At 42.4% G+C, this 144179-nt stretch overlaps 2 protein-coding genes, 1 long non-coding RNA gene and 1 other non-coding gene across 10 annotated transcripts; 1 reads left to right on the forward strand and 3 right to left on the reverse strand.

Annotated features, from left to right (window-relative positions):
- The first annotated feature begins 1484 nt into the window (after positions 1 to 1484).
- On the forward strand, positions 1485 to 72117 carry BBS4 (Bardet-Biedl syndrome 4). Of its 2 annotated transcripts, XM_060153527.1 has the most exons (16): positions 1485 to 1505; positions 13448 to 13499; positions 44369 to 44448; positions 46416 to 46479; positions 48314 to 48425; positions 49403 to 49475; positions 54642 to 54695; positions 56736 to 56863; positions 59627 to 59681; positions 60660 to 60728; positions 61701 to 61853; positions 61946 to 62117; positions 63792 to 63861; positions 64492 to 64633; positions 65189 to 65390; positions 65938 to 72117. In XM_060153527.1, the coding sequence occupies exons 1-16, from the start codon at positions 1503 to 1505 to the stop codon at positions 66045 to 66047; spliced, it is 1539 nt and encodes a 512-aa protein (XP_060009510.1). In that variant the 5' UTR covers positions 1485 to 1502; the 3' UTR covers positions 66048 to 72117. The 2 variants fall into 2 exon arrangements, with proteins under 2 accessions (XP_060009510.1, XP_060009517.1); XM_060153534.1 differs by lacking the exon at positions 65189 to 65390.
- TRNAV-UAC (transfer RNA valine (anticodon UAC)) lies at positions 7300 to 7372 on the reverse strand. The gene has a single exon. It is a non-coding gene; the product is annotated as a tRNA-Val (tRNA).
- Positions 50042 to 68646, reverse strand: LOC132522967 (uncharacterized). 3 transcript variants are annotated; one of them, XR_009541396.1, is made up of 4 exons: positions 67941 to 68646; positions 61403 to 66523; positions 59938 to 60053; positions 50042 to 50147 (listed from the first exon to the last, which is right to left on the reverse strand). It is a non-coding gene; the product is annotated as an uncharacterized LOC132522967 (long non-coding RNA). The 3 variants fall into 3 exon arrangements; XR_009541394.1 differs by lacking the exon at positions 50042 to 50147 and having other exon boundaries at positions 59791 to 60053; positions 63628 to 66523; XR_009541395.1 differs by lacking the exon at positions 50042 to 50147 and having other exon boundaries at positions 59791 to 60053.
- A 1436-nt stretch (positions 72118 to 73553) lies between the features above and the next one.
- Positions 73554 to 100889, reverse strand: ADPGK (ADP dependent glucokinase). Of its 4 annotated transcripts, none has more exons than XM_060153506.1 (7): positions 100602 to 100889; positions 93584 to 93809; positions 89673 to 89735; positions 83102 to 83222; positions 78509 to 78705; positions 77788 to 77886; positions 73554 to 75152 (listed from the first exon to the last, which is right to left on the reverse strand). In XM_060153506.1, the coding sequence occupies exons 1-7, from the start codon at positions 100832 to 100834 to the stop codon at positions 74604 to 74606; spliced, it is 1488 nt and encodes a 495-aa protein (XP_060009489.1). In that variant the 5' UTR covers positions 100835 to 100889; the 3' UTR covers positions 73554 to 74603. The 4 variants fall into 4 exon arrangements, with proteins under 4 accessions (XP_060009489.1, XP_060009481.1, XP_060009494.1 ...); XM_060153498.1 differs by having other exon boundaries at positions 73554 to 75155; XM_060153511.1 differs by lacking the exon at positions 100602 to 100889 and adding an exon at positions 100316 to 100468 and having other exon boundaries at positions 73554 to 75155.
- Positions 100890 to 144179: the final 43290 nt, after the last annotated feature.

Raw genomic sequence — 144179 nt, forward strand, 5'->3', positions numbered from 1 at the left:
ATGTACCATACAGTATGGGCTTATCATTATTTCTTTAACCTTAATTATTGGGCATTTAGGTTGTTTTCAGGCTTTGGTTATTACGAACAATGCTGCATTGAATAACTTTGTATTTAAAGTCATTTTCCACATTTATACCTATAGAATATATTCCTAGAATTAAAATAAAGAAGTTAAAGGTTATGTGCATTTTAAATTTGGGTAGTAATTTCCAAACTGCTGTCAATGGAGGTTGTACCAGTTCACATTCCCTCTAGCCACAGATGAAGAATGCATGTTTACTCACAACTCAATGAAAATTTTTGTTCTCTGACAATGTAAGAGGTGGAAAATATCTCTTGGAAACTTTAATTTGCATGTTTTCTCTTCCTTGCAAAGTTATATTTTCGTATGTTCAAGAGGCATTTGTATTTCTTCTTTAGTGAACTGTTTCTTCATAAACTTTGCTTACGTTATTTAATGTGTGACTTCCTCGCTACACTCGAAGGTCAGGGATCCCGCGTATTTCGCTCGTCGCATAGCTCCTGGTACTGGAATGAATGAAGCTCAAAGAAATGACTGGCTCACGTCACGCAGTAGTCACATACGGAACTCATGTTTGACTCGAAAGCCCACGTATTTCCACGATCACCCAGTGGAAAGACTGAGCATTTAATTCACCACAGCAGGGGCTAGAAAGGTAATGTAAAAACGGCTGAAGTGTGCTGGGAAGAGAGGACTGTGGCAAAAAGGCCAACAAATGCCTAACTACAGTAGCAGCTGTTTTCAGATCTATTTTACCGCCAAGCAGGAATGCAGGCCCATTGTCGGATCTTTATTTATTCCGAGGCCGGATTTCTGGCTTTCTTGCGAGATCTCCTGGTTTTTAAGTATTTCCAGTCAAAACAAGACTGCCTTCAAATGCAGCCCACCAGCAGCGGATTTGCAAACTCTAGCGTAAACAGAAGTGGGAGGCTGATGAGGCGGGTAATACCTTAGTTGGACAAACAGCCGAGAAACAGGGAATTTTTATGTAAGGCGAGAATGAGGTTCTCCGCCTTAGGGTTTGGGTTTGGGGGCCGGGACCCCCGGAAAGACGCTGGAAATAAATGCTGGGTGGCATCAAAGCAGAGCAGGGCCAGGCGACGGGAGGGCGCGCCGCCGTCCCAGTTGTGGCTGGCCACTCCACCCAGCGCTGTTGGGGGTTTCTCAAGCAGCGTCCACACAATGGTGTAGGGCGGTAGGGGCTGGCCGGGATAAAGGGGACGACTGGCTGCGCATTCCCTCACCGGCTCCTTTAGAGCCAAGTGGACCGCAGGAAAGCGCCCAACCCTTTCCCCGCTTCCAGAAGACCCTCGCCTCCCAGGCAAAGCTTTCCGCTCGGCGATCTACTTCTTTCCCTACTCAGGCCCCTCCCCACTTCCCCAATCCTACGACTTCCGTTTGCCTGGTTTTTTGGGAAACCGCCGACTTCCGGCCTCGCAGCGGCGGGCGGAGCAAAGATGGCTGAGCAGAGACTCGAGATGGTGAGCGTTGAGGTTCTGCTTGGTGTCCCGGCTGCCAGGCGGGGCTGGGCAGGGCCGGGCGGAGCGGAGAGGGGGGCTGGCGGTAGGCCTGTGTCCCACGCAGCTGCCGCTGGGGAAATGCGTGGCCGGGGCTGGAGCGCCTCGGGGTGGCCGGGGCAACACGGTTCGACTCCCGGGAACTGCTCCGTCTGCGGCCCTGCTGAGTTCTTTGCAGCTCTGGGCCTGTGCTAGGACTGGGGTATTTCTTGGGGTGCTCTAGGATATTTTCATCGGAAATGGCTCTTTCCCTAGCTCCATGTTTTCTGTCTCATGAAGTTTGGAAAGAAAGCACTACCGCCCGTGCAGAGTCAGTTTCTGTTAATCCCCTGGATTAGGCATTGAATGAGACAAATCCTGGAAGCTTTCAGCGTCAGTGCCTTCTGCGGATGGGGCGAGAGCATGTTTTCGCAAGTTTAGGAATTCACCTGGCCTGAGTTAGTTGTTGATTTAAACTCCACAGAACTGCTAATACAGAGTAACTCAGGTGAATTCGGGATGACCCAGTAGTAGTTAATTTTGAGGCGTAAATTCATAATTGGATCTAATTTCTATAAATTTCCAAGTGTGAAACCGTGTCTACCTTGTTTTAATATTGAATTTCAGAGCATGTTCTGCGCGTTTATTAGAATGACTTTAGTTATTTATTCGGGATTTATTGCCCTTTGAAAACCCCCCTGGAAAACTTAGGAGACAAAATAGCAGCCTTTAACAGACTGTTTTATAACTTAGTTTTGGCTGCTAGGGAGCAAGGCCAGTATTACCTTGTCAGGGGGCCTGTTTGTTTTTTCTAGTCTCTCTTCATTTGCAGCGAAATCAAATTATTATAGTGTAATTAGAAAACTCTGAATACAGACCAGGAGGAGGCCCAAAGCAAAGTTTTTGTTAAGCTACGAATTAAAAAAAAATTAAAAGCATGATTAATGTTTCTAGAGTTTAGACATTGAAAACATACTAAAGAAAATACTTCAGCTACATAGTCTTAAATGTAAGGTATAAGGGTAACATGACATTGTTGCAAATATAGCTTATCCTCTAGTCCTCACTGCAGGTATAGGTAGGTGTTCATGAACGGAATAGGAACGTGATGGCAGAATTGTTCTATACTTTTGAATCCCTGGTAGTGTATTAAAGAGGATGACGTTTTTGTTCTTTTTTTAAATTTATTTTTGGCTGCGTTGGGTCTTCGTTGCTGCATGCAGGCTTTCTCTAGTTGCGGTGAGCAGGGTCTACACATCTTGCGGTGTGCGGGCTTCTCATTGCGGTGGCTTCTCTTGTTGCGGAGCTCGTGCTCTGAGCCTGTGGGCTTCAGTAGTTGTGGCTCATGGGCTCTAGAGCACAGGCTCAGTAGTTGTGGCGCATGCTCCGCGGCATGTGGGATCTTCCTGGACCAGGGATCGAACCCGTGTCCCCTGCATTGGCAGGTGGATTCTTTTTTTTTTTTTGAATAAATTTATTTATTTATTTTTGGCTGTGTTGGGTCTTTGTTGCCGCACGCAGGCTTTCTCTAGTTGCGGTGAGCGGGGGCTACTCTTCGTTTTGTTGCACGGGCTTGTCATTGCAGTGGCTTCTCGTTGCGGAGCATGGGCTCTAGGCGTGCGGGCTTCAGTAGTTGTGGCACACAGGCTCAATAGTTGTGGCTCGCGAGCTCTAGAGTGCAGGCTCAGTAGTTGTGGCGCAAGGGCTTAGTTGCTCTGCGGCATGTCGAATCTTCCCGGACCAGGGCTCGAACCCGTATACCCTGCATTGGCAGGCGGATTCTTAACCACTGTGCCACCAGGGAAGCCTAACAGGCGGGTTCTTAATAACCGTGCCACCAGCGAAGTCCGGCTTTTTTTTTGATATGACTTTAGCACTTCAGCTGCAAGTTAACAAATCATTTCCATTATTATCAAGTTTAATGCTAGCAGTGTTATATTTATAGTAACTCATCTTTCAGGTTACCACTGCATGGAAATTTGAATTTTATTCTTTTTGGAAGTGATATATTCTTGTAATAGAATTAAAAGGACTTCGCAGTGCCACTCCTAGACCTGTATCCCATGGAAATAAAAGCAAAACATAAGGACCCAGTCCAAGGTACTCATTGCAGTACTGTTTATAATGGCAAAAAGCTGGAAACAAAGTGAATGCCGATTAGTAGGGTAATGGATGACTTCTGATATGCCCACACTGAGGAATAGTATGCAGCCATTAAAAAGAATGTTAGAACTATATACGTTGATGTGGAGAGATTTCCATGGTTTACATTTAAATAAAAGCTAGTTGTGGAGTGGGGTGTTAAAAAAAGAAAGTTCAACTTGGCTTTATTCAGTGATTCACGAATCAGTCAGCATCCAGTCTAGCAGATAGAAAGGAGCTCTGAGGAGCTATACAAAATAGAATACTTTTATAGGCAACAAGGAGCAGGAACAAGGAAGTTACAGACAAAAAGTGCCTTGGTTATTGCAAGGTCACTTTCCTTTAGGAGTTAGCAGAGGTTTATCAGTCATTTTATATAACTAGGGCTGATCAGATGACTCCTGATTGGTTTAAAATTCCATTTCTGGGAGAGCTGAAACTGTAATTAAGTCTCCGTTTGGTGACGTGAGGCTTAGCAAATACGATTCCATGTTGGGCCTGTTGTCTTGTTTTTAACAAGGGTATATTTTGTTATCTGTTTGTGACACAAAGGAAAAACATGTAGATCTATATATATGGATATACATAGATGTGGATGAGAGAAGACTAAAAGACTTAAAACTCAGAGAATTTTGAACAAATTCATAAGTAAAAATCTAAGAATTCTGCAGCAAAGGCCTTGAGACTAGGAGACATCCCAACAAAATGGAGTAAAACTAGTTCAAGGTGGGACACACAGAAATTCTGATATGCTACCAAACTACTGAGGATTATTATCTATTCCTTAGGAAAACTAGGGACTGATATTTATGTTTTATTTAAGAATATATAATAAATAGTTTAGAGATCTTAAAAAAAACAAGCAAATAACTCTGGTTTCTATGCTTTATACTTATAAACATTTTTATAACTCCCTAATTACTATTTTTTGGTGTATTTGTATAAATACCCATCAATCTTCCTGTAAATTAAAAGATTAAACCTTTCAGAACAGAAAGCAAAAATTACTACTGCACTAGTTGATTTGGCTCAGATATAGTGCCTAGCACATATCAAGTGCTACATGGATATTTGTTAGATGAATAAATCATCACAGAATACTTAAAAATGAAAGAACCAAAAAAAGTAAAGAACTTATTCTATATATATCCCAGTTATGAATGAGATTGAGTGGGCTAATAGAATCCTTTGTATCTCAGAATGTCCTGGAAGATCTTTTGAGAAAGAGACTCATCAAAAAATTATAATTTATTTTAATTCTACTTTGTGCAGAAGAAAGCATTGCTGACTCATGAAAATGCTTTTTGACCCTTTAAGATTCTTACTTTTCTCCAAAGTAAAAAAAAAAAAAAATCCCAGTTAGATTTAAAAAAAAAAAAGGGTTCTTTTGCATTATAAAAATAGCTGAGGGACTTCCTCGGTGATCCAGTGGCTAAGACTCTGCGCTTGCAATGCAGGGGGCCCAGGTTGGATCCCTGATAAGGGAACTAGATCCCGCATGCCATAGCTAAAAGATTCTACTTGCTGCAACTGAAGATCCCGCATGCAGCAACGAAAATCCCACATGCCACAACTAAGACCTGGTGCAGCCAAATAAATAAATAAATATTAGAAAAAAACAGCTTTGTTGAGGTATAATACACATACCATAAAATTTACCTATTTTAAGTATGCAGTTTGGTCAGCTTTAGTAAATTTATATAGTTGAACAATTGTCACCATGATCCAGTTACATCTGTCTGTCAGTCCAGAAAGTTCCCTTGTAACCACTTGCAGCCAATCTCTAATCCTAACCCCAGCCCATGGCTGATCTGCTTTCTGTCTGCATAGTTTTGCCTTTTCTACAGTTTCATGTAATGGAATCACTTAGTATGTGTTTTAAGGTTCATTCATATTGTTGTATTTAGCAGTGGTTTGTAACTTTTTATTTCTAAGCAGAATTCCACTATATGGAATTCCACTATATGAACATACACATTTTGTTTATCCACAAATTGATGGACATTTGAATTGTTTCCTGATTTTGGTTATTTGAATAATGTCACTATTGTTACTGGCATGCAAATCTTTGCATGCATATGTTTTCATTTCTCTAGGAGAGTGATTGCTGGGTTGTATGGTAAATTTATGTTTTAAAAAAAAACCTGCTAAACTGTTTTCTAAAGTGGCTATACTCTACCGTTTTACATTCCTATGAGCAGTGTATGAGGGATTCAGTTTTTCCACACCCTTGTCATCACTTGGTATTGTCAGTCTTTTTGATTTTAGCCATTCTAGTGGATGTGTAGTAGTGGTTATTGTGATTTTAATTTGTATCTCCCTAATGAATAATGATATTCAATATTTTTTAATGTGCTTATGCATCTATATCTCTTTGAAGTGTCTCTACAGATCTTTTGCCCATTTAAAAATGGGTTATTTCTTTTATTATTAAGATTTCTGTATATGTTAAATCAAGGTAATAAAATAGCTAAAAGAACAAATTATGTATTCTCTTTTATTTTGAGGATTTTTTGGTTGTTATGAAATATATCATACTTCTAAAAGAATGAATAAAAGGTTATTTGTAAGTTTTAAAGAACAATGCTGTTGACCTAGGAACAACATGGGGATTAAGGGCACTGATCCTCTGCACAGTTGAAAATCTAAGTAAAACTTACAGTGGCCCTCCCTATCCTCAGTTCCCTTGCATCTGTGGATTCAACCAACCTTGGAATATGTAGCACTGTAGTATTTACTATTGAATAAAATCCGTATATAAGTGGACCTTCAAGGTTCAAACCCCTGTTGTTCAAGCATCAACTCTATAATGAAAACTTGTGTTCCTACCTCACATGTTAAGAAATGAGTCATTAAAAATAACTTTGGGGCTTACCTGGTGGCACAGTGGTTAAGAATCCACCTGCCAATGCAGGGGACACGGGTTTGAGCCCTGGTCCAGGAAGATCCCACATGCCGCAGAGCAGCTAAGCCCGTGCGCCACAACTACTGAGCCGGCACTCTAGAGCCCGCAAGCCACAACTACTGAAGCCCGCGTGCCTAGAGCACGTGCTTCGCAACCAGAGAAGCCACTGCAGTGAGAAGCCCGGGCGCCGCAACAAAGAGTAGTCCCCACTCACCGCAGCTAGAGAAAGCCCGCACACAGCAATGAAGACCCAGTGCAGCCAAAAATAAATAAATAAATACATAAAAAACAAAAAAACCTTTGAAACCTAAATGTCTCCCTACCTCATTTTCTTCCTCCGTCAAAAATGATCTCTTTCCTCAATTTTATGTTAATTATTCTTTTGGTTTTCTTTTTAAAAAATTTTTTATTCAGGGCTTCCCTGGTGGTGCAGTGGTTGAGAGTCCGCCTGCCGATGCAGGGGACGCGGGTTCTTGCCCCGGTCTGGGAGGATCCCACATGCCGCGGAGCGGCTGGGCCCGTGAGCCATGGCTGCTGAGCCTGCGCATCCGGAGCCTGTGCTCCACAACGGGAGAGGCCACAGCAGTGAGAGGCCCGCATACCGCAAAAAAAAATTTTATTCATTTATTTATTTATTATTATTTTTTGGCTGCACTGGGTCTTAGTTGTGGCATGCGGGATCTTCATAGTGGCATGCGTACTTCTTAGTTGCAGCATGTGTGTGGGATCTAGTTCCCCAACCAGGGATCGAACCTGGGCACCCTGCATTGTAAGTGCAGAGTCTTACCCACTGGGCCACCAAGGAAGTCCCTCTTTTGGTTTTCTTTATTGCTTTTATCATACTTAATACCCTTAAACAATATATTGATTTAAAAAAAATTAATGTTTAGTTTTTTCATTTTTTAATGCTGTGAAGTATCTCATTATAGGGAAATGCTACAATATGTCCATTCTATTAGATAGAGATTTGGGTTATTTCTGATTTTTTTCCAGCTTTAGTGAGGTATAATTGACAAATAAAGTTAGTGTACAACATGAGGATTTTATAAACACACACACAGTGAAAGGATTCCCACCACTGAGTTAATTAAATACACTCATCACCTCACATGTATAACTATTTTGTGTGTGAGAACAGTTAAATTCTATATTCTTAAATTTCATTTATACAGTACAATGTTATCAACTGTAGTCACCATGTTATACATTAGATCCTTAGACCACATTCATCCTTAACCCTGGCAAGCACTTTTCTACTCTCTGTTTCTGTAAGTTCAACTTTTTTTTTCCTTCTAGTTTTTAATTTAAAAAAAAGAATGCTGCTATGAACAGGGCCAGGACTAGGGTAAGGCAACTGAAGCGCTTAGGGTGCAAAATTTAAGGAGTAAGAGTATCTCAGACCTGGCTATGAACACTCATATATGTCTCCTGATCTAAGAATTTCCCCAGGGTATTCCTCGAAGTGGATTGCTGGTTTCTGGGCTACGTACATCTTCAACTTTATAACTTATGGGAGGTTCTGCAGTGATTGTAACAATTTATGCTTCTACCACCAGCTCCTGTTGCTCCTTGATATAGCTTTAAATTTTGTCAACATGGTGGATATGAAATGAGGTCTTAATGTGATAGTAATTTACCTTTCCCTGATTAGTAATTAGGCAGAGCATCACTGGTTGTTTCCATTTCCTTTTCTGTGCAATGCCTGGTTAGTATGTTTTGCTTATTTTTCTACCTCATTATTTGTTTTTCTTATTGATTTATAGTTATTTATAGTTGTGGGCTGTTAATTCTTTGTCATTTTTTGGTTTTGTTTTGTATTGCAAATATCTTCTCTTAGTCTTCTGTCTTTATTTCTTCTTTGGAACAGAAGTTGTTATTATTATTTTTTTTGGCTGAGCTGCGCAGCTTATGGGGTGTTAGTTCCCCAACCAGGGGTTGAACCCAGGGACACTGGCAGTGAAAGCACCAAGTCCTAACCACTGGACTGCCAGGGAAGTCCCCAGAAGTTATTAATTTTAATGTAGTTGAATGTTTAGATCTTTTCTTAATTGGTTTGTGCTTTTATATCTTGTTGGAAGTAATCATTCCCTACCTTATGTATTTTTTTAACATCTTTATTGAAGTACAATTGCTTTACAATGGTGTGTTAGTTTCTGCTTTACAACAAAGTGAATCAGCTATACATATACATATATCCCCATATCTCCTCCCTCTTGCGTCTCCCTCCCACCCTCCCTACCCCACCCCTCTAGGTGGTCACAAAGCACCAAGCTGATATCCCTGTGCTATGTGGCTGCTTCCCATTAGCTATTTTACATTTGGTAGTATATATATGTCCATGCCACTCTCTCACTTCGTCCCAGCTTACCCTTCCCCCTCCCCGTGTTCTCAGGTCCATTCTATACATCTGTGTCTTTATTCCTGTCCTGACCCTACGTTCTTCAGAAACATTTTTTTTTCTTTTTTAGATTCCATATATATGTGTTAGTATACGGTATTTGTTTTTCTCTTTCTGACTTACTTCACTCTGTATGACAGACTCTAGGTCCATCACTTCACTACAAATAACTGAATTTTGTTTCTTTTTATGGCTGAGTAATATTCCATTGTATATATGTGCCACATCTTCTTTATCCATTCATCTGTCGATGCACACTTAGGTTGCTTCCATGTCCTGGCGATTGTAAATAGAGCTGCAGTGAACATTGTGGTACGTGTCTCTTTTTGAATTATGGTTTTCTTAGGGTATATGCCCAGTAGTGGGATTGCTGGGTCGTATGGTAGTTCTGTTTTTAGTTTTTTAAGGAACCTTCATACTGTTCTCCATAGTGGCTGCATCAGTTTACATTCCCACCAACAGTGCAAGAGGGTTCCCTTTTCTCCACACCCTCTCCAGCATTTATTGTTTGTAGATTTTTTGATGATGGCCATTCTGACTGGTGTGAAGTGATTCCTCATTGTGGTTTTGATTTGCATTTCTATAATGATTAGTGATGTTGAGCATCCTTTCATGTGTTTGTTGGCAGTCTGTATATCTTCTTTGGAGAAATGTCTATTTAGGTCTTCTGCCCATTTTTGGATTGGGTTGTTTGTTTTTTTGATATTGATGTGCATGAGCTGCTTGTATATTTTAGAGATTAATCCTTTGTCAGTTGCTTCGTTTGCAAATATTTTCTCCCATTCTGAGGGTTGTCTTTTCGTCTTGCTTAAGGTTTCCTTTGCTGTGCAAAAGCTTTTAAGTTTCATTAGGTCCCATTTGTTTATTTTTGTTTTTATTTCCATTTCTCTAGGAGGTGAGTCAAAAAGGATCTTTGTGTGATTTATGTCATAGAGTGTTCTGCCTATGTTTTCCTTTAAGAGTTTTATAGTGTCTGGCCTTATATTTAGGTCTTTAATCCATTTTGAGTTTATTTTTGTGTATGGTGTTAGGGAGTGTTCTAATTTCATTCTTTTACATGTAGTTGTCCAGTTTCTCAGCACCACTTATTGAAGAGGCTGTCTTTTCTCCATTTTATATTCTTGCCTCCTTTATCAAAAATAAGGTGACCATATGTGCGTGGGTTTATCTCTGGGCTTTCTGTCTTGTTCCATTGATCTATATTTCTGTTTTTGTGCTAGTACCATACAGTCTTGATTACTGTAGCTTTGTAGTATAGTCTGAAGCCTGGGAGTCTGATTCCTCCAGCTCCGTTTTTCTTTCTCAAGATTGCTTTGGCTATTCGGGGTCTTTTGTGTTTCTATACAAATTGTGAAAATTTTTTTTATGCGGTACGTGGGCCTCTCACTGTTGTGGCCTCTCCCGGCTCCAGATGCGCAGGCTCAGCGGCCATGGCTCACGGGCCCAGGCGCTCCGCGGCATGTGGGATCTTCCCGGACTGGGGCACGAACCCATGTCCCCTGCATCGGCAGGCGGACTCTCAACCACTGCGCCACCAGGGAAGCCCCAAATTGTGAAATTTTTTGTTCTAGTTCTGTGAAAAATGCCATTGGTAGTTAGTTAAGGATTGCATTGAATCTGTAGATTGCTTTGGGTAGTTTAGTCATTTTCACAATGTTGATTCTTCCAATCCAAGAACATGGTATATCTCTCCATCTGTTGGTATTATCTTTAATTTCTTTCATCAGTGTCTTATAGTTATCTGCATACAGGTCTTTTGTCTCCTTAGGTAGATTTATTCCTAGGTATTTTATTCTTTTTGTTGCAGTGGTAAATGGGAGTGTTTCCTTAATTTCTCTTTCAGATTTTTCATCATTAGTGTGTGGGAGTGCAAGAGATTTCTGTGCATTAATTTTGTATCTTGCTACTTTACCAAATTCATTGATTAGCTCTAGTAGTTTTCTGGTAGCATCTTTAGGATTCTCTATGTAGAGTGTATTTTTTAAAGTTTTTAAAATTTGCTCTTTCCATTTTAATATTCAGTCTATTTTAATTTGTTTTCATTTTCCTGATGAGGGTTTTTTTCTTGAAGTCTATTTTGTCTCAGTGCTAATACTGCTACTTTTCTTTTTGCTTCTGTTTTCCTGCTGTATCTGTTCTCATCCTTTTACTTTGTTTTCCTTTGACCTTATGTTTTATATGTTTCTTTATACAGATAGCATATATCTAGATTTAAAAAAATTCCATTCTTATAATCTTTTAACCAGAGAATTTCGTTTTTTCTCCTTCTTTTCTTACTTTAATCTTCCTTAAGAGAGTACCCAGATTTTTTTTGTTAATACATTTATTCATTTATTTATTTATTTTTGGCTGCATTGGGTCTGTGTTGCTGCACACAGGCTTTTTCTAGCCATGGAGAGCGGGGGCTACTCTTCGTTGTGGTGTGTGGACTTCTTATTGCGGTGGCTTCTCTTGTTGCAGAGTACGGGCTCTAGGCATGCGGGCTTCAGTAGTTGTGACTCGAGGGTTCTAGAGCGCAGGCTCAGTAGTTGTGGCTCACAGGCTTAGTTCCTCCGTGGCATGTGGGCTCTTCCCGGACCAGGGATCGAACCTGTGTCCCCTGCATTGGCAGGTGGATTCTTAACCACTGTGCCACCAGGGAAGTTCCTTAGCTATTCTTAACATTAGAAGTCTTTTTTTCCCCACAGCCCTCTTTCTCACCCCAGATAGGTTCTAGAAAGCTTGTTAACACACCTGCTAATCAGCAGCATGAACCTGCCAGCCCAGCATCTTCAGAGGGTCAGAGCTTTCTCCGCATTCTGATATCTGCATACAGATAGCATATATCTAGATTTAAAAAAAATCCATTCTGATAATCTGCCTTTTAACTAGAGAATTTCATTTTTTTCTTCTTTTCTTACTTTAATCTTCCTTAAGTGAGTATCCAGATTCTTAAAAATAATAGATATTTAACTTAAAGTTCAAACGTAAACCTGAATAATACAGGGATCATCGAATGTTTTGTTACCCTTTGCTTTCTGCCAATTCATGCCATTCAGTTTTTTAGTTTTTGTGTTTCTCAGTTCAGCACCACAAATTATACTTTGTTTTATTCAGTAAGTAGATGCTTATAATATATGTCCATATTTTACCAATTCCTTTGCTTGTTCCACTCCTTCCTTCTGGGGTTGTTTTCCTTTCTCCTAATGTAAATATGTCCATTAAAAGTTTATTTAGGGATTCTAAAAAGTCAAATTTTATTTGTCTGAAAGCCTCTTAAAATTTGCTATTGTTCGTGAACGTTAGTTTTGATTTGTGTAAGAGTTCAGATTGGGGGTTGGCAAACTGTTTTTTAAGGGGCCAGTAGTAAATCGTTTGAGCTTCATGGGCCATATATTGTCTGTCACAAGTAAATCAACTCTGCAGTTGTAGAGTGGAAGCAACTATAGGCAACATGTAAACACGTGAGTGTGACTGTTGTGATAAAATTTTGGTTGTAGACACTGAAGTTTGAATTTTATATAATTTTCATGTGTTATAAAATATTGTTAAAATTTTTCTTAACCATGAAAAATACAAAAATTATTCTTAGCTTGTGGACCACATAAACATAGGCTGTATCTGACCTGTGAGCCATAGTTTGGTGATCTCATGTCTAGGTTAATATTCGTTTTACTTAGTACTTTACTCTTGGGGATAGTTATTCTGATAATGTCATATGATATTATCTTCCATTTTTAATTGTTGAGAAGTCAGCTGTCAATCTAACTGTCCTTTCGTTGCAGGTAATCTGGTGATATTATTTTTCTTTGGTTATTTTTAAGAACTTATTATTGTCCCTGTGCATGTCCCTATGATGTATCTAAAGTGTGGATTTATTTTCATTTAACTTGGTTAGAATTGGTTGAGCGTCCAGAATCTAAAGATTAGTGTGTCTCGTATACTTCTGGAAATGTTCAGCCATTATTTTTGCTTATATCATACCTTATATATAACATGGGAGGTAAATAAAAGACAAATTCATTTGAAGATTTTCTGTGAAGTTATAGTACAGTATAGTATCTATAATATTAAATAATGACCCTTTTAAAATACTCCCTCCTAGAACTGAGTGCTAGAGCATCTCTGTGTAGATGACCTCATAAGCTTCCTCTTATCAAAATTATCACTTTTTTGGTTGGCTGCTAAGAAGTATAGCATTAAGTATAATACTAATATGTTGACATTAATTTGTATACATTATATCATGCATTATAATTAAAATAAGTATATACTATAAGTAATTACATATTATAAATATGAATTATACATTATTAATAGTTTGGACAGCACAAGTATGACCTGACATTTGTTTTTTAAACTATATTCAAAATAATTCTTTGTACATGTATGCAGGTAATGGATTATTTGCATGATTGGAGAGCTATTGATGATTGTTATTTTAATGCTTCTTTAAGCTAGCAAGATTTATGGTGGTGTTTTAACAGACTTCTTTCATTTCAGAGAACTCAGTTTCCTGCATCTGCTGAATCTCTAAAACCCCGGCTGAAAAAAGGTCTGTATATAATTTCATTTTGTGTGTTTATTTGCACAATTTCTCTGTCTTATTGATTCTTCTATCCTGTATCCACTAGAGCTTTTACAAATATGATTGTTGGGAAAAGCAGTAGTCTGAATGTTCTCCCATATCTAGCTTTTATTTTGTGAAGTTGTTAGATATTACGGGATTGATTTTACCTATAAATATGTTTATTTATTTATTTCATTATGCTGAGTCTTAGTTGCGGCAGACGGGCTCCTTAGTTGTGGCATGCGAACTCTTAGTCGCGGCATGTATGTGGGATCTAGTTCCATGACCGGGGATGGAACCAGGGCCCCTGCATTGGGAGCGTGAAGTGTTATCCACTGTGCCACCAGGGAAGTCCCTACCTGTAAATATGTTTAAATGGGGTTTTATTATTATATAAATGTGTACTAATTTTCTACTTGTGGAAAAACCACTCTAAAGTTCCTATAGTACATATCGGGCCTCAAATAATCTCATATATACATATGTTAAATAAGTGTGAGGTTTTATAAAAATTGAGTCTGGGAAGCCTAACTAGGTGAGGACCTATACTGTAAAGAACTGCCTTTAAAAATATGATACAGCCATAATTCCCTGGCAGTCCAGTGGTTAGGACTCAGTGTTTTCACTGCTGGGGACCCGGGTTCGATTCCTGATTGGGGAACTGATGCTGTGCGGCGCAGCCAAAAAAAATTTTTTTAAATAAAATAAAATCCAATAGAGATATATATATTTTATGTCGAGGAATAGGATTTCTTCGTTTGTTAACCTATGAAGTCTTAGGAGGGTTTGCATCAAGTTGTCAGTGACTATACTGGATGTTCTTCCATGTCTAAAGGACTGGATGTCCTAGCTACTTGCCAGGCATTGGAAAATACCTGAACTTTTTGTTTAGCAGGAGAGACCATCTGTTTTATTATTTATTCATTTGTTTATTATTTGCTAGATGAGGAAACCATGGAAGGGGAGTGACTTGCCCAGGGTCCTGTGTGTTGCTTTTGTTTGCATACCTGAGCACCAGGCTATATGCCCTTTGGCAGCATGTGTTTTCCTGTTGTATGCTAAGAGTTTTAAAGTTGATTTTGTCAATAAAGTGTTTATTTGGGGCATTTCAGTTACACTTTGAATTTATAATACAAGTTGTTGGAAAATATTAACTTTCAGGAATATACTTTCAAAGATTTTTTTAGGAAAACACTGTAAAGAGCAGTACATGTACAATTTAGATTATTTGTGAAATTTGGATGAATTCTGCCTATGTCTGCCTATGTTAGACATAGGCAGAATAGGCAGTTTAATATATGATAAAGCCCCTAACCACAGGGCTGCTAGGGAATTCCCCTTTGATCATCGTTAATAATTTAAACACCATTTCTGAACATGAGAATCATCTTGCTGTGGTATCTGTCATTTCATTTCATCACCAGAGTGAATTGGCTAGTCCGGTGGTGGGGCTTGTGGGTATTGTAATCATCTCTCCAGTGTTCTTTCCATAATTCCTCCAGGGTCAAACCCTGTGGTTCAGTTGACTCCCAGTCCAGGAGAGTTGTAATTAGTATACACCAATCAAGAACTGGCCCATGCCCAATTCAGGCTAATGAGATAAAAACTTTACAGCTCTGGGGAGAAGGGGCACATTTGACAAGATGCTATAAAATGTAACAGTGCCGTAATGCCCTTTCCAATCATTTCTTTCTCCCTTCCCCACTGCAGAGCAACCACTGACTTCTAGTATTAAAGTTTAGTTTTTCCTGTTCTTGAACCCCTCATACATGTGAGTACTTAGTGGGTTCCAGGACCAGTGATAGGTATTTGCAATACACAGATAAATAGGGCATGGATTCTGCCCTCAGGGAATTGACAGTCTTCAGGGCATAGAAAATAAAGGCATATAATTATATTGTATACTCCATAGGTCCTTCCTTCTGAAAGTTAAACATTTCCAGTTTCTTCAACTCCTTTCATATAAAGTGTTTAGAACTCTTTTGCCATTATTACTTTGGTTCTGTAGTGAAATTCGTTAGCCCTCTTGGAAGTATTGGAGTTCAGGACTAGGTAGAATATTCCAGGTATTGTGTGAACAGGGCCAAGTGTAATGTCTGGAAAATAAAATCTGTTCATCTGGATCTTTCATTTCCGTTAGTCCAACTCAAGGTTGCATTGCCTTTTGGTAAACCATTTTACACATTTGCAATACCACTATATTGCACAGTGCCAGGGGTATGATTTGTGTAGAACACAAAGACTTCAATATAAATGATGCCTTTGGAATTGTGCAAGGTGGTGACACAGGCATGTAAAATGTCAAGGGTATAACCCGTTCTTATCCTGCCCTAGATTTCAGGCTTCCATGACCCAAGATTTTATCTATTGAATCACATTGATTGAGTTTTGGAATGTTGTGCCAGCCTTGCATTTCTGGGATAAGCTCCACATGGTCATGGTGTATTAAACTTTTTATATATTGCTGGATTCGGTTTGCTAATGTTTTGTTAAGGATTTTTGCATCTGTGTTTATGAGGGATGTTGGTCTATAGTTTTCTTTTTTTGTGATGCTTTTGTATGTTTTTGGTATCAGGGCTATGCTGGCCTTAAAACAAGTTGGGAACTATTCCCTCGTCTAGTTTCTGGAAAATTTTGTATAGAATTGGTGTTATTTCTTTTCTTAAATGTTTGCTAGAATGTGACAGTGAAGCTTGTCTGGGTCTGGATTTTTTTGCTGTTGTTGGAAGGTTTTTAAGTATAAACTAAATTTCTTTAATAGATGTGGGACTATTCAGGTTATATATTTCTTTAGAGACTGCTTTGATAATGTTTCTCTTTCAAAGACATTTGTCCATTTCATCTCAGTTATTAAATTTATTGGCATAAAATTCATAATACTCCTTTATTTTCCTTTTAATGTCTAGGATGTATAGTGATGTTCCCTCTGTTGTTCCTGAATTTAGTAATTCTCTTTTTTCTTGATCAGTCTGGTTAGAGGTTTATACATTTTATTGATCTTTTCCGAGAACCAACCTTTGATTTTATTGTTTTTTCTCTATTGCTTTTTTTTTTTTTTTTTTTTTTTTTTTTGTGGTACGCGGGCCTCTCACTGTTGTGGCCTCTCCTGTTGCAGAGCACAGGCTTCGGACGCGCAGGCTCAGCAGCCATGGCTCATGGGCCCAGCCGCTCCACGGCATGTGGGATCTTCCCGGACTGGGGCACGAACCTCGCGTCCCCTGCATCGGCAGGCGAACTCTCAACCACTGCGCCACCAGGGAAGCCCCCTCTATTGCTTTTTTTTGTTTCAATTTCATTGATTTTGGCTCTTATCTAATATTTCTTGCATTTAATTTGCTCTTCTTTTTTCAGTTTCTTGAGAAATTTCCTCTGTTCATACTTTGTTGAGAGCTTTTTACCATGAATGGTTGTGAAATTTTATCAAATGCTTTTTCTTCATAAACTGAGATGATCATATGGTTTTTCTTTATTTTTTGTAACACTACCTGATTAATTAATTTTTCACTTTTTAAACAGCTTAATTGAAAAATCACCCATTGCAAGTGTATCATCTCTACCTCACTTTTTAACAGTTGAATTCCATTGTATGATAACTTATATTTAACCCCTCCTCTATTTTTTCCAACTTTTCACTTTATATTTTTAGTTTATTTTTTATCAAGGTAACATTGGTTTATAACATTATATACGTTTCATGTGTGCAACATTATATTTCTACTTCTGTATACACTACAGCGTGCTTACCACCAAAAATTTATTTTTTATCCCTCATCATACAGTTGATCCTGTTTACCCATTTCTTCCTCTGATGCCCCCCTTCCTTCCTCTCTGGTAGCCACGACTTTGTTCTCTGTATCTATGTGTTTGTTTTTGTTTGGCTTAGTTTGTTCATTTATTTTGTTTTTGTTTTGTTTTTTATATTACACATATGAGTGTAATGCAGGATTTGTCTTTCTTCGTCTGACTGATTTCACTTAGCATATCCACCCATGTTGTCTTCTTTTATTTAAGATTAATTTATTATTTATTTTATTTATTTTTGGCTGCATTGGGTCTTAGTTGTGGCACATGGGATCTTCGTTGAGGCGTGTGGGATCTTTCGTTGAGGCATGTGGGCTCTTCCTTGTGGTGCGCGGGCTTCCCCCTAGTTGTGCCATGCAGGTTTTTCTCTTCTCTAGTTGTGGCATGCAGGCTCCAGGGTGCATGGGCTCTGTAGTTGTGGCATGCAGGTTCCAGAGCGCGTGGGCTCTGTATTTTGCAGCATGCAGGCTCTTGTTGAGGTGTGCGAGCTCAGTATTTGTGGCGCGTGGGCCCAGCTGCCTTGTGGCATGTGGCACCCCAGTTCCCTGACCAGGGATTGAACCCGAGTCCCCCGTGTTGTAAGGCGGAGTCTTTACCACTGGACCACCAGGGAAGTCCCCATGTTGTCTTAAATGGCAAGATTTTGTCTTTTCTATGGCTAAGTAGTATTCCATTGTATATATATACCACATCTTATTTATCCATTGATCATCATGCAGTTTCTCGTCATTGATATAGTGAACTGCTTTGATCAGTTTGTTTTGTTTTGTTTTATTTTGTTTTGTCCATGCTGCGCAGCATACAGCAGGGATCTTAGTTCTCCAACCGGGATCAAACTTGTTCCCCCTGCAGTGGAAGCATGGAGCCCTAACCACAGGGCTGCTAGGGAATTCCCCTTTGATCAGTTTTTTTTAATTTAAAAAAAAAATTTTATTTTTTATTTTATTTTTTGGCCACGCAGTGCAACATGTGGGACTTAATTCCCCAACCAGGGATCGAACCCGCACCCACTGCATTGGAAGAGTGGAGTCCTAACCACTGGACCGCCAGGGAAGTCCCTTGATCAGTTTTTTAATACTGAACCAGCCTTGCATTCTTGTGATAAAGCCAATTCAGATATGATATAGTTTTCTTATTATTTATTATTGGATTTGATTTTCTAAAATTTTGTTAGGAACTTTTACGTCAGTGTTCCTGAAGTATATTGGCATATAGTTTTCTTTTCATATAATATTTTTGCTTGATTTTGGTGTAGGGTAATGCTGACCACCTTATAAATGATTTGGGACATAGTCTCTGCTCTTTAATTTCCTGGAAAAGTCTGTGGAGAATTGACTAATTTTCTCCTTAAATATTTATTGCAATGCCCTCATGAAGCCAGCTGGTCCTGGAGTTTTCTTTGTATTAAGTCTCTTAATAGATATAGGGCTGAATAGGTTATCTATTTCTTCTTGATTATGCTTTGGTAGTTTATGTTCTTCAAGGAGTTTTTCTATTTTATCTAAGTTGTCAAATTTATTGGCATAAAGTTCACAGTTTTACCTAACTGATATTAAAGATACTGTAAAGCCTCTATAATTAAAACAGTATAGTACTGGTACATGAATAGAAGAGAAACCAGTGTGATAGAACAGGAAAAGTCCAGAAAGAGACTCAAATACATTTGGCAGTTTAATATATGATAAAGTATATGGCTTCTCAAATTACTGGAGTTAAAGATGTACTTTTTAATACATGGTGCTGGGACAACTCGATAGCCATTTTGATAAATAAAAAATTAGACATACACTAGAATAAACTCCAAATGGATCAGAGATCTAATCTAAAAGGAAAATTCATAACCATGCAAGTATTAAAAGAAATACTTTTACCAGAGTATTTTACCAGAGGTAAAATTACCAGAGGCAGTAAAAGTTGATAAATATGACTTCACAGTGAATTTTTTATGTATGGCAAAAGGCACAATAAGGAAAGACAAAAGAGAAGTAACATTCTAGGTGAACATATTTGCAACGTATATCACAGGTAAATGGCTAAAATCACTAACATATAAAGAACTCTTGTAACTTAGGAATAGGGTGGGTGGGAAGGAGACCACAACATGCAATAGGGGCTGCCCTGGTCGTGCAGTGGTTGAGAGTCCGCCTGCTGATGCAGGGGACAAGGGTTCATGCCCCGGTCTGGGAGGATCCCGCATGCCGCGGAGTGGCTGGGCCCGTGAGCCATGGCCGCTGAGCCTGCGCATCTGGAGCCTGTGCTCTGCAACGGGAGAGGCCACAACAGTGAGAGGCGCGCGTACCACAAAAAAGAAAAAAACATGCAATAGAAAAATGGATAAAGCATAATCAGAATTTACACACACACATTATATAAATCTATAGTAACATAAAATATTTACACATACACACACACAGGATATAAATCTATAGTAACATACCATTTATAGCCTATCAGGATGGCTAAAATTAAGAAATATGAGTACATATTCAATTTGTGAGGCTGCAGGAAACAAGCACTGTCTTATATTGTTGGTGGGAATATAAATTGTTACAGCTGTTGTGGAAGAGAATTTGGCAATATCCAATAAAACTCCATAATTACATTTCTAGGACTTCACCTTGAAGATACATCTCTGACAATAAACAAATATTTATTCACAGTATTATTCACTGCAGTATTATATGTGATTGTAAAATGTTGGAAACATCTTAAACGTCCATACATAAAAGAGTTCTTGAATAAACTGTAGTATATCCACATAATAGAATACTGTACAGCTTAAGGAAGATTTTTATGATTTGATACAAGATATTTCCAAGTGGTTTTCAAGATAAATTGTATGTTATAAAAAAGCAAAATACAAAAAAAAGCAAAGTACAAAAGAGTATTTGCCATATGCTACATTTTTATAAAAAAGAAAAATTAAAAATATGTATGAGCTTATTTTTATAAAAAGAAGCACCAGAAGGATATCTCAGAAACAAATGGGACTAGCTGTTTACAAAGCCTTGCATGGAAATGCAGTGGAAAGGTTGGAGGATGTAACAGTTATTCGAGTATGTCTTTCTGTGTAGTTCTGACTTTTGAAATCATATATTCATATCAACAAAGATTGGGCAAACAAAAACCTTAAAAATAAAATATAAGAAGCAGCACATATAGGGTAGTTTATTGGAGTCAAATTTTCTTATGTTGGAGAAGGGAATTTACATAATACAGAAAGGAGTGAGATGAGATCAAACCCTGATATACTGGATTGGAAATGGCAGTTATCAGTGTTGAATACATGGTTTTTAATATAGATATGTAGATATAAAATATATATTTTTCTTAATTCTGTCCATTGACAAGGGGTAGCAGCAATGACACCCTAGTAGTAGCAGTGAGTACAGTTAGTGCCCAGACCTTATTTTCTAGACATTATTCTGCAGTAAAAGGAACACGGATGGGTTCCTTGGAGAAATGCCTAATTCCATGGCTAAGGCTGGGAATGAACCTGGGACATCTTGTGCCAGAAAGTGAGGAATAGTTTACCTAGTGATGGGTATTTGTTGGAAAGATGCAGGAGTGGGTTTGAAGGGCTTTCACTGGCCAGTGGCCAGTTCTGAAGTGACTGAAGCCTCAAATAATCATAGCAATGGATTATAACACACTGAATAAAATAAGAATACACCAGTCCATACTGATATAAATATACTAGTAAATAATAAATGAAGCAAAAGGAAAAACTCTCCCTTATAAAATAGAGTGATAAGTAATAAATGTAGAAGGAATGATAGAGTTAGAAAATTACCATTTGGCAACCATCATCGTAATAACTGATTCATGCAAGACTCCTCAATGGATGCTAAAACTAGTGGGTTTGATGAAAGTTTGATGAAAAACAGGATATTTACGGGACTTCCCTGGTGGTCCAGTGGTTAAGATGCTGCGCTCCCAATGCAGGGGGCCTGGGTTTGATCCTTGGTCAGGGAACAAAGTTCTGCATGCCATAACTAAGAGGCCGTATACTGCAAGTAAAAGAGCCTGCATACTGCAACTGAAGGTCCCACATGCTGCAACTGAAGATCCCACACTGAAGATCCTAAGTGCTGCAACTAAGACCTGGTGCAGCCAAATAACTAAATAAATATTTTAAAGAAAACCCTCAAACATGCTATTTACATGAGTCTCTAAGTATCTTTCCATAAGGTACATTTTGATTATAGTCTAGTAACTTTATAATGGAAAAACCTACCAAATACCACCCTAACCAAGTGATAAAAAGTAAAAGGTCACAATAATAGGACAAATTGATATATTGTGCCTCCTAAATAACTTGTGTGGTATTCCTGCCAAAAATAATACCTTCAATCTAATCATTAGGAAATAATAGACAAACCCAAACTGAAGGACAGTCTACAAAATAATTAGCCTGCATCTTCAAAAAAGCTGTTGAGAGAGGTCAGACAGCAGAAGCAAGAAGAACTACAATCCTGCAGCCTGTGGAACAAAAACCACATTCACAGAAAGACAAGATGAAAAGGCAGAGGTCTGTGTACCAGATGAAGGAACAAGATAAAACCCCAGAAAAACAACTAAATGAAGTGGAGATAGGCAACCTTCCAGAAAAAGATTTCAGAATAATGATAGTGAAGATGATCCAGGACCTCAGAAAAAGAATTCAGACAAAGATCGAGAAGATGCAAGAAATGTTTAACAAAGACCTAGAAGAATTAAAGAACAGACAAACAGAGATGAACAATACAATAACTGAAATGAAAGCTACACTAGAAGGAATCAATAGGAGAATAACTGAGGCAGGAGAACGGATAAGTGACCTGGAAGACAGAATGGTGGAATTCACTGCTGCGGAACAGAATAAAGAAGAAAGAATGAAAAGAAATGAAAACAGCCTAAGAGACCTCTGGGACAACATTAAACGCAACAACATTCGCATTATAGGGGTCCCAGAAGGAGAAGAGATTGAGAAAGGACCCGAGAAAATATTTGAAGAGATTATAGTAGAAAACTTCCCTCACATGGGAAAGGAAATAGTAACCCAAGTCCAGGAAGCGCAGAGTCCCATACAGGATAAACCCAAGGAGAAACACGCCGAGACATGTAGTAATCAAATTGGCAAAAATTAAAGACAAAGAAAAATTATTGAAAGCAGCAAGGGAAAAATGACAAATAACATACAAGGGAACTCCCATAAGGTTAACAGCTGATTTCTCATCAGAAACTCTACAAGCCAGAAGGGAGTGGCATGATATACTTAAAGTGATGAAAGGGAAGAACCTATAACCAAGATTACTCTACCCTGCAAGGTTCTCATTCAGATTCGATGGAGAAATCAAAAGCTTTACAGACAAGCAAAAGCTAAGAGAATTCAGCACCACCAAACCAGCTCTACAACAAATGCTCTACAACAAATGCTAAAGGGACTTCTCTTAGTGGGAAGCACAAGAGAAGAAAAGGACCTACAAAAACAAACCCAAAACAATTAAGAAAATGGTCATAGAAACACACATATCGATAATTACCTTAAACGTGAATGGATTAAATGCTCCAACCAAAAGACACAGGCTGGCTGAATGGATACAAAAACAAGACCCACATATATGCTGTCTACAAGAGACCCACTTCAGACCTAGGGACACATACAGACTGAAAGTGAGGGGATGGAAAAAGATATTCCACGCAAATGGAAATCAAAAGAAAGCTGGAGTAGCAATACTCATATCAGATAAAATAGACTTTAAAATAAAGAATGTTGCAAGACACAAGGACACTACATAATGATCAAGGGATCAATCCAAGAAGAAGATATAACAATTATAAATATATGTGCAACCAACACAGGAGCACCTCAATACATAAGGCAACTGCTAACAGCTCTAAAAGAGGAAATCGACAGTAACACAATAATAGTGGAGGACTTTAACGCCTCACTTACACTAATGGACAGATCATCCAAAATGAAAATAAATAAGGAAGCAGAAGCTTTAAATGACACAATAGACCAGATAGATTTAATTGATATTTATAGGACATTCCATCCAAAAACAGCAGATTACTCTTTCTTCTCAAGTGTGCATGGAACATTCTCCACAGTAGATCACATCTTGGGTCACAAATCAAGCCTCAGTAAATTTAAGAAAATTGAAATCACATTAAGCATCTTTTCTGACCATAACGCTATGAAATTAGAAATGAATTACAGGGAAAAAAACGTTAAAAACAGAAACACATGGAGGCTAAACAATATGTTACTAAATAACCAAGAGATCACTGAAGAAATCAAAGAGGAAATCAGAAAATACCTAGAGACAAATTACAACGAAAACACGATAATCCAAAACCTATGGGATGCAGCAAAAGTAGTTCTAAGAGGGAAGTTTATTGCTATACACGCCTACCTCAAAAAACAAGAAAAATCTCAAATAAACAATCTAACCTTACACCTAAAGGAAGTAGAGAAAGGAGAACAAACAAAACTCAAACTTAGCAGAAGGAAAGAAAGCATAAAGATCAGAGTAGAAATAAATGAAATAGAAACAAAGAAAACAAGAGCAAGGATCAATAAAACTACAAGCTGGTTCTTTGAGAAGATAAACAAAATTGATAAACCATTAGCCAGACTCATCAAGAAAAAGAGGGAGAGGACTCAAATCAATAAAATTAGAAATTAAAAAGGAGAAGTTACAACAGACACCACAGAAATACAAAGCATCATAAGTGACTACTACAAGCAACTCTATGCCAATAAAATGGACAACCTGGAAGAAATGGACAAATTCTTAGAAAGGTGTAACCTTCCAAACTGAACCAGGAAGAAATAGAAAATACGAACAGACAAATCACAAGTACTGAAATTGAAACTGATTAAAAATCTTCCAACAAAGAAAAGTCCAGGACCAGATGGCTTCACAGGTGAATTCTATCAAACATTTAGAGAAGCGCTGACACCCATCCTTCTCAAACTCTTCCAAAAAATTGCAGAGGAAGGAACACTCCCAAACTCATTCTGTGAGGCTACCATCACCCTGATACCAAAACCAGACAAAGATACTACAAAAAAAGAAAATTACAGACCAATATCACTGATGAATATAGATGTAGAAATCCTCAACAAAATACTAGCAAACAGAATCCAACAACACATTAAAAGGATCATACACCATGATCAAGTGGGATTTATCCCAGGGATGCAAGGTTTCTTCAGTATAGGCAATTCAATCAATGTGATACACCATATTAACAGATTGAAGAATAAAAACCATATGATCATCTCAATAGATGCAGAGAAAGCTTTTGACAAAATTCAACACCCATTTATGATGAAAACTTTTCAGAAAGTGGGCAGAGAGGCAACCTACCTCAACATAATAAAGGCCATATACGACACACCCACAGCAAACATCATTCTCAATGGTGAAAAACTGAAAGCATTTCCTCTAAGATCAGGAACAAGACAAGGATGTCTGCTCTCACCACTGTCATTCCACATAGTTTTGGAAGTTTTAGCCACAGCAATGAAAGAAGAAAAAGAAAGAAAAGGAATCCAAATTGGAAAAGAAGAAGTAAAACTGTCACTGTTTGCAGATGACATGATACTATACATAGAGAATCCTAAAGATGCCACCAGAAAACTAGTAGAGCTCATCAATGAATCTGGTAAAGTTGCAGGATACAAAATTAATGCACAGAAATCTCTTGCATTCCTATATGCTAATGATGAAAAATCTGAAAGAGAAATTAAGGAAACACTGCAATTTACCATTGCAACAAAAAGAAGAAAATACCTAGGAATAAACCTACCTAGGGGGCTTCCCGGGTGGCGCAGTGGTTGAGAGTCTGCCTGCCAATGCAGGGGACACGGGTTCGTGCCTTGGTCCGGGAAAATCCCACATGCCACGGAGTGGCTGGGCCCGTGAGCCATGGCCGCTGAGCCTGCGCATCCAGAGTCTGTGCTCTGCAACGGGAGAGGCCACAACAGTGATAGGCCCGCGTACCGCAAAACAACAACAACAACAACAACAACAAAAAAACACCTACCTAGGGAGACAAAAGACCTGTATGCAGAAAACTGTAAGACACTGATGAAAGAAATTAAAGATGATACAAACAGATGGAGAGATATACCATGTTCTTGGATTGGGAGAATCAATATTGTGAAAATGACTATACTACCCAAAGCAATCTACAGATTCAATGCAATCCGTATCAAAGTACTAATGGCATTTTTTATGGAACTAGAACAAAAAACTTAAAATTTGTATGGAGGCACAAAAGACCCCGAATAGCCAAAGCAGTCTTGAGGGAAAAAAACGGAGCTGGAGTTATCAGAGTCCCTGACTTCAGACCGTACTACAAAGCTACAGTAATCAAGATGATATGGTACTGGCACAAAAACAGAAACATAGGATTATTGGAACAAGATAGAAAGCCCAAAGGTAAACCCACGCACCTATGGTCAACTAATCTATGACAAAGGAGGCAAGGATATACAATGGAGGAAAGAGAGTCTCTTCAATAAATGGTGCTGGGAAACCTGGACAGCTACGTGTAAAAGAATGAAATTAGAACACTCCCTAATAGCATACACAGAATAAACTCAAAATGGATTAGAGACCTAAATGAACGATGGACACTCTAAAACTCTTAGAAGAAAACATAGGAAGAACACTCTTTGACGTAATTCACAGCAAGATCGTTTTTGATCCACCTCCTAGAGTAATGAAAATAAAAATAAAAATAAACAAATGGGACCTAATGAAACTTAAAGGCTTTTGCAAAGCAAAGGAAACTACAAGCAAGATGAAAAGACAACCCTCAGAATGGAAGAAAATATTTGCAAACAAATCAATGGACAAAGGATTAATCTCCAAAATATATAAACAGCTCATGCAGCTCAATATTAAAAAAACAAACAACCCAATCTAAAAATGGGCCGAAGACCTAAATAGACATTTCTCCAAAGAAGACATACAGATGGCCAAGAATCACGTGAGAAGCTGCTTAACATTACTAATTATTAGAGAAATGCAAATCAAAACTATAATGAGGTATCACCTCACACGAGTTAGAATGGGCATCATCAGAAAATCTAGAAACAACAAATGCTGGAGAGGGTGTGATGAAAAGGGAACCCTCTTGCACTGTTGGTGAGAATGTAGATTGATACAGCCACTATGGAGAACAGTATGGAGGTTCCTTAAAAAACTAAAAATAAAATTACCATATGATCCAGCAATCCCACTACTGGGCATATACCCAGAGAAAACCATAATTCAAAAAGACACATGCACCCCAATGTTCATTGCAGCACTATTTACAATAGCCAGGTCATGGAAGCAAGCTAAATGCCCATGGACAGACAAATGGATAAAGAAGATGTGGTACGTATATGCAATGGAATATTTCTCAGCCATATAAAGGAACGAAATTGGGTCATTTGTTGAGACGTGGATGGATCTATTGACTGTCATACAGAGTGACGTAAGTCAGAAAGAGAAAAACAAATATCATATATTAATGCATATATGTGGAACTTAGAAAAATGGTACAGATGAACCAGTTTGCAGGGCAGAAATTGAGACACAGATGTAGAGAACAAATGTATGGACATCAAGCCGGAAAAGCGGCGGGGTGGTGGTGGTGGTGGTGTCATGAATTGGGAGGTTGGGATTGACATGTATACACTTATGTGTATAAAATGGGTGACTAATAAGAACCCTCTGTATAAAAAAATAAAATTCAAAAAAAAAAAGCTGTCGAGGTCATGAAAGAGAGCAAAGAAGACTAAAGAGACAAGATAGCTGAATGTGGCACCTGGTCCTAACTAGAGCAGAGAAACATCTTTTAAAATATTTAAAAATTAAAGAGTTTTGCTACAAAGGAAATTATTATGATGTTAAAATATGAATAAGGTTGGTATGGTAGATAATAGTATCGTATCAATGTTAATTTTGATAATTTTACTACGGTTATGTAAGAAGTATATTCTTTTTTTAAGAAAGAAAGTTTTTTGGGCTTCCCTGGTGGCGCAGTGGTTCAGAGTCCGCCTGCCGATGTATGGGACACGGGTTCGTGCCCCGGTCCGGGAGGACCCCGCATGTTGCAGAGCGGCTATGCCCATGAGCCATGGCTGCTGAGCCTGCGCGTTCGGAGCCTGTGCTCCGCAACGGGAGAGACCACAACAGTGAGAGGCCCGCGTACCACAAAAAAAAAAAAAAAAAAAAGAAAGTTTTTTGGGGTAAAGTGGTTATTTGTTTGTTTTCTTAGGCAGTTTTATTGAGGTTTAATTTATACAATATAGCATTCTCCAATTTTAAGTGAACAGTTCGATGAGTTTTTAGTAGAGTTATGTAGTTGTGTGGTGACCATCACAACCCACTTTTAGAACATTTTCATCACCCAAAATGATCCCTAATGACTGTTTGCAGGAATTCTTTGTACTATTTTTTCAGCTTTTTTCTGAACCTGAAATGATTTAAAATAAAAAAAATTTTTTTTAAAGGAGCTCCTATGGGAGATCCACTTTCCAATAAAATCTACAAGCATATAACAAATTGTTTATTTTCATTCACATAGATAGGCCTCTTTTTTTAAACCATACTTTTCACCCATTTAAAGTGTACACTTCAGTGAGTTTTTGTATGTTACATTATTGTTTTTCTTTTTTAATTTAATTAAATTTACTTTTTTCTTGCTGCGCCATGTGGGTTGTGGGATCTTAGTTCCCCGACCAGGGATTGAACCCGGGCCACCAGTGAACGCACTGAGTTCTACCCACTGGACCGTTAGGGAATTCCCTCATTGTTTTTTTAAAATGTAGGAAAATATACATAGTATGCAATTTGCTATTTTAACCATGTTTTAATTGAAATATTGTTGATTTACAATGTGTTAATTATTTTAACCGTTTTTAAGTGTACAATCTAGTGGCATTAAGTACATTTACAGTGTTTTGCAACCAGCACCACTATCCATTTCCAAAACTCTTTCATCACTCCAAACAGAAACTACCCATTAAGCAGTAGCTCCATTTTCCCTCTCCCCCCAACCCGTCCCTGTAACTTCTACTTTTATTTTTTAAATTGAACTATATAGTTGATGTATAATATTATGTAAGTCACAGGTGTACAGTATAGTGGTTCACAATTTTTAAAGGTTATACTCCATTTATAGTTATTGTAAAATATTGGCTGTATTCCCTGTGTTGTACAATATATCCTTGTAGCTTATTTTATACCTAATAGTTTGTACCTTTTAATCCCCTACACCTATTCTACTTTCTCTCTCTATGAATTGCCTATTCTAGATATTTCATATAAGCAAAATCATACAATATTTGTCATTTTGTGTTTGGCTTATTACACTTAGCATAATGTTTTAAAGGTTCATCCATGTTGTAGCATGTGTCAGAACTCCATTCCTTTTTAAGGCTGCATAGTATTCCATTGGATGTATATGCCACATTTTGTTTATCCATTCATCTGTTAGTGGACACTTGGGTTGTTTCCAACTTTTGGCTATTGTGAAAATGCTGCAGTGAATATTGGTGTACAGATTTCTTTTTGAATCCCATTTCTCTTGGGTATATACCTGAGAATGGAATTGCTGGGTTAAATACCAAACTGTTCTCCATAGCATCCAAACTATTTTACATTTCCACTAGCAGTGTTTGAGGGCTCTAATTTCTCCACATCTTTGCCAACACTGTTATTTTCTGCTGCTGCTGCTTTTTTTTTTTTTTTTTTTTTTTATAAAATAGCTAATCTAGTAGGTGTGAAGTGGTCTCTCCTTGTGCATGTGATTTCCATTTTCCTGACTAAGGATGTTGGCATTTCTTTTCATGTGCATATTGACCATATGTATATCTTCTTCGGAGAAATGTCTATTGAAATCCTTTACCCATTTTAAATGGGGTTGTTTGTCTTTATGTTGAGGCTAGGCCTGTTTTAATAGTGATTGAGTTATGTCTTTCTTTTTCTTTAAGAAATATATACTTCAATTATTTCAGTATTTCCTTTAAAAAATTGACTCAAAGAACCTTATTCAGTACCATTTGGTTAAAAAAAAGCCAACACTTTTTCAACATTTTTTTCTCTCTCAGTCTGAAAAAGAAGGCAGATATAAAGGAATTGAGAGTCTAGTCTTGATTTAATTTTATTTTTTGGCTGCTCCATGTGGCGTGCAAGATCTTAGTTCCTGACCAGGGATAGAACCCGTGCCCCCTGCATTGGAAGCACGGAGTCTTAACCACTGGACCGACAGGGAAGTCCTTGATTTAGTTTTGGAATGAAAGTTTTAACTAAGCATCATCCTCTTTTTCCCTCACTGTTGTAAGTAGCATGTGGAACTGGAGTGATAAGTTATTTATTATTTTTAAATTATCATGTTACGCACCCTTGTAGGCATAGAAGTATGTAGGTATGAATTGACATAATACTTCTAAGTAAGTGCTTGTCCATAAGTTTCAAGAACTTTAAAAGTTCATGTTGTTTAACCTAGTACTTCTTGTCCTAAGAATCTATTCTAATAAAAGTATCCTTCCCTGTGGCGCAGTGGTTAAGACTCTGAGCTCCAAATGCAGGGGGCCAAGGTTCAATCCCTGGCCAGGGAACTAGATCCCACATGCATGCTGCAACTAAGGAGCCCATCTGCTGCAACTAAGACCTGGGGCAACTAAATAAATAAATGAATATTAACAAAAAAAAGAAAGAAAGAAAGCTAAAATACTCCTTAAATCACCATCCAGTCTATAGGTAATCACTGTTACCATTCAGTGTGCGTCTTTCAGATTTTTATTATGTGTGTATGTATATAGCGATAGAAATATATAGCTTACTGTTGCATGAGTGTTTCATATAAATGGTAATGTTACCAAGTCCAAAGTCATTCTGCTGGCTGCATGTCAGGCTAGTAAATCAGGAGATAAGGTGTTGGGGCAAGGAAGATGGTGGACTAATGTCATAGAGAACTGTCTTACCCAAGTCAGAATTCAGGCTTCATTTATACTAAAAGGGAAGGGGCTGTGCTTGGTTGTTGCAGACTTCTTGGTGTAGGAATCCTTTGTTCTTGCAGCTGTCCTCGTAGGTCAGATGTTCCTGTAAACAAGACAAATGTTATGCTCTGTTCTGTAACTTTTTATCTTCTGTATGAATGGAAAAGTGTCATACCCTTAAAGGTCAGAGCCTTGAGAATGGGCTGTCCTCTATATTTCAGGCTATAGGGAACATTCTAAACTTGAAGCAAAAGCAATAGAATACAAAGGTTAAAGTGAAAGAAACAGATCCAATATGGAGTCAGATTTGTTTTTTCCTGTTACAGTAACATATATTTTGCTAGATTGGTGTATCTTGGAGGACTTTCCATGTCTAGGTAAAGATCACTTCATTATTTTTAAATATAATATTCCATAGTATGGATATATTGCAGTTTCTTCTCTTTTTGATAGCACGTAAGTTGTTTCTAATTTTTCACCACTATTTGCTGTAATGGACATTCTTGTACGTGAGTCATTGTGAATTGGGGGGGGAAATGCACATTTTAAACTTTAATAAGTCTACCAAGTTACTCTCCAAACTGGCTATTTATGTTCTTATCCTTAATATGTAGTACCCAAAGCATTTCTCTCTATATTATTTTTTATTATGTTTAGAATAAAAGTAAGAAATATGGAGTACAGTATTGTATGAAGGATGTGTTCATCTTTTTCAGACTTTGTTTTAGCTGAGTTGCTTTCAACACTAAATAACAGAAAGTCCAACTCAAAGTGCCTTAAACAATAAGGAAATGTATTGGTTTATGTAAGATGAAGTCCAGAATTAGAGTGGGCTCCAGGGCTGGTCAAGCAATTCAGTGATATATATGAGGGCCTGAGTTCTTTTTGCCTTTCCACTTTGTTGCCCGGTGTCTGCCTTTTCCTGAATTATAGCTGCCAGTGGCATTCAGGCTCCATTTTTCCAGTGCCAGCTGTATGGTCTGGCTTCTCATGGTTCTCTTTTAAAAATAAGAAAGACTTTTCCCAGAACCTCCTAAGAATACTTTTTTATTGGGCTAAATTGATAGGGGCTGCCAGTCATTGGACAAGGGATATAGGATTACCAGTAATCAGTTTGATTTAATCAACTGATAAGGAGTGGATTTTGAGGAGTCAAGGATAATCATTACTGTTTGCAGAGCACAGGCAGTCAGATAAGTAAGTGATGTAAATATTGTAAGGATACAGGTGCAAATGAGAATGCACAGGAAACTGTCAGACAGTCCCCCCTCCCCCACAGTGTTGTTTCAGGAATCAGCAGCCATTCTAGCTCGCTTGTTTCCATCATCATATGCTCCATCTCTGTTTTATTTCTTTGTGGTTATTCTGACTCTGCTTGTAGTACTGCTACTGATTACTTCTCTTTTACTTCCCTATGCCTCTTATATTGTACAGGTATGTGAATTGGTTGACTCTGAAGAATAGGGTAACAGAAAAGAGGTTGTTCTGTATAAAACTTTGTTTAATATTAGTAATTTCTCTTGAATTCTGATGTTAAATTGGGCTTCCAATTAAGATGGTGCAGTAAACTTACGGTGCAGTAAACTGGTCATTCCTGCTCCAGTTACAGAACAATAATGAGTAAAATGTGAACAGAAAAAACCCAAGATACAGCCAGCCTGAAGGAAAATTGTCTTTAGGGAAAAAGATGACAGAAAAGGAAAGGATAATGGTCTTTATTTTTAAATATAAGTTTATGATTTTCTGATGAGAAAATCAATATAAGCTTATAGAAATTTGGAAAATATAGGGAAGTGTAAAGTAAACAGGAAAAAAATCAGCCTTAAGGGTTAATGAACTTTGACAAAGTGAAAATCAAAGTAGTATTTTGAACAAAAAGCTTCCCCATTTCACTGTGAAATCCTTAGATGTCTCACAGATGGCCAATAGGTACATGCAAAGACATTCATCATTGCTAATTATTGGAGAAATGCAAATCAAAACTACAATGAGGTACCACCTTACACTGGTCAGAATTGCCATCATTAAAAAGTCTACAAATAGTAAATCCTGGAGAGGGTGTGGAGAAAAGGGAACCCTCTTATACTGTTGGTGGGAATGTAAATTGGTGCAGCCACTATGGAAAACAGTATGGAGGTTCCTCAAAAAACTAAAAATAGAGTTGCCATATAATCCAGCAATTCCACTTCTGGACATATACTCAGACAAAACTCTGATTCAAAAAGATACATGCACCCCTATGTTCATAGCAGCACTATTTACAATAGCCAAGACATTGAAAGAACCTAAATGTCCATCAACAGATGACTGGATAAAGAAGATGTCGTATATGTATAATACACAATGGAATATTACCCAGCCATTAAAAGAATGAAATAAAGCCATTTGTAGCAACATGGATGGACCTAGAGATTATCATACTAAGTGAAGTAAGTCAGAAAGAGAAAGACATACTATATGATGTCACTTATATGTGGAATCTAAAATGTGACAGAAATGAACCTATCTACAAAGCAGAAACGGACTCACAGACATAGAGAACAGACTTGTGGTTGCCAAGGGGGAGGAGGTGGGGGAGGGAAGTATTGGGAGTTTGGAACTAGCAGATGCAAACTATTGTATATAAGATGGATAAACAACAAGGTCTTACTGTATGACACAGGGAACTGTATTCAGTATCCTGTGATAAATCATAATGGAAAAGAATATAAAAATATATATATGTATAAATTACTGAGTCACTTTGCTGTACAGCAGAAATTAATACAACATTGTAAATCAACCATACTTCAATAAAATTAAAAAAAATCCTTAGATGTCTTTTTAATTTGTAGTTCAGATTTTCTCAACCTTGGCACTGTTGACATTTTGGGCAAGGTAACTGTTGTGGGAGCTGTCCTGTATATTGTAGGATGTTAACGGCATCCTTCACTTCTACCTAGTAGATGTTAGTAGCACACCCAGTTGTGACAACCAAAAATGTCTCCAGATATTGCCAGGTGTTCCCTGGGGGTACAAAATTGTTCCTGATTGAGAACCACTGCTGTGGTTAAGTAGTATGATACTTCAAAGTAGAAGGTAGGAAGTTGGTAAGTTTAATGTGAGGAATTCACACAGAAGTTGGATTAGCAGGCAGAGAGACTTTATTTGAACAAGCAGCAGTCGTGGCATTTTGACTGAGAAGTTCTGAGTCTAGATTTGGATGTTGTCGCCCATCCTGCCCCCTTCCCTCCTCAGCTTGAGAGGTCCATATCCTAGCTTGACTCTAGTCTTGAGGGTAGTGAGTGCCAGCTGTGGAAGGGATAAACAACTTTCTATTTGGGATTTTTGTCCAAATATATTAGGACTTTTTCAAGAACAAGCAATTTATTTGGAAATGTTTATCAGAATTACTTGATGCTTCTGAGAAAATAATACCTTACACGGGGCTACTTAAGTCCTCTTCATTTTTCCTCATCATATGACCTCAGATAACTTTCTTCTGGCTTTCAATTGAGGACCTTATCCATAATTGAGGTGAGTCAATTGATTTACTTCATGGGCATATTTCCTTCTTTAAAGGAGTCTTCATTGAAGACCTTATCCATTTTGGGGTGGCTATATAGCCCAGAATGAGTTGTATCTACAACCTGAGACAGTATTTACTATGTGATAAATTTAATCTCAGCTTGTGGTTTGTTTTCAGAGTATTTTTTTAAATGTATTTATTTTTGGCTCTGTTGGGTCTTCATTGCTGTGCATGGGCTTTCTCTAGTGGCAGAGAGCGGGGACTACTCTTTGTTGCAGTGCATGGGCTTCTCATTTTGGTGGCTTCTCTTGTTGCGGAGCACGGGCTCTAGGCGTGTGGGCTTCAGTAGTTGTGGCACGCGGGCTCAGTAGTTGTGGCTCACGGGCTCTAGAGCGCAGGCTCAGTAGTTGTGGTGCACAGGCTTTGTTTCTCCGCGGCATGTGGGATCTTCCTGGACCAGGGCTCGAACCTGTGTCCCCTGCATTGGCAGGCAGATTCTTTTTTTTTTTTTTTTTTTTTTTTTTTGTGGTACGCGGGCCTCTCACTGTTGTGGCCTCTCCCGTTGCGGAGCACAGGCTCCGGACGCGCAGGCTCAGCGGCCATGGCTCATGGGCCCAGCCGCTCCGCGGCATGTGGGATCTTCCCAGTCCGGGGCACGAACCCGTGTCCCTTGCATCGGCAGGCGGACTCTCAACCACTGCACCACCAGGGAAGCCCTAGCAGGCAGATTCTTAACCTGCGCCGCCAGGAAAGTCCCCAGAGTATTTTTTAATAGAAGATTCTTTTTTAAATTGTGGCAAAATATACATAAAATTTACTTCTTAAACCATTTAAAAGTACAATTCAGTGGCATTAATTACGTTCACCATGTTGTGCAACCATCACCACTATCTATCTACAAAACTTTTCCAGCACCCCAAACAAATTCTGTGCCCATTAAATAATAACTCCCCATTTCCCCTCCCCTCTAGCCTCTGGTAACCTCTATTCTGCTTTCTGTCTCTATGAATTTGCCTATTCTGGATATTTCATATATGCAGAATCATACAGTATTTATCCTTTTGTGTCTGACTTATTTCACTTAGCATAATATTTTCAAGGTTTATCCGTGTTATAGCATGTTAGACAGAATTTCATTCCTTTTTAAGGCTGAATAATATTCCGTTGTATGTATATGCAGTACATATTTTGTGTATCCATTCGTCTGTTGATGGACATATGGGTTGTTTCAGCCTTTTGGCTCTTGTCATCACTGCTGTGAACGTTGGTGTATAAATACCTGTTTGAGTACCTGCTTTCTTTTTTTTTTTAATAGGACTTCAGCTTTTTATTGAATAAGTTACAAAAGAGATTTAGTCAAAAAGCTCATGTTGTCATTGGACTCCTCATGTTCTTCTTTCTTTGCCTTCCACTTTCTTCTTAGCTGGAGAGCAGTGGTGGAGGTGGTGGGACCTCCTGCTGGGGCAGGTCCACCAGCCCCTACATTGCAGATGAGGCTTCCCAGGTTGGTGATGGCCAGAGCCTTTGCAAACAAGCCTTGCCAGAAGGTTTCAGCATTTACATTGGCTGCTTTAATGAGAACATTGATCTATCCTCTGTGACTGTCACCTATTGTAGTGCAGAATGAGGCCAAGTAGATGAAGGTGAAAGTGCCCAGCTGGCGGCTGCCGGGCTCGGTGCTATTCAGGGCCTCACCCCAGTGTGGCCTTAGCTTCTTTGGAAGCATCTTAGCAGCAACTGTAGAAAGAGGCTCTCTGCTTTCAGCTCTTTGGGTATACGCTCAGAAGTGGAATTGCTGGTTCATGTGGTAATTCTGTTTGATTTTTTTTTTTTTTTTGAGGAACAGTGTTAACTTTTAATTTAAATAAAAAATTAAATTTAACTTTTATTTTTTTCCCAATGCTAGTAAGATCTACAAACCTTAAGTGCCCAACTTTTGAATTTTGATAACTATATGTACTTATGTAATCATCACTCAGGTCGAGTTAACCATTTTTGTCACCCAGAAAGTTTCCTTCAGTTCTGTCCTAGAGGGAACCATTGTTCTGATTTCTGTCCCTGAAAGTTAATTTTGTCTGTGCTTGAACTTCCTGCCGTGCAGTCATAGAGTATGTACTATTTAGCTTTTGGCATCTTTTACTCAGCATAGTGTTTATGAGATTCATCCATGTTGAGATATATATATATATATATATATATATATCAGTAGTTCTTTTATTTTTTGAAAGTGCTGTCTAGTATTCTGTTGTAAGACTATACCACAATTTGTTTATCCATTTTCCTGTTGATGAACATTTGTGTTGTTTCCAGTTTTCGACAGTTATGTAAAAGCCTTTATGAACACTTATACATCTTTTTGTGGGTGTGGGGCATGTGTTTCCATTTTTGTGTAAGGCAAGTACCTAGGGAGTGGAATTGCTGGGTCATATGTAAAGTGTATGTTTTAACTTTATAAGAGATTGCAAACTGTTTTCCAAAGTGGTTGTACTATTTACTCTCCCACCAGCAATTATGAGAGTTCTGCTTGCTGTAAATTCAAACCAGCATTTGATACTGTCCATCTTTTTCGTATTAGACATGATGGTGGGTATGTTGTATCTTATTGTGACTTTAATTTGCATTATCCTGATGACTAGTGATGTTGGACACCTTTTCATGTACTTATTGGTCACTCATTTCTTTTGTGAAGGAAACGTTTAAGTCTTTTGCTTATTTAAAATTGGGTTGTTTGTTTTCTGATTATTGATTTGTAAGAATTCTTTAATATATTTGGGGTCCAAGCCCTTTGCCTATTATATGTATTGTGAATTTTGTCTCCACCCCTCAGCCTGTGTCTTACCTTTTCACTTCCTTAATGTATCTTTTGATGATAAGAAGTTTTAATTTTTTATTTATTTATTTTTGGCTGCGTTGAGTCTTTGTTGCTGCACGCGGACTTTCTCCAGTTGCCGGGAGCAGGGGCCACTCCTCGTTGTGGTGCGTGGGCCTCTCACTGTGATGGCCTCTCCTGTTGCAGAGCACGGGCTCCAGGAGCGTGGGCTTCAGTAGTCATGGCATATGGGCTCAGTAGTTGTGGCTCGCGGGCTGCAGAGCACAGGCTCAGCAATTGTGGCGCATGGGCTCAGTCGCTCCGTGGCACGTGGGATCCCCCTGGACCAGGGTTCGAACCTGCATCCCCCGCATTGTCAGGCGGACTCTCAACCACTGTGCCACCAGGGAAGTCCCCAGAAGTTTTAATTTTGATAGAAGCCTGATTTATTAATTTTTTTCCTTTATGGTTAATGCATTTTGTGTCTTGCCTAGGAAGTCTTGACCCTTACCCGCAGACTGAGTTGTATGTCCCCCCCATCTCTTCTGCATTGGTATTGCAGAAATTAAATTTTTTTAAAAAATAAATTTATTTATTTATTTTTGGCTGTGTTGGGTCTTCGTTGCGGCGAGCTTGGGCTACTCTTCATTGCGGTGCACAGGCTTCTCATTGCTGTGGCTTTTCTTGTTGTGGAGCATGGGCTCTAGGCACATGGGCTTCAGTAGTTGTGGCTCGTGGGCTCTAGAGCGCAGGCTCTGTAGTTGTGGCACACGGGCTTAGTTTCTCCGTGGCATGTGGGATCTTCCCGGACCAGGGCTCGAACCCGTCTCCCCTGCTTTGGCAGGCAGATTCTTAACCACTGTGCCACCGGGGAAGTCCTGCAGAAATTAATTTTTTTGGTTGAGGAGGTGTTTAGTTTGATTCTTGACACTTTTTTATTGCCATATGCCATACATACGGAAAAGTACATAAATTATAATTGTACAGCTCAGTAAAGTTTTACGAACTGAACATATTCAGGTACTAATGATCCTGATTAAGTTATAGAACGTCATCAGCATCCCAGAGGCCTCCATTATGCCACCTACCAGTCATTAACCACTCCTCTCAAAGGTGGTTACTTGTATCTAACGTCTACCATGTAGATCAGTTTTGCCTGCTTTTCAACTTAATATAAATGGATGGAATCATTCAGTATGTACTTTTCAATATCTGGCTTCTTTGCTCAAAATTATCTTTGTGGTATTCTTCTGTATTGTTGCATGTAGTAGTGGCTGTTTTTTTTTTCATTATAATCTAGTATTATCAATACATTGTGGAGTGATACTCCAGTTTGTTCATTTTACTCTGAATAAACATTTGGGATACTTTGTGAGATGGTATACATAATGCCACCATGAAGTATCAATATATGCCACCATGAAGTATCAATATATGTTTTTTGGGTACACATGCACCTAGGAGCAGGATTGCTGGGTCACTGGAAAGGATGTACTTAGGTTCAGTAGATATAAGCAAACAGTTTCCAAATATGTTTACTATAATCCCCTTTGTGTACATGTACACGTGTACATTTGCCCATATGCTTATATAGGCATGGAAATTCCTTAGAAAATACTAACTATTCACCTCTAGTGAGGAGGAGGAATGGAGAGAGTCTTTAATACTCTATGTGTCCTTTCAGTTTTGTCTTACCATAAGTATGTATTTAAAAAAAAAAAACCCAACCAATTTTTTCAAAAATTTGAAAATCTTGCTACCTTAATACGTTAAAAGTCCTGTTTTGCTTTTTTTTTCATAAATTTATTTTATTTATTTATTTATTTTTGGCTGCATTGGGTGTTGGTTGCTGCCCGTGGACTTTCTCTAGTTGCAGTGGGCAGGGACTACTCTTTGTTGCGGTGCACGGGCTTCTCATTGCGGTGGCTTCTCTTTTTGCGGAGCATGGGCTCTAGGCGCACGGGCTTCAGTAGTTGTGGCTTGTGGGCTCTAGAGTGCAGACTCAGTAGTTGTGCATGGGCTTAGTTTCTCTGTGGCATGTGGGATCTTCCCGGACCAGGGCTCGAACCTGTGTCCCCTGCATTGGCAGGCGGATTCTTAACCACTGAGCCACCAGGGAAGCCCTGCTTTTTTTTAATAATAGAAAAACTTTAAAATCATTATTAATTTTGTGTTGCTAAGTTATGTCTAGTTGATAGCCCAGACACTTATATTTTAAAATTAGAAAGTCATTTACAATTGGGGCAGAAACTTGGTATAGTTTAACGAGTAACTTTGGGGACCTGGGCTATAGTCCTGCCTCTTTCATTAATTAGTTGTTGAGTATGGGCAAATCACTTAACCTCTGGAGTCTTAGTTTCCTCATCTGTAATGTTGGAATAGTCCCTGAATTGCATGACTCACTAGCCTCATGGGAACATTCAGTGTTATAATAGGGGAGAATACACTTTGATATAGATATATATCAAATACATATATATATAAATTACATATCAATATTATATAATTATAGATATAAGTAAATCATATAAATATATAAAAATGTCATATATAAATACACATGGGGGATACACACACCCATGCACCCCTAAGAAGGATAAAATATAATTAAGTTTTGATTTGAGAAAGGAAAATAAAATGATCTAGGGTATGTAGTGAAACCATAATTGATCTTTTATATGACCTTTTCCTTCCTTCCTCATCCCATTTTAAGCTCATGAGAAGCAAACAAGTTGGATAGGTAGCAGTTTAATATTTTTTTAAAAAGTTATCTTCTAACGTGAATCCTTGGGTGACTACTGATTCAGTCCAGTTTCCTCCGCCTCCTCCATCACCATCTATGTTCCTGAGCAGAGTTGGTATTTCTGCTGATCCTGGGCCTGTTTGCCCTCAGATCCATTCCTCACCCTTCCCTTCTCTGCTGAGTATTGTGAGCAGCTGACCCTTGTGGGCTTCATTCCTTCCCAGGCTCTGGTGTCAGCAGTTTCTGGCTGGGTTAGCAAGTGAGAGGAACTGGCAAGAGATTGGAGGGCAGGAAGTAGGAGAAGCCAGGGCTTTCCCCTCTTTCTGTCTGCTTTGGAAAGTTGGAGGAGTGGGGTGGTTTCTGGAAGCGTCTCTTTTGTTGCTTCTGCCAGTCAGGCCGTTCTGTTTTCAGCTTCCTCCAGGTAACTTCAGCCTTGGAAACTGGTAGCAATACATTCCCTCCCTTTTTCCTTCAGCCTAGAGGTGGTAGTGACTTGTTCCCATGCTAACCTCTGATTTGCATCACTGTTCCCTTTTGGGCCTCTCATTTCTTCCCTCACCTGTTCACTGCATTGAAGTCCTTCTGTTCTACATCAAGTGGTTTCTGGGTTTCCTTGTTAGATAGACCCTGTCTGATACAGAGCTCAAATCAATACTAATAAAAATGTCTTCCATTTACACTCTTTTCAAGATTTGTTATATCTTTTGATGTCTCAAATAATATATTGAGGTAGAAAAGTGTTATAATTCCTATTATAACATGAGGAAATTAACATTTTATTGAATGATCACTTTCAGATTTTCCAGTGAAAATTATAGGCATGAAAATGAAGGCCCAGAGACTCAAATAACTTGCTCTAAGTCCCATAGAAGTCTGGTACTGAATCAAGATTGGACTTCTACATATAAAAATTTGATGTGCTGCCTGTCTTCTGGTCCTGGAAGAGATCCTTTACCAAAGAAGAGTTCATTTACAACGTACTTACAAAAAGCCTTAGTCATTTTAGAAAATTTTTCAACTAAAAATTCAAAGCACAATAATTTTCCGCTCAACATTAATATATCCAGGATGCTTTTCACTACCATTAATCAGTTTTATGTAAAGTTTTGAGTTTTGGTTATTTCTATGAGAATTTCACACCTAAGGCAAATTACAAGGAAGAAGAATTCTTGTGATGTCATGTTTGTTCAGTTATAGAATTGTTTAAGATAGGTCTTGTGCATCCTTATCGAGGAGGAAAGAAAGAGGTGTCAAAAAAGAGTGGAATGGGGGCAGGAGAAGAGAAGGGCAAGGGAATATTGTTGCCAGGTTGCCAGCCTTCTGCCCCCACTGCCTTGGTGATGACTGAAAGGCTTTACCTTGTCTTCATCTCATCAGCTGGCCACCTGACGTCCATGGTAATACGGACTCCTACTAAAGTTTAACATGGGAGATGACCACCTTGCTCTGCTGTAAAATAGAGAAGGCTCTACTTTGCACTTACATGCCTATCTTTTTTAGAGGACCTTTCAGATAGGTAATTCTCATAATACTTGTGAAAGCATATAAGAACCAGTATCCCTGTTTGTAGGGGGGAATTGGAGTGAGCAATGATTTGGAATACAAGAAATTCAACTCACACATTTACAGGTAAAATTCTAAGTGTAAATTCAGAGTTCATAGGGATTTATGTGGTATCCAGAATTCCCTCATTTTGGAAAATGACTAATAATAATGATGATAAAAATAACAGCAACAACAGTTAACACTTCTTTAGGGGTTAGCGTGCACCAGACAGTACTTGAACCTCTTTATATGTATTGTCATTCAATCTTCACATGTCTGTGGGGTATTTTATCCCCTGACTCTCCTATTTAAATGTGAGAAGAATATCACTAATAATGGAGATTTTATTATCATCTATCCCTTCTGCCAGCACTCTCGGAACCCGCACCCCCCACCCCTGCCCTGATTATAAGCTCCCTGAAAGCTTATAACCAGTTTTGTTTGTTGTATCCCCAGTGCCTGGCATGTGGTTGGTACTCAGTGAATATTTATTGAATGAATGAATGAGTCTCTCTTTTATAGATGAGGAAACTAAATTTCCCAAGACTACACAGTTAATAGGACAGTTATGGGGCACTGAAATGATTTATAAAGTCTTTGATGAGCCTAAAGTTCTTTTAGCTTTTAGACAAACTGTATCGTCAGGAGTGTGAAATGACTGTTGGGCACTTGAATTTGGTGGTGCTTTCCCTTCTTCTCATCCCTAGTACTCCATTTCATGAGCCTCTGGGCCCTTGAGATACCTTACAAATTGAACATTTTTTTCCTCCATTCTTCACCCATGGAACACAAAAAAATGCCTCATCTTTTATTATAAGATTGGAATAGACAAGACTCAAATTTGCATTTTATAAATTTTCTTTTAGGTTGTGGAAGCAATGATACTAAGTGATATTGTAAACTCAAAAGATTCAGTTGTCTCCTTCCCTTTACAGCAGGGGTCCCCAACCCTTGGGCCATGGACGGTAATGGTCCGTGGCCCATTAGGAACTGGGCCTCGCAGCAGGTGGTTAGCCATGGGCGAGCGGGCGAAAACTTCATCTGTATTTACAGCCACTCCCCATCACTTGCATTACCACCTGAGCTCCGCCTCCTGTCAGATCAGCGGCAGCATTAGATTCTCATAGAAGTGGGAACCGCACTGTGAACTGCGCATGTGAGGGATCTAGGCTGCGCGCTCCTTATGAGAATCTAATGCCTGGTGATGATCTGAGGTGGAGCTGAGACGGTGACGCTAGTGGCTGCAAATACAGATTATCATGAGCAGAGAGGTTTGATTGCACAGAGACCATAATAAATCAGTTGCTTGCAGACTCATATCAAAACCCTATCAGTGAGTGGCAAGTGAAAACAACAAGGTCAGGGCTCCCACTGATTTCTGCATTATGGCAAGTTGTATGATTATTTCATTATGTATTACAGTGTAGTAATAATAGAAATAAAGTGCACAGTAAATGTAATGCGCTTGAATCATCCCAAAACGATCCCCCACCCCATCCCCCCGATCTCTGGAAAAATTGTCTTCCATGAAACTGGTCCCTGATGCCAAAAAGGTTGGGGACTGCTGCTTTAGAGGGTAGGTAACATTGAGGTAGGCCATACAATTGAGACTTGATCCAAGATTACATGCACACCCACTCACATCCGTCTTGTTGTTGTTTTAAAAAATATTTAGTTATTTAATTTTGGCTGTGCCGGGTTTTAGTTGCGACACGTGGAATCTTTGCAGCATGCGGGATCTTTTAGTTGCAGTATGTGGGATCTTTAGTTGCGGCATGTGGACTCTTAGTTGAGGCATGCATGCAGGATCTAGTTCCCTGACCAGGGATCGAACCCGGGCCCCCTGCATTGGGAGCGTGGAGTCTTACCCACTGGACCACCGGGGGAAGTCCCTCACATCCATCTTTAAGCTTGGTGATTTGTGTGGTCTTTAGTAGGAAATTTAATTCTGGAAGTGGTTAGTTAGGCAAAACATGAACGGCTAATATCTGATGATTGTTGGGGCTTGGGAGAAGAGAAGGAAGGAGACAAAAGTCATTGAAGAATCTCACATAGGCCCTTGCTGACTAGAAGAAGGGTGGTCTCAGTCAGAGAATGTGGGTAATCAGAAGATGAAGAGGTAGTTGCTTAACATTTTATCTTTTTTTTCTTTCTTCCGGTATATAAAATCATATCCATACTTTCTGTCATAATTTCACTTCACAGATTCTGTTGCTGTTCCCTATTCTTGGGAAAGAGTAAGCAGCATTCTTAATTTTTGTGTTCCTGCAGTGTTAATTCTGGGTCACAGTAAGCTTTTTTTCCTTCCCGTCATACTATGGACATATAAGTCTTGGGTTTTCCATCGATATATCGCCTCAGGTTCTGGAACAGAGCGATTACAAATGATTACAAATCATTTCCCTTTCTTCCCCTGCTATACCCTTTCTTTTACATTTAAAAAAATCAGGGAAGTACCCTGGTGGTCCAGTGGTTAAGACTCCGCGCTGCCACTGCAGGGGGTGCGGGTTCCATCTCTGGTCTGGGACTAAGATCCAGCATGTTGCGTGGTGTGGCCAACAAAACAACAAAAAGAAAATGATCATTAAAACAGAACAAAACAAAACAGGGATTACCTCAAGCATGTATTAAAATGCATAAAAAATACAAACACCTGTGTACTTACAGGCCAGATTTAATAAGTAAATACACTTGGCCATGTATACTTTAGAGCTTTTAACTTTTTTGATAAATAAAGCATTTAACAGTTGAAATCTCCTTTTTATTGCTTCCTAATTCTACTCTTCCCTCTTCCTTCCTTGAGGTCACCACTGTTCTGAGGTTGGTGTGAATACTTGGCCTCCTTTTTACCATAGAAAAATAATTTCTTAATGAATTTTTACCTGTATTTTAATTGAATTCAAAGGGATAGTAACTCAGGGTTTCTGTATCATGAATCGTTTTCAGTGGCTCAAATATTTTTCTCCTTGTTGACTTCTCATTCCTGGGCAACAGTATAATGTTTCACATTTGAGCTATTGCTAAGACTGTGTTTAGCTATTTTTGGTCCTATGATCTATCAGATGTGATATTAACTATGGTATGTATATTTTGTTAGTAACATTCCTGAAATATCCTTTGGAAAGTCATATTATTCACGTTCTAAAACCAAGGAGAGAGAGAGGAAAAGAGGGAAAGAATGATTCTGTTTTTCTCTTCAGGCAAGTTATCAGTTGAGAAACTGACATTATAAATGACCAAAACTGAACAGAAGTATATATTCAATGTGTAATAGTAGGACAAGTATCTCTTAATTTAATAATCCACACATTTTCGATGCACTGTATTCTTATGATCAGCAGCATGAAGAATTTAACGTGATATTACAGTATGCCTGTGGTTAGTTGAGGACAGTGCTCAAGGAGAAAACCTAACAATGACTGTGTTGTTTGTTTTGTCAAAATATGCTACCCAGCTCCAGAGTTTCCTATTTTGGAGAAGCAGAACTGGTTGATACATCTCCACTATATCCGGAAGGATTATGAAGCATGCAAGGTGAGAGGCCAATGATAGAAAACGTGAGCGGCAGGCTTTGGTTAGGCAACTAACTGTGTCTGTCACTCAGAGTTTGTGTGACAGTTTAGCTCTCACTAAAAACGTATGAAATCTCATTTCTCTGCATTTTGTGTATTGGTTAGCTTTTGCTATGATAATGCTGCTTAAGAAACAACCTCAAAATGTCAGTGGCCTCTAACAACAGATACTTATTACTACTCATGGGCCTTCAGATTGGCTGTAGGTTGGCTGGGTTTGACCACAGGCTGTGGGTCAGGTTAAAGTGTGCTCCATGTGTCTTCTCATTTCAAGATCAGGCTGAAGGAGCAGCCACTCTCTGGGACTTGTTGGTCTCATGGTGGAGAGCAGATGTTCAATATGGCATAGTGTTTAACGGTTTGATCTCTGGATAGGTGAAAAATGGTATTTCATTGAGTTTTATAATTCTCTTACTATGGTGAGCTTGGTCCTTTATATATTTTAAAACCATTTGTATTTTCTCTAAACTGTATCTTTGGTAACTTACTATGTACATTACATACTTGCTGGCAGAGAATAGTATCATCATGCAAAATATATCCCTGGTATTCTCGGTTTTTGGCATTCGGAGCTTTGTAATGCTTTTAAGGTTGTAGTTTTTATACCTGTGACATTTGTACCTATGACAATGTAAAGAACTAGCAATGTTCCAGTATGGGTCTTGAAAGATTTTTTTTTCATCTGTGATATTATCCTTTTCTTATTTCCCTTTTCCTTTATTGACCACTTTCTCTGTTTCCTTTTTTTTGGCTTCTCTTCTTTTGCTTTTTTCTCAAGAGTTGGGGCTGTTTCTAGGTTCTGTCCTTGAGTCCTTTCTCTGCTCATTCCACACACTTCTTCCTGATCTTAGAGATGCGTACTGAATGCTTCCCAGGCATTTCAAATTCATCTTTTCTGTAGCTGAATTTATCTTCTTCTTTCCAAAACTATTCCTTCTCCTGTTCCCTGTCTCCGGAATAGGTACCATCATTCACCCAGCTGTCTGTGTCAGAATCCTCTGACCCACTTTCCCTAATATAGATAATCATCAAGTTCTGGAGATCCTTCTCTTACTATCTCAAGACACTGTCCACTTCCCCCCACCCCACGCCTTAGTTAATCCCTGTCATTTTTATTTAAATTAACCACAAGAGTTCTTATGCCAACATTGCCTCTAATCTTGCCTCCTTTCCATCTATTTCCACAATGTTCCTAAAATGGAGCAAATAGAATCTGGTTACTTCCCACTTAAAATTTATAACGATTTTCCCATTGCTCTCGACCTTTTTTAGCATGGCATTTAAAGCCCTTCTCTCTCTGACTCTCTGGGCCACCTCAGCTTTTCCTCCATCCCTTGCTAACACAGGATTTGAAACTGTTTACCCTGGAAAGCCTTCCCTGATTGCTCCAGGTTAGAATCAGGTGATTGCCCTCTGAGCTGTACAGCTCCCTGGTCTTAGCCCATCATAGGACAAAGGTAGAGCCTGTACTTTGCTCATCAGAGAGCTCCTAGCATCTATAATGGTGCATGGAAATCTTTTCATAGTTTTCTTAGCCTGCCTAGTTAGAGTGTAGATAGGAGTTGGTGGACTTTTTCTGTAAGGGGCCAGATGGTAAATATTTTAGGCTTTGCAGGCCACAGATAATCTCTGTCTCATATACTTCATCTTCTCTTATTTTTTAATAACCCTTTAAAAATTAAAAAAACACTCTTAGCTTGAGACCTGTACAGAAATAGGCTATGTGAGTCGGATTTGGCCTGTGGGCTGTACTTTGCTGGCGCCTGTTCTAGGGGTCAAATAAATTTAAAAAATCCGAATGAACTACTTATTAGTCATCATTAGTATTGTAGATTTCTTACATGTACTCCTTGTCCATGTTTACCTTTTCTTAAAAACACTTGAAGACACTTAACCACTACTCAGAAGTATTGTTTCTTTCTTTTTCAGGATGTTATCAGAGAACAGCTTCAGGAGACTCAGGGGTTATGTGAATATGCTATCTATGTCCAAGGTAAGACATATATTTCTTCTCTTCTTGCCAGAGAAATGCACACTCTGCCTAGGTTCTGGAGAAAGAGCAAACAACTTACAAAATACTTAAATTCAAGTAAATGTTCCACAAATCTCTTATTCAATATTACTGTTTTTTGAAATCAGAACATGATTATTGTGCTGGATTTGACCTCAGAAATGACTAGTTCTCTTAAAAAAACTTGCTACTGTCCTTCACCCCTATTCTAGTTTCCAGCTAGTGTTTTTCAGAACAGTTGTTAGGGTCCCTGCCTCATGCAGCAGTTTCAGGTCCAGAAGAGGCTTTTGGAAGGGTTCCTTGTAGTCAAGCTAAAAGAGATAAGGAAAAGCTTGAGGATTTTTTGTAAGGTGAGTCAGGATGAAGGGAAGAAGCCTAGAAGTATGCAGGATAAAACAGAGAATAAATGAAATTCATCAGAAATCGAGTATAGGAACCACTGACTGGAATTTTACTCTGTAGTGCCCAGAGTAGCATCCTTAGTTTTCCCAGGAACTATCTTTTTGACTCTTTGATGTAAATGAATAGTTTTGTTTACCACTCATTGTATTTGTAGTCTTCAGATTAATATATAATTTTCTGACATAATTGGTAAGATATTGACATATCTAGGACATCATGGCAAATAATGCTCTTTTTAAAAAAACAAATTATTTATTTGTTTTTATTTTTGACCATGTTGGGTCATTGTTGCTGTGTGTGGGCTTTCTCTAGTTGTGGCGAGCAGGGGCTACTCTTTGTTGTGGTGCGCGGGCTTCTCATTGCGGTGGCTTCTCTTGTTGCAGAGCACGGGCTCTAGGCGCGTGGGCTCAATAGTTGTGGCGCACGGGCATAATTGCTCTGCGGCGGCATGTGGGATCTTCCCGGGCCAAGGCTCGAACCCGTGTCCCCTGCATTGGCAGGTAGATTCTTAACTACTGCACCACCAGGGAAGCCCAAATAATGCTCTTTTATTCCCAATATCACAAGTTCCAGACTTATAGTGCCTGGTAGTAGTAGTTAAGCATGTAAATTCTTCTGAAAAATGATTATTCTGATTGGTTGCTATACTGAAAACCAAGTCTGAAATATTACTGCATTCTTTGCCAGCATCTCCTTGTTGGACTTGAGTTATTGATTGCATTTGCCCCATTTGGGTGTACTCTCTGAAAACTATCAGGTGGATGTCGGAATTATCATGATAAATAGAGCATCTGATAAGGAGGTATAAGAATGTTCTTACAGTGAAGAGTTTGTGGGATAATTTACAAGGCACCCGATTATCTGCGTGGTGGAAGCTGGGAGTGGAGGAATAGGTAGATTCCAGATACCTTAAAAAAAAGGTTTTAGGGCTTCCCTGGTGGTGCAGTGGTTGAGAATCTGCCTGCCAATGCAGGGGACATGGGTTCGAGTCCCGGTCTGGGAGGATCCCACATGCCGCGGAGCAACTAGGCCCGTGAGCCACAACTACTGAGCCTGCGCGTCTGGAGCCTGTGCTCCGCAACAAGAGAGGCCGCGATAGTGAGAGGCCTGCGCACTGCGATGAAGAGTGGCCCCCGCCTGCCACAACTAGAGAAAGCCCTCGCACAGAAACGAAGACCCAACACAGCCAAAAATAAATTAATTAATTAATTTTAAAAAAAAAGGTTTTAGCTCATCAACAACTTTGCTGCTTGTTTCAATCCATCTGAAGTCATATCTGATTGTATTAGACACAATTATCCAAAGGATTTCTTTGATATGATTTCCTACCTCCCTCTCCTCCAATTTTTCAGATGTCAGGCTCCATTCTTCCTAGAACATGATTTTATTTTCTGTGTTTTCTCTTTCTTGGCAGCATTGATATTTCGCCTGGAAGGAAATATCCAAGAATCCCTAGAACTCTTTCAGACGTGTGCTGTTCTCAGCCCTCAGTCTGCTGATAACCTCAAGCAGGTGGCCAGATCTTTGTGAGTATTGGCAGCCTGGAGGCCCTAGGGCACTGACAGAGAACAATGTAAAGTGCATTCTCAGGCTGGAGCTGCTTCTGGCAGCCGGATACATAGAGGGAGGGTTGCTTAATGGGTATAATAGATTCACTTTGAAGAGGGTGGAGTAATTTTGAAATTTGAGAAAATGAGATAACTAGTATAAAGGAACTGAGTATTTCAAACACTGTATATTCTAGTTTGATGGGGGAACACCGATAATGTTTCTCATATAAATAGGAACATTTTGTGCCTCAAGTACCCTAATGTATTGGCAGCCCATGGAATTTTTCTCACCTGCTGTTCCAACACTTAGCATAATACTAGATACACGGTAGGTTTTTAGTAAGTGTTTGTTGAGTGAATGCCCTGGAGGTTCCTGGATGCAGGCAACCTCCGTTGTCTTTACAAGCTGTTAAGTACTAATAGCTTTACTACTCCAGAGTAGTAAAGTGTTCTGTGGAGTTCCCACTCTCACTTTCTTACCTACGTTGTCATTCATAGCCTGCACTGTCTTTGCACAGAGGCTGATTTTCCCGCGTCTCCAGAATGATGATCCAGTATCAAGGAAAGAGACTTAGTTTGGGAGAGAAGGGCCTATCCCTAATAGATCATGATGAAAAATTGTGGTAGTTTTTGTTGAACATGGTCATTAGTTTGGCTTGTTTCTTTTTTGGTCTACATTTGCAGTACATTGTAGAAAATAAATTACAGAAGACTTTCACTAAAATTGGTGTAGAATGGGCCCAAGGCCTTGGAACCAACTCTGTTCCTACCAAGAGAGCTTCTGCTGTTGGTGTGCGGCAGCCTCACTGGCTAAACCAGCACAGCCAGCTTACAGGGAAGAGGCGTCCCGAATTCTCTGCTGGCTGGAGCATGAGTCAGATGTGGGACTGGTGGGGTTATAGTCTCGTAAAAGCTTTGCATTAATAATCACAGAAAATGTGTTTTTTCCCCAGATTTCTTCTGGGAAAACATAAAGCTGCCACTGAAGTGTATAATGAAGCAGCTAAACTTAACCAGAAAGATTGGGTAAGTAGGGAACTTCGTTATTAGTGACATGCTAATGGCTCCATTTATCATATGGCTATCTTTTGTTATTATTACTGAATTCTTACATGCCAAAATTGTATCTTATCCTCACACTTGATCGATGATGTGGCTGGGTATAAGATCAAAAATCATGTTTCCTCGTAACTCAGCAGACATTGCTGCCTAGTTTTCTGGCTGTCAGTGTTGTTGATAAGCAGTCTGTTACCAGTCTGATTCTTGCTGATAACCCCACTTTCCTGTAGAAGCTTTGAGGATTTTCTATCATTGGAGTTCTGAAATGTCAGTAATAGTTGTCTAGATGTGTTTCTTTTCTCTTTTATCCCCCTGATCTGTGGACATTCAGTTGGCTCTTTCACTTTGAAGACCCTTGCCTTTCTTTGGGTCAGCAAGGTTTTTTTTTTTTTTTGAGTAGTTCTTTGATTATTTTTTCCTTTCTATTGTCTCTTTGTATTAGTTAGGGATTGTGTGTAACTGCAACAAAACATTTTATTAAACATTGGCTTTATAAATTAGGAGTTTATTTTTTTCTTATGAAACAAGAAATCCAGGTAAGTAGTTGCCAACATTGATTTGGTGGTCCAACGATATCAATGCTGAGGCTTTTTCTTCATGGTTATAAGATGACTGCTGCAGCTCTAACATCACATCATTCTAGGTAGGGAGAAAGAGGAAGCAACAAAGAGAAAAGGAATAACCTTCATCAAGGAAGTATAATTTTCCCAGAAATCCCCAACAGACTTTCACTTACATCACACCAACTACGCCTTTTGTAAGGAAGGTTGGGAAATGTATGGTCACTGTAAACAAAATTAGGGTTCTGTTGGTAAGGTAAACAGAGAGCGTGAATGTTAGGTAAATAACCAGCAGCATTTGCCACACTGTTTTCTACTCTATCAGACGTGTTCTGTACCTGTTCTACTTGTCTCCTAACTTGCTTCTCATATTTTCTACCTCCTTGTCTTTGCTGTACATTCAGAGACATTTCCTCAGTCTTATCTTCCAGATCATCACGTCTGTTTTTAGCTATATTCACATTGTTATTTAGCCTACGTGTTCAATATTTTTTATTTCAGTAATTACATCTTTAATTTCTAAGAACTTTGTCTTTTCTTGCAGCAGCCTCTCCATGTCTCTGACCCTTTGAAGTTCTGTTCTGCTTTCCACAATTATCTTTTTCTTCCTCTGTTTTGGTTCTTCTCTTTCATGCTATTGGTTTTTTCAAAATATCTGATGATTCTTAGAAAGACATAGAGTGAAGGATTAGATTGATTAATAGAAAGAGCTAGCATGGGTTTTCCCTGCAGTTCTTATGGCACTATCATTATTATTTTTTTAAAAAAATATTTATTCATTTGGTTGCACTGGGTCTTAGTTGCGGTAGGCGGGCTCCTTAGTTGCAGCTTGCCAGCTCCTTAGTTGCAGCATGTGGCCTCCTTAGTTGTGGCATGCGAAGTCTTAGTTGCGGCATGCACGTGGGATCTAGTTCCCTGACCAGGGATCAAACCCCAGCCCCCTGCACTGGGAGTGTGGAGTCTTAACCACTGTGCCACCAGGGAAGTCTCGCAGCACTATTATTTTTGTCAGTCACTTTTCTTCTGCAGGTCTAAAGACTGAGATGTTTAAGTCTTTAAGCCATTGAGTATTTTATAGCCAAAGGCCAAAGTAAAGCTACAGATAAAGGAAAATTGAGTTGCCGTTTCATTCACTTCGTCCTTCTTTCAACAAATGAACGTCTGTGTGCCAGGCACTGGGCTGCAGATGCAAAGATGGCTTGGTGGTTTATGGGACAATCAACTAGAATAGGAAATACAGGAAGGAAGAGGAGCAAGTTTTGGGAGAGGGTGATGATAACAAATCAGAGTTAAGTCCTGTCTTTTAGAAGATTATGGACATGATGAGTTGTACCTTCTGGTAGGATATCTAAATCGAGATGTATCCAATACATGGCAGATATAGAAATCTGAAACTCAAGTGTTCTGAGCTAGAGATACACATTTTGGAGTCAACAACTTAAAGGTGATAATTAAAACAATGAAATTGAATGAGCTCACTCTGCAGTGAGCTGAGGATGGAATCCTGGAAAAAACAGTTTGAAGGGCTGAGCTGAAGAGAAAATGAGCCCATAGATGGAGACAGAGAGGAAGTGAGACAGGAGAGCTCAGGGACAGGACAGGGGGAATGGAGAATGTCTTTCAGTTTGTCCAGTTGGTTGAAAGAGCTCATTTGGTATTACTGACTCACCTGGGATAACCAGTCCATTGGTGCCAGTAGAGGTGGTCATTCCCCAAACAGCCACTCTCTGCCCTACATGCTTCAGGAGTGCCTGTGGCCTGTAGTAAACCTTGTAGCCCTACTTCCTTCGACTCATCAGGGTATTCCACAGTCTGGCCGCAGCAGGGGAATCATAATTCCTCCTGCCATGATCTCATTTGACTTGTGGAACAGCTGTTAAGTAGGGAGAATTTCCCATATTGATAGATGAGGAAGCTGAGGCTTTGGGAGATGGAGTGACTTGCTGAAGGGCACACAGTGAGGTCGTGGCAGAACCAGAGCCAGAATTCAGGCCTAGAATCTAGGATTCCTCACTTTCGGCCTGTGATCTTTCTACTGTACCAATTGCCCTTGCAGGATGTCTGCTGCATCTTCTCACCCCATGAAAGACAGGATTTAACTCTGATTTGTTCTAGTTTCCTTTTCAAATTTCAAAAATTTTCTTGGTTGTCAGTTTGTTTAAGGCATATTGCTACTGCTTTCTCAAATAATATCTATGAGAAATGATTTAAAAAGGTTACGGGTTAGTTACCTTCCAGTACATTTAAAGGACAAGTAGGGCTACATTTCTCCTCTCCAGCTCCCTGTGTATATTCTTATAGGGTGATGAAGTGGAAGGTATACAAGTTTTATTTAAAAAAAATTTTTTTTGGCTGAGCTGGGTCTTCGTTGCTGCTTGTGGGCTTTCTCTAGTTTTGGCGAGCGGGGGCTACTCTTTGTTGCGGTGTGTGGGCTTCTCATTGCAGTGGCTTCTTTGTGGAGCATGGGCTCTAGGCGCGCAGGTTTCAGTAATTGCAGCATGTGGGCTCAGTAGTTGCAGCATGCGGGCCCCAGAGCACGCGGGCTTCAGTAGTTGCGGCACATGGGCTCAGTAGTTGTGGCTTGTGGGCTCTAGAACACGGGCTCAGTGGTTGTGGTGCACAGGCTTAGCTGCCCTGCGGCATGTGGGATCTTTCCGGATCAGGAATCGAACCCCTGTCCCCTGCATTGGCAGGCGGATTCTTAACCACTGGACTGGGAAGTCCAGGGAAGTCTGGTATACAAGTTTTAGAGACAGGCCTGAGTTCAAATCCCAGTGCTTTGCAATGTGTGGAAATTATTTGGATTATGATTTTTTAAAAATAAATTTGTTTATGTATGTATGCATGCATGCTGAGCCGGGTCTTAGTTGCGGCATGTGGAATCTTCATTGCAGCATGCGGACTCTTAGTTGCAGCATGCATGTGGGATCTAGTTCCTTGACCAGGGATCGAACCTTGGCCCCCTGCATTGGGAGTGCCGAGTCTTACCCACTGGACCACCAGGGAAGTCCCTGGATTGTGATTGAAGAAAAAAAAATTTTTTTGTAATGTGACACATTCATCAGAAATTTGAACATGATTCAGTATCAGCAGTTACTAATTTTTTTTCAAGTATGATAATGGTATTGTGGGTAGCTTAAAAAAAAAGAGATCTTATCCTTTAGAAATACATACTGAAATATTTGTGGATAAAATGGGATACTATCTGGTATTTGCTTACAAAAGTAGTGGGAGAGATGGGGGGGTATGGATTGGATGATTGTTGGAGCAGGATGATGAGTACAGGGTGATTCTGTCTACATTTATATATGGTTGCAATTCTTTAAGATTTAGAACTAAGAAAAAGAAATCCCAGTGCTGATACTTTTTGTCCTAAGTTAGGCAAACTACTTAACTTCTCTGAGCTTCCATTTTCTTACCTCTGAAATCAGAATTGTTATACTTATGTTGCAGATTTGCTGGGAAAATTAAAGTAATGTATATGGAAAACATCTGGCATAGAATCACTGATTGCTATTTTGTTGTTGTTATGTTAGGGAACTTGGAAAACATTAAACCAGTTGTTGTCTCTGAGCCCTATAAGGTTCATGTTTCTTCCGAGAGGGACACTTCTGGGTCTGAACATGCTTCTCCACCTCCCCACTACTAACAAGATGGTCCTTACTGTTTCCCAGGAGCAGTTTTCTCACCCTTACATTTTGCTTTCTCTAAAGCTGCCTTAAATAAAGGGAGGTTTAATATAAGGGAGTTCGAGAGATTTTACAGAACACAAGGTCAGGAAATACAGATTGGTCTTGCAGTGAACTAGAACTGGAAAGATGTCAGCAACCAAGGTAGCTTCTCTGCATTTCTGCTTGATTTATTTTCTTTCTGTAGATCAGAGGTTGGCAAATTTTTTTTTTGTAAAGGGCAGGGTAGTAAATATTTTAAGCTTTGTGGATTTATACAGTCTTTGTTGCAACTACTTGACTCTGAAGTTCTAGTGTGAAAGAACTGTAGACGATACATAACAAGCGGTCGTGGCTGTGTTCCAATACAACTTGATTTGCAGAAAAAGGCAGAGGATGGATTTGGCCAGTGGGCCAGAGTTTGCTGACCTGTGCTGTAGTCTTCTGAAGATCCGTTCCAATTACATCTGTGTATTCCATCCTAGTGGCCTCCAGATGGCGCGGTCAGTCCCCAAGTCCATACCACCTAGTGAATTCCTAGATTCCTCGGAAAAGGACTCTGACTGACACACACACACACCTCCTTAGGGTTGGAGAAGGGGCTGTGGTAGTCTCTTCTGAGAAGAGGGGACAAAGGGTTTGTTCAGTGAGCAGCCCTTAGAGGAAAAAAGGTGTAGGAATGGGCTGGGCATGCACTCCAAGGTACTAAATAGACCCAGGAAGATCACTGGTTTATTCTGCTTTTATCTCTTATAATCTGTTTAAGATTCAAGTAAAAAATTAACCATAGTGCATGTTTTAAAGTTTAAATTTTGCCAAGCAGTAATAATCTCTAGACGCCTGTTGTTTCACTCTAATAGTTACTGTGGAACTTAGTAAGTTGTTTTCCTTTCTTTTGTGTGTAGGAGATCTGTCATAACCTAGGAGTTTGCTACATTTACCTGAAACAGTTGGACAAGGTAATTTATAGAAATGGTGGTGGTGGCTGAGCGGTTGGCTGGGGATTTCACTGAGGGTACACTTGTTACAGAGGTGCCATTGCTCATTTTGTATTATTCCTACTGCTTGCCGAGATTTTTAGAAGTAAAAATTGAAACTGCCGTATACATTTATCCCCATTTTTATTCTCGTTTGTCACTAGTCATCTGTTTTTTTTCTTTCTTTCTGTTTTTAATAAGAAAGTGACAAATTCTAGAAATATGATTAGGGAATGGCAATCTAATTGCTTTCTTCCTCTCTTCTTATTTTCTACCCCCTAGTTTAATTTTCTAGAATGGAAACACAAATGTTCAATAAAACTTAGATATCAAAAAGTGGACCTGTAAGTCTTAAAAGTGTAATTATGACCTTGTGAGCTATCTTATGCTCCAGTGGCAACTGATTTTAGTTTTCAAGGTCATTGGAAATGAATTTTTTAATTTTTTTTTTTTGTGGTACGCGGGCCTCTCACTGTTGTGGCCTCTCCCGTTGCGGAGCACAGGCTCCGGACGCGCAGGCTCAGCGGCCATGGCTCATGGGCCCAGCCGCTCCGCGGCATGTGGGATCTTCCCGGACCGGGGCACGAACCCATGTCCCCTGCATCGGCAGGCGGACTGTCAACCACTGTGCCACCAGGGAAGCCCGGAAATGAATTTTTAATCTTAGATTTGATTTCTGAGAGTTTGTTTTTAAGGTTATTTTCCGTGTGAGATTTTTATGTTTCATTTTTATATTTCATTGTGATTAGGCTACAGTGCCTAAGGCTCTTACATCAGATAAAACATTGGCGCTTACCCTGGTACTCAGATAAGGGAAAAAATGTATATATCTTAATTGAGGGATAGACCAAATTATAGAGAACTCTAAAAGTTAATGATAGTGGGGTTGGGTAGAGTTTCCTTCATAAAGCTCCCACTTAGTGATTATGAAGTTTTATTCTCCTTTCTCCAGTGCTGACAGGACTGAGAATCTGAATTAGTTGATACCCATTTGACAGTGTTTAATATATATCAACTTGTAAACTGATGTAACCTAATCAATCCCTCAGGGGTATGAAAAAAACCTGTACCTCAGCAGTTGAGGTATGAGAATAACTTTTGCTCCTGTGAGATCCATAAAAATAAGTAATACCTATATCTATGTAAATAAAATATACATATTTAGTGGGTCCCTTAGGTTTTCTGGGCAGATCTAGATCTTCATTGTTACATATTTGGTTAGGAGCTTTCTCTCTTCAGAGGATATTTCAAGCATCTACAAGGAAGTGATTAGGATGGGTATTTATGGCAGAAAGTGAAGGGTGAATACTCAGTTGAACTGAGTAAGTACATATCTATTCACAGGATTATTCTGAGCCCAGGGAGAGGTGGAATTGGTTTTTGGTCAGACCTGTATGGAGGAGAAGCATTATATTTAGATTTTACTATAAAGCCTACAGGCTAAGCAAATACAGTACCTGGCATTTATAGAAATACTTGTTGAATCAGTGAAGGACTAAACGAAGCCCTTTTCATCATCTACGAGGACATAAGCTCTTGCGTTAGCTCTGGTATACTAGTACCTAGAGCAACAGGCACTCGATGAATACATGTTGAATGAATAAATGAGGATTCATTCATTCATCAAAATATTGGTGAGGAAAATGAGGTCCACCCTGGGGAAGGGTGTGCATTTGGTCAGCGGTGCAGCTGGGGTCGAGTTTGGGGCAGACCATGATATCCCTTTTGACTTACGAAATACGAGTCATGGGTGTGAATATCAAAAAGCAGAAAACACTCAAAAAGTTTAATCATCTGTACAAGCCTCCCAAGTGGCTCTAGAGGCAGACACTCCATGTTGCCAGCTGTCCTATGAGCAAGCACGGTTTGGGTATGTTTTAGTTTTTTGGGTAGTGGGGCATTTGCTGAAATGTGATGTTCCTACATTAGTATAGCAGGAGCTCTGTCTTTACATTAGCCATACAAGGTCATTGTCCTTTCACGGTAGTGATCTGGTTCTCTTTACTCTGTCAATCTTGTTAGGCACAAGACCAGTTGCACAATGCCCTACATCTTAACAGGCATGATCTGACTTACATAATGCTGGGCAAGATCCATTTGCTGGAGGGAGACTTGGACAAGGCCATCGAAATCTACAAGAAAGCAGTGGAGTAAGTGTGTCTGTTCCTTTAGAGCAGCGAGAAACTAAAACAAAAATGGGAGCAGACATGAACTCCCAAGTCTAAGAGAGAACACGTGTGACTGTTACACATTGTGAGCTGTAGGAGCCAGAGTTACTGTTAAGCTAAGGTTTAGAGCTCCTGATTGTTTAAATAAGGAAGACAGACATGTTTCTTTCTCACCCATCAGTGTGGCTGGTCTAGCCTAGCTGGGCAGCTTTGCTCCACAAGATCAATCTGGGATCCAGGTTCCTTCCATGTTCCTTCCTCATCATTCCTTAGGTTGTTGCCTTCACCTGCATGGTTGCAGCTAACTTACTGTAGCATCTGTGCTCCAGGCTGTGGTTGGGGGAGGTGGTATAGGAAGCTAAGTACTGAATAAATAGGAAGTTGCACACATCATTCCTGCTGACATTCTGTGGTTCGAAATTAGTGAGGTGGCCACATCTAGCTGCAAGGGAGGTGGGCAGATGTGCTTAGGAGGAAGGAGAGAGCAGATTTTGGAGTCAGCTGGCAGTCTGCCATTGTGGTTTTAAACTTTATAAAAGATCTTGTGTTTCAGGATATTAGGGAGAGAAATCTCCTGATTGAGTAATAAAGATCTGGCCTTATTAGCTTGAGACCAATATCATGCTTTTGAAAAATATCATTAGGGTCAGCCAAACGCCCCTTGAAAATGTAACTGACTGGCTTTCCCAGTGTGGTGTTCTGCGTTTCTTTTCTAGGGACACATGCTATCTTGTCTTTTCTGTCTGGGGTCTTGTGTTTAAGTGGGAGAGCTGTAGCAAAATGCTGTAGTGTCTCATTGGTTAGGTCAGTTAATAGAATGCCTCATCTGTGGTTTAAGGCCACAAAGTCTGTTACTCCTGATAATAAGACTTTGAACTAAACGTAGATTTCTATTAATTTGTTAATTACCTTTGTCTTCTACCATGATAGTAACTTTTCTGGTTATATTAGTCACAACACTGCTTTTGGAATTTTCTTCAACCATATTTTATATCTGAAAAGACATAAAAATCCTTTGGTTTGGGCTTCCCTGGTGGCGCAGTGGTTGAGAGTTCACCTGCCGATGCAGGGGACGCAGGTTCATGCCCCGGTCCGGGAAGATCCCACATGCTGTGGAGCGGCTAGGCCCGTGGGCCATGGCCGCTGAGCCTGTGCATCCGGAGCCTGTGCTCTGCAACGGGAGAGGCCACAACAGTGAGAGGCCCGTGCACCGCAAAAAAAAAAAAAAAAAAAAAAATCCTTTGGTTTAAGCTACAAAAGAGACTTCTGTCATCAAAAGGCTAAGTTTATATGGACAAGTAGGAAGGAAGCCATGTAGTGTATGTTAAAGTCTCTTTGGTGCTGGGTGGAAGCTTTAATCCCTGACCCCTGCATTCTGTAAGTTGGCTCTTCGAGCTTATTAGCTCACATAAATTACATTAGCTCACACATTCTTCTAGTGGCTGGTCAAGGACTTAAGTCACTGAAATTCTCAAAGGAGAAAACAGGCCAGCTGAGCATCTGGAGCCTCACTGAGATTATAGAAACCATTGTTTATGACCCGCAGCTTTGGAGACAGTAGTCATGTTTTGGTGGGGGGATGGACACCCACCAGAATCATGGAAGTTACTTACTTGCTTTGGGGGAGGAAGTGATTAGGATGGGTATTTATGGCAGAAAGTGAAGGGTGAATACTCAGTTGAACTGAGTAAGCTCTGTCTGGCCAGCTCAGGCCTCCCCAGGCTGGGGCTTTGGCCCCTTGTGGTTCTGGTCTCCGCATAGGTAACCAGCACCCTACCTCATTCTTAGAAACAGGAGACACTGTTCTTCACCTTCTGTCATTTTCACTGTTGAAGCTGTCTGGTGATCCTGTAGTCAGATCATGTGAGCTCAGTGTTGCTTTCGTTTTGTGACAAAGACAAATGTCATTGAGGGACTGGAAAGGCAGATAATCTTTTACTTAAGCCAGTATTTACTCCACAAAGCCAACAGCTGATTCTTTCCTAGAGCGGGTGTGTGTCTTCCTTCTTTAGTTTGGTTGTTTAGTATGGCTTTTTGTTTAATGTGGAGAGCAGAGCATTAGGGGCCTTGGGATCCTAACTTACGCGGGAAATTATGCTGGTTGGCATTGAGCGCAGTGAGAACAGGAAAAAAAAATCTCCCAAGAGGGAAAGGGCTAAACCTGTGTGTGTTCTAGACTGACTTGGTTTACAGGGCATTATTCTTGAATTCTATCAGTGTAATCAAGACAGTGGCACAAAATATTCCATAGGTTCTTTCTAAGGACTTTGGCCCTAAGAAAAGGTCCTGCGAAAGGAGTCTGGGTTCCAAGTCCCATTCTTTTTTTTTTTTCTTTTTTTTGCGGTACGCGGGCCTCTCACTGTTGTGGCCTCTCCCGTTGCGGAGCACAGGCTCTGGACGCGCAGGCTCAGCGCCATGGCTCACGGGCCCAGCTGCTCCGCAGCATGTGGGATCTTCCCGGACCAGGACACGAACCCGTGTCCTCTGCATCGGCAGGTGGACTCTCAACCACTGCGCCACCAAGGAAGCCCCCAAGTCCCATTCTTTCTTGCTGAGCAATCCTCCCTGTAGCTAGGGTTGAGGTGACCTACTTTGGAAGGAAATTCCCAAATCCCTTTGAGAGTTCCTATGGGGAGTGGGAGGCACAGTGGTGTCTCAGGTAGTGCACGAGGGTGAGTTACTATGTGTGTATCTTAGTGTCTCTCATACACATCTTGTTTCCCTCTGAGCATCTCTGTGTTGCAGGTTCTCACCAGAAAATACAGAACTTCTCACAACTTTAGGATTACTCTACCTCCAGGTAAGAGGAATTCTTTGCTCATCCATGCATTGACGTTGGAAGTGTTTTTGGGTTTGTGTGTGTTGTGGTTTTCCTGCATTTTTACTTTAACACAACTTACTAAAGGTCATAAGAAGGACATGAACTTTACTCTCTGCATTTGATATTCTTTGTCTGCTAAAGGAATTAATTTTCAGCATTCAAATCAGAAGCAAATTAAATCTGTTTGAGCCTAGTGCAATTACAGTTCTTATCCAACCAAGGCAAGAACACATACGAGAAGTAACTGGGGTCAGAGGGGCTGGCATTTTGTGGTGGGAGGAGAAGCTGTGGTACCGCTAGGGCTTTGGGGCAGAGGCCATTCCTGTTGTTCCTTCTTCCCAGCCACGTCCCCTAGAAAAGAGAGAAGGCAAAGCATTGTCTAGAATAAAAAGTCTCCTCTCCCCTCCACGTTCCGGAGTGTGGGTGGGATTCTCTTGGCCCCATCGCTGTTCTGTGTCTGCCTGAGGCCCTGGGACCCAGGGATCCCTCAGGGCTTCTCCCTGCCCCACACACCCCATCGAAGACCCAGGTTCCCCTCTTAGCTGATCCTGCCTCCAACCCTGCCTTTGTGGTGGCCTTTTTGTTTGTTTCAGTTTTCTTTCAAAGGAGCTTAACCCTGGGCCTTCCCGGGCTCTGGCTTGGGAGGCTGGCCCCAGGGGAGATGCGGCAAACCAGCCCATTTCCTGCCAAGAGGCCTTGGGTGGAACAGCGCTAGTGTGGCAGAGGCTGTTCCTGGCAAACAGCTACTCTGACCTTATCAGGGGACAAATCAACAAAACAGGAGGGAAAACAAACGTGGGGATCTTAATTTCCTCTTTTAAGAATCCGGTATCTGTAGCTCTTTTTCTGTCCGAAGAACCCGGAAAAGTCAGGGTGTGTCTGATGAGGGTGTGCTTGGCCAGTCTCCTTAACTACCGTCCCCCCCGTGTAATTCTCTGGCTTTTGCTTTTTCCCAAGCTTGGCATTTACCAGAAGGCATTTGAACATCTTGGAAATGCACTGACTTACGACCCCACCAACTACAAGGTACTGCAGGCTGTCAAACCCCAGAGCCTTCACACAGATGGTCCCACCACTCTTAGAGGTGATCTGGCCCTAGAAAGCGTTCTGTATATCTGAGAAAGTACTTTTTCCTTAGAAAAGTTATAAATAAATGTGGCTCTCATTTGAAAATACTGTAAAGTGTCAGTGCTCTGCTTCTTATCTTCTAAAAGAGCACATTTGTTATATTGGGCTGTTAACTTATGCAGAAAGCAAAACTGTAGTGCTGGTAAAGTTTTATATGTTACTTAGGAAGTTGGCAGAGCCTCTATAACTACTGTCAGAAATAAATCTGCTGAAATGACTCGATTCCTGATGAATCTGAGATTACAACTCTTGTCCAGATACGACTTCGGGGAGGAGGAGATCATCATGTGGATATGCATCACTGAGGGAGATGCACCAAAACCGGCTGTTAACAGTACAGACTCAGTCCTATCTTGGAAGTCGTAGTAGCCTGACGTAGCACCCCACCTTAACCCTTTTCCTTAGAGACATGAAAAGCTTGATCAGTGAAGCCTAAGGCTGACTCACCCTCTGCCCTGTGGCAGAAGGAGCTGCACCTTAGTGGCCAAAGACAGGTGCACCTGAGTTGTCTAGAGCACTTGGTGTACCAAGTAGGGGCTGTAGGGAACAGGTTAAAGGTGCTTTTTACTTACAGGGCCCTGATACTCTGAAATAGTGACTTCCCTGGCCACCAGTAGGAAAGAAATAAGCTGGGTAAAGTCAGTGACTTTTCTGTATTATGCCGAAGAGAGCCAGCGTGGGGTGCAGGAGTGTTCTTCATGAGCGTCTGTTCCAATAGCTTGGATATAGTATATAGGTCCCTGGAAGAAGCTTTTCAGTCCCACCAGTGCTGATGGGCCTGCTGAGTATCTACACTCAGGAAGGCTACTTCACTGCAACAGCCTTTTGGGAATGACTGAATTACCAACTTTCCATATCCCATGTTTTCAGGCCATCTTGGCAGCAGGCAGCATGATGCAGACCCATGGGGACTTTGATGTTGCCCTCACCAAATACAGAATTGTAGCTTGTGCTGTTCCAGAAAGTCCTCCACTCTGGAATAACATTGGGATGTGTTTCTTTGGCAAGAAGAAATACGTGGCAGTGAGTGTCTCCTCATTTTCTTGGTTTGTGTTCAGTTGCTGGTTCTGCCAGCTTGCCCCAGCCTCTCACCGAGTGCCTGCTCTCTCCTCCAGGCTATCAGCTGCCTGAAACGAGCCAACTACTTGGCACCCTTCGACTGGAAGATTCTGTATAATCTGGGCCTCGTCCACTTGACTATGCAGCAGTATGCATCAGCCTTCCATTTTCTCAGTGCAGCCATCAACTTCCAGCCAAAGATGGGGGAGCTCTACATGCTCTTGGCTGGTAAGAGACATTTGTGTGAAGAACCCCTTTCGCAGTCTGTACTCAGGGAAAAATGAATTAGAATCATAGGAGGCCAGTGGTTAAATGTCCCATAGAAGCCATTCCCTTGCAGATCCCATAGGAATCTGGATTACTGTCCTGGAGTTTGAAGAAATATGAAAGAAAAAGATGACAAAGCACCTTGTTGCTTCTCACTTAGGGGAATTTCACTCAGAGACCAGCAGGTTCAATCAGGTTCGTCTCTAGTTCATCTTTTAACAGTGGTTTTCCCATGACAGTTCATCTGTTGAATCCAGCCAAGCTCCAGTTATCAGCAGGTGTTACGATCTTGGGCTTTAGGTAGGGTCCTGCCTCTACTACTTACTAGCTATATCTCATAGGGTTGATGAAAGGATTACATGATTAGACACAATGAATGTTAACTGCTGGTTTTGTTGTCATTATATAATTAGTCTATTACTGTTGTTGCTCTACAGTATAAAAGTACTGACTAAATATTCTTTCTGGGGGATTCTTCTCCTTATACTAAATATTCTTTCTGGAGGATACTTCTCCATATACTAAAGTTAAGAAATGTATACCTAAAAGCAGTTTCCATGTTCTCATTGACAGTAGTCTTCAGGTGTCTTTTTGGTCTTTTTTTTTGTTTGTTTGTGTGTTTTGGTCATTACTGTGAGGTTCTGATTTATAAGAGAAAGGTTGCAAAAACAAATTGAGTGGTGGTTACTTGGGGGCTCTCTGAATACAAAGATAGCCCAGTCATAATGGGATACAGGAATGTAAACAAATAGCTGTACCGTATGGCATAAGCAGCAATTCTAACTTCGCAAAGTAGAGATGATCTTCACAGTGAGCTGTGAAAAGATAAGCTGGAATTCAGTAGTACAGAATGGCTGAGAAGTCCCTGAGTAAAGGCATGCAGCCATGAAACTGCAAGAGGTACCAGGCCGTTATGGGCAATAGTGTTGTAGAACGTGGTGGGAGATGAGTCAGGAGAGGTAGTCTGGCGTCAGAGTATGGAGGACCATTGAGTACAGCACAGGGACTGTACACTTGATCCCAGAGGCTCTGTTTTTCCCAGCTGTGTTCGTGGATCTCCTCTTGTGTCTGGTAGAAGTAGATGAACAGCTGGGGAGGTGGAGTGGGCAGGGCTTCCAGAGCAGCTCTGCTGTTGTTTGGGTTATAGGTCAGGCTTTCAGAAAGTACTGATTTAAAAAGGGAGAGTGTTCTGTTGCTAAACAAAAGTTTAAAGGTACGGTTATGGGTGCTGGAGAGCAGTGAGCATGTGAGTATTCCTGAGTAGGCCAGTGACGCGGTCAGATTTGTCTCAGTCAGCGAGATACCTGGCAGCCTGCGCTGTGGCAAGCGGGACAGTGCCCTTGGGGAACAAAACGGAAGGCCTGACATGACTAAACCAGGGCAGTGTCACCAAAGAAGCTGTAAAAAATGGAATTCATGGAACCCAGCCGCTGACTAACTGTGGAGAGGGGACCGTTGAACAAGATGATACCTGGAATCCAAGCTGAGTGGCTGTGCAGACGGTGGTGCCAGGAGCTGGGCGGGCACAGCAGGAGTTAGTTAGGTTTGGCGGCTGAATGAACTGCCGTCTTGAAACATTGCCTGTGTTTTCTCCGCTGGGCTCTTCAGCCACTGCACTCACTTTCTTCGTTGCAGTGGCTCTGACCAACCTGGAAGACACAGAGAATGCCCGGAGAGCCTACACAGAAGCAGTCCGCCTGGATAAGTAAGCCGCCCTGTCGGGAACGCCGCTGGGAGGGCTGGGCGCCGCAGAGCCGCGAGGTGGCGCCACGGCCCCGGCGTTGCCGAGCCAGCCCAGCTGCTCGCTCCCCGGGCCTCTGTGCACAGCGGGCCTCTGTGCTGCAGGACGTGGCTCTGAGCACAGAGAGGCTCGGCAGGACCCGATGCTGACTCTTTCTGAGAAAACGTTTCCAGCCCTTAGTAGTCAGGAGGCCAGAGAAAGTGAGAGCTGGCAGTGGGCTTGGGCTGTTGATAGCTGTGGGCTCGCTGGAATGTCACATGGGACTCTGGGCTCAGTTTAATTTAAGATAAACTTGACTCTCCTGGGATTTATTCCATTGGCCTCTGTTAGGCAGCAGGGTAGGGACCTGTTTTTCGTCTCTTTTGAGGGCTGAGATGTCAGGCTTGGTCCCAGTACCTGCTTTGCTGGTTGGGAAGTTAACTCCCTGATTCTTCTCCAAAGGTCCACACAACACGTGTGTGCCCCACCTTGCTGTGGAGTGGAGCGGAGCTGTCTGTACTTAGCCAGTTTTATTTTTGTGCAGTGAGAAGGATCTCTAAGTGACCATGTGTTGCGAAGCCCCAGCTCCATAAGAATTGCTGTCTGTTTGCACAGGTGTAACCCTTTGGTAAACCTGAACTATGCTGTGCTGCTGTACAACCAGGGAGAGGAGAGGGGCGCCCTGGCCCAGTACCAGGAGATGGAGAAGAAAGTCAACCTACTCAAGGACAGCAGCTCCCTGGAATTTGACCCGGAGGTAAGCCTTAGCTCCTAGGAGTCATAAGCAAGCTGTCAAGAGACTTTTGAATCAAGCCCAAATAACCCAAATATAAGGTGTTATATAGGCTCATGCCTGTTTTGGCTTAGACATTCCTAGTGGCATGAATTCTTCAATTAAGAACAGCTTGAGAAGAAACTTTCCTGGACAAAAATAATAAGAGGAAATTCAGGCTTACTGAGTTATATCCAGTATTGATAGACCTCAGCTCAAATGAGTTGTATTATGTCTCTTTGTAGCTTCCTCCCATTCTCCTCACATAGGAAAGGCAGGAATTTAGTCCAACAATGCACCAAACTTGAATTGTTGGGTTTGAGAGCCTTTAAAGAACTCCCTTGCCATCCACTCAGGGCAATGTGGTCTCTGCTGTTTGAGAATGATTTCTTTGCAGTAAGTGTTTCCTCCCTCAAATGCTAGTACAGCAGACACTATTTCAGCTAATCCCCACCTGCCTGCTGAAGACCTGGGATGAGGCTTGTCTCTGCCGGTCAGCCCTGTGACTCTTTTTTTTTTTCCTTCCCACTTGGGCACAAGATGGTGGAGACGGCCCAGAAGTTGGGAGCTGCTCTCCAGGTCGGGGAGGCACTGGTCTGGACTAAACCAGTTAAAGATCCCAAATCAAAGCAGCGGACCACTTCAACCAGTAAAGCCGCCAGTTTCCAGCAGCCTCTGGGTTCTAATCAAGCTCTAGGACAGGCAATGTCTTCAGCAGCCGCGTATAGGAAGCTCCCCTCAGGTAGGAAGCTACACACAGCTATATGAAGACCTGTGGGTACAAGCCACATGTGCCTGCAAAGAGATTATAGCTTGGAATGAGGCTTGTGCTTTTCAGACTCAGGACACATCCAACGTAGTGCTGCCTAGAAGGGGGAAAAAGCCCAAGGGTGGCCGAACTGTCACTTGTTTCCTTAAGGCAATTTGTGTAAAAGTTAACAGCTACTGGCAGTCTTAGCTGGATGTCGGTACACTGGGTCTTTACAATATTCAGGTTTAGAAATACATTGCAGCACCTTTCGTTATGTAGTCTCACTTTAATTCTCACTGCCTTATTATAAGTCAGCATGGTGCAGCTAATTAAACATTTCTTTTATAAGGTCACTGAAGGCACACTTGACTGTTGCTTTATTTCTTCAGTTATGGTCTTCCTTCACAGCTGCCCAGATATGCCACAGTCCCACTAGTCTCAGAAAATATGGGTTTTTTTCTTGAAACTTGACAGTGAAAATATTGATTTCTTCTGGAACCATGGAACTGAGAATTCAAGCTGTTTGTTTTGTTACTAGGTGTCGGAGGAACATCCCAGCTCACAAAGCCACCATCTCTTCCTCTGGAGCCAGAGCCCACGGTGGAAGCGCAACCAACTGAAGCATCAGCACAAATAAGAGAAAAATAGGTGTAGGATGAGCCGAGAGTTGGGGTTTCTTGGGCGAGGATGTTCCAGATTAGGAAAGGTCCCGTGACACAGGCAGCACGGAGGCCAGCACATTCCCTGGGCATCAGGAGCTGGAACGCAGAACGTGTTACGATGATCACGAGGAGGCTGAGGCCTGCGCAGCCCCTGCTGCCCCGTCAGCCAGAAACGAGCGAGAAGATGGCCCAGACAGGTTCCCGAAGAATTGAGAGCAAGGCTTCGGCTCTATGTATGTAGTTCCAAGAGCCAGCAGGGCATGTGATGCTATCTGTGTTGGAAAGGACTTTCTCTTGGCTGGCGGACCCCTTCCTTTGTGGAAGGAAAGTCTGAGACAGACCTCCGCGCAGCAGTCCTGTCATGACAAAGCCTTGTCTTAGCTGAGCTGATCCTTGGGCTGTGTGGTATATCAGCCACTGAAGCAAACACAAATCTTTGATGAATAATCCAGCTCTGATAGTCTAAAAGAAAAAAAAAATGATGAAACAAGCTCTTTAAATTGAGGCCCAGGCTACTGAGTATCCCAGCTGCACTTGCCCAAGAGCATCCAGAACAAGTCCCTGTATCTTGTTCTTGAGAGGTCAGACTGTAGAGCCAGACCGTGTCAGGATGAAAAGAAGTAAAGGGCTGGTCTGGTGTCAGCACCAAGGATTTAACAAAAAGGAAGCGCTGCTTAACTGAGGAATTTTTATTTGACAATCAGTGATACCACTGACCAGATGTTATCAATACATTATATCTATAGATACTTGAAGATTATGTATCATCCCTTTGGGGAAAGTTATTCAGGTATAAAAATGAGGGATCACAAAAAAAAACTTTTTGAAAGAACCTTGTACCTGCCCAGTCTTTGGGGCTTGTGGATTTGCAGTCTCTCATTCACTCTGTTGAGAAAGGAGCTATTCTAATTCCTAGTATGGGAGTTGCTCATGTCATCACAGGAAAATTACATGACAATTAGAAAAATGAGACCAAGTACACAGTTACAGATACAGACATGGTTTTAGATGACTCAAATTAGAGGCAAGAAAGCGGAAGTATGAACTAGCAACGGGAAAAGTGTTCTTCTTACTGAATAATATTAGTACAAAACGAAGTAAAATTTTGGAGTGTATGATTACAATGATCATTTTGTTCTTAAGGAAAAATCCCTATTGTCTGATAATAGAGAGTAGCTCACAATGGACCAATCCTCCCACAGACAACAAATATAAACCAGTGGGTAAATGTAAAATACTATCTTGGTTTAATTTAAAAAAAATACACATAACTGTTCCAAGTAAAAATTATAACATTATAACTAAAGGACAAGGGGGTATATGGAAACTTACGGATGAAAGGTTTTTATATTTCACATGATATGGTACAAAACTAATCCTAAATAGTTTGTGAAAAGTTAAGGCTGTATATTATAATCCCTAGAGTAACCATTAAAAAGATGCAAAGAAGCACAGCTATTGGGTTGGCCAGAAAGTTTTTTTTTTTTTTCTGTAAGATAGCTCTAGTAGCCCTTAGCTGGAAGACTGTAAAAGGCACCTGGAACAGTTCTTTACTCAAAAAGATAAAAAGTTTTGGGAAGATGAAGTTGCCTGAAAAATGGCAGAAGGTAGTGGAAGAAAATGGTGACTATGTTGTTCAATAAAGTTCTTGGTGAAAATGAAAAATCCATCTTTTTACTTAAAAACCAAAGGAACTTTTTGGCCAACCCAATAAAAAGACAGTAGAGAGGGGGGTAAAAAAACAGATGGAACAAGGAGAAAATAAATAGCAAAATGTTAAATGTAAATCCAGTCATGTCAATAACTACATCAAAATGTAATTAGACTTAAAAATGTAAGTGGACTAAACATGTCAGTTGAAAAGCACAGAGGGGCTTACCTGGTGGCACGGTGGTTGAGAGTCCACCTGCCAATGCAGGGGACAGGCGTTCGTGCCCCGGTCCGGGGGGAGCCCACATGCTGTGGAGTGGCTGGGCCCGTGAGCCATGGCCGCTGAGCCTGCGCGTCCAGAGCCTGTGCTCTGCAACGGGAGAGGCCACAGCAGTGAGAGGCCCGCGTACCGCAAAACAAACAAACAAACAAAAAAACACAAAGGATAAAAAAAGCCTGATACTATATTAATGTTAGATAAAGTAGGCTTCAAAATGAGGGGTGTTACCAGAAATAAAGGGGGGCATTTCATAATGATAAACAGTCAATTCAGTAGAAAACCATAAATATGTACGCAACTAACATTACTTCACAGTACATCAAGTAAAAATTGATAGAATTTAATCCACGATCATAGTTGGATATGTTAGCACTTTTTCTTTCAGCAATTGATAGAATTAGACAAAAAGTGTAAAAGGACATATTGGCCAGCTTGTCAATTTCTGTTGACATTTATAGAACACTACAAGCAGTAACTGTAGAAAATACATTCTTTGCAAGTGCACATAATACATTTAGCAAAACAGACCAAATACTGGGCCATAAAATAAGTCTCAAAAGTCAACAGATTGAAATTTCCAGAATATGTTCTCTATACACAATGAAATTGTATTAGAAATTAATAACGATATCTAGAAAACCTACATATTTGGAAATTAAACACACATACTTGTAATAAGGAAGAAATCAAAAGAGAAATTAGAAAATATTTTGAACTGAATAATGAAAACAAAATTTGTAGGGTTCAGTTAAGAGCTGTGCTTATAAGGAAACTTAGAGCTATAAATGCTTCTATTAGAACAAATGAAAGAAAATCACTGATAAAGGTTTCTACCTTAAGCTAAAAAAAAGCAAAATAAACCCAAAGTGCAGAAAATATTACAGAAAAATCTAAGAAGCTGAAAGTTCTATGAAAAAACACACATGCACAAAAATGGACAAATCCCTAGCTAAACTGATGAAGGGACAAAAGAGGAGACAAATTACCAATATCAGGAATGAAAGAGGGGATAGCATTACAGGTCCTGTACAACATGGAAAAGATAAAGGAATGTTATGAAAAATTTTATGATAATAAAACAACTTGGATGTAATATACGAAATCTTTGAAAAATGCAACATACCCACACTGAAACAAGATGAAATGTAAAGGCTTCATAGGTCCAATCAAAGGAATTGAATCTATAAATCAAATGCTACCCTAAGCAAACTCTTGGCTCAGATGATTTCACCAGTGAATTCTATTAAATCCAGTCTTACAAAAATTTTTAAAAAACAGGATCAAGAACTTCCCATTATGCCATGAAGAAAATGAAAGTCAATCTACAGATTGAGAATATATTCACAAGATACATCTGACAAAGGACTTATATCCAGAAAATATAAAAAACTCCTACAACTCAATAATATAAAAACTAATAACCCAAACAACAACATACACAAACCAAATGAAACAAAAAATGGGCAAAAAATTTGGACAACTCACAAAGATACATGAAAGGCCAGTAAGCATGTGACAACGTGCTCATTGTCCATCATCAAGGAAACGCAAAATAAAACCACAATGAAATACCCCTGTGTACACATCAAAATGGCTAAAATTAAACAATGACAACTCTAAATACTGGCAAGAACAAGAAGCAACCAGAACTGTCATGCATCATTGGTAGGAGTGTAAAATGGGCCATCCGCTTTGGAGAAAGGTCTGTCACTTATCTCATGATACACATTCTTCCCAGCAATTCTACTCCCATGTATTACCCAAGAGGAAGGAAAATGCCCACACAGACTTGTTGATAACATTATTCATAAAAGCCCCAAACGGAAACACCATATTCACAGTGGAATACTATTTAGCCACAAAAGGCAACAAACTACATGCAACAACATAATCTCAAAAACATTGTGCTGAACGAAAAGGGTTTTTACAGCTACAGTAATTAAAACAGTATGGTACTGGCACAAAAACAGAAATATAGATCAATGGACCAGGATAGAAGGCCCAGAAATAAACCCATGCACTTATGATCAATTAATCTACCACAAAGGAGGCAAGAATATACAATGGAGAAAAGAAAGTCTCTTCGCTAAGTGGTGCTGGGAAAACTGGACAGCTACATGTAAAAGAGTGAAATTAGAACATTCTCTAACACAACAAAAAATAAACTCAAAATGGATTAAAGACCTAAATGTAAGACTGGATACTATAAAACTCCTAGAGGAAAACATAAGCAGAGCACTCTTTGACATAAATTGCAGCAATATCTTTTTGGATCTGTCTCCTAGAGTAATGGAAATAAAAACAAAAATAAACAAATGGGACCTAATTAAACTTAAAAGCTTCCTCACAGCAAAGGAAACCATAAACAAAACGAAAAGACAAAACTACAGAATGGGAGAAAGTATTTGCAAACGATGCAACTGAAAAGGGGTTAATTTCCAAAATACACAAACATCTCATAACAGCTCAATATCAAAAAAACCCCCCAAACAACCCAATCAAAAAATGGGCAGAAGATCAAAAGACATTTTTCCAAACAAGACATACAGATGGCCAAAAGGCATGTGAAAAGATGCTCAACATCGCTAATTAGAGAAATTCAAATCAAAACTACAATGAGGTATCACCTCACAACAGTCAGAATGGCCAACATCAAAAAGTCTACAAATAACAAATGCTGGAGAGGGTGTGGAGAAAAGGGAACCCTCTTGCACTACTGGCGGGAAAGTAAATTGATACAGCCACTATGGAGAACAGTATGGAGGTTCCTTAAAAAACTAAAAGTAGAGCTACCATATGATCCTGCAATCCCACTCCTGGGCATATATCCAGAGAAAACCATAATTCAAAAAGGTACATGCACCTCAGTGTTCATTCATTGCAGCATGATTTACAATAGCCAAGATATGGAAGCAACCTGAATGTCCATCGACAGGTGAATGGATAATGAAGATGTGGTACATATGCACAATGGAATATTACTCAGCCATTAAAAAGAATGAAATAATGCCATTTGCAGCAACATGGATGGACCTAGAGATTACCATACTAAGTGAAGCAAGCCAGACAAAGACAAATATATGATACCGCTTATATGGGGAATCTAAAAAACTGATACAAATAAACTTATTTACAAAACAGAAAGACTCACAGACATAGAAAACAAACTTACGGTTACCAAAGGGGAAGGGGGGAGATAAATTAGGAGTTTGGGATTAAAATATACACACTACTAAATATAAAATAGATAATCAACAAGGACATACTGTATAGCACAGGGAACTCAGTATTCTGTAATAACCTATAATGGAAGAGAATGTATCACTCTGCTGTATACCTGAAATGAACACAACATTGTAAATCAACTATATTTCAACAAAAATTTTAAAAAAAATCAGTGAGGAGACATAAAAAAATGAAACTGAAGAAAAGAGCTTTATACAAAAGGACTAAATACTGTATGATTCCATTTCTATGAAGTTCCAGAACAGGCAAAACTAATTTATGGTGAAAAAGATGATAGTGGGTGCTTCAGGGGGCTGGGGTTGAGGGTGAGGCTGAGTATAACTTGGAAGTAGCCTGAGGGACCTATCTGAGACGATGGAAGCATTCTGTATCTGGATAGGCACTTGGGATAGATAGGTATATACTTTTCTCAAAACTTACCAAATGGACTTAAAATTTGTAGTTTCACTGTTTGAAAATCTTTACCTAAAGAAAGAGCAAAAAATAAAATGTTAAATTATCATTGTGGTAGCTTTTCAATGATTTTCAGTAGTCCTAAAGACACCCAGAAAATTGCCTGTTCAGTTTAGTAACTGACAGTTATTAAACTTTTATATACATGCCACATACTGTGCTAATCCTTTGCTCCGCATTCCTCTTTAATTAAGAGCCCTACGAAGGTAAGGACCCTTATTAGCCCAGTTTTACAGATGAGGAAAAATGAGGCTCAGGAAAGGTACCTTGTCCAATGTCATACAGTACTCACCACCTCAAACTCTGCACAGAATTTGAATTTCTTCTGCTGATGAATAATTACCTCTGCCCCACTCAAACTTGACAGAGTAAGAGAATAAAATGCAAACTAAATCTGCGCAATAAATATTACTGATTTTTGGCTGAATTCTTATCTCCTGACAGTGTTTTGTGTGCTGCAGCTTTTCCCTGGGTGTTAAATCAATTTCAAGGGAATGCAAGAGTGTTAGAACATTTTTAGGAAGGATCATTTTTCACCGGGCACCCTTTCCAGTATAGAGGATTTTCAAGCTTTTCTTCTTCATATAAAATCATACATGGAGATCTCTGTAAAATATAGTTCAAAGCAAAGGGGCCTGAAGCTCCACCTCTTGTTTCTCCTGCCTTTCCAACTCACTTCTGCCTCCACCTGTCTGTCCTGGGTGATACAGCCCAGTTAATCTTACTTCCAAAGCTTAGCCTACTTCTCAACAAGGGGGGACGTTCACAGAGGGATGCATGTATATTCATATCTGCACACACACATTCAGGAATACAGAAAGTTTTACAAAACAATACTTAATTATCCCCATAATGTATGATGCATTTGGATACTTTCTATAAACACCAAGTTGATTTAGTAATGATTAATCGTTCAGAACCCACCTTTTGAAAAACACTGCTGTGAGGTACATGCTGCCCACGTCTCCTGAACGCCTTCCTCGACATCACCAGTGAAAACTGGAGAAATGTTGAGAATATGCTAAGGACGGGCTGCCTGTAAGAAAAAGGCCACATGGAGAACACTGCTGCTTAGGTTTAGAACGTAAGTGATGAGTTATTCTAACTCTTCTTGGGAAAATAGAAATCTCTTCTCACTTAAGCTTTTCTAAAAATAGACTAGGAAGTGGTTTAATTATTTTTAATTGAGCTTCAAGGCAGACTGATGAGGTAGCAGCCAGAGATTTTCTTAATAAGCTACTTGCTTTGAATTTCAAGCTGCATAATTCCCTAGGCTTGTCTTTGAAGGAGTAATCAAGCCTTTCCTTCTCATGCAAGGCAGGGGGGAAGGTCATAAATGGAGAACTTGAGCTAGCTTTGAGATTCCAGAAGCTGCTGCTGTGAGCCCAGCGTGAATGATTACCTGTGACCTAAGCTGGCCTGCCACCAGCTGACACGTGTCTATACTGCTCTTTGAACGTACTGAGAAGGCTCACCACACTCTTTCCAACTGCTGGGTCATACTGGCTCGAGTACTTGATACTAGTATCTTCTGTCACTTTATTTTTTTAATTTTCTTGGCTGCACCGCACAGCATGTGGGACCTTAGTTCCCAGACCAGGGATCAAACCTGTGCCCCTGCATTGGAAGCATGGAGTCTTAACCACTGGCCTGCCAGGGAAGTCCCTCTTCTGTCACTTTAAACCAGAAGACAGACCTACAGCTCAGACTCAGTGTGAGGGGCTGCCTAACCTAGTGATGGGGAAGACAAGATAATCAAACACCTCAAGAGCAGAGGAATATGTAAGTCACAAGTCAAGATCAAAATGATTTATGGCTCCAGAGTCGTGGTAGAAATGAAATCAATCACAAACAGACTTCACATTCCTGAAACGTAAATTGTTTTTAATATTTAAAAGCACGCTGAAGTCTCCTTGATTTATAAAAAATAAATACATAACATGACAAACTTATTCATGATCCTGGGACCCTTATGAGGTCAAACTCTTTAATGGATGTGATGTGTCAATGTAAAACACACATGATCTGTTATACACCCAGAAGCGTATTCCAGTTGTAAGATGCCTTCAAGGATCAGAAAGAGCATGGATCAGTCTTCTACTGCAGAAAGCACGTCCAGAGCTGGGCGATGAGGTTGGGCCCAGGCACAGGAGCCTCTGACCAGCCAGCCTACAGTTAAGGAGCCAGGGCAGGAAGGCGCAGCCCTTCAGCTCACAGCCCCACCCTGCAGGCCAGGCAGGCTCCTCAGCTGCAGAGTGACCGGCTCCCTCAAGGGAACCACGAGGCTCCCAGCCTCTGCTGTGTCTCTGACGCACAGGAGGGCCTGTTTTGTCCTTACTTGTGGCTCTGTCCTAAGTTTGAGAGCAGAAGACTGAGAAGGTGTGCTCATTAAATTTTTTCATTAGAACACTGAATGGAAATCATGATCCTGCCATGAGCGCTGAGCTGAGAGAACGCGAGAACTCACACTGCACTTTACCAGAGACATGGGAGCGGGTGAGGGAGCACGCACTCCCAAGGTTGGCAAGGAGGAGTGCTTTCTCCAAACCGACATGCTCTCGAGGGTAAAGAAGTCAGGCCTAAAACACGTGAAGAGGGGATCTGGGAATCAAGTTTTCACCCCTGTAACACACAACATAAAAAAAAAACCAACAAAAAACAAGAAGAAAAATCCAGTCTTGTTAGTAAATAGCTGAATTTTGATTAAAACCTGAAATGTTTCTGTGTAATCGTCAACTGGCTGGAATGTATCTGGTACAGTTTAATCTGCTGTTGTTTCTTTGGCTGTCTTCCAACTAGATCTAGAAACGGTTTTGACACTCTCAATCCCGTTTCCCAAACCACTTAATTCCTGTCATTCTTAGGTTGGCTAGTTTTCCTCCTTCAGAAAAATGACCCACAACAATCTTCCTACTAGTGAGGGTGTACTTCTGAATAGAAGAGTCCTTCGGCTGAAATGGCATCTCCGAGGCCCACAGTTCGAACAGGATCTTTACACACCAACACTGGTGTGAAGTGGAAGGACACTCCCTCCCTGTGCCATTCGACCACTGGCTCATTTGGGTTTAACATGACCCTGGAGCCATCCGCCGAACGGGAGGTCATGAACTCACGGGGCGCCTTCAGAGACACTCGGCGGGTGTCTATGGTTTCTGTCGCGCAGGCCTGTGTCCCGGCCACACGAGCTCCTGCAGCCACGGCCGCCAGCTGGTTGGCCCAGTGTCCGTCCACAGTTGCCAGGATGTGGTAGGCCAGCGTGTGGAAGTGGATCCTGGTGAGGTCTGAGGCTCTGCTTTCACTCTTCCCATGTTCCTTCAAGATCCAAAAGAGGATGTCGCTGACCATGCCCACATCAGGAACACCGGTCCAGGAAGAGAGGGAAGAGTGAGGTCCAGATGCCGACTGGCTGAGAAATAACAGCTCCTGTTCATTCAGCCCAAGGGAAGTCACGGCAGAAAAGACCTGCTAACAAAAACAAAATGCGGGTCTTTTTCTGATGGACATCTAGCTCCCAAGTATCCTAGGACACAGCTGACGACTAACGTCAGGGAAGGCAGGCAGGGCCGGCATCTTTCTTCTTTACCACAAGACTCCCTGCTCCTGAAGTCTGTGGGGGGAAGTGACAGATCAAGGTCCCTATTTTGGCTATTACACCTCTATCTCCACGCTCATCATCACTTGCGGTCAACTGGAAAGTTGCAGTAACTCTGTATTAGAGCCAGTCTTCTGTTTATATGCTGGAATACAAAGGCAGAGGGGTACGCTCTGTACTGCTTTCCACGGTGCCCAGTTTCTGCCTCTGCACACACAGCAGAGGCTCTCACCACCGACGGGGCCTGACTCTCAGTTCCTGAATGTCAGCAGGTGTCACACCAGTACAGTGGAGAAGCCCACAGGCAGGGTTGTAAGGGTTCCTCGCACACACCACCAAGAAGCAAGGAGAGTGGCTTCACGTCTGATCTAAGCTTTCTAGGCAGGTGTGGGTTAGGAAGACTGAATTTAGTGATAACACTGTGTGTGAAAGGGCACCAAACAAGAGCCATGGTTTTCTATCTTGAGGGGTACCACTATGTCCACCTTGCTATCTTTCTTACTTAGCACTTCCTTCCTTAGAGCCAGGGACCTGAATAAGGTGAATGTTTGTGCAAGAGAGATGAGCCCTGTGGGTATGCAGGGGTGTGTCTGCACGCGCATATATTTTTTTAAAAATCAAGGGCCTGGGAATCCCCTGGCAGTCCAGTGTTTAGGACCCCGCACTTTCACTGCCGAGGGCGTGGGTTCAATCCCTGGTTGGGGAACTAAGATCCTGCAAGCTGGCACGGTGTGGCAAAAAAAAAAAAAAAACCAAGGGCCTGTCCCTTTGCTAATGTAACACCACTTCCGTTTACTGCATGTTCTGTTACACACTGAGCTACTGGCTCTATTTCATTCACTTCTTACTGTAATGCTCTGAGGGCAGGAGGGATGGCCTCCATCTTACAGATAAGGGGACCGAGGCTTAGAAAGGTTAAGTAGACAGTTACACAGAAAATGAAATAAAAATGGCTTTTTAAAGAAGTGAAAATATAACCTCAAAAAGAGAAATATGAGAATAAAAATTATACCGAATGGGACTTCCCTGGCAGTCCAGCGGTTAAGACTCCGCGTTTCCACTGCAGGGGGTGCAGGTTCGATCCCTGGTCAGGGAACCTAAGACCCCACATGCCGCAAGTTGTGGCCAAAAAGTAAAAAAGAAAAAAAAAAAGATACTGAAAAACACCAGGAGTGAACCCTAATGTAAACGATGGACTTTGCGTGATGTTGACATGTGAATGTAGGCTCACTGACTGTTGCAAACGCCCCACTCTGGGGCAGGGGATGGTGATAGGGGAGGCTCTGGGTGTGGAGGGCAGGGGCTACATGGGCTCTACATTCTGCTCACCTGTGCTGTGAACCTAACACTGCCCTAAAAGTAGTCTATTAAAAAAAATTATTCTGAAATACCACTTTTTACCTGTCAGATTGGTAAGAAAGCATGTTCTTAATCACATTCCAGTGGCAAGGATATGAGGAAACAAGCACTTGTAGAGAATTCTAGTGGAAGTAAACTGGTACAGTGCTCATGGACGAGAATTCTGCAATATCAAACTTACAAATGCTTTTTGTGCCCCAATCTAGCAATTCTACTTCTGAGAACTTATCATACGCATGTACCTGCTCATGGGCAAAATAAACTCATGTACAAAGTTACTTGCTGAAGCGCTGTATGGGACAGCAAAGGGCAGACAGCCAAATGCCCAGCTTTGGTTGGAGTTAAAGACACTGGATGTACCACACGCTTCTTCTAACCAAGTGATGACAAAGAGGAGAGCTCCAAAACGCATCCAGTGAAAAAAAGCAAAGTGTACAACAGTGTATGCAGTATGCTATGCTATCTTTGGGGGTAAAAAGGATGAAAAAATAAGGCTATATTCCCATATTTACTTATATACGTACACAATAACTCTGGAGGGAGCAGGTGAAACTAGTAAAGAGGTTACTAACAGTGGATACAGGGGGCAGGAGGAAGCGAGACTTCATGAATATATTTTAATATTTTTTGAGTTTTGAACCACATGAATATATTACCCATTAAAGAGGTTAAATAACAATAAATGAAAGGTTAACTAACCTGCCTAAGTTCACAAAGCTAGCGAGTGGCAAAGCTGGCATTCCAACCCGGTTTCCAAAGTCTGTGCTCTTAAGCACCGCACTCTTGGATTTATCTGATCATTGCTACTGCTGAAAGGCTGAACACCTCAGGGCCTGACGGTGAGGGAGTGAAGCGCCCCCCCAAACTTCCTTTCTCTGAACTTCTTGAAGTTCAACTGAAAGCACCCAAGTTGGGCTTTCAGTTTTCTCCTTTGAGTTCTGCTGCAAAAGGCATTCACTTCTAACTTCCCCATTCCAGAAGGAGAAACATGCCCCAAGAGCCCATCAGTAACACCGCCATATTCCTAATCTAGTAGGAGATCCTGTTCCAGCACAGTCCTGACTCCTGGACTTGGATCTCACGGACCCAGGTCTGAGTGAGACAACACCCACACCTCAGTGACCCCCCGTGCTGCCCGTGGGTTACCTGATGCACAATGCTGCTCATGAGCTCCCTGTTGGTCATGCTGGCCAGCTCCAGGTGAACTGGAATACCCGTGGGGATGTCAGAAATGGCGGTCATGACCTGCAGAGACGAGAGGAGAGCACTGCCATCAGAAACAGAAGGAAGTCAGGCAAGAGGGAAGGAACAGGTCCCGAGAGGCAGTGCATCCTCATGAAAGCTCCCGGCCACGTGGGCGGCCACAGACACTGTGGACAAGGGAGGCTTTTCCCAACAGGGAAAACCAGGCTCTGCAGAGAGGCACTGGGGTTAAGGACTCAGAGAGCACAAGGAACCGCCCCTAAACGTTCATGCAGCCAGCCTCTTCCTGGGGACCTAAACTGAGCAGTCAGCTTCAACTGCTGTGTGAATCTGCAGCACAGCTGATGTGAATGAGATGATACAGAAAACACGAAGGACACAAACTACAGACACTGCAGTCTGCAGCCACGTTCAGCTTAGCACAGGAAGCAGAGGCTCAGGCAAGACGATGTTCTGATCTGTCCTACTCAAGATGCTGCCCGTGCCTGAGAGAACCCCATGAGGAGCCTCGCTGGAGTGGCAGACAGGCTTCTCGGCTGCCACGACACGTCCCGGGAGGCCAGGACCCAGGGCAAGGCAGCGCAAGCTGCAGGGGCTGAGAGAGGCAGGGATCTGAAGGAAAACGCTAGCTGCGATCTGTGAAATCCCATAACAGTGCTATTACCTCCAAGAGTCTCTTCCTCTGGAACTCCTTGCTTTGTCCCTCCATCATGTGCAATCCAGAGAGGACCACCAGGTCTGGCTGAAACTCCTCCAGGCTAGACACAAACACCTCCAGCATATTCATGGCCCCGTTGGAGAGGTCGTGGGAGAAGATGAATCGGTTGGCATGGGGAGCTTTTAACTGGCCCCACTCCTCCCCTAGAAAAGCCCAGTCAACACAATGGGAAGAAAAGGAAGAGGCTTTAAGTCTCCTAGCTGTGCGGGGGCTGGCGGGGGCCTCACTGGAGCCTTGGCTCTGGGCAGGCTGGCCTCTGGCTGAGTGGACCCCGGCTGCCATGGCCTAAGGGAAGCATGGTGCCACAGCCAGGAAGATGGTGGTCAGAAAGAAACAAACCCAAAACCCCAACCCCAGCCCCACAAAAACACAGAAACACAGCACGGGTGCTGTGTGCCTTTGTCAAGGAGCTGGCAAGTAGCTCCCCTCGAGTCCCAGGGAAGCTCTCCTGTCCAAACGCAGGATGCCCGTGTCCCTCCCAGTCGCAGAGCACAACTTCCAAACACTGGTGCACAGTGGGCACCATGCGGGTCTCCGAACGTAGGACATGCTGCCTTTCCCAAAGCACCTTCCACCTCACAGTAACGCCCCAGCACCTGTCATTTAGCTGGGACCTAAGGAGGCTGGAATGACTGTACCTCCTCCTCCCTGCCGCCCACTGGTGGTTCCTGGGCACTGGATCCAGAAGCTAAGAGTATCTGGCTGCTCTAGCCTCCCGTGAGCGAGCTGCTTTGGAATAATGAATAATGAATAGAAGACTAAGTTCAAGTGTTACTACCTCCTGAAAGGGTTGCCAACTGCTCCAGCCTGAGGTGTACTCTCACTGCTTTGAGGATCCAGAGATTCTCCTTTACGTGGTTTGGTGATTCATCACTTTGCTTTGAGTCCTCTCTTCTACTATGTTAACTAGTATTCAAACTTGTATCATTACTTCACTTTTCGCAGGTTTGTGCCCCATCCCCCCTCAACACTGTATGTCTCTGATTCCCACAGCCCAGTCACAGTCCCCTGCACAGAGTGCCCACTCAGCGTTCCCTAATCTGATTCAAGCAGAGGGAGGCCAGACCCTCCCCGGTGGGGTCTTGGGCGGGGTAGGAGCTGGGAATCTGTGTGCAGCTACAGGGGTGCCTCTCAGCACCGCGGCCAGGAGGAAGCATCTCCAGCGGAACCTACTTTTTAATGTGCAGGGGGCAGGGCCCCACCCCTGGAGACCCGGATGTGCAGTCAGGTGGGGAACTACCAGCTGAGAGCCCCCAGCTGCCAAGCACTTGAGGGGAGGGCGCCAGTGCCCGAGTCCTAGGGGAGGGGGGGCAGAGAGGCCTCTCCAAGTTCACTCGGTGCCATCCCACACGCATCCCACATTCCTCTCCTTGAAGTCCTGAAAATCTCAAAACTCAGCCTGAGGCGGTGCCTTGGAGGCCATGTCCCCCGAGCACCAGGAGGAGCAGTCATTCCCAGCCTGGCGCACCGCCCGAGACTGGGGGGCAAGGATTTATGACCTAGGGTTACACAGCTCTCCCTCCACGCAAAGGACCGGTCCCATTTACAAAATCAAAGCCCATATGCTGAAGCCTAGTCTTTCATTGGTTTTATCATTTACTGGCTATTCCTTCAGAAAGTTTTTCCCCACGGCAGCCACCCCAGCAGAGGGTCTCCTCATGCTGCCAGCTGATGTGCCCCCCCAGGGTCAGGGCCCTGCTTCCTGCTTCCTCTGCCAACAGCAGCAGCCCCGCCTCCCTGCAGAGTGTGCGTGGGGGGAGGGGAGGGGCTTACTCTAGAGCGGGTGTCAAGGCGGGGAAAACCTATCCTTCCTTTGCTCTGAGTTCACTTTTACCGAATCCATTCCTCTGAAAACATTTCACATGTGGGTCATTTGTGTAACAGGAAAGAAAACATCACCTATTTCCTAAAACCTGATGCAATGGTTATACTTGTTAAAACACCACGTTCCTTTCTTAACTCCTGGCCCATGCCTTATTATTTGTCTAAAGAAAATACCCAATGGTGATCCACACGGCTGACAGCAGCATTCCAACTCTGCTTCATTTCTGAAGACCCAACGCAGGGACGGCCTCCCCTAGGAAGCCTTTCCGAACTCTGCCACCTCCAAGCAGACTCGATTACAGTACCTCCTTCCCTGGGCCACCACTGGGCCTTATTATAGGACTTGGCACATAACTGTGCAATCATTTATTCAAGACTCCACCTCCTGTAGGGAAATGTGGACTGAGGGTAGGGCCCGTGTCTTCTTCTATCATATTTCTACTGCTTCATATTGCACCCAGCATATAGCCACATGACTGAATCAGCAAAAGAACACACGAGGAAGAGAACAGAACGATGACTCCAATGTCCATGACACAAAAGATGCGGGTATGAATTCTAAACGAATACTTCCCCAACTAACAAGACACTGTACAATGGGAAAAACACACAACATGAGTGTTCTCCACGAGTAGAGACCTGGAACTGCCACTCAGAGTGAAACTGTGAATAAGCACTATCTAACTTAACCTAGGAGAGAAGAGCCACATGGCATTCAAAACAAATTAATCTGCTCAGGGAAAAAGTGAGACAGGCAAAAATAAACAGGCTTCCGCAAGGCAAAGACAAGGAGGGATGTGGAGAGCTGTTCACTGGCAGTTTCCACAGGACGCAGGACTGACTGATGGAGTGGCCCGAAAAGCAAAATGACTGAAACGCAGACAGGGTGAGCCCGTAATAATATTCAACGCCCCTCTTTTCTCACTAAGCTTTGAATTTATTCCCTTAAGTGATCCCTTCTCTCAACTTATGATCTTGCCCTTCAGTCAGTAAGTCAGCAAAACCTATGCAGTGACTCACTGGATCCCCAGCCCAAAGCCTGAAAATAAGCTTCTCTGGAAAGGTCTGGTAGGAGAGAAGGAAAAAGAAGTTGACAAATCCCCTCTGGGAATTTATTCATTTAGAGAGAAGCAGGGGATGGATTTCTGTTAAGAGAGCTGACCTGAGGGCTGCTAGACTAGGTTTCCTCCAGGGGCCAATGAAAATGTAACTTTACATAAAGTTGAGTGGAAGGCCACTGCTTTGTACTAAGAAATAAGGCATAGAAAAGAAAAACTGAAATGGGAAGCTTGTAAACCCAAGGATGGAGACAATCTCCTTTCAAGATAAGCTGTGCTGTCTTCTGAACCACATACAAGGCACAGCTGTCAAATACAACAGCAAAGTCTTGGTGAAGAAACTAGTCTCTCTACTCTGTAGTCACCAGGGAAAATGACAGGCACAGGGACCAGAAAGGTCCCAAGTTCATGATGTGAGCGCCAACAGAGCGGATGTGAGATGAATCTGGAACTGGCAGCAGCAGCAGCGCCTCAAAGGCATATCTTCAGCTCTTCTAGATCCTTCCAGTCAACAGACTTGCTCACGCCTTTCATTTGAGCAGCTCACTCCATACCACTACCTTCAGGCAGTAAGAGCCATCATTCTGATTTCCCACTGAGAGAAACTCAAAAACTGTGCAAATGGGAACTGCCCACTCCAACATCTTGTCTTTAATTTTCTGACCCTGCCCTTCCTAACTCCCTCATTCTAGTAAGCACCCCAAAGAGAACCAGAAACAAGAAACAATTATTTTTTTTTGTACTTGGCGGAAGGCATAATTTTTAAGATACACTATATTTTGTATCTTATATTAAAGTCAATTACTCTAGTAGGTGAGGTTCTCTTAATCGTCTGACTTGGAAGCAGTTCACTGATGCATATTAAGCAAGTACTGCTTTAAGGTACCAATTAGTCTGTTTAGATGCTTGAATCTTTAACGTGAATTAATAATGTGTTGAATCAGAAATTCAAGAGTCAGAGTTCTGAGCAGGGAAAATACACGGGATCAAATAAACAAAATTAGAATACGTTCAGGTATTTAGGATTCTCTCAGAAATCAGATCTGTAGTCTGTATAACACATAAAATCTACTGGGGGGAGGTAGGGTGGGATGGGGTGGATTTGGAGTTATAAACATTGGAACATTATGTAATGGGAAATAATATGTGTTGTTATATACAAAACACTTCCACTTACACGCCCAAGGGAAAATAAAATGCTTCAAAGGAAGTTTGCCAGAGGCCTGGTATTAACCCTAAGCAGCTTGGAACAGCTGGCCAGAAAGGCCTAGGACAGAACCCAGCACAGAGCTCAGCAGATTCTACCTGCCCTTCTTTCTTCTTAGTGATAAAGAAAAACTTTATATATATGTGTTTAACACATTTTCATTTTTATTCAAGAAGCTTGCTTTCCTACAGCCTGATATCTCTTGGGTTCAGATCAATTACATTTGCAGACCTGGGAATTTTCTTCAGTGCTGTAATACTCTACATCACTCTCCCTTGAGACAATGGTCAGTACCAACTCAGCAGAACCAGGGGCCAGGAAGCTTTTGGTAAGGCAAGAACAGGATCCTGCCAATTTACAAAGATGAATTTCTAGCACAGTGATACCCCCATCTGACAACACACAGCCCTCTAGCCAGGTTTACACCAGTACTTACTCATTTCCTCTTACCTGCCTGATACTCTAAAATGAGGTGGAACTCATCCACTTCCTGCAGTGACTCTGGTGGAACAAATACATTGTCATCAAGAAGTTCATGCAGCTTTGGACCAACCGGACCACAAAGAAGAACCTGGAGACAAGCAATACGAAATCTATCAGGAGATCTGCCCCTTGTCCCATGGAATCTGTTCATTAAGGTACATCCAGCACTTCTATTCATTTCAACAAAACGCTGGATTCCAAATCCAATTCTGAAAGCTTTTGGTTTGGAGGTACGGACTAGAGGGGCTACTACCAGGGCCTGGGGGGTATAGACACAATGTACCCAGAAATGAGAGGCTGATAAAAGACCCACGTCACACATGTTACACAGGTACCTAGGCTGCTGCTGAATCCCATGCACCCTGTTAGGGACTGCATGTTTGTGGCCTCCCCACCCCCACCCCAAGTTCCCATGTCGAAGTCTAATGGCCAATGTGATGATATCTGGATAGGGTTTTTAGGAAGTAAATGAGGTCATATGGGTGGGTTCCTAATTCAACAGGATTGGTGGCCTTATAAGAAAAGGGAGAGAGAGAGAGAGAGAGAGATCTCTGTTCACCACACCTGTTAAAGAAAGGCCATGTGAGGACACACAAGTAGGTGGCTGTCTGCAAGCCAGAAAGAGAGCTCTCATCAGAAACCAAACCCTGCTGGAACTGTGATCTTGGGTTTTCCAGCCTCCAAAACTGTGAGAAAATAAATTTCTGTTGTTTAAGCAACCCGGTCTATGGCATTTTGTCATCAGGGCAGCCTGAGCAGACTAAGACACACTGTACCTCACTTTCTCTCTTTTCTTAACTGACTCACATCCTGTGTAGGCAAATAGATACAGGATGCTGTCTGCTCAAAACTGCCAGATGAAAACAACTGTTTGAATTTACACAGTATAGAAAAGGACCACAATAATCAACCAGGGGACCTAATTTGTGGGATCAGCCTCCCTACTATACTTAGCTGCTTTGTGAACAAGATAGCCTTCCAAATAGAAAAATTAAAGAGCACCTCGATTCTGAAAGTATGGGGGGAGGTGCTCTCCAACTTTTTAAAAACCTTTTCTTCAACTCCAACCTGGGCCTCTTCCTGGCTTTTCCTTCTAGAAGCCATTTCACACCTGCTGCTGTTTCTGCCATGCCAGCTCTGGCCCCACTCATGACCAGGTTAACAGACTCAAAGCCCCTGAACCATGAGGGCCTGGACCAGGATTCGAAGGAAAGTCCTCAAAGATGATTGTAACCATTTCAGATTTGATATGTCCCATCCAGAAGCTTCCAAAAGCATTTTTACTTGCTAATTAACTGCTTGTTTGTACAGAGGCATTTTCATGCATCTAAGAAATCCCAGCTTCTGGGTGAAAATACATTTCCCTCTCGACACATGCTCGCTATTTGCCAATTCGGAAAAGTCTTGCCCCTATAATTTTATTTCTTTTCTCTAATTCTTGGCTAGAACTTCAGCTTCCAAGATGAGATAACAAGGGCCAGATTTACCCTCCTGCCTGAAACAACAACAAAACAGATAAAATTTATGAAATAATGGTTTTCAAAACATTTGGGCACTGGGCAACAAAGGACAGTGATCCCTAAGAAACAGAAAAAAACTGAGTAAGCCCTACAGATCCTGCTGCAATTTAGCCTAAAAGAGTTTCCAGATATACAAAATCTGAAAGAATTAATCACCAGCAGATCTGCACTACAGGAAATAGGAAATCCTTTAGGCAGAAGGAAAATGATACCAGATGGAAATATTGATCTAAACAAAGGAATGAAGAATGCCAGGAATGGTAACTCTGGATAAGTATATAAGATCTTTTTCTTACTATTTAAATGTCTTTAAAAGATAATCAACTGTTTGAAGAAAAATATTAACAGCATAGTACGAGATTTATAGCCTATCTAGAAGTAAAGTATATGCCAATAATAGTATAAAGACTGGAGGGGAGAAATGGAAGTATACTATTTTAAAGTTCTTACATTCTATCTGGTGGTTTAATAATATCACTTGAAAGCAGACTGTGATAAGCTAAAAATGTACATTATAAACCCTAAAGCAACCACTAAAGAAAACAAGTAGCAAGGTGTCAGATTTAAACCTATCTGATATAGCAATAATCATATTAAATGTAAATGGTCTAAACTCCCCAAATAAAAGACAGAGAATGTCAAAGTGTATTAAAAAGCAAGCCCCAACTATATATTGCCTACAAGAAACACATTTTAAATATAAAGACACAAATAGGTTAAAAGCAGAAGGATGGAAAAGATATATCATAACACGATTCAAAGCTGGAATGGCTATTTTAATCAAAATAGATTACACAGCAAAGAATATTATGAAATTATTTTCTTTATCCCTGGTAATGATAAAAGGGTCAATTCATGGAGGGAGGTAACAATTCTAAGGAGTTATACATCTAATAACAGCTTAAAAATACATGAAGCAAAAAGTTATAGAACTGCAAGGGAAATAGACAAGTCCATAAGTATAGCTGAAGATGTCAATACCCCTCTCTCAATAGTATTAGATAAATCAAGTGGACTGAAAATCATTAAGAACATAGAAGACTTGAACAACATTATCAACCAACTTGGCCTAACTGACATTTATATATAGAACACTCCACTCCAAAACAGAAAAATATGTACTTTTCAAGTGTACACTGAACTTCACCAAGATAAGACTATATTCTGGGTCATAAAAAAGTCTCAATAAATTTAATACGAATCAGAGAAGCATATTCTCTGATCACAATGGAATTAAAATAGAAATCAATAACAGAAAGATATCTGGAAACCCTCCCAATATTTAGAAACTAAATAACACACTTCTAAGTAGTACATAGATGGGCCATTAAATACCTCATCTCAAGAAATCAAAGGGAAATCAGAAAGCATTTGAACTGAATGAAAATAAAAACAAAAAGTATCAAAATCTGTGGGATACAGCTAAAATAGTACTTAAGGGGAATTTTATAGCACTAAACACCCTGTACCAGAAAACAAAGGTCTCAAATCCGTGACCTCAGCTACTACCTTAATAAACCAGAAAGTTAAATTCAAAGCAAACAGAAACCAATGAAATAGAAAAGAGAAAAATACAGAAAAAAAAATCAGTAGAATTGAAAGTTCATTGTTTATTGAAAAGATCAAAATTGACAAACCTATAGCCAAACGTATCAAGGAAAAGAAAAAAAGAAAAAGACATAAATTACCAGTATCAGGAAAGACAGAGAGAACATCACTACAGATTCTACAGACCTTAAAGGAATAAGGGAACATTATGACTAACTTTATGCCAATAAATTCAACAACTTAGATGAAACGGACAAATTTCTTGAAAGATTAAACTACCAAAGCTCACTCAAGAAATAAAAAATCAGAATTTCTCTTTATCTATTAAATCGAAATTGTTAAAAACCTTCCCGTATCAAAAACTTCAGGGCTAGAGGGCTTTGCTGGTGAACTCTACAAACATGTAAGGAGGATATGATACCAATTTTACACAAACACTTTTTTAAAAAAATTGAAATACTTCCCAATTCATTCTATAAGGTCAGTATTACTCTGATACTAAAACCAGACAGATATACAAGAAAAATACAGACCAATATCCCCCAGGGAAATTGATATAAAAATTTTAAACAAAATTTTAGTAAATTGAATCCAAAAAAAGGGTAATACATCAGAAGCAAGTGAGGTTTATTCTGGGGATACATGGTTAGTCTAACATTTGAAAATCAATGTAATAACCATATACCAAAGTTAAAAAACAAAAACCACAGCAGCATTTGACAAGATCTAACATCTACTTCTAATTCTTGGCTAAATTCCAAAATATATTCCATAAAGACACTGCTCTCTTCTGCAATCTGGCTTCTATTTCACCATTCCACTGAATTTACCTTTACTATATTCACCAGGGTCTATTTCTGAGACAACATAGCTTGGTTGTAAAGAGCATGGACGCTGGAGCTAGAGTACTTGGGTTCAAATCCCAGCTCTACTCCTTCCTAGGTATGTGACCTTGAACAGTTTTAACTTCTCCATGCCTCATTTTTTCTATCTACAAAATGGGGATAATAATAGACTTCCCTTATGGGGCACTGTGAGGATCAAAAGAGTTAATATAATGTAAAGCACTTAAGACAGTGCCTGGCATACAGTAAGAACTATGAAAGTGTTAATGATTATTATTGCCTTTGGAAAATACCTAATCCTTAATCTGCGGTGGTTCTCAGATGATCACTTGGTCCATGTCGAGAAGCATTGCATCAAGTTAAATGGAATCTCTCTGAGAGAGCAATATGAGGTGGTGAGGTCATGGCAGAGCCTAGTGTTTGAATCCTGGCTCCATCATTTACTAGCTAGGTGACCCTATGCACAATACTTAATCTCTTACATTACTTAACCTCTCTGGACCTCCTGTCTTTAAAACGGTGATAATACCTTAACTTCATCAGGTTGTTGTGAGGACTGAGTAACAGATATCCCTTTTCTTTCCTCAATCTTCTACCAAGGCCAGACATTTTTTTTTCTTTTTTTAAAAATCAGAATGCTTTCCAGTCAGACTGGTCTCAGGCCCAGCTTCTCCAGAGACCAACAGCAAATACTGGTCCCAGACGAGGGCAATATTGAAAGGTCAATGTAACCCAGGACTTCCAGGGCCAGAATTACTTCTCAGGGTCAAGAGAGTGGCCTTTTATGGACCCATTCAAATGCCCAGGATTCTGATGGGAAGGGCCTGGGTTCTCTCTAATTAGTTTATGACTGATCTTTCCTTCTCTTCCATCCATTAGCTGGTAATACTTCTGAAGGTCAGCCCTGTAATTTCTAATATTCTCTGTTTGGGAGTTAATTACTATCTATAAAGATAATGACTATTTTAAAAAAAATTTCCCACACCCTAATATTTTATGAAACTTTAATTCTTATTAAAATGTGAACGTTCACACTTTAATATGCTCTCCACATCTAAGCACATCCATCCCTCAGTGTACAGTGTGGCTCCATATGAATTTTTTCCCCTTAAACTGTTGAACATTTATCTGAATTTTTGGGTCCATCTCTGGGCTTCTGATTCTGTGCCCCTGAGAACTGTTTATGGTTTCCTTTCTCTGCCGTCAGTAGCCACATCTATTCTGCACTTCTCAAGTTCACTTACTCTAGAATCATCTTTGTTAAACCTATCTTCTTTGTCCCCATGTATGGTCTAGCACCAAGTGATTCCATTTTAGTAGGCTTTAGATAGGCTTCTCCTCTTCTGGCTACCATATCCAAACCTCAATCATTTTATAGCAAGACAGCAGCAATAACCTCCTTGCTGTCTTTCCCCCTCAGACCTATTCCACTTGTAGCAAAAGAGCTTCTTACTCAGATGTTATTTTGAACATAGCAGTAATTTTTAATTCTACTTAAACCAAATGGCCTAAGACTTGAAGACATGTCCCTATCTAGTGGCGTTCATTTTTCAACACTCTGGATCCAGGCTCACAGAACAGCCAATTAAGTCTTCTCTCATCATTGTACAATTCCCAGCCTCAGGCACTGACTCCAGAGCCCACATGCTCTTAACCATTACATGATAAGGTACTCAAGAACGTGGACTCTGGGGTCCTAGGTTAAAACTGTTCTATTTCTTTTCTTTCTTTCGTTTTTTTTGTTTGTTTGTTTTTTTGCTGTACACGGGTCTCTCACTGTTGTGGCCTCTCCCGTTGCGGAGCACAGGCTCCGGACGCGCAGGCCCAGCGGCCATGGCTCACAGGCCCAGCCGCTCCGCAGCATGTGGGATCCTCCCAGACGGGGGCATGAACCCATGTCCCCTGCATCGGCAGGCGGACTCTCAACCACTGTGCCGCCAGGGAAGCCCTCTTTCTTTTTTTAAAAAATAAATTAATTAATAAATTAATTAATTTATTTTTGGCTGCGTTGGGTCTTTGTTGCTGCACACGGGCTTTCTCCAGTTGTGGCGAGCGGGGGCTACTCTTCTTTGCGGTGCGCGGGCTTCTCACCGTGGTGGCTTCTCTTGTTGCAGAGCACAGGCTCTAGGAGTGTGGGCTTCACTAGTTGTGGGGCATGGGCTCAGTAGTTGTGGCGCACGGGCTTAGCTGTTCCGTGGCATGTGGGATCTTCCCAGACCAGGAATTGAACCCAGGTCCCCTGCACTGGCAGGCAGATTCTTAACCACTGTGCCACCAGGGAAGTCCTTGTTTTATTTCTTATTAGCTATGAACTTCCCTATGCCTCAAGCTTCATGTGGAAAGCAAGACAACAGCAGTACCAGCACGAGTACCAACTAGCCTTACAGGTTGTTGCAGGGATTAAATGAGGTAATCCACATCAAACACTAGAAACAACGTCAGGCACACAGTAAGCACTCAGAAAGCATTAGCTACCACTCCTCTCCTTCCACTACTATATTCCTAACAAGAGCCTCTGGGTCTGGCACAAGTTGAATCAAGGAACAGAAAGATACTCATTCTTACTCCTAAAATTACTTAAACACTAGTGAAGGACACAGGTTTTAATCTGGGAATTTGACTTACCTTTAAATCTGAGTTGGCTGCAAATTTCTGTCCAATTAAAGCTGCATTTCCTCCTACATAGTGCTATAAGACAGTTCAAGGTTATTAGACAGTATTTTAGCATTAACTATGTTACTCAAGCTTAATAATGTTTTGATTTATTGAATTAATTTACAGTCCATTTTTTTCCCAAAAAAATTTGCGGTGACTTCATAAGTACATACAGATGAGGTTAATAAAAACATTAACCCCATAGGTTAATAGACAATGAGTTATAAGGAAAGGTGGAAAAAACATATTGCTACACTTGGAAATTAGTATAATTGCCTTAACTGTAGATCAAATTTGGCCTTGAGCTTCCAGGCAACCGGAACAGATAAGGGAACAAAAGGAAATATGACAAGCATGGATAGACCTCATCTTCAGCACTGTAACCCTTCTAAAATGAGTATATGACTATGACAGTCTCCTCCTGAAAATCAATCAATAAATACTACAGTGAACTAAAATCCAACTCAATTTTTTTTATCAAAGCATAGTTGATATATAATATTACTTAAATTACAAGTGTACAATAGAGTGGTTCACAATTTTTGGAAGTTATACCCCATTTACAGTTACTATAAAATATTTTCTATATTCCCCATGCTGTACAATATATCCTTGCAGCTTATTTTATACCTAATAGTTCGTACCTATTAATCCCTTACCCCTTTACTGCCCCTTCCCCATTTCCCTCTCCCCACTGGTAACCACTAGTTTGTTGTCTTTATCTGTGAGTCTGTTTCTTTTTTGTTATATTCACTAGTTTGCTGTATTTTTTGATTCCACATATAAGTGATATCATACAGTATTTGTCTTTCTCTGTCTGACTTTATTTCATTTAGCATAATACCCTCCAAGTCCATTCATGTTTCTGCAAATGGCAAAATTGCATTCTTTTTATGGCTGAGTAATATTCCATCTCTCTCTCTCACACTCACACACACACTACATCTTCATCTGTTCATCTACTGATGGACACTAAGGTTGCTTCCTTATCTTGGCCATTGTAAATAATGCTGCTATAAACATTGGGGTGCACCTATCTTTCCAAATCAGTCTTAAAATCCAACTCTTAAGTGAGGCACACAGGCCTTTCTTTATCTGTCCCCTGCTTTCCTTTCTACTTCCATCTCCTGCCCTCCCTTCCGTACCATGCCTGCAGCTCTCCAAGTCTGCCTTCCTCCCTGTCTCTGTGCCTTTGGCACATGCTGCTTTCTTTGACTAGGATGCCTCCCCATTCTCATTCATTGGTAAGACCCTGATCACTTTTCAAGTATCAGCGGCAGCATCATCTCTTCTGCAATGCCTTCTGTCTCCCTTTTCCCATGGCCACCTCCACCTCCACAACCCCCCTTCCAGACAGGATTACAGATCCCTTGCTACTCGCCACCCCTATACTCAGAACAAACCTCCATTACAGCCCTTGTCCACTTGGGCTAATGTCATCTGGGGACATGTCTAGCTCTTTCAGGGCAAGGACTGTCTTCTTACAATAAGTGCTCAGTAAATGTTTGCTGCTAGATTTTGAGAAAGGAAGAACACACTGATGCATCAGGAAACATAAGAGCTTTCCTGGGAGTAAATTCTAAAGGTAACAGACTCCAATAGAGGACAATGTTTTCTCCTAAACACCACATCTCTCAGCTGAGGACCTAGAGCAGAAGAGCAAATAATTCAAGCCTAGTATTCCATTGTGCTAAGGACGGATTCATGTGTTTTGGAAACCTGACAAGTAGGAAATACGGCGGATGCTCTAGTTGAGAAACCTCATCAACAGCCTTGCCTGGGAGGAACGCTAGCACCTCACCTTCCTAGTTCCCAGTCCCATGCAGAGGCACAGAATAAGTAACTCATCTCTGGATGCTAGACCTCACTTTCAGCCCAACCAAGGTTTGTGTTGACCGATCACTGGTTTCGGGTGGGACAGTAATGGCTTACTCTAGATAAATTTAAAACTGTGATATACAGGCTGAAATCTGGCCTTTTAACATGTTAACCTTATTTTTTATTTACTATGGTGGCTAGAAGAATTTACTAAAAATCTTGGGTGAAACATTAAGATTCCATGAAGTGGATTTTAGAGTTTTCATGTAATAGTTATCATTAACTGCTGTTTATCAGTCAATCTGCCTTATAGTTTAAGGGAGTCTGACAAGGCACCAAATGAAGTGTCACACTAGTGGAAGACAAATAACACATTTTAGGTTTTACAATGTTAAGAAATAATTTAGATGATGTAAAAGCTAGATAAAATTTCTGTAGAAAAAAATGTTTGCATTATGAGACAAAAGGCAGAAGAAACTAGAATAGAAAGCAAATTGGTGGTTTAAATGCTACAATCTTAAAGACTTTTAAGCAGTAGACTTGCCATCTTTTTAGAACTATCAAGATTCTTTCATAAAAGATAAGAATCTCAGGAGTTCCCTGGTGGTCCAGTGGTTAGGATTTGGTTGGGGAACACTGAGATCCCCCAAGCTGCGCTGCGCAGACAGAAAGGAAAAAAAAAAAGATCAGACTCTCACTACCAAACTCAGCTGTCAAAATGATTGTAACTGAAGTTTTAATAGCTTGCTGTTTCCTTTAGAAACTCAGCTGGGTAATGCTCATGCCCATTTCTAATGTTCAAATGGGTGGCTTCAAAGGGAAAAAAACTTTAAAATCTTAATAGTTATAAAAATAAGTGGTCACAAAGAATGGTCTATGAAAGGTACCAATCAAAAATGGCATTAAGAGCTCCCCCTGTGAGAAGTACACCCAGACTGGGGTGATGGGCCAAAGGAAGATTTTAGGTAAGAAAATTTGGGGGTTAGATGTGGTGGGGTGGAGAGATGCTTAAACAAACAACCAAAACTGGCCAGTAAGAGGTGTGAGGGCAGGTGTAGCAGCAGGTGTGTGAGCCTTGAGGAAGTGTCTGGACCATGCAGGCCCCAGGGCTTTGTTTATGATCACCAGGTGGGCTTGGGGAGCTCTAAGTTCTATCTCTGAGAGGCTCTACCCTGTAGAACAATGGTTCTCAGAACAAGGTGTTCAGAACAACAGCATCAACATAACTAGGAAACTAGCTGGAAGGGTAAATTCTTGGGTCCACCCCACAGGCACTGAATCAGAACTCTGGAAGTGTGGCCCAGGAACCTGTGTTTCAATATCCCTCCAAGTGATTCTGATGCACACTCAGGTCGAAGAGCCACCGAACTAGACCAGTGGTTCTCAACCAGGGTGATTCTGCATCCCTCCTCTCCCTGACCCTGGAAACATATGACCATGTCAGGAGACATTTTTAACTGTCACAACTAGGGAAGAAGAGGAGTGAAACTGTCATCTACTGGGTGGAGGCCAGAGATGCTGCTAAACATCTTACAATGTGCAGGACAACCCCCACAAGGAAAAATTCTCTAGCCCTAAACGTCAGTAGTGCTGAGGATGAGAAAACTTGCTGTGGACCAGCAGAGCAGAGGTAAGGACCCAGCTCCCTCGTTCCCAGGCAAAGGCTAGAACTCTTTCTCTGTGGGTTTGGCCTTGTTTTGCTTAGGAAGGATTCAGGCATATTAAGATTACTGCAAGTTATCAGCCAAGCAATACCCAAACAAGTTTGGAGTAGATATCTTTCCTACCTTAAACTTGAATAACACGAAAAAAGAGCAATTTAATGGATAACCCAGAACCAAAATTTTAGGAAATATGCTTCATAAACGTTGGCTGAATTGCACTGACTAGGAACAGCAGAGTTAAAGGAAGGTCAGATACAGTTTTCAAAGAAGAGAAAAACACTGTAGAATTGGATTCCTAACAATTACCCTCTTAGGGCAAACTGGAGAAAAAAGCTGCTTGGTTGCTTTTAGAAACCATACAAACAAGGTGTCTTTCCCCACCACCACTGGCAAACAGACCTGGGCTCCTGGGAACTCTGATGCAATCTGGGCGATGTTATGGAAAGTTTCCTTATCACTGAAGAAGCGTTCAGCAGCTGCTCCCTTCCCCATGAAGTGAATGAAGGCTTCTTTTAGATCATTCCTCGAACGCAGCTCAGTGTGATCTTTTCCATTCCCAGGATTCAGGCCAAGTGCCTGCAAGAGCTTCACCCCTGACAGCACTACATCCACACATGCATTGACTCTGGAAGGAAGGAAGGAAGAGACAGTGTGAAAGAAACAGAAGCACTGGGGCAACTACTTTGCATTTAACAACAGGGAAATGTTTCAGAGGCCTGTGTTCAGACAAAAAAACAGATGAAGTGGATTTGAAACCTGAATTGGAAAGTAAACAGCATATGGCAGAAAGAGGATTACTTTATCTGGATGTATGTCTTAGGATCAGAACACAGGACTCTTGGCAAGAGTTTGGCAAACTTTTACACTAGTTACAAAGAGAGAAAACAGGTGCTCAGCATTTCAGAACAAAGTATCATGATAACACAAATTTAGCATTTCTGAGAAAATGGTGGCAGAACCAAACTGTCTGGATTCACCCTGGCTGTGTGATGTGGGCAAGTCACTTTAATTTCTCTTTGTCTCAGTTTCCTCATCTATAAAATGGTGTAATATGAGTATTTAACTAAGAGCTGTTGTGAAGATTAAGTTAATAAATGCTTAGGAACACTGCTTGCTGCAGAGGAAGCAAAATAAAAGTTTTGGTCAAAATCCATCTTCCCCTGAAAGATATATTAGGATGGTGGTAAAATACACTAAATACCTAAATGTCTAAATACTCCCAGTTGAAATTCTTAGAGCTGAGTGGTGCCTTAAAGACTTAAGTGCACCTGCAGCCTGTAACAACTCATCACTTCGCAGGTGTTCACCGGACCCATCCATGAACTTTAAAGGCTGGTAAGAAGCCAGTGTGACATCACTTGGTTGGTGCTACAGAAATTATAAAGTACATATAAGGCTGTCTGGCATGGCCCCTCCTATGTGTGCATGGAAGAGTTCTGGCTTACATTTTCAGTGTTTCTTTGCTAAAAGTCATCCCTTAAACGAGAAGTTCCAAACACTTTGGGTAGCTAAATGAGGTCTTCCTGCCCCACCACAGGCACCTTTATTCCCGCCTCTGCCATCCCTGCCAGTGGGGCTAGAAGACCAACTGAAACAGCTTCTGGTGACAAGGCTGTGCTTCCAGGTTAATTCCGAGTAGCTTTGAAACCAGAAGGTAAACTCATCAATAAAGAAGGTCCAATGGATTGGATTTTAGTGTATGATATATAACTACAGTGTTTCCCTTTCAGTCTCCTTTAAAAATCTCTTGATCAAATCATTAATGGTGGCCAACTCTAAGATGAGGAATGAGATGGTGGTAAGGGAGAGGAGATATATTTTTTTTCATCAGATATATTTCTAATTTTTACAAGCATACATTACTTTTAGAACTTAATAACAATTTTTAAAAGGTTCTCATGTGGGCTAGATATTATTTACATCACTCAAGGAAGGTTTACAAGGGCAAGGAAGAAACACATCCCTCCTCATGACGCAAAACTGACTGCATACTCATCATAAAGATTCTTTTATTAATTCTTCCCCTATGAATCCCAAGTTTTTGAAAAGGTTTTTGCCTACCACACTGCATTTAAATACTCAAATGTTCTTATTCCTTTAAAGTCAAACACACATATAATTACTCTCGTCAACTGGAAAAGCATAATCTAAAAGTGAGTATACTTTTCAGCACATAAAACACATTGACAGCATGTGGAAGGTTCTTAATGATACACTTAAAACCTAATCCTTTCACAGCCTTACATAATAATGAACCAACACACCTTGTAAACTGGTCTCAATCCCACCTCACACGAAGTGTCCTTTTATTTCTACTGGATGCAACGTTAGATGTCTGAAGGGTAGCATCTTAACAGGAATACAGGCATCCCTGGCTCTCAGACTCCAGTAGGCTACCAATGTTCAGACAGTGAGAGTTTGGATAGCGTGAGACACCCATTCCCACCAAGCAGCCCTACCTAGAAAATGTGTCCAAATGGATTGGGGTCCTGAGGCTGGACAGCAAAAGTTCAGATACTGAGGGATATACCCATATTTGGAAATAACGACTTCAAAATCGACTTCAGTAAACACCACCTCCATATCTAGTTGTGCTGAGACTTTAGAGTTTGATTCTTTAAAGATGAGAATGGAGGAAGCTGCACTTACAGAAAAACAAAACTGAACGGAACAATGTTCAGCACATTTTGCAGCAAAGACAAAACCCAACTGAACAAATTTTGAGTTAAAACAATGTAACTATCATAGGAACATTTTCTATCCCCCACCTAATCATGTCATGAATACTAAAGGAAAAAATCTTAGAGAGGAAAGAATTTACTTGGTAGCTTTTTAAAACAAAAAAATCATTGAACACTACTATGTGCCAGATAGTAAACAAAGTGCTTTTAGGTGTGCTTTCTAGTTATATTTTATAATACTTCAACCAGAACAAGAACCTTTCTCTGCACTTCAACGGTATACTAAAACGTAAACAAGCACATTACCTAAGGTGCTTTCTTATCAGGGAAAATTAAAGGGCGGCGGGGAGGTAAAAAAACCAGAAGACAAAATTATGCTCATTTGACACTTAGGCAGAATTTCACAGCTCAATAAGAAATGTATAAAAGATTACAATGTGAGTTTTGAGAAGACACAGATGAAACAACTGGAAGATAAAGTGAGGCAACAGATGCTGAATGCCTGAACAAGTGGCTGTGCTAGCAGAGAGGATGCTGGGAGCTAGGGCTGCCAGGCATATTATGAGAGACTTGGGGGTGGGGTGGGAATGAGGGACAGTTTCTTCTGGATCGTAAATTCCTTAAAGACAAGGATGGTGGTCCTTATCACCTCTCTTCTGTTTTACTGTCTGTAAATCATTTCCTAAGATTCTTTCTAGCTTTCACACTCTACCTGAGATATTATGAGAACTAATCATAATCGCTGTAAGATACAGAACTGTAGAGAAGAGAAATTCAAGAGGCAGGAATAGTGGTCCTTGGGCCACACCCTGGATGGTGCTCTGGACAGAGAAAGAAGGCAGGTATTTTCAGACAGACCACACCAATCCGCAAAACGTTCTAAGATAGGGAAGTAGTCATCACTGCTTGCAGCTGAGAAAAGTGAGGCTGGGGGTCAACTAACATTCCAAAGGCCATGACTGGAGAAGCCTAAATTCAAACCCAGATTTATCTGATACTGAAACCCACAGGGAGCATACACAAGCAAAGATGTAGACAAAGGGATTAATCTTGTTTCTGGACACAATAGGAATGCTGATCCAGTTAGGAGAGTTTCAACAGGGGAGAAGAGCTAGACAGGTTTCAAAGGTCAGGGTGAAGCCAGGTAAGGGAGAATGAATGCTAGGATGAGGGGTTCATCATTCACCCAATGAACCTTAGGACCAAGGCCCGATTCTGAAGCAGGGGAGGGAGCACATGCTTTAGAAAGATGTGGCAGTGGGCTCGCCATTGACCATCTTCTTGAAACCTCTCCTATCCTTTATTTCCCTGGTCCCTTCCCACCTGCCCCTTACATAGATGGCAGTGCCTCCCCGAATCCCACCCTTGCCATTTACCTTCCCTTCTTTCTCTTCCTAGGTGATGTTGTCCAGTCTCTGGCCTCAGCCTAAGTGCTGGAGTCTCCAAGGTCTACAACCCTGCTCCTCAACTACAGCCTCTGGCTGTCAGCAGCTGAGGGCCCAGCTTCCTCTAAAATTCCACAGGAATGTACATTTCCCCTCCTCTGAAATCAAAATGCTTACCTTCCACCACAAACTTGTTCCTTTTTCTTAATCTCTTCGTGGCAACAACATGGCACGAATGTGGAGCCAGGAATGGGTTTAGGCTGCACCTCGGGCATTCGACAGTTGTGTGATCTTGGGCAAATCAGTATTTCCAAGCCCCAGTTTACTCCCTGTGAAAGCTGGATGACAATCTCTGTATCTGCCTGCATAAGGTTGTTGTAAGATCCCCAGTATTAAGATCCTGTCATTTTTGATGCCTCTATTTACTGTACAACACCCAACCTCTTCTCAAATCTCACCTGTTGAAAACCACTGCCAAACAAGAAAAAGCTCTATGGACTCTTAACTAGCGTCAGAGTCTCAAGACTTTCCTTTTTTATGAGTCATATTAAATTGTGTGCTTTGACTGAGTATGTGAAAGATAGTGAATATGTATGTGTGTGTGTGTGTGTGTGTGTGTGTGTGTGTGTGTGTGTGTTGTGTATTCTCCTAAAAGATCAAACTACAACACACACGCACCTGCCAAATGAGATTCTGGTACCAGTACTGCACCCACCTACTCCTTGTACATTCTCATCTTTAGGCTGAAAATCTGGGTAACGAGAAATGTTGGTAACAATGGATGTCTGTTACCCACAAAAATAGCGTGAAGCAGTCAAATAGGTTACAACCACAGCTCAAATTTCACATTCCACTGGTTAGTCTCTGCAAAGAACTTAGCATCATTTACTTGCTTATAAACCTTTATGGCTTTCCCATCACCTACCCTGATACAAAAGGCTCCTTTCAGCATCATCGCTTGACATCCCTCTACCATAAGGTCCTTGCCCTAAATACAGGGCCAACTTGCTATTCACAAACAAGCCAAATACCTTTTCACATTTGGTCCTCTCTGCCTAGGTGGGCTTATTCCCCCATCTTCTTGTGGAGAAATTCCATTTCTTCTCCAGGGCCTGGCCCTTGCAAGTCACTGTAGCAGAATATGTTTTCCAAGATGGCCGCAAGATGTCCCATCCCACATGTTCTTTTTACAATGTGATGCTCACATTCCCCCCATCCAGGTGTGTTCTATGTCCCCTCCCCTTAAAACCATTTGGACCTGAGACTATGACAGAAGCAACACTATGTGCTTCTAAGAGTAGGTCACAAAAAGGCATTAATGCTTCTGCCTGGTCCTCTTGGAGAATTCCCTCCCCTAACCCAGTCACCCTGCTGTGAAAAAGCTAAATAGAGAAACCACCTGTAGGTGTTCAGGTGAAACCAGTTGAGGTTGTAGCCGACAACAACAATCAACCCTTGAGATGATCCCAGTCCCAGCCATCATCTGCCTGAAACCGCACAAAACCCCAAATGAGAATTGCCTAGCCGAACCCAATCAAACCTCAGAATAATGAGAATAAAATGACCACTGTTTTAAGCTACTAAGTTTTGGGGTGATTTGTGATGTAGCAAAAGTAAATGGATTGTCACTTTCTCAGATGGAGCTTTTCCTGAAACCTCATCCTGGGAAGAATCAGTAATTCTTCTTTGGGACACAAGGCTACCTTGTTTCCACCACGAGTTCAGCAAAGCACTTTTCTTAATCATTACAAACAGCATTTTGTCACCTCACCGCCCCCCGCCCCCCATTCATATTGAAGCCCTAACCACAGATCGGACTGTATTTGGAGGTAGGAGCTATTTAAGGAGGTAACTGAGGTTAAACGAGGCCATTATCCAATAGGACTAATGTCTGTTTAAAAAGAAGGAGAGACACCAGAAGTGCTCAAGAATGGAGGAAAGGTCTAATGAGTACACAGCGAAAAAGCAGCCACCTGCAAGTCCTTAAGAGAGGACTCGCCCTTGGGCTATCAGCCTCTAGCACTGTGAGAAAATAAATGTTTGTTGTTTAAGCTACCCAGTCTGTGGTATCCTGTTATGGTAGCCCGAGCAGAATAACAATAACGAATATATTTGTTTCCAACAAACGAGGCTGGGACCTTGCCTCATTCACCCCTGCATCCTCAGAACCTAGCACAGACCTGACACATACCACGTAGTTGACAAATATTTGTTGAACGAAGGCTCACAAAACCAGGGAGGACAATTAATGAGCTGATAAGGATGCAGGTGAAAGGGCTTGAACTTGAAAGAAGAGGTAAAAGAGGATACATCTGAAGAAACAATAAATATGCTGATATAAAAAAATAGTAGCTAACGTTAGGTGTCTGCTCGTTAAAGCAGACACCATGCTAAATAACATGGATTATTTAATTGAATCTTCAGGATAACTCTGCTTTACCTTAACCTTTCTGGTCCCAATACTCACAGGAACTAGTAGAGCAGTAGAAGGCCTGTTTTTGTGGTGAGGGCAAGATATTAAAGTCGAACTGAGACAAGAACTAAAATTCGTGTAAAGGGAATAATTACTTACACGCGGGAGGGGAATACAAAGAAAGGAGGCACTGTGATTTGGGAGAACCCTAAATATGCAATGTCACTGAAATCAGGGGAAGAAAAGAGTTTCAAGGAGAAGGGTGTGCTTAACGCGTGGAAGGCTGCAAGCAGTCGACAGAGAAGGCTAAAAGAAGCAGTTGAATGTGAAAATCAACTCGGTTCCGGTGAGCTTTGAGAGAGAAGTTTCAGTAGAATGGTGGTCTCCAGACTACGGCATTAAGGAAGCGGAAACAAGGCGTAAAGAAATAAACTCGGTAGCTAATGGCACGACCCCTCCTTCAAGTAGTTCAGAAGCAAGAGGGTGCCGCCAAAGTACTAAGACCAACCATCGCTGACTGCCAAAGAGCAGCCGCCAGAGAAGGAGGGCTTGGAATGAAGGAGGCTCGAACTATAAGGAGTCAGGCTGAGCGGGATTTGCAAGAGGCTATTAGGCTGGTTCTATGGAGATGAGAGAAGGGGGCTGGTCCTACCGAGACGAGAAGGGCGCAGGGGCCAGCCGACAGGAAAAAGCAGTCTGGTGAGTCCCTGCAGCAGTGACGAACGGGGCTCGTCCCAGACGTCCGACGCTTCTCGCCAAGGAGGCAGCGTGGACACCAGCGCCGAAGGGCCTCCCGGGGACCTCTGGGAAGCCGTTTCCGCGCCGGCTCTACCTCCCAGCTCCCAAGCCGCCTGACCTCCGCCAAGGCGGCCCTCGGAGGCCCGGAGCGCCCGCACCTCCTGGAGAGGTCCAGAGAGGCAGGCTCCGCAGGCACTCACCCTACGGCCACGCGGCGCCAACGCCGGGCCGGCCGCACGATGAGCGCGTCCCAGGCAGCAGCCAACCGACCCTCAGGGGAGCCGGGTCCTGGGGGCGCGGGCGCAGGCCCCAGCTGCAGCGAGCTCCACAGCGAGCGCAGCGCCGACCCCGGCAGCTGCGGCTCCAGCAGGAAAACGCAGCCCACCGCTAGCGCCAGGAAGCCGGCGTACGCGGAGCCGCGCCACAGCGCCATAGACACAGAGGTGTAGGAGCTGCTGAGCACAGCTCCTTTCCCGGTCCGCGACTCTTCCGGGCTTAGCTCGTGCCGACGTCGACATGCGCGCTACGTCACGCCGGCGCGCCGCGGTCCCCCCGGAGGGGCGGGGCGAGGGGCGGGGCGACGGACGAGGGAGAGGGCGGAGAGCCCTCTTGCTTTGTCCAAGTCCTGGCTCTTGGGGGCGCTCGCGGTTCGGAGGCCCTGAGGGAGGTTGGACAAAGGCCATAGTGCCTGTCCGGGCGCTGTACCCCTTCTGGGAACTCCATCCGTACCCCGAAATAGAGCGTCACGGATACGTTTATTTTCCCAGTAAGATGAACCCGACGGATTTTGAAGAAGCGGGCAAACCTCATGTCAATCTTTGGGCCAGTCGGTGTCCTCATTTGAGCTGCGCCTGCAGTTCCTCAGAGGGGCGCAAATCACACTCCCCCTGTTTTAATGTTCCTCTGCCCGTCTGTCCATCCTCCACTGTTTTTTTTTTTTTTTAAGTAGAGGGAAGGATTTTTTATTTATTTATTTTTGGCTGTGTTGGGTCTTCGTTTCGTGCGAGGGCTTTCTCTAGTTGTGGCAAACGGGGGCCACTCTTCATCGCGTTGCGGAGGCCTTTCACTATCGCGGCCTCTCTTGTTGCGGGGCAAAGTCTTCAGACGCGCAGGCTCAGTAGTTGTGGCTCATGGGCCTAGTTGCTCCGCGGCATATGGGATCTTCCCAGACCAGGGCTCGAATCCGTGTACCCTGCATTGGCAGGCAGATTCTCAACCACTGCGCCACCAGGGAAACCCCCCATCCTTCGCTTTTAACTAAGCTCATCCTCTTTCAGGCCCGGGGCTAGGCGCTCCCCCGAGGAATCAGATGGCAGCAGCGCTGCTGTGAGCCCTTGGGGCACGCGTGGCAAGAGGGATTCTATCCCTTTGGAGCGTGGCGGAGACCCGCAGCTGCTCGGGGCATTTGCCGAGACTGGGAGACTGGGAGAACCCGCAGTGATCGTCCTTGCTGGATGATCAGATTCAAACCTTAAAATAACCCTTTTGGGGGCGCTGTTCCCTTTAACAACCTCAGAAAATGCACAAATGCACACATTCTTGTGTACCACATAGGGGGGTTTTGGACCTGGGTTAAGAAACCCTCATTTCTCCTCTTCTCCCTTGGTAATATGACTTAAACCCAGAAGGCCTTGTCTTCATTGTGACTCTTTTGTGTGTGAGCCTAGGTCGAGAGCCAGTGAAACTAGGCTTGCTGCCCACTCATTCTCAGCGCCATCATGCCGGGTCTGGTCTTGTTCCTGGCCAGTTTCCGTTTTTCCAGATCTGCTGGCTCCTGACTTTGGCTCTGCGTCTGATTTTCCACACTGCCCCTGACCTTTGGACTTGGCAGTGGACCTTATTTCTCTAGCTTTGATCTTGGGCATTAGGCTTCATTTCCCCCAGCCCCGTATCGCCAGTACTTCCCTATCCCGGTCATCTATCCTCTCCGGCTCACCCCACCCAGCCCACCTGACCATAGCATCGCTTTCAAAGGAGATGTTCGCACAGGAAGAGATTTGGGCTATCACGGAAAAGAAAGAAGCCAAGGAGCCAGTGAGATCTGTGTGAAGCTGTCTTCACTAGAGTTGCCCCTATCCCTTCTCTCTCCTCAGGGAGACGTGTCATTTAGTTCCCAGAGAAACTGCTCCCCCAGATGACCCCCAGTGAGCAGGTTTTCCTACCACCCCAGAAGTGACTGAACCAGTACTTCTCTCAAAAGCAATGAATTCACTGGCTGGCCAGAGACCATTTCTCTCTACTGAGAATTTGAACCAAGAGTCTGTAGCTAGTTGGTTTTGGTTGTGGACCTGCAAGATCACATAAGATTGAAGGTCAGATAGGGCCAGTTAAATATATTTCCAAGGTGAAGATTTGGGGGAGCAGAGGAAGCTGAATTGTGGGAAGACCATGGAGCAGACAGGCTTAGAGGAGCAGGGAAGTGCTCCATGCCAAGTGATGTGGAGAGAAAGCCACCTGGGGCCTTCCCTTCTGGCTCCCAGGATACCTGCTGAACTGCCAGCACTTTGTACTGAATTCTTCTGCTTCTTTCTAGCCTTGCGAGAACTTTTTCCCCCTCCAGTTTTATTGAGATATAATTGACATATAACGTTGTATAAGTTTAAGGTGTACAACATAAGGATTTTCTATACATATACATTTTGTGCAGTAAAATGGGGATTACCACAATAAATTTAGTGAACATTCATCACCTATATAGTTACTATTTTTTTTCTCGTGATGAGGACTTTTAAGATCTACTCTATTAGCAACTTTCAAATATACAATACTAGAATTTGGGGCTTACCCACAGAGGCGAAACAGAGGCAGGCTGGAACCTGGGACCTGAGACCCTTTACCGCAGTGCTCGCACCTGGACAAACATCTCCTCCTCTCCTCCTGGAGCAAGAGTACAAAGAAACTATGAGGGACTAAAAATAACTGCATGCATATGGGCAGTCGCAGCAAATTATGAACAAGATACAAAAAGGCCAAAAGCCAACTGCCTCTTCTTTGTTTCTTTTAATTTATTTTTAAAATTTATTTTTATTGACGTATAGTTGAATTACAATGTTGTGTTAATTACTGCCGTACAGCAAAGTGACTCATTTATACATATATATATATATATATATATATATATACACATTCTTTTTCATATGCTTTTCCGTTATGGCTTATCTCAAGATATTGAATATAGTTCCCTGTGCTATACAGTAGGATCTCGCTGTTTATCCATTCTGTATATACAAGTTCGCATCTGCTAATCCCAAACTCCCACTCCAACCCCCTCCCACCCTTCTGCCCCCCTGCCAACCACCACTTCTGGGGTGCGGGAAGCAAAAGCAGGCTACTGCACATGCCCCCTGCACACAGCACCAGCAAGGGGGTGGGCACACCACCTAAGCCACCCCTCCAGCCCGACCCACGGATTCCCCCCCCCTACCCTCACCCCACTTAAGGGACCAGCTTGCTCCCCTCCCCCCGACCTCGGGGAGCCAGAAAGAGCACCTGTTACTTGTTTTCACTCCCTTGTGCTGCATCATGAGTCCCAATAAAGCCTTGCCTGAATTTCTCATCTGGCCTCTCACTAATTTCTATCGATTAAAGAGTCCAAGAACCCAGGTTGGTAACAAACAACAGCGGCTTGAACAAAATGGAAGTTCATTTCTCATGGAAAAGTCTAAACAGGCTGCTGGTACGCTGTGGGTGGCAGCAGCAACCGTGCCCCATCTGGTCGTTATGGAGGTACTCTGGGGCTCCTGTTTGTTGTTCAGTCAGCATCTGTTTGCATTGTAGGTGGTGGCGAGGCTGGACAATGTGCCCAGCACCAACTTCAATTTCAACAGACAGTTAAAGGCAGGAGCTGCAGGAATTGAAGCACATGAGTGACAGTTGCCAGTCGTGGTGGAGCCTGATGTGGGTTCTGGTCTTATACACAATCACAGGGGCCTTGATTCCTTCCACTCCTCACTAGAGGCTCAGGGGCAGGCATTCAGCTCTCTTGGTAGTATGGTCCCTCTTGAAAGATTTCCTTAGTGAACAATAGTCATTTCAGATTCTGATCATCTATCTATTTAATGAGTTTGGAATGCTTCACAAGCCAATTGTCTGTCTAGAAGTTAGATTTCTGGGGGCAATTATACAAAACAGCCCTGAGTGGGCAGCTGTGGCTCCCCTGCCTAGTCTGAACAAAGAGAAAAGGACTGGACAAGCCTCAAGACACCCCTCTCCCAACCCAAATTGCGTCCAGACATGGCCTTTGTTATTGGTTCTCTCTCCCAGGACCTTGAAATGAAAGATAAAAGCAACTTTATTCCAGAAAATTCAGAGGCAAATGAAGGCTACAGGTGTCCCACCCAAGATCCTGACCTGGAAGGTCAAGGAGCAGATCCCATATTTATAGAAGGGATTAGCAGAATCCCGTCAGTCCCAAATTAGCTTAAGGCTTTGGCTTTGACATAAATGCCAGTCAACACAACCCATGTGATCTCAAGGGTTTTAAGGAGCACGTTTGTTCCCACGTTTGGAACAGAAACTAAAGTAGGACCAAACATCCTCATGAAACCTGGGCTAACCCCCTCTTCCCGTAGCTCCAAGCCTCTGGGGTTTTATCCAAGCTGCTCGCTGAAGTCTGCTCTGTGTCAAGGCCTTTGCTGATGCCAAGGACACCACAGGCTATACCCAAAGGCCAGTGTCAGAGCACAGCTTTGAAGGTTATAGAAAACTCCCAGGAGACAAAAAAGAAGGAATAAAGGATCCCAGGATCTGAAAAGGGAAGGCTTTGTGTCTGCAGCCACAGCTCTGGGCAATTAGACATCCTCCTCCCTGACCTGCCATCAGGAGGGCACTAGCAGAGTGCAGAGGATGGGCTGCTGGATGGGGAGAGGCAGGGCCGTTGAAGGCACAGGAGCTGGGTGACAAGAATGTTAGCAGTAAAGCAGTGAGGAGGGCATGACAGCTCCTTGACAGTGACAGAACTTCCTACACAGGTTGGGAGCAGGGACCTTCTTAGTTTGTGGGGATGTAACAGTGTGGTGGCTCTGGATTTCCACTTTGGGACGAACTGCTTGGACTCAGAGGGAGTGCTGAGCAGGGGAAAGTGGAAGGTGCAGAGCCGTTTGAACTTCTGTGTGGCAGGGACCCAAGAGCTTCACAGGGCAAATGAGTCAGGGGGTAGGGGGGGCAGGTGGTGGGGAAGCACAGGCTGGTCCCACAGTGCTCTCCTGGAATGGCTCAGCCTCCCTGCAATGCTGCTATCACACTGCCTATTGCAGCCCTTTTGCACGTACAGGCCCTTCTGCTTGGCGTTCCTCTGCAGGCTGTGTCAACCAGCCCTGATGGAGGCCATGCAGCATATGTTATATTTCTGATTTGGTTCTGTAACACTTGCTATGTACGTTTGGAAGGCAATGGAAAGTGTGCCTTCCAACGGCCTTTCCTTCTTCATTCAAGAACCTTAACGATTCTCGAACCACTTAGCCTAAGAGTTGTTTTCCAAACTACAATAAAGGAAAAAATAAATGAAAGGAAGCAAAAACGTTCAACTGGTCTGGCAGGACATCACTGCTCTCCAGTTGTCAGGGGCCCAGGCTTGTTCTGTCTTTGGCTCTGCCATCCCTAGGGTGACAGCACAGAGGAGGGGGTACATCATGACAAAATCAGGGTTCTGGAAGAAAGGAGAGGTGGTGAATGGTTGTTGCCAGGCAATCACCACTTTCTGCTTAAATGGAGAGAATGTGGGATTTGATGCCTGGTTTTAAAACTCCACTTCTGCCATCCACTGTCTATGTGACCTCAGGCAAGTCAGTTAACCTTTTCTGTCCCTCAGTTTCTTTACCTGCAGAATAATTCCTACTTCACTGAATGGTTGTGGGAGCTAGAGTTATCTTAAAAGAGCCTAGCACATGTCTGCTACATGTTGACACATGTCAAAACACTCCCTGCCATTGCTATGATTGGTTCCTGAGAGCTATATTTAATTTTCTTCTCAGGCCTCCTGGGTTGCCACTCTCTCACTATAAGGAGCACAGGCATCTCTTCATAGATCACTGTACAGTGACCTTTTCTAATATTTAGCTGCTCAGAACCTAAACAATATTCCATTGAATGAAAATACTATAATTTATTTATCCACTTTACTGTGTATAGAACATTTGGAGTTTTCCCAGTGCTTTACTATTATATATAATATTGCTCTGCACATACTACTGATACACAGGTATAGAAGTTCCTTTAGGGTATAAACTAAGCGTGAAATTTCTGAGTCATATGATAGCGCTTGTCCTCCTCAACTTTACTAGATAATATCAGACATCTTTCCAAGTGGTACATCAGTTTACCCTCTCACTGGCAGCATATGAGGGTTTCTGTTGCTCCACGTACACACCAACAGATTCTTAAAATTTTGCCATTCTATAGGATGTTAGAGCAAAGAATGGTGTCTCACTGTGGTTTTGACAAGGTTTTCATCTGTGTCTCACTGTGGTTTTGACAAGGTTTTTATCTGTTAGTTAGTTGCGAATATCTTGTCTTCCACCCCCGTTGCTTGTCTTTTCATTCTCTTTATACTAGCTTTGGTGAATAAAGTTCTTAATTTTAATGTAGTTAATAGTTTCTTCCTTTTTATTGCTGCCTTTTCCTTTATCATTGGTACTTTTTGTTACTTGTTTAAAAACGTATTTCCCTACTTGGGGTCACAAAGATATTCTCCTATACTACCTTTTCAGAGCTGTATGGCTTTACGTTTCATATTTATGTGTTTAATCCACTTTGAAATTGATTTTTGTGTACTGTGGGAGGAATTTTTATAGATACCCAATTGACGCAGTGCCTTTTATTGGTCATTTCTCAATGACTCTGCTTTCCCACCTCTGTCCAATATCAATTGTCTACTTATGTGTGGATCTGTTTGGGGGCTCTTTTTTCTGTTCCATTGGTCTGTCCTCATACCAGCACCTCACTATTCTGATGTGATAATGTAAATTTTTTACCTTATTTTTCAAGAGTGTCTCGGCTGTCCTTGGCCTTTTTTCATTCCCGTATACATTTTCAAATTGACTTGTCAAAAAAAAAAAAAAATCCAGTTAGGATTCTCATCAGTTTCAGTTTGGGGAGGACTGACATCTTTTCAATGTTGAGTTGTACTATCTAAGACTACAATATGTCCATTTATTTATTTAGATCTATCTAAATGTCTTGCAATAACATATTAGACTTTTATGTGTAGAAGCTTTGCACATCTTTAGCATGATTTATTTCTAGGTACTTAATATTTTTTAGTACCTTTATTAAGATCAAATTAACATACAATAAACTTCACAATAGAGTATACAATTTAATAAGTTTACCCTATATACACACCCTGAAACCATCACTACAATTGAGATAATAAGCATATCCATTACCACAAAAGCTTCCTCATGTCTCTGTAATCCCTCTCTCCCACGATTTCCTTTCCAGACATTCTTGCTTCCTACTCTGTACCCAGGCAATTGATGAAATACTTTCTGTTGCTGTGGATCAGTTCACACTTTCCAGAAGTTTATATAAATAAAATCATACAGTATGTGCTCTTTTTGATCTGGCTTTTTTCACTCAGCATAATTGTTTTGAGATCAACTAGGCTGTAGTGTTTATCAATAGTTAATTGCATTTTAAAACCCTTTTTACTTTGAAATAGTTATAGATTCACAGGAAGCTGCAAAAATAGTACAGAGAAGTCCTCTGGACCCTTTATCCAGTTTCTCCCCTGGATCTCTGCATGCCTGCCATTCATATCTCTGCTCAAATACAATCTGCTCACACAGGGTTTCCCTGACCAACCAATATAATAGCATGAGCCTGTAAGGCTCTATCATCTCTCCCTCCTTTACTTTCTGTCTAGAACTTATTCATATCTGATTTTCTTATTTGTTTATTGTGATCTCATCCAATTAGAATATGAATTCTATGAAAACAAACAGCTTGTCTGTCCTAGTCAGTGACTAGAATAGTGCCTGGCATTCAATAAATACTTGTTGAATAATAATAAATCTTCCAGCTACTGCACAATATGAATATTGTTCTTTCCATGTCACGGATGAGAAACTGGGAAAGATTAAGCAACTTGCCCAAAAGCACACAGTTAGTGATAGTGGTGGTTGGGACATTGGGTGCTGAGATTTGAATCTCTGATTTCTAAAGACATGCTATACTCTCTTTTAAAAAAATTCTGAGACAGAAAGAAAAAAATTCTTCTGAGAATGAAGCCGGTTGCATCTATCTCCTTCTACGGCAGAAGCCCTTCTTTATACCACAGACTTAGACCATAGTGCTCAGCCCAGGGGCAGCAAACATCCCAAGCGGTCAGCTCTTGGGGTCACTGGCCTCAGCAGCAGTGGCAGGGCCTGCAGGTTCCAGTGTGGATGTTACTTCCCTACCTCCCAGAAAGGGCAGGCAATTCATTTCCCACCATCCTCATTCAAGTTTATGTTTTTCTTTTTTTTTTAGCTGTTAATGACTTAATACTTCTAGCAATTTATTTCTAAATCTTTCTTTAAAGGGTCATCTAAATCTTTCTTTAGAGGGTCATTACAGTTCATTACAATTTATTGCAGATTCCTTTAAACAAGTCATTCCTGATGTTAAAACTATCATACATGTTTTTCTTAGTTTTTGGCACTATGTACTGTTTAGAACAATAGAGGATAACTTTCAAAACAAAAAGTGGATACTACTTCACTGGAAAAATATGCTAACAATTAGATTTTATTTTCACACATAAAAATTCTACATATCTTTAGTGAAGGTTTACGAAAAAGTTAACTTCCAAAAAAGATACAGGCTTAGTAAGTCATGATGAAAGTTAGCTGGCTTTCTTGAGAAATGAAATTAAAAACAGACTGTACTGCTTACTTTTCAGCAAACTCCGCTTTGCCAAGTTTCAAAAGGAAAAAGCCTAAAGTAGTTTTCAGTGTTGTCTCCTTGCCTGGGAGAGTATGGACGACTTGCTCCTTTCTGACAGCCTACTTTGTCACCACCGTTCCCAATCACAACTGAATCCATCAACGGGATGGCTTCACGTGCTCACCATGCACAGCCTAGAGCTGCCAGCCCAGGTTGGTGCAGAGAAATCCCCTCCTTCTTCAATGGATTCCAGACGTTGCTCTATGTGCTCCAGTCAATTTGCATGGAGCTAGTACATGAAAGGAACTGCATTACTTACTGCATGTTTGTCAACTTTCTGGAATCTGGCACATTGGTCCGTTACTTTATCCATTACCACTTGAGTGGGTATCCAGTAGCGATTTTTCTTCCAGAGCTCCTGATTTGTGGCCAAATGCATGATCCACCAACTGAGTCATGTTGCAAACTGTGTTATAATCAACACTTTGGAAAATGTATCATCACTGTCACATTCTTCAGAAGGAGCAGCTCTTGGTGACCATGATTCCTGTGGCTGTCCTGGGATGGGGGAAGGAAATGCCCCAATAATCCTCTTTCTTACTTCCTTGATGCAACTCTTTAGGCTGCTCTTCTTGGGGTAAGTGAATACTGGGCTTTTTCTTCTTAAAAAAATAAATCATAAAACAATACATATTCAGTATATATCATTTAGAAAATACAGAAAGGTATAAGTACTTTAAAAGTCACCCTTAATCCCACTGATCAATGTTAATTTTTTGCTGTATATCTTTGCAGACTTTTTAATTTAATGGGTGTACACGGATACATCCATCTTTACAAAAGTGGAATTTTATTATTGTATATATTGTTTCGTAATGATTTTTTTCTTAACAATATAATGAACATTTTGATATATCGCCAAAATTTTTTATCCAATATGATTTTTCATGGCTGCATAGACTAGTAGTTATTTAACCTACTGGTAGAGAGTTAGACTTCTCACAAGTTTTTGCTATTACAAACAATGAGGGATGAACATTCTCACAGCAAAATCTGCTGAGTTTCTTAAACGTCTCTTAAGGATAGAGTCACACCTATGTCCAAGGGCACAACCGGTGATGTTCTCAGATTTGCCTCCAGTAAAGTTACTCTACCTCCCTTCTGTAGTAGACAGGAATAACCCCACTCCACATGCACTGCTGTCCACACCGCAGCCTTGCCAGCCCGTTCCATGAAGGATGCTTCAGGCGACCTCTCCGGCTCCAAGAAACCCTGGAGTCCGTGGATGCATCAGGCTCCGACTTTGAACCTCGGCTTCCTCATCTGCGGAATGGGGATGGAATTCCCTCGGCGATGGACATGCGTGGATGCGGCACCTTCGGGAATGCATCAGAACCAAGCCCCGCCTGCAGGAGCGTCCCCGGCTCCTCGAGGGGGCCGAGGACCCGACAGCCTGGCCGGCATCCTGGGGGCGCCCCTCAGGCTCCGGCTGACGCCTCCCCCGGCTGGCCCGCGCCAGGAGGGAGAGCCATTCGGAGCCCGCAGGGGGCGCCGAGAGCCCACGGCAAGAGCGACAGACTCGCGGGGCGGGGACCGCGCAGGCCAAGGGGAGGGGTGTCTCGAGCCGAGCCGCTCCTGGCTCTGGGGCCCGGCCAAGCGCCGGGTCTTCTTCTCGTGGGATTTCTTTTCCCACACAACAAAAACACCATCAGCTCAACCGGTCCGCGCTTGGAGACTCGGTTTTTTTCATCCCCTGCTCAGTCCAGCAGCCGCCGTGCTCCCGGGCTTGAAGTCTCGACTCCAGGGTTTTCAAACCTCAGTGCGGAGGCCACCGGCTCCGGGTAGCCTTACTGGACTCCCCCAGGACTCCGGGGCGTGGCGCCCAGAGCGGTGCCTGGTTCTCCAGGGGCGGCCCACTTCCCAGGTTGCGCTGTCTCTGAGGATGCGGCTTGGCCTGCCTCCCCGGACTCGAGCCCCTATCGCAGCACCCGAGCACCACTCCGCCTCTGGCCCACGGTTATAAGTGAGGGAGCCACCTCTTCTCCCTGCGTGGCACAATCGAGGGTCTGCGGGAAGGGACCACGCTCCACCCCCAGACCTTCAGACGCTTTGTAGAAGAGAACCCGTGTTCCAGTGGTGCGCGCGCGCGCGCGTGGGTGGGAGGGGGAGGGGAGGGGTCCTGCATCTGTGTGGGAGTTCGTACATGTCAGCAGGGTGTTTGTGCGTGTGTGACTGTGTGTATACATATTTGTGAGAAAGCATCTTATAAATTAACGATATTCTATACGGAGTAAGTATTCAAGTCAAATTGGGAAGGGTTTCAATCCTTAATGATGTAGGTAAAATAGACAAATTTGAGAGCACCTAACCTTGGGCAAAACTTTTTGTCAACTGGTCCTCACTGTCTCCACTTTCTTAAAAGATCATTGTTTAAACGGAAAAATCGTTAACTCATAAAAATATAAAATGAACACGTGTCAGATTTTATTTAATTAATGAGGGAACCAGTGATGTGTTGAACATCAGTTCAAAGGACAATACAACGACCAGATACACAGGACTTCCCTAGTGGCGTAGTGATTGAGAATCAGCCTGCCAATGCAGGGGACACGGGTTCGAGCCCTGGTCTGGGAAGATCCCACATGCCACGGAGCAACTAAGGCCATGTGCCACAACTACTGAGCCTGCACCCTAAAGCCCTCGTGCTGCAACTCCATTCTCCCAATGCAGGAGGCCTGGGTTTGATCCCTGGTCAGGGAACTGAGATCCCACAGATGGCAACTAAGCCCGCATGCCACAACTACTGAGCCCGCATGCTGCAGCAAAGACCCAGCACAGCCTAAATAAATAAATAAATTTTAAAAACCCCTGAAGACAGAAGTACAATGATCCAGCAATTCCACTCCTGGGTATATAGCCAAAGAAAAGAAAAACACTAATTCAAAAAGATACATGCACCCCAATGTTCATAGCAGCACTGTTTACAATAGCCAAGACATGGAAACAACCTAAGTATGGAAACAACCTAAGTGTCCATGAACAGATGAACATAAAGAAGATGTGGTATATACAATGTAATATATATATATATAATGGAATACTACTCAGCCATAAAAAAGGAGTGAAATTTTGCCATTTGCAACAATGTGGATGAACGTGGAGGGTATTATGCTTAGTGAAATGAGTCAGACACAGACAAAATTGTATGTTATTACTTCTATGTGGAATCTAAAAAAATACAACAAACTAGTGAATATAACAAAAAAGAAACAGACTCAGATAAAGAGGACAAACTAGTGGTTACCAGTAGGATGAGGGAAGGGGGGAGGGGCAAGGTAGGGGTAGGAGATTAAGAGGTACAAACTACTATGTATCGAATAAATAAGCTACAAGGATAAATTGTACAGCACAGGGAATACAGCCAATATTTTATGATAACTATAAATGGAGTATAACCTTTAAAAATTGTGAATCACTATGTGGTACACCTGAAACTTATATAATATTCTAAACAACTATCCCTCAATAAAAAATATATTGTGGACATATTTCCATGTCAGAACCATAGAGGTCCACCTCAACATTTTAATGGCTAAGTAGTGTTCCAAGATATGTATACTTAACTTTTTTTAAATTAATTTTTATTAGAGTATAGTTGATTTACAATGTTGTGTTAGTTTCTGCTGTACAGCAAAGTGAATCAGTTACACACACACACATACACACACACATATATATCTCCACTCTTTTTTAGATTCTTTTCCCATTTAGGTCATTACAGAATACTGAGTAGAATTCCCTGTGCTATACAGTAGGTTCTTACTAGTTATTTATTTTATATATAGTAGTTGTATATCATTAACTTATTTGGCCAGTTTTTTTTTTTTTTTTTTTTTTTTTTTTTTTTTGTGGTACGCAGGACTCTCACTGTTGTGGCCTCTCCCGTTGCGGAGCACAGGCTCCGGACGCGCAGGCTCAGCGGCCATGGCTCACGGGCCCAGCCGCTCCGCGGCATGTGGGATCTTCCCGGACCGGGGCACGAACCCGTGTCCCCTGCATCGGCAGGCGGACTCTCAACCACTGCGCCACCAGGGAAGCCCGGCCAGTTTTTTATTAATGGATTTTTTTAGATGTTTCCAATTTTCTGGTTTGTAAACAAATAGTGCAGTGAACTTCCTTAATCAGTATGTTTGTGTGGTGATCTCTCTCTCTATATATGTAAAATTTTATGAGTGGAATCACTGGGATTAAGGGCAGCTGCATTTAACATTTTGACATATATTGCCAAGTTACCTACCCCAGAAGTTGTAATTCTTAATTTTTTTCTGCCAGATGGCCTATCTTTACACACCCACCAACACCGGATATTATCAAGCTTTTAAATCGTTGCCAATCTGATAGAGGGAAATAGCACCTCATAATTTCAGTGTACTTTTCTACAATTATCTCTAGCAGTTATAGTCTTCCCTTTGGTGGGAAATGGCTTCATTATTTGTGTGACTTCCTTCTGCAAGATAATTCACATGGCATGATTTGAAAATGCTTGAGCTGGATTGATTCTCTGGGATCTCATATTCCAGTAGGCAGTTTCTCTGTAAGTGGGGATTGGGCTCTGCTGGGCCAGCGTGGAGCTTGTGTGTCACCTGTGTGTGTCTGGGTGTCTGATGTGTGTCTGAGTGCCAGTGTATTCTTGTCAATGAGTGTCCATGTCTCCCTGGCAATAGGGGAACAGAGATAGTGCAGGTTACAGGGGGTGGGGGGCAGTTATTGTAGGGCACAGAGATCTCTCCCAGGTGGGAAAAGAACAGCTGGGTCTTCTGTGACCTAGAACTGCAAATGGGAAGGGGGCAGAGGACAGAGGCAACCTTGCGCTCTCTGTCTCTCTCACCACATTCTGCTTCTCCTGGAGTGCGCTCGCTTCTCTCCGTGGACTCATAAACTTGCACCTATGGGCCCAGAACAGCCACCTCAGTATGACTCTGCTTGCTTTTCAGCTGAAGAGGCCATTGCTGTCTGGAACAGCACCTCAGTTTCCCAAGAAATCAACCACTCAGTGTGACTGGGGAAGAGAAAGCAGCCACCCACAAGGTCTGTTTGCAGGGGCTTGAAGGAATGATTATAAATCCCTGCTTCATCACATGCTCCATTGTTTGGAAAGTGGCTGGAAGCTCAAGTCACTGTCCACTGGCAGTGCCAACAGTGTGTCTGGAAGAAAGAGTAGGCACTCAGGAGGGAGACAGTCCTGGGCTGCTCTAATCTCAGCTCTTACTAGCTGTGTGACTGAGGGCAGGCTGCTTGATTTCTCTGAGCCTCCAGCCTTCATCTGTAAGTCGAGGTTAATAGTGCCCCCGTCATGAAGTCATTGTGAGGATGAAATGAAATAATAAATATCAATAAAAGATCATAATAAGTACCTCAGTTAGCATTCCCCTAAAAGTGACATAATCACACTTTTCAAAATAAGAATCTCAAAGAAGGTCCCCAGACATCAGAAATGGAGGGGGTCCTTCCTTCTCTGGTGCACCCATTCAACAGTAGCCTTGTGCCTGTGGACTCTTGCGAGGAAGACGAGAGCCGGTTCTGCCTCCCCTCCTGTGCCTCTTGATGCTCACACTTCTAATTTTATCCACATCATGCCACTTCATGCCTCTGTGCCTTTGCTCCTGCAGCCCCATCAGCCTGGAGTGCTGTCCTCGACCTCACTCCACCTGGCAGATGCCTACTTATACTCAAGACAAAGCTGGGCAAAAATACATATTATTTAATCTGCCACATCTGGCTCTTTGTCTGAAATAGAGTCAGGGTGGACTCCTATCTTATGATATACAAACATAAAATTCCAGCTGAATTAAGGGCTTAAAATTTAAAAAAGAAAATATTAAAAATCTGGCAGGACAACCCACAGTGCAACACTAGCATATACCCACCTAATGAAAAAGTCAGATGACAACCAAGTTCTGGGGTGGCTATAGAGCAACTAAGCCATCTCTTACATTACCGGTGAGGGTGTCATTGGAATCACCGCTTTGGAAAACTGGCAATACCTCCAAAAGCTGAATGTACACCCCTCCTGTGATCCAGAAATTACACTCTTGGGTAAATATACAACAGAAATGCAAACATAAATGCACCAAAATTACGTACAAGAATGTTCATAGCAGCACTATTTGTAAAAGACCCAAATTGGAAGCAACCCCACCATAAGACAGATAAACAAAGTGTGGTATATTTATGTAAGGAATACTGCACAGCAATGAGAATGAGCGGACTACATGAATGAATCTCGCAAACACATTGCTGAGTTAAAGAAGGTAGACACAAAAGAGTACATATGGACGATTCGTTTAAATAAACTTTCGACACTAACTTATGATGTTCGAAGTCAACGTAGAGGTTAATCTTTGGGGAGGGTAATGACTGGAAGGAGACACGAAAGAGCTTCTAGGGTGCTGGGAATGTTCTGTTTCTTGAGCTGCGTCCCAGTTACATGAGTGTTTTCACTTGTGAAAATTTATGGAGCCACAAAAATATGTGCAGTATTTCATATGTATGTTATACTTCAATAAAAATTTGGCAAGGAGGCCTCATATAAACTAGGGGTTAGAAGACCTTCCCAACCAAAGCTGGAAATCTAGGAGATCAAAAAGATAGACATTTTTGCATAAAGATATTTTAAAAGCACGTTTATGGCAAAAGATACTGTAAGCAATGTCAAGAACAAACATTAGATTTGGAAAAAATATGTGTAATACAGCTGATAGTCAAAGCTGTAATATGGAGAGAGCTCTTACCCATTGATAAGATAACCCAATGGAGAAATAAATAAAATGATAGTAAATGCAAGTCAGAGAAGAAAATTATCCAACGCTATGGAAAGATGCTTAAATTCATTAGAATTCTGGGTAATGTAACTTAAAGTAGTAAAAAGATATCAGTTTGCACCTTTCAGGCTGGCAAAATTAAAAAGGGCTTCTATACCTATTGCATATGGGGGAAAAGTGTGAACTTAATCATTGCTGGTGGAGGGGGGCGGTGGTGGTGGTGGGATGAATTGGGAGATTGGGATTGACATATAAACACTAATATGTATAAAATAGATAACTAATAAGAACCTGCTGTATAAAAAATAAATAAAATTAAATTGAAAAAATCATTGCTGGTGGAGATATAAATTATTACGGCCTTCTTGGAAATCAATCTGGAAAAATCCATTAAAGTTAAAAATACATATGCCCTTTGACCTAGTAATCCCACTCCAGGGAATCTATTCCAGAGAAATGAAAGCCTCCACCTAAGGGCCCATGTACAAGGGTGTTTTATTGCAGCTTTGATCATAGAGGTGCATGCACAATGCCTGTGTGTGTGTAGACACACACACACAGACACACACACACACACACACACACCCTGAGAACAAAGCAAATGCCTCTCAGCAGAGAGATGGTGTAAATGACAGTGCTTTCTCCCAGGGCTCACGGTCCAGAGGCCCTGGGGTAAACTGTGATCTTTTCTGTCCATAGGAGATCTCCACCTCTAGTGTGGGGCAGGGTGGACAGTTGTGGATGTTTGGAAGCTCACTTCCTCCTGTCCTTAACCAGCAGCATTGATTCCAGAGCAGGGCTTGGAGGTGTGACCATCTAGGACAGAGGCATCGTCTCTCAGCAGGACTCAGATCCTGTCCCTCCAGGATCAAAGAAGGGACACCCACAAAGGAGGATCACGGAGGTGGCTCTTACAGACATCCACTGTCAGTCACACCCACGGTGACTTTCTTAAGCCAAAGTCAGACAAAAATCTCTACTAACTGAAGAATAAATGAGACATGAGATCAGTTGCAAATAATTATTATCTAAAAGCCATGTTTCCCTTTGGATATTTGTGTTCAAGTCATGTCTCCATCCACCTGATGCTCCCTCTCTTAAGTGAAGTAAAGTGTGCAGTGAACTCACTACCCTCCGGTCAACTGCTGGGCAGCCCTAGCCTAGCTCAGGAAGACAACTCTAAGCAGGTCTATATACTAAATGGAGGCCCATGTAGTACATGGGTAAATATTTAAAATTATAAACAAAGCCAATAAACTATTAGGTAAAAAATTCTATCCCCCTATCTTGAAAAATATACCTTCATAAGATCAAAAAAATTATTTATAGTGTAACACAGTGTAACACTGTGGTTTTTATAGGAATGAAAGTTGGCAAGCCAGTTAAGATAACAGAATTTAATTATTTTTGCACATATTTGGACATTCTGTGGACTGGCTGGTGATCAACATCTACATAAATCATAAATTGTTGTGTATCTTTTCATTAACTTTATTTTTCTTGCTTTCCTTACTGCAATATTACTTAATTACCTTGATTACTTAATTACCAAAAATCAAGATTTTTGCACAATTTATGTTCTATTGAAAATGATGATAAATTAGACTTTTTTGAATCAATGTAATTCTTAGATAATTAAAAAAATTCATTTTGATTTGGAGAAAGTTTCAATAATAAGTGAGACTGTCATCAAAATTTTTAAAACCATATTTAAATTTGCAAGTGAACCACGAATTGTACACATTCTATTCAAATATTTTAACGGAGTTAAGTTATCATTATTACAGAAAATACTACAAAATATTTAAATTTCACAATATAAATTTCTACCTCTTACATTGTAAATTTCACCATCTCTTAAAGTAATATCTAGATTCATGCAGTGATGGGAAGAATTAGTGTCATGTATCTATACTGAACATATATATGGTTTTAGAGGTAAAATAAAGTGTGAACATTGCAAAATGTTCCTCAGCCACCATGTGAAACTGTCAGTCCCACACCATTTCATGAGTATCCCCTGGACCACGAACTGGAGCACAAAGAAAAGCATGAAAATGGATGTATGGCCTTCCTGGGAAATGACGCTTCACCCTGCAAGAAACTGCTGCATTCATGCTATCTGAGAAAAAGGATTTGACAAGTTAATTAATTTGTCTTTTTTTTTTTTCTTACCTAAGTGCTTCTGCCACTCAAATCTTCCTACTCTGAAGCAGCGTCTGTCTCCGATGTGGGTAGACGCACAGCCAAGAAACCTTTGGGACATTCAGACACAGTTGTTTTCTGTGTCTAGGGCATAGGGCAGTGGTGTTTCCTGGGGCCTGAACCGTGTTACCTGCATACCTGCGCTATGCCCGTGCTGAGCACCAGATCCCAAGTGCTCCTTAATCAATTTATTTTGTGTGTATTTGTGATGTGTGGGACCTTCTAAAGCAGGACTTTGCAAATTTTCTGTGGTGCAGGATCGGTTTTTAACTTTCCAATCCAATCCAAACCAATTCTTTTGTAAAAATCCAATAAAAATAAATCACTAGAAAAATGAGATTTAAAAAATCCATACAAAATACAAGGCTAAGGTTTTACAGATTCAACAGACATGAAATTAGTCTCGGTTTTTGTGTGAACTCATCAAGAACCAGTAATAGACTGTTTGTGGACTACACGGACCACACTACTCAGAAAGTCAAGAGACCCTGGGTAGGGTTTACTCTTGCCTCTGTCTAAGGGTGGCACCAGAAACCAGCAGGATGAGTCCTACCCCTCAGTCTTTTTCAGTCTCTGGTTGAGCTTTACCCTATGTCATGCGGCTCTCATTTCAGGCCACCAAGACCTCTATTCTCTCAATGTCCTGACATAGGTGCAGACCCCTAAGTTCCCATCATTTCCACACGCCTCTGCAGCTCCTGCTTCTCCCTGAGTCACCCCACATCTGTGTACAATGAGGGGGTCTTGAGTGTCATGCCTGGAGAGGAGGCTTCTGAGCCAAGGACCACACCAAGATTGTGATGTTGCCTTCAACACAGCCAGGACCTCTCCTGGGCCTGATGGTCAGCTCCACACGTTGTTGGGATAGGGGGTCAGGCTCAAGAGGGCTTCTTTGTCCCTTGGACTCAGGGAATGTGGCTACTTCTGTGGCAGGGCCAGAGGGCAGGTGCATTTCTAGAGCTGAGAGTAAACTATTTACCTGTCTTTACTCTTAGGGGCTGATGCTAAAATCTGAGACTGAATTGCTTCAGTTGTTGTGTCTGCTGGAGGCAGGGCCTCTGTGGCAGGGCCAGAGGGCAGGTGCATTTCTAGAGCTGAGAGTAAACTATTTACCTGTCTTTACTCTTAGGGGCTGATGCTAAAATCTGAGACTGAATTGCTTCAGTTGTTGTGTCTGCTGGAGGACTTGGGACCCTACATCCAGGGCAAATGGTCACGCCTGCCGTAGGAAGCAGGAGATGTTTGCATCTGAGGTGTTTACGAAGATGAGACCAGAAAGCCTATGGTCAGTCCCCAGACAGGCAGCTGGTGAAAGAAGGCCACGAGAGCTGGTCAGAGCTGATGCCCCCCTATGTTGGGGAGAGCAAACGGGAGAGAAAGAAGATTCCCAGGATGCTTTCCGTTTTCTTAGTGGAGGTAGGAACTTCCATTTCTACTGGGGTCAGCAGTAATTCCAGAGCTCACAACCTGCTTCCAGAAATCCCACATGGGACAGATACATGCCTCTAAAATCATCCGCATATTTTTTTATCCCCACATATTTTTTATGACCCAATTCAAATTTTCTATGCTTGTCACTTCTCCTTCTCATAGATATTTTTGCAGTTTTATTCATTACCAGCTACTGGCAATTCATTTAAGCTTTCTCCTTTAATGTTTTAAAATTACAGAAGGAATTTAGAAGCATACAAAGTGGGAGTCTATCTTCATCATTCCCACAGTCCTGTGCCCCTCAATCCCACTCCCAAGAGTTAAGGATTTTTACCAACTGTTAACAGTATGTCCCTCCCAGTTCCTGCCTACACATTTGCAAATATGCCTCTTTCAACACTCTCTGTGGGGGAAGCAATGTCATGAACAACCCTGTGGAGAAGCCCAAGGGGAGAGGAATTGAAGCCTCCGGCCAGCAGCCATGTGAGTGAGTTTAGGAGCAGATCCTCCAGCCGTCACCAATCCTTCAGATGGGACTGCAGCCCTGGCTGACATCTTGACTGCAACTGTGTGAGAGACTCTGAACCAGGACCACCTTGAGGAATTCCTGACCCTCAGAAACTGTGTGAGATAATAAATGTTTGTTGTTTCAAGTTGCTAAGTTTTGAAGTTATGGGTTATACAGCAATGTAATTAACACAACTTTCATTCCTCTCGAATTCCTGCATCATTGTTTAATTCCCCTTGATAGCAAAGCCCTTCAAAAGAGTTGTCTCTGCTCATCGCCTTCTTTTCCTCCCCAGGCCTTTTATCCCCCCAATGCTATCTGTTCTAATATGTTAGCCAATAACTACTACCTGTGGGACTAGGATGGGATAGGGCAGTGCCACATTCTGATTAGCTGAAATGTTCTCATGTGAGGTACCTGTTGCAGATACTGAGATGAGGGGTCACCTAAAAGGGATTTATTAGGGAAGAGCTCGTCAGAAAAATTGGAAAGGGAGTGGGGAAAGCAGGACAGGGGAGAGGAAGAGGTGAAGCAAGAGTGAAATCTCAGGCAAAGTCCGAGTCTTAGACTGATCCTGATGGCTCTGGAGAAAATTACCCCTTAGTTTGTTCCACCTCGAGACAAGAGAGCTAGGCTTTCATACTGCCATACTGGTTGGTCATTGTGTGGGCTATCCCAGGGGACATAAACTCCCAGACACTTCTGGCTGTCTGCATGTACAGACAGAACAGCTCCAGTAAGGATCCGAGGGGAGCTGGGCAGAGTATAGTAAATATTTTCTTCTGCAGTGCTTCTTAAACTTTAATGTGCACTCAACTCATCAGGGGTTCTTGTGAAAATGCAAACTCTGGCTCAGTAAATTTGAGATGGGGCTGAAATTCTGCATTTGTAACAAGTTTCCAGGTGGTCCTCAAGTTTTGAGTAGCAAGGAGCTACAGTACCATTCGTGGGAATTTAACGTTATGGGAACTGATCCTTCGGTGAAACAACATCATGCATGCTCTGGGTATCTACTGCTGTGTATCAAACCACCCCCAAACAGAGTGGTTTACAGCACAATGTATTATTCTGCGAGTTGATTGGGCTTAGCTCAGTGGAGCTCACTGGGCATCTCTCAAGCGGTTGCAGTCAGAAGTTGGTTAGCGCTGTGTGGTTTTCTGCGCTGAATGTCCAGGAGGGCTCACTCACGCGGTTGGCAGCTGACACAAGGCGTTGTCAGGGAGCTCATGTGGGGCTACTGACTGTCACGCCTCCCTGTGGCCTCTCCATGTGGCTTGGGCTTCTCATAGCATGGTGGCTGTTCTAGTGTACCCAGGATTTGTTTTAATCAGGTATGGTAAGACATGCAGACATGGAACTGATTGACACGGAGGAAAACGTTTACACTCACAGATCCCTAGAAGCAGGAGGCACTGCGTGCCATGCAGGGCCACACAAGGAAGCACCGGGGTCATCGGGAGGCAGAAATCAGGGAGCGGAGTGCATGTTCCAGAGCCTTTATCAGGGTTTTTACAGGAAGGCATGGGTGAGGCAGGGTAGGCACAGTGAGTAGGTTTAGGATAGGATAGTTTGAATAATCTTGGTAGGCCCTGACTATGGGGGTGGTCCTTGGTTGTCTGGTACGTGGCCCTGGAGTGAGATAAGGCACAGGGGATATTGGCTTAGTGTATAAGAATATGATAAAGGAGATGGTGGAAATGTGGGCTCTAGATTTGTATATCAAGGGCACACTTGTAAGGGAGGGTCTAGGAATGAACTAACCCTGGGAGGGGCATTCTCTCCAGATCAAGGCCTCAAATGCCAGAGCATTAAGAATACAGAAAAGGAAAAAAAAAAAAAGAATACAGAAAAGAAGAAAATATAGTCAATAGCGCAGTTCTGAAAGGGACCCAAGAGAGAGCATTCCCACAGGAGGAATGGCTACTAGGAGGAAGGAGGAAGAAGCTACTAGGAGGTAGCTACTAGGAGGAAGGAGGAAGGAGGAAGAGGCAGGAGGAAGAAGCTACTAGGCCAGTTAAAAGCTATGCCCAGAACTGATGCAATATCCCTTTTGCTGTATTCTATTGGTTGAAGCAAGTGTTGGATAACTTAGACACAAAGGGGAAATAAACTCAACCTCCTGATAGGGGTGTGGTAGGTTTACATCATAGAAGGACATGTGGGATGGGTGATATTGCTGTGGCCATCTTTGGAAAGTACAATCTGTCAGATGCCTATCTTAATCAATGTAAATATCTGTATAAATATCTGACAACAGCCAACTTGGTAGATTCTGCAGGTAAAATGCTCCCAAACAAAATGTCTCAATGTATGAAGGCTCTGCATCCCCACTAATCTGAATAACAGGAAGTCCAATTCTTCCAAGTGTTTCCCTCCTCAGTATTTCTGAAGTTTCCAGTAATGCGGAAGTCAGCCTACAGACTACTTCTGGTTCTTGCTCATTGCTGCCCCCTTCTGGTGAATCAGAAATTCAGACACTCCCCATCAGCCAGGACTCCAAACCACTGCTCCCATCCTCATCCCAGCCTACAGGTAACTCTAAGTCACAGGCTTAAATTCAAGTGCCATTAAGTTGAGCCCTTCCTAGGGGTTCAGCAATGAGACATCTATCTGGGGCTGCCCCAGTCCATTAGATATGTTTTTCTATCCTCCTCTATTAAGAGTTATAATTTTTTTTCCCCCAGGGCAACATGTGGGTACAAACAGATACTAAAGACTCAGCTGAATTCTCCTGCCAGCAGCTTTCAGGCCCACCCCTGTAGAAACAGCTGTATTCGGTTACCTGAGTCGGATCGGCATGGCAACCCCAGCTTTTCCAGGTGGAAATAGGTGGGCAAGGCTTGAAGAAGAGAGGAGGAATGTGGTTGTCTCCTTTTCTCAAGGCATGTGGGAACCCAGCAACCACCCAATCAGAATGTCCTGTGACTTGAGAGTTTATAGTTTATAGAAGCTGCCCTCAGGCAACTGAAACATGGGCATCTTTTCCTGTAAAGATCCATTCTTCCACTTTCTTTCTTTAGTTTGGGTCTCTTTTTCCTGTGGTCTGGTGAGGCCTTTGCAGTCCACCTCCAAGTGGAACAGCCCCTGCTAGGCTCTTCAGAAGGATCTCAGGGCAGCCTGGACAGGAAGGCCCAGGTGGCTCTGGGGAGGTCCCGCAGCCAGAGTGACCAGTAAAGCTGCTTCCTCATCCTCAGCCAGGCCTCGAACTGTGCTTCCCATGGAGTTCTGGCGCTCATTCACAAGCGAAAAAGGTCTGACATGGAAAAATACTGTTTGCTATTTACAACTTCCCACTGCCTTCTGTAGAAGATGGAACTCAAAGACTGTTGAGTGAGGTCATGGGAGGGAGACTCTAAAATTGGAAGCAAGACGAGGAAAAGTTAAACTTCTCTTCAGAAAGAGAGAGAAATATATGGGGGTGGGTGGCAGGAGTAGAGGCTGAAGCTTCCTGAGAGGGTCAAGGGGGAGGGGAATTGTGTGGCTGACGAGAAACTTTGCAGGGAGAGTGACATGTCTAATTGGAATTTCTGTTGAGTTTGCTGTGTGCTCTGCGATGTGACCCTCTACTGTGTCTTCCTTGTTGAAACTTCAGAACAAAATCAATTTCTTACTCTAATGCATTGTGTGGTGGATTTTCTTTGGAGGAACAAGGAGGAATGCTTGAGGGTTGGTGAGGGTGGATCAGAGCCTTGCACTGCAAGAGCACCAGGCCCGGGTTCAGGGCTACATGGAGCACTGGGTACCTCTACACTGTGTTCTCCAGTCTGACAACTCCCTTCTTTAAGGAAAAGAACATTTAAAATAGAGGGCACAACTGGGGCAAAAGGTGAGTTGGGAGAAAGATGAAGAGACTCGTGTGGTTGGGGAATGTGAGCGGGTAAGGAATACAGAGGCAATAGGTGAGTTAGGGCTCTGGGTAGGACCTTGCTTACCTTCCAATCAAGGATTCTCCCAGATGTCCCACTTGTCAAAATCTAAGGGTACTCTCAAGTAATCTCAGCGCTCCATGTGTTACCGACTCGGGTACTTGGACTCTTTTAATCAGTAGAAATTGAGAAGAGGCCAGACGAGGATTCGGGCAAGGCTTTATTAGGACTCATGCTGCAGCATGAGGGAGTAAAAACAAGTAACCCTTGCTCACTCCCTGAGAAGGGAGGCTGGTTCCTTTAACGGGATGAGGGTGTGGGCAGATCGGTGGGTCGGGCTGGAGGGTGGCTTAGATGGTCTGCCCCTGCCCTTGGCGGTGCTGTGTGCAGAGATCATGCGCAGTACTCTACTTTTGCTCCCAGCTCCTCAGAAATGGTAGTTGGTTTGGCCTTTTTGTATCTTATTGTTCATCATTGCCCCGACTGCGCATGCGTGCAGTTGTGTTTAGTCTCTTATAGGTTCTTTGTATTCTGTTGCTCGAGGAGATGAAATACTTGTCCAGGTGCCAGCCTATCTCACTTGTGGCCCAGGCTTGATTCAGTATCACAATCCAAGTAACACAGTCTGTCTCCGTTGTGTGAGCCCTATTAGCTCTAATCATCCATTAGCTTCTTCCAAATGAAACCTTCAGTTCTACAGTGAGGGAGGCTCCCATGCTTGCTCTGTCCCTCCAGCTGGGGCAACCACCATGTTAGGACTTGGCCAAGGCATTGCACAACCCTAGGCTGCTTGAGAAAGTTTGTAAGGCATGTCCCAGTGGGAGATGAACTAGTACTGAGAGGCAGGGTCCTGTTGGCTGTAGGGAGGTGTTTCGGATACCTTTCTCCTCTCTGTATGTTACCAAAAAGGTCCCCAAAGTGTTTCCTGGCAAAGACATTTTACACTTTTTAATTACTTGGCGAGTGGCTTACAAATCCTTCTAAACGCCAACAGATTAGTCTGTGGAAATCCAAAACTTTAGAAAAAATTAATTGAAAGAGCTATTGAATTGAGGAGGTTTTGCCTGAGTAAATATTTTCTCTGTGGAATTCTGATCTATTCATTTAGTAATCCTAATTATGGTTCTGCTAATTTGGGGGTAGTTTCAGAGAAAGTGCTTTATTCCATCAGGAGCCGGTCACTAGGTTAAGAGGATTTTGTTTTTCATTTGTGGTGTTTCAAAGGAAATTCTTTCTTGGAATGGCTTTAGCTATTCTTTGCTTACGTCTGCTGCTTTGCCGCTCAAGGTTGACAAGAAGATACCTCTGGCTTTTGTTAGTTGCCGTGGCTGGTCCCTGGTGTGCTGGCCACGTTCTCTCTCTACCAGCCCTCCTGGGGGCTCACAGGAGATACAGGCAGAGGTGGATGTGCTGCATTTTCCAGGAATCTCCATTTTCTTTATTATTTTCAAAATGAAGGCCAGACTGTCAGAGCAGAGGCCCACTTCTCTCGGGCCTTGGGGTCTTCATGTACGCAGTGCCTTCTACCTGAAGCTCTCCCCCTTTCTCTTCACCTAGCTCTCTCTAAGTCATTCTTGGGTTCTCAGCTCAGCTATCACTTCTTCTGGGAAGTCTTCTCTCACCCTATGTCTATATCCATAGCCATGGACCTGTCTTCTGAACTCCAGATCTGTGGACCCATTACTGGACATTTCAGTGGATGTCTCATAGGCACCTAAACCTCAACATGTCTCAGACTGAACACATCACTGCGCTTTCCTTCTCACCTCCATCTCTTCCCTCTCCTCTGCTATAAACCTGTGTCTTCTGCAGTGTTCTCTGTCTCCAGGTAGGGCACTGTGGCCCATAAAATTACCAGTACCAGAAACCCAAGAGTCATTCCAGAATCTTCCTTTTCTTATCCCCATGTCTCTCTCAATTCTACTCCATTCCTGAATCCAATGGATCCCACCTCTTAAGTTTCTCTTAAGTCCATTCTTTCCTTTCCTTCTGTTACAGACTTAATGTTTGTATCCCTTCAAAGTTCATATGTTAAAATCCTAATCCCCAATGTGGTTATATTTGGTGATGGGGCCTTTGGGACTTCCTTATAAGAAGGGAAACAAGATGGCTTGCTTCTCTCTCTGCTGTCCACCATGTGAGGGTACAATGAGAAGATGGCCATCTGTAAACCAGGAAGGTGGTCTTTACTAAGAACCCAACCATACTGGTATCCTGGTCTTGGACTTCCAGACTTCAGAACTATGAGAAATAAATGTTGGTTAAGGCAGCCAGTCTACGGTAATTTGTTATAACATACTAAGCTAAGACTCCTTCCTCTTCCTAGCTTGGGATGCTATCTTTGTTTGCTTGGATTACTGCATTAGGCTCCTAACTTGCTTCTCTGCCGCTGGTCTCATCTTCCACCCTGGCCACCATACTAATCTCTGATGTGAATCATGCAAATCATGTAATTTTACTCCTCACTCTGGATGCTTCAGTTTCTACAATGCTTATCCCATTGGATAGAATCTTATATGTGGAGTCTAAAACGTGACACAAATGAACCTATCTATGAAACAGAAACAGAATCAGGGACATAGAGAACAGACTGGTGGTTACCAAGGGGCAGGGGATGGGAGAGGGTTGGATTGGGAGTTTGGGATTAGCAGATACAAACTGGTATATATAGAATAGAAAAACAACAAGGTCCTACTGTATAGCACCGAGAACTACAGTCAGTATTTTTTATATATATATATATATATATATATATATATATATATATATATATATATATATATATATAAACTGAGTCACTTTCCTGTACAGCAGTAATTAACACAACATTGTGATAAACTATACTTCAATTTAAAAAAATTTAAAAAAATAAAGAGACGGAAGAGGTCACATAGACTTTAATCCTGGATGCCACCAAGATAGGAAGAGTAACAGCATCATGGATCACAGAATCAGGATCCACACAGAGCTCAATAACCTGGAAAAATGGACCAAATCTGCCAAGATAAGCTGAACTAGGACTAGGTGAGTAGTTCTGTATTTAGGTCTAAAAGAGCATTTATTTAGGTGGGGGTGGTAAGAATATCTGGCATAGAAACCTGGTAGTCTTTGCGTAGCTACTTAAGAATGCTAATATGATCTTAGGCCACATTAATGGAAATATGCTATTTATTCAACCTCTGATTCTTGGCATATCACTATCTTCAGTCCACACAAGCCCCTTTCCTTGTTTCATTTGTTTTTTAATTTGTTCTTCTTTCTCTCCATTCCTTGCCTGCCTAGAATACGCTCTTCTTATTTGTATATCTTCTTGTAAAGCGTGTATTGCTGTCATTCCAAATTTATACAAATGTATCCTATCATAGAGCTCATTCTGTGTTTTATTTTGTTGTTTACACTTTGTTGTAAATTCTATCCATGTTGCCACAAGTACATCAAGTTCATTGCTTCTAAATGCTTCTAAAATGCTGAATCCTCCCATATTTACCTGCTCCCCTGGTGATGGATGCTCAGATAGCTTTCAACTTCCTGCGATTACAAACAACTGTATGAACATCCTTGGACATGTCCTTATGGACCTGTATGAAAATGCCTCTGGGCATTTAAATACCCAGGCAAGGATCTACTGAGTCAGAGGGTAGTGTCTCCTTATTTTACCTGGGCAGTCCAGGCTGCTGTCCCAAGTTGTTGCATCATTTGACACTCTCACCAGTGGTGAGAGTTCCACCACCCACATCTCTGCCAATAGTTGGTATTACTTAGCTTCTCTTTTTGCCAGTCTAACACATATAAAGTCATCTTTCATTGTTGTTTTAACTTGCATTTCTTTGATTGCTATACAGTTTGAGCGTCTTTTCAGATACTCCTCAGCCTTTTGAGTTTCCTACTCCTTAAACTGTCTGGTTGCTATCCTTTGCCAGTGTTCACGGTGCCTGTCTTTTTTACATTGATTTGTAGGAGATCTCAGAATTTTCTAGATATCAGTCCCTATCCCTACCTTGTTTTGGATATGGCAAATACTTTTCAACTGTCCTGCCTACTCTGATCTGAGTCTGGAGAATCATGTTGAATCCTGGGGGTCATATTTCAAGAGACCATGACAAAGCTGGCACAGGGAAGAGACACTTGGTTTGTGAAACCTGTCAGATAGAACCTGTGTCAGCGAGTAGAATCTGCAGGGATACTGATTTCAGGTAATATAAGGAAGGTATTTCCAGTGATCAGAGCTACCTGATAAAGAGATGTACTCCCTGGAGTGGCAGTGAACACCCTAGGTCCCTTCATGAGTGTTTAAACGGAAGAAGACAGCTACTTGTTGGGGGTGCTGCCAGAGGGCTTCAGGCATTAGATGATTCCGTCCAACTCAGATTTTTTCAGAACGTTTCTGAGTCACCACGTGCTGAAAGTCAGAGAAGGTATACAGAAGAGGAGGAGAAGGGAGAAACACAATTTTACTTCCTTTAGTTCCTGTCTTAGCTTGGGCTGCTGTAACAAAGTACCATACACTGAGTGGCTTAACCAACATTTATCTCTTACAGTTCTAGAGGCTGGGAAGCCCATGATGAAGGCGCTGGCAGATTTGGTGTCTGTTGAGAACCCTATTCCTGGTTTATAGACAACCATCTTTTTGCTGTGTCCTCACATAGTGGAAAGGGAGAGAGGGCTCTCTGGGGTCTCTTTTATAAGGGCACTAATCCCATTCATGAGGGGTCCACTCTCATGACCTAACCACCCCCAAAGGCCTCATCTAACAGTATCACATTGGGGGGTTAGGATTTCAACATGTGGATTTTGGGGGGAGACACAAACTTTCAGTCCATAACAATTTCTTTTTCTACTTTCCTTATGAGCTTTTCATATTCTTCATTTATCACAGTATGGCGCCCCTCACTTCCTTGTCCTTTGTAAGAGTTGTGCACATACATGCACACACCACTTGTGCTCAGTCATGTTCATACAAACACTTGCACATAAGCAGACCCACATACACACATGTCCCACCCACAAGCACACAGGCACACACACATGTTGCAATGACTATTCCATGCCGCCCAAACCCACATGACTGGACACACGTATCTCTGCCCTCACACAACACCTCACACATATTATGTGTGTCCCAACGTGTGGGGGAATGGTTTGGGGTTCAATGTGAAAGGCCACAGTCCCACAACGTCTTCGGTGTGGAGGCCGCGTCTATGAAGGTTCAATGTCCTCAGCACGTATGAAGGAGGTGTGGCCTGTGTTCTACAGAGAGGTTAATATTCTTCCATAACTCACCTCACTCCACAGGCCAGAAGCCTGAGCAGGCACAAGGAGCCCTTGGTAATCAGGGCTTCGCTCCAGCCCTCTCCACTCCCAACTTGGTGTCTGCCGGAACAATCGTTTAGCCTTTCCCGACAGGGGCTAAAAAAAAAATCTCTGGAATTTGGCCTTTTTCCTCCCAGGAAGCCCGCCCACCAGACAAACTGCTCCCCAGTGTAGCATCTTGGTCACTGAGCTTCTGGGTCTTGCACATTCTTCACCCTGGTTTAGGACTGCTCATTTATTTAAGCACGTGTGGGTGAGGCAGTTCAGGAGACAGCGTGTCCGGGGAGGGCTGCAGCTCCAAACCGTGGAAGCTGTTTCTGCGGGTGGAGAGAACTCTGAGTCCAGACTGATTCTTTCCCTCCCAAGAGCCTCTGGGCAGAGCCAAGCAGCTGAGAAGCAGGCATAGAACCATGGGCCAAGGGTAACGACCAATTTATGGAGGAGGGAACTCAAAATGCTAAGGAGTATTTAAGAAGATGCTCAAACCGCATTAGTAATCAAAGAAATGCCAATTACAACAACAAAGGAAGACTGTTATGTGATAGACTGGCAAAAAGAGAAGTTGAGTACTACCAAGTGCTGGCAGGGATGTGCAGATGGTGGAGTGTCGCATGGTGCAAACACCTGGCTCGGTGCTCGCTTTCTGCCTGCACACACACAGAGGCGCTGGCCACGAGTTCCTTCCCAGTGACCTTGGGGCACAGGGGCCTGAACACCTGAGAGCTGTGAAGGCCCAGTGCAGTGCTGCAGAAATGTCCTTGCTGATTGTGGGGGAGAGAGAAGGGAACAGATGTGGCTGCACATCTTGACCGGGAGAAGCCTTCTTAAAAGACATGATGGGAAACCTAGGAGAGATGTGCCACCAGGAGCCCTGCCCTATGTGGTCGCCCACTGAGCCTCCATCTGACCTGGGGAAGGGAAGGGAGAGAGGTTCGTAAGTGGCTCTGTGTAATTTCAGGTCCCCTTGAGCTCCAGCTCCGGCTGATTCACAGCTTCTCCAAGGCCCGCAGGAGGCAGTCATGTGCTTAACAGGCTACCTGGACAGATTGCATGCAGGTCCAGATGACACTTTGAGAAACACTGGTGTGGAGAGGGAAGAGGACCGAGGGCAGAGCATGGAGGGAGAGCTTCATCTGGGCGTGGTCAGAGAGCAAGGAGATCCTGGGAGGAGGCATGGGTGCAGGAGCCTGGGGAGGTGGAGACCTTATGTAGGATAAGGGGTGAGAAGGGGCCACGGCACTTCAGGACAAGGAAAAAGGCTACAAGATGCCATGAAAAGGCTTTTTCCCTCATGATGTATAATCAAGACTAAACGGTATTTAAGCATGATTGAGGAGATGAAAAATTCTGATATTGGGAACTGAACAGCAGATGAAAATACATGCGCCTCTAAGTCTGATGCTTATTCAGAAAAAACCCAAGAAGTTTGCCCAAGGACATGAAGTGTCCATAAAACTTTCATTTGTTGCCTGTAAAGGCTGCTTTCATTGATTCAAAGATTGTGCTGGCCTTCCTGATGCTACAGAGAATAGTAACACTGCACACGGTAATGCAGAAGCAGCAAAAAGCTTTATGAAAGGGAGAGCCACTCTCCTCACAAGGGTCCCTGCATTGCTGACCTCAGTAAGATTCATGTGAGGCGCAGGACCGTCAGTGTGGCTTTATGTCTGACTCTGGGATTTCAAGAACCAGTAAGAAAGGTTTTTGCTTTTTTTTTAAAGGGAGGTAAACTTTAAATGGAGTATAACCTATAAAAATATTGAATCACTATGTGTACACCTGAAACTAAGGTAGTCAGTCGACTATACTTTAAAAAAATAAATAAAAAGGGAGGCAATACTAAGTTGAAATTTTTAATTTGTCAAGTAAGTATGTGAAAAAAATATCTCATCATATCATAAAAAATAGGAAGGACAGAACCTGAGAATTAAGGACAGCGCTTTGAATGGAACACGTTCAGTTCAGGTGGAGCCCAGGTGTGACCGAGCGTCTGCTATCACCTGTGCCCCATGCTGGGGCAGGACTTAGCATGATCACATCCCTCCAAGGTCAGATAGGACTCCACAAATCATTAGCAAGGGATGCAGATTTTACTGATGATTTGATGAAGCAATGGGACAGAGGGTGACCTCGCAAAGCACAAAACAGAACTAAAGTCAGATACCCCTGGGTGATCTCTGTTCAATCCTTGAATCTCTCTTTGGTGGCCACTTGCCTCATCTCCAACTCACTGTTCCCCGTCTCTCAGAAAAGCAGATGTAGACACCAAAAAGCCAATCTATTGTTTTATAATAAAAATCTGCAACCCAGGGAGCAAAATAGTTGAAATCTGTAATCCAGACGCCTCAGCATTCCAACGTTCTAGGCCACCCTTTTCATTAACATCTAGGTAAAGTGACTCCAGTGTGGTGGGGAGGAAACCAATGCTGTCCCCTAGGGTGTCAGGGCCGGAAGGGCTGTCGGCACAGGGAGCCCTTTGCGGCAGCTGCCTCTTTCCTTAGGCCCCTGACTTTTCCCTTCTTGCTGGGGACTCCTTTTCTAAGGCGACCTCCTGGAATGGCTCCAAAATTCCTGTGAGTTTTTACGTAGTGCAATTTAGCTTCCTCTTTGTCTCATCCTCACATCCAGAGCGGCTCTGGTGCCTCTCTTTGCATAATTAAGAGATCCATTAAGGTGTTTTCCCAAGAAAAAGAGCAGCTCTCTCCCTCTGAGGAATTCTATCATCCTCTTAGGACCACGTCTCCAACTGCAGTCAGATTTAAAAATAATAATAATAGTAATCACACACATGATACACACACACACACACACACACACACACACACACACACACACACACAATGTATGTAGAGAGAGATATCGGGGCTTCTTTTCCCTATGGTCAATGTACACATAAAACAGATCATACCAGAAGCCTGGAGTGCATTTCCCAGAACTGACCAGGAAGGCACCTGTGGCCAGCACCATGTCTCTGTGTTCCAGACAGAGAGGGCACGTGGAGTCAGGAGAGCGGAAGGCTGGGTGCTTGCATTTCAGGATTAGAGATGTCTCACCTCTAGGACTGGAAGGCCTCCTTGATCTGCTTCTCCCGACCCCTGTGTTCATCTTCACGAATATCCCCAGGGCCGTGGGCAGTATGCCTTTCTCCTAGCACAGTTTGCATCACCTTTCTCTACACTCTTCTTGGCTCCTGTATTCTCTTTTGGAACCCTTTCCTAGTTCCCTTGTGGGACTAACCCAAAGGCAGGCTGGTGCCTGGACACTGGTTATAGTGGGTTACAGTGCAGGGCCCTGCTCTGGGTGTCATCTCCCACATCTAGGGGACTCTCCACATGCCTCGTGCAGCCGGTGTCAAGAGATGAACTAAGTCATTGTTGGTGTCTCACCGTAGCACCCAAGTGCCAACAACCTGATACCCCGCGTTACAGCAAGAGGCATCAGAATTGGCCTAAGGAATGACAGAAATGTTGGAGTTTTTGAACTGTGAAGCATTTATTAAAGTTTGGGGGCAACTAAATGATCAGCACCCCTTGCACCTCTCCTCAGACTGCTAGGTTCTAAGATGCTCCTGTAGAGGAGGAAAAGCTTCCTTCTGCCCTCTTAGGTTCTGTGGCTGGCCTAAGAATTAAGCAGACACAAGACCGGTTAACAGTATAATCTATCTGTTAGATTAGTATACTGAAAAGTATACAAATTTATTTAATATTTTTATGTGCACATGGGAGTCTTCAGAAGGAAAATGAAGACCCGAAGAAGCCATTAGGCCCAGAAGTTTCTATCCCCTTTTGTACAAAGAACGATAAATTGTGGGGATGTGTCAAGACAAAGGGGACCGGGCAGTACATTGTGGGACAGAGACTAGAGAATATATGGGGGAAACGAATGGAAGATAAGGGTTATTTTAGTAGGTTTGCTTGTACAGGCTCATTTAGGCGTCGGCTCCCAGGCTCTGCTAATGAGAATGTTCTTCTCTTCCTGGTGCAGGGAGAGCACCTTTCTCAGGGAAGATTTTATGACCTGCTTTTAGGTAGAAAGGGGGAGGGCAGAGAGCCCTTCCTGCACCTGCAGTTTCTCAAGTGCCTTCAGCCCAAGATAATCAACATGCCAAAGCAGTATATTTGGGGGTAGCATGTTCTGAACCACTTCACATCCTTTGCTGCCCCCCAAGGGGGATCACAGCCCCAAACAGTTCCCCTAGTCCTCAGAGCCAACTGTGAGACCTTCCTCTCACTTCGTGTCAGCTGAGACACAGATCTGCTCTTCTAGCGGTCTCGTCTCTCCCAAGAATCCTCTTGGGGCTGCTTGAGCCCAAGAAGAACACACTTGGGGATGTCGTTAGCATCGTCTTTGAGAAGATTGTGGATATTTGGGTGATGTCCAGTCAGAGAGTGATACTGCACTCAAACTCCCCTGTAAATACAGAAGCCAAAGGTAACAGGTTACAGCTTTTCAGGATAGAGTCACTCAGGGCCAGACTGAAGGCGAAATGAAGTTGGGATGTGAGCAGGGCCTCTGGTGAGGCTGGTTATCAGGACTGGATTGTCACGGGTCCTCAGGGCCTGTCTCAGAGCAGCAGGGTAGAGGCTGCAGAACTGAGCAAGGGTACTAAGGCCAGAACTGGAGGAGTGAGGTGGGGTGAGCTCTTGGAAGAACACTGGGTTTTAGCTCGGGTCAGTAATCCCTCTTTTCTTCAACACCAGCAGTCTTTATTTTATATGGAACAGAAGCAAGTAGAGCGAGGAGTGTGGGAGTCTAGATCCTCTGCCTTTGCCCACTATACTAGGGGGCAGGTGGTGGTCAGGTCTCAGGGCAGGGCGCAAGGATCCGCCCCTGGGAGACAAAGTTCTTGTCTGTTGGGCAGATTCAGGTGGAGTTACTGGTGGGTGGCTGCAAGCTGGGGCCTTGCTTCTGACATTACTAGGGTGCTGTCATTACTTCTGTAGGCTCAAAAGGTGTCTTCATGTAATGGGACTCCATGCTTGAGCCAAACCAACGTCCATCTCCAGAATTCAGATGAGGCTAGATATTTCTGGCAACCGGTGAGACAGCATCCTCTTTTGTGTAGACCATCAATCCTTTGGGAAGAGGTGACCAGGCTATTGAGTTTTTCCAACGGAGGCATTAGGGGCGAAGTAGTTCTGGGTCCAGCCTTGCCTCTGTCTCCATTCCCAGCACCCACGGGCTCACGTCTGGATGGTAAGGCGCAGGAGGGGAGAATGGCTGGGATGGTCAGAATGGCAAAACTCATTTCCTTTAAATTCTGTAAGGCAGTGGGGCCCAAGCAGCCCTGCTCTGGATGCCTCTGACTGAGCATGGCAAGGGAGGAGAGAGGTTTTGCCCCACTTTGCCTGGCTGGGGAGCAGGCTCTGGCCCCATAGAGGGGTCAGAGGGACCCGGAGCTACCCAGCAGAAGTGGCGGTGTCCGGCGGACACAGTCCCTAGCAGAAGAGGAATAAATCTGCAGGTGTTGTATAGCAACTGACGAGCTTCATCCACGAGCACATGTGGGTCACCTTCTGGGACCCCCTAGAAACACTTGGGGGGATTTAGCAGGTGGTTGGGGTCCTGCATGAGCCAGGGATCTCGTGTGCCTACTGGTTTCTTCCTTTCTAGAGTTTGTCAGCAGACTTGGAGTTATGTGAGATGAGAAAGAAACCAGATTTTCTGTTGAAGAAAACAAAACCCCATCTTTGTCCACGGACAGATCCTTCCAAGCAGCTGCTTTCTAAGAGGATGGGCCCCCAGGTTCCGGTCTCACGTGTGCCCAGGGCTGAGAGGCTGCCTGGAAGGAATGTCGGGGGCTGTGGCTTGGGCTGTTGGGGTCTTGGGGCCTGGATGCTGTGTGATCTGACCCTGGGGGGCACAGACAGCCCTGCCAGGGCTCACTGCAGCCAGAAGCTGCCGGCAGTCCCTCAGGGTGGAAGCACTCACTAGTTTGGTCATTCTGGCCACGTCTGAGTGGTTTTCTGTTCGCGGAATAATTTATTTCTGATGTCAGAGAGGCCCAGGGCAGCTTTTCCCACTGGCCGTAAATGCTCTGAGCCTCATCGATTCCTTTGCTCCCGCCCCTGCAAATCTGCTGGAGCAGCAGGTCTGCGTCGGGATTCCTAGTGAGGGTGGGGGGAGGGCAAGGGCCGGGAGGTTTTATTTCCCTCCCTCTCAGCAGAAGCCCCCTCAGGCCCGGATAGCAGCCCCTCCTTTGGGACACTGGGTTGGAGTTTCCTGGAGTGCAGTGTGGGGGGCGTGGCTAGCTGTACACCCCCAGACTTGCAATCGCCCGACACTTCTTTTGGAGCCTCCCCTGTCTCAGGGCCACTGGATGCATCCCTCAGCCTGGCTAAGGACTTCCTCAGAATGCATCGTCTTCCCTTCTCCATTTCCCCTCTTTCCGTCAGAGGCTTCAGACCACCCGGGTAGGGGCTGTGCTATACCCCAGGCTGTAGGGAGCACCGCCCAGCCCCGGGGTAGAGCCACTGTGATGCACGTGCGCATGTGATTATGAGATTCGGGCAACCTCACGCGAACTAGTCTACGTGCAAGTGTCTGTGTGCCGGGGCTGCAGCATGTGTGTATCTCCGTATTATTTTTGTGTTTGCCCATGACCCTGTGTGATGATGTGAGTGCCCTATGTCAGGAGGTACGTTTATGTGTGCATTTACCTGGGTGTGACTGTGTGCAGGCATTTGTGTGTCTAAGTATGTGTGTGTGTTGGTATACTTTGTGTGTGTGTGTGCGTGCATGTGCGAGCGTGCGCCTGGTGTTTGTGTCTCTGTGTGCATGTACCTTGTGGCATGTGTGTGCGCCTGTCTGAGAGGCATGTGCGGGCCTGAGTCTGTGTATGCACGAGGATGCCTGTGAGCGTGCACCTCTCTCCAGTCCTCCCTCACTCTTCTTAGTCCTTTTCTCCCTGTCACCCAAGGATTTATGGAAAAATCCCAGGGAGGAGGTGGTGGCTGGGGAGAGGGACCTCAGCTCCGGGTCTCTTTGCCCTCAGAGCTGCTCTGGACGCAGAGGGGGCAACACTTCCCAGGCTCTAAGAGCCTCTCCTGAGAGGAAAGCATCAATCTGCTTGTCAGAGGGAAATGGCTATTTGTCCGCGTCTGGAAGGACCTGAGCGCAGGGCTGGCTCTGCATCATTGCTGTTTCCCAGGCCCAGCGCAGAGCAGGGGCAGGGAAGGTGACTGACTGATGAGCTCAGGGCTGTGCACTCTGGGGGCTGACACAGGTGGGCGTCCTGGAGGGGGTGGGAGGGTCAGGGGAGGTGGGGGCTGAGGGAATGGGGCTGGTGAAGGCTGTGTCAGGGTTGTCCCAGTTGGCAGCTGGGGCAAGAGGCTGGGGATACTGGGTGAGCACTGAGGGTTGGTGGGGGGAGGCAACATTCCCCTCTGATGGACCAGGAAGAACACGGCAAGTTCCGGACCAAGAGATACTCCCAAGACCTGGCCCTGCTTCGTGGGGTTCCTGATGACGGGAGGCCTCAGGTGGAGAGAGGGTTCTGTTGGGGGGATCCCTGGGGAAGGGACAGCCTCCTCTCTCTTTGCTCACTCTATTTCCCCTGCACCCTCTCCTGAGCGCCAGAGGCAAGCCTTCAGATCCAGGTCAGTGTCTGCTGAGTGACCCTCTAAGAGAATAAATGGACTACTAAAGGTCAGACCCCCTGGCCTGAGGCATGGCTGTGCCACTGACCAGAGTCTCCTCTCCGGGCCTCCATTTCCACCTGTGCAGTGGCTCAGGCCCTCCATGGCCTATGGTTCTGTGGCTGGTGAGGTCATGCTGTGGTGGGGACATTCCCGTGCATCCTCTTGTCCACCCCCTCCTTTCTGTTCTTTGCCATCATTCTGGGTCTCTGGCCCAAAGCTGCTGTGCTGCTGGACTTCAGGGGAGAGTCCATTGCCATCATGGTAACCCAGGCACGATGACTCCAAGCGGGGAGCGGGCGGGAACCTGCGGCTACGAGGGTTATCCTTCCGGTCTTGGCTCCACATCTGCGGGTGAGAGTGGAGAGGAGGGGGCCAAAGCCAGAGCTTACAGTGAGGGGATGGCGATGCAGCAAAGGGCAGGACTGGGGCATTTCTCTCTCCTGGGGCAAGTTACTCTCTCAGTCAGTGAGGAGAGCAGGTTGCACATGTTCATTTGCTCATCTGTCAGCACTGACTGAGTACTTACTCTGGACCAGAGCCTCTCCTTTGGCCTAGAGGGTCCCAGACCAATTCCAATCTTTTAGGCTCCTGATATACTATTGAGAACCAAAGGTGCTGAATTTGTGCCTTTCTGTAGTTCTCTCCCATGATGAATCTGGGCTGGGCTCGTGGCTTGCTTGAGCAAAGAGAATGCAGAGAAAGGGATGTTGTGCAAGTTCTGAGCCTGGTCCTTAGGAGCCTTTCCTGTTTCCTGAGACTCCCTGTAAAGGAGAACATGATAGCTTCCTTGAAGATAATAATCCTCATGCAGAGAATGAGGCCCAGGCCATCTTCAATCATGTCAGTCATCCCAGCTCAGCCTAGGCATGTAAGTGAGGCCATCTTTGTTCCTCCATCCCCAGCTGAGGTACCAGCTGGCTGCAAATGCTTGAGTGAGTCAGATGAAACCATCTGCTGCAGAGACAAATTGTCCAACTGAGCATAGTCCAGACTGCTGACTTTAGGCCACTAAGTTTTGGGGTAGTTTTTTTTTAATGTATCAGAAACTAATTGAAACAGAACTTTGTACTTAGGAGTAGAGGTGCTATTAACAAAAATTTAAAACGTGGGTAGACTTTGGGGCTGAGTGGCAGCTAGAGGCTGGAAGGATGATGAGGATGTGGTTGCTGGAAAGGCAGTGAGAAAACTGCTCTTTAGATCTGGAGAAAGGGCAACCTGTGTTATACTGTGGAGGAACAATTAGTGTTACCTCTGAGAACAAAAAATGTAGTTAATGAACCTGTGGATCTGGCTAAGGAGGTTTCCAGGAAGAATATTCAAAGTGCCCATTGGCTTCTTTTAGCAGCACATGATAAGGTATTGTAAGAGAAAAAGAAACTCAAGACTATTCAGTTTGCAGGAAGAATTTAGAGGCAATATGGAGATTCCAGGACACTCTTCGCCAGCAAAAGATTCTCAAAGTAAGAAATGGTCTCAGGTAAAGAATGAATCATGATTATGACTATAAGACTCTTTGTTTAGATCTCAGAAAGATTTAAGGTGGTGCTTAATAGATCCTCTCAGATAGACATGTGAGCTTCTAACTCAACCCTGACACCAACCTAAAGTAGAAAGACACATAGTTTGGAAAGTATGAATGTGGCTTTTGAAGCATGCAGTGATTTTCAATCAGATTCATGGGAAACCCACACAATTTTAAAGAGAATTGTACCAGCAAAAACATTATTAGCTTGGATTAAAAGGAACAGAAACAGCAAAATGAAAAGAGGTCTCTGGGCTTTTAAATTTTTGTAGGCATGAAGCAGGTAGAGAGAGCTACCCAGCTGTAAATATGATCCACTAAGTATTGGAAAGGAAAGAAGTCTCAGATGGTGGAGCAAAGAAACAAAGAGAACAATAACTAGGGAACTATTCCCAGGAAGCAGAAAATAGACCCCTAATAAAGGAACACTCTTTGACCCTAGAGTTGGGGGAACTGCTGACATGTGCCCAGCTGGATTTCAAAATTGCTATGAAACAGTTACTATGATGTGTCTCCCATTTACCCTCTTTTTAAATGGAGGTGTCTCTTGGGGGATAGTCTATTCCTGTCTTGCCACTTTCTGTTAATTGTGGTGAGGTCAAATAACTTGTGTTTTTAATTCATAGGTCTCTGGATCAACATGAGCACTCTCCAAGGAGCTGTTCCCAAGAAGCCCCATCTACAGTTGAATCTGATTTAGATGATGAGCTCTTGGACTTGGAAACTGATGCTGTAATTGTTTGAAAATTTGTGGGTCTCATGAGAGGGTGAGTGTATTTTGCATGTGGCAGGGATGTGAATCATTGGGACCAGAGGGCGGTTTGTGGTAGATCATTATAACAATGGACCCCAATGGATCCTGCCTTCCCATGGTCACACATCTTTATAAGCGATGTTGCCTCTTCTTTCATCATGAGGTAGAGTCAGTTCTCTACCCCCTTGACTCTGGGCTGGCTTAATAACTTGCTTTTCTCAATAGAATGTGGCACAAATGAGCTTGTGTGAGTTCCAGAGCCAGGCTTTCAGAGGCCCTGCGGTATCTAATCTCCCTCTCTTGGAATGCTGCCCCAAGCCCATCATGTATGGAAGTCAATGCTGGGAGATGAGAGTCCACATGGAGGAGAACCAAAGTGCCCCAGCTGACATACAGCACTAGGCATGTGAATGAGGCTATCTTGAACCTTCCAGCCCAGCTAAACCTCCATCTGAATGCAGCCAAATGAGTAAGCCCAGGAGAAACCAGGAGAAGAATTTCCCAGCCAATCAATATAATCATGAAAAATAATAAATCATTGTTGTTTTAAGCCACTAAATTGTGGGGAGATTTCTTCCATGGCAATAGATAACAGATACATCTGCTATTCATGCAACTAAGGAAACAGCTCCATTCATAATTGCTTAGAAGAATATTCATTGGTTTAATCTTTTTTTTATAAGGACAATTTGGAAACATTCGGGTAGACATAAATTTTAGTCTCTTCACTCAGGTGTATAAGAAATACACACGTTCTTCATTTCCTTTAAAGTAACCTAATAATGATGCTGTAGCTTTATCCCACAAGGATAATGGACAATTCCATTAGAGTAATTATTGAGCCTCCTTTTCCTCTTCAGGATCTCACCAGCATATCGAGGCTGATGTGGTACCTGGAAAATAGGGATAGGGTGTCTAATTGCCAATCTGTCAGGTTTGCCGCTGATACCCAAGCGCCTCAGCCTCTGCCTCTGCTCTTCCCTGATGTTCCTCTGCTTCTGTACTGTGTGTGGAGAACAAGAATTGCTGCTCAGGGGCCCTGGCGTCTTGGGTTCCACTTTCTCTAGGGGAACAAGTAGCCCTGCTGACCTCCGAGCCCCCTCAAAGTCATTCTTCTCTTCTCTTGAAGGATAACGGTTGAGTAGCTCTACTGTTCTGGTTTCCTGCCTGTAGAATCCCAGCAGTCGGTAGCGTTCCTTCATTTTGTTCCATCTCTGCTCTCTTGTGCCCAAGCTGGTAGTGTTTCTGATGGCATAACATCCTCAAAATCCTTGTGGGATCCATGTCACGGGACGTGAGAGTTCTCTCTAGGTCCTTCCTGGATAACCCCAACTCTCCTCCTTACTTCTGCTGAGATGGTTAGTTGGATCAACAAATTACACAAGAAATCTCTTGAGTAGAAGGTCTGGCCACACCCTTGATGTTATCTCCAGAGTGTGCCTTAGTATCTTTTATAATATAGATAAGCTGAGAATTTCCCAAATCATCAAGTTCTGGGTTTTTCTTGCTTAATAGTTCCTTCTCAATTTATCTCTTTCCTCTCACAGTTTGCTATAAGCAGCAAGGAGAAACCAGGCTGCACCTTCCATATTTTGCTTGGAAGTATCCTTAGCTAACTATCCTTACTAAGGACATCCTTATCTAATACCCTTAGTAAGTAGAAGACCTACTTTCCACACAACACTAGAACACAGTTCAGCCCAGTTCACTGCCACTTTATAACAGGGGTCACCTTTCTTCCAGTTTCCAATACTGGAAGGAAGGTGACCTCACTTTCATCTGAGATCTCACCAGAGACATCGTTAATGTTCGTATTTCTATCAATTTTCTGTACATGACAGTATATGTTTTCTCCGAGATAATAGAAGTGTTCTTTATTATCCTCTTAACTTCCTTCTGAGCTCTCAACAAAATCTCCTTTAATGTCCATATTTCTACTAACACTCTCTTCAAGGCAGTCTAGGCTTTTTCTATCATTCACCTCAAAATTCTTCCAGCCTCTACCTGTTACCCAATTCCAGAACACTTCCACATTTTCGGTATTTGTTATAGCAGCACCACTTCCAGCTACCAAAATCTGTCTTGGTTTCCTATGACTGTTGTAACAAATTACCACACACTGGGTGGTTTAAAACAACAGAAATGTATTCTCTCACAGCTCAGGAGAACAGAAGTCCAAAATCAAGGTATTGGCAGGATTGGTTCCTTCTAGAGGCTATCAGGGAGATTTTACCTTTCTCTTAGCTTCTGGAGGTTGCTGGCAACCCTTGGCATTCCTTGGCTTGTAGCTCCATCACTCCAATTTCTGCTTCCATCTTCACATGGCTGTCTTCCCATGTGTGTTCTCTGTGTCTCTGTATGTCCTTCTTATAAGGGCACCAGTTATTGAATTTAGGTCCCACTATAATCCAGTATGACCTCATTTTAACTAATTACATCTACAAAGACCCTATTTCCAATAAGGTTATATTCTGAGGTTATAGGTGGATGTAAATTTTGGGGGGACTCTATTCAACTCAGTACAGACATTAATTAATTTCTTAACTCCTATAGAGGATAGATATCAGCCACATTCACAAATGCATAAACAGGAGGAATAAATGTACTTCAAAGGAGACTGTAGAAAACATCTAGTCTTCTGTTCCACACAAAGGTATGTTACCCTCCACAGCATTCAATGTGGTCTCACACCTCTTCCCGGGCTCTTTCAACGCAGTGTTTTCTGGTCATTCCAACTAAAAATACACCCCCTCATGCACCTTAACATTTTAAAACCCACCTCCTTACTTTATTTTCTCCCTAGCATTTATCATCATTTAATAAACCTTATATTTTGCTTATTTATCTTGTTTATGGTTTGTCTTCCCTGCTAGAACAACCTCTGTGAAAGCAAAGCTTTTCATTCATTTTATTATTTCTCTATCTGCAGTGCCCAGAATAGTATCTGACATATAATAGCTGCTCAATAAAATTTGGTCAAATAACTGAATGCATGCATGATTCAGGAAATTCCTGAAAGTGAGCATCTAGCTGCTATGGACAGGGAGCTGATTCCTTCATTGGACAAATTTTGCCCTTTTATGTCACTTTAAGTCACTTAGAGTGAATCATTAGAAGGGGCAGTGTCAGGCCTGCAGAGTTCTCACTTAAAGCCCCATGGGTCTGTTTGACAATATTAGACTTTAGGGAGACAATTGGGATTGTTGGTTAGCTGAGAGTAAGGAATAAAATAGAGTTGGGATGCTCCAGGGCTGCCACTGACCCACTGGGTCATCTTGATAACTTTGTTCCATGTGCACCTGGCTCCCTGACCTCAGCTTCCTTTACTTGACTGTCAGGAAAGCAGTTGCTTTCTCTCTTGGCCCCTATTTCTTCTGTCTGGGATGTGAGAATTGAAGACAAAAAGTCTCAAAATCACTTTGAACTCCATGGAGGAAGATGCCAACTAAGCTGAGGACATTATTAGTAAAAAGAAAAATCCTTTGGAAAGGGAAGTTGCCGTATCACACAATCTCCCAACTATGGGGTGGAATTAATGAGGAATTTGCCCAGGATTCACAGCGTCAAAATGATCTTCCAGGTGGCCAAAGGAAATTCACATTTACACTTCAATCAGAAATTCCTTTGTAGAATGTAAGAGGGGAAGGCTTAATTTTCTGAGATCACAAATGGCCATCCTCTTCCAGAGAAGAAGAGAGCCTGAGATAAAGACCACCCCGGTATCTGTGAATTCTTCAGCTAATTAGAAAAGTGAATCTAATTTCACAGATTTCAACTCCAATTAATTTATTCTGAGCTTGTTGGTAATGAAGCTGTGTGTTTGTTTCTTAAGAAGAAAACATCAGAGAGGAAAAGAATGGGTGTGAGGCTGTGCTGTTTATTCCCCTGACTTCATTACGTTAATTGAGGAAATAACATATGATTTAATATATATTACAATGTCATCAACACAGCTCTTGGTAATTTAGCTACTAAAAGAGCCCTGTGTGGTTAGCCCAAAAGGGGAATCTATTTTAACAAGACTAAAACACAGACCTTCTGGGGTCACTGAACATGTGACCCCATGAGAACACCTTTGGTGTAGATCAATATGGATGTAATTGTTTCCAGACACGTAGTCCAATCACGGTTACCTCATCCCATTGTCAGCACCCACATTTCCCTGGAATAAATGGCAGATTTTCCTTGGGAGCTTAAGTTCCATTTCTCAGGGCTGATGTTGAGGAAATCTAATGTTTACATCTCCTGAAACAGGTAGTTAATGTCGGCCTTGGCATTGGAATTTCACATTTCTGTCTTGAGATAGACCCCACTGCCTACTCTTGTCAGTATTGGGATTATACCTGGAATTGAACTTTTCTCATCTCTGAGGCCAAAGCCTTTATTTTTCTTTGGTTAGTGCCAAGTTTGTCCAGATACTGTTGATACTAGCCTGTTACAGAATTTTACATTTATTTAAACACTTACTTACCTTTATTAATCTTTACTGCTTAACTCTGAGTAGTTACTACACTAAGTAATATCTGAGCACCTGGATGAGCTTTGTCCTATAATGACTACAGAGGATTTATGGAAGGCTCAGGGCAGTCTCTAATGCCTGAAGTTTCCTATCAGGCTGGCTGGCAAGATATATATGTGGGAATAGGAAGGACAGAATACACTACTTCTTTGTAAAGCCCTTACAGCAATTGTAAACACATAGTTATTTGTAATGATTCTCTGTCTAAGACTGTCTTTCATAGATTCTGAAATCTTTATCTGTCTTGTTTAGTCTTGCTTGCTTGGAACACGGGAGACGCTCAACAGATACTTGTTGGATGTTGCAGGAAAGAGTTAGGCAGTAGAGATTAGAAAAG

This window comes from Lagenorhynchus albirostris, chromosome 1, assembly GCF_949774975.1.
Source record: "Lagenorhynchus albirostris chromosome 1, mLagAlb1.1, whole genome shotgun sequence".
Classification (NCBI taxonomy): domain Eukaryota; kingdom Metazoa; phylum Chordata; class Mammalia; order Artiodactyla; family Delphinidae; genus Lagenorhynchus; species Lagenorhynchus albirostris.

What these genes read in the sequence shown, in the direction of transcription:
- ADPGK (XM_060153498.1), bottom strand. Translation starts at nt 100,834, where the DNA reads ATGGCGCTGTGGCGCGGCTCCGCGTACGCCGGCTTCCTGGCGCTAGCG. An exon ending in TGGCGCCGCGTGGCCGTAGG is followed by an intron (nt 93,810 to 100,601) that starts GTGAGTGCCTGC and finishes CCTTCCTTCCAG; the next exon opens with AGTCAATGCATGTGTGGATG. An exon ending in CATTTTAGAGTATCAGGCAG is followed by an intron (nt 78,706 to 83,101) that starts GTAAGAGGAAAT and finishes GGGCTTTTCTAG; the next exon opens with GGGAGGAGTGGGGCCAGTTA.
- BBS4 (XM_060153527.1), top strand. An exon ending in AAAACCCCGGCTGAAAAAAG is followed by an intron (nt 13,500 to 44,368) that starts GTCTGTATATAA and finishes TATGCTACCCAG; the next exon opens with CTCCAGAGTTTCCTATTTTG. An exon ending in GAAGCAGTCCGCCTGGATAA is followed by an intron (nt 63,862 to 64,491) that starts GTAAGCCGCCCT and finishes CTGTTTGCACAG; the next exon opens with GTGTAACCCTTTGGTAAACC.